This window comes from Neolamprologus multifasciatus, chromosome 15, assembly GCF_963576455.1.
Source record: "Neolamprologus multifasciatus chromosome 15, fNeoMul1.2, whole genome shotgun sequence".
Taxonomy (NCBI): domain Eukaryota; kingdom Metazoa; phylum Chordata; class Actinopteri; order Cichliformes; family Cichlidae; genus Neolamprologus; species Neolamprologus multifasciatus.
In genome coordinates, this window is record NC_140453.1 from 29,543,975 (window position 1) to 29,686,234 (window position 142,260).

The 142,260-nt window shown below is 41.1% G+C and overlaps 9 protein-coding genes across 14 annotated transcripts in view; 5 read left to right on the forward strand and 4 right to left on the reverse strand.

The window, feature by feature from the left end:
* Nucleotides 1–8,575, reverse strand: part of tomm70 (translocase of outer mitochondrial membrane 70) — a 10,244-nt gene extending 1,669 nt beyond the window's left edge. Inside the window, exons 1-11 of the mRNA XM_085132259.1 lie at nt 8,228–8,575; nt 6,577–6,750; nt 6,001–6,127; nt 5,796–5,905; nt 5,556–5,704; nt 5,050–5,257; nt 4,699–4,833; nt 4,502–4,609; nt 2,670–2,786; nt 2,216–2,313; nt 1,999–2,121 (exon numbers count right to left, since the gene is read on the reverse strand). Of these exons, the coding sequence (XP_084988385.1) occupies nt 1,999–2,121; nt 2,216–2,313; nt 2,670–2,786; nt 4,502–4,609; nt 4,699–4,833; nt 5,050–5,257; nt 5,556–5,704; nt 5,796–5,905; nt 6,001–6,127; nt 6,577–6,750; nt 8,228–8,461 (1,583 nt within the window). The 5' untranslated portion in view covers nt 8,462–8,575. The remainder of the gene's footprint in view (nt 1–1,998; nt 2,122–2,215; nt 2,314–2,669; nt 2,787–4,501; nt 4,610–4,698; nt 4,834–5,049; nt 5,258–5,555; nt 5,705–5,795; nt 5,906–6,000; nt 6,128–6,576; nt 6,751–8,227) is intronic.
* Nucleotides 8,576–14,773: 6,198 nt separating this feature from the next.
* LOC146502395 (uncharacterized) lies at nt 14,774–21,919 on the reverse strand. The gene is made up of 3 exons (XM_085132272.1): nt 21,393–21,919; nt 17,841–17,885; nt 14,774–17,748 (listed from the first exon to the last, which is right to left on the reverse strand). The coding sequence occupies exons 2-3, from the start codon at nt 17,878–17,880 to the stop codon at nt 16,844–16,846; spliced, it is 945 nt and encodes a 314-aa protein (XP_084988398.1). The 5' UTR covers nt 17,881–17,885; nt 21,393–21,919; the 3' UTR covers nt 14,774–16,843.
* A 7,315-nt stretch (nt 21,920–29,234) lies between these two features.
* On the forward strand, nt 29,235–46,158 carry LOC146502396 (chloride channel CLIC-like protein 1). 2 transcript variants are annotated; one of them, XM_085132265.1, is made up of 12 exons: nt 29,235–32,749; nt 32,907–33,067; nt 35,464–35,600; nt 35,686–35,793; nt 38,310–38,420; nt 38,567–38,788; nt 39,105–39,245; nt 39,350–39,449; nt 39,772–39,869; nt 41,914–42,060; nt 42,218–43,571; nt 44,950–46,158. In XM_085132265.1, the coding sequence occupies exons 2-11, from the start codon at nt 33,055–33,057 to the stop codon at nt 42,311–42,313; spliced, it is 1,173 nt and encodes a 390-aa protein (XP_084988391.1). In that variant the 5' UTR covers nt 29,235–32,749; nt 32,907–33,054; the 3' UTR covers nt 42,314–43,571; nt 44,950–46,158. The 2 variants fall into 2 exon arrangements, with proteins under 2 accessions (XP_084988391.1, XP_084988392.1); XM_085132266.1 differs by having other exon boundaries at nt 35,468–35,600.
* mcoln2 (mucolipin TRP cation channel 2) lies at nt 46,026–61,635 on the forward strand. Of its 2 annotated transcripts, XM_085132263.1 has the most exons (14): nt 46,026–46,153; nt 46,630–46,780; nt 47,262–47,435; nt 49,078–49,234; nt 49,589–49,667; nt 49,741–49,837; nt 49,932–50,031; nt 50,474–50,586; nt 50,713–50,862; nt 52,948–53,049; nt 53,358–53,480; nt 56,061–56,267; nt 57,423–57,556; nt 61,461–61,635. In XM_085132263.1, coding segments are annotated over exons 1-14 (1,632 nt in total). In that variant the 5' UTR covers nt 46,026–46,109; the 3' UTR covers nt 61,462–61,635. The 2 variants fall into 2 exon arrangements, with proteins under 2 accessions (XP_084988389.1, XP_084988390.1); XM_085132264.1 differs by lacking the exon at nt 56,061–56,267.
* A 2,129-nt stretch (nt 61,636–63,764) lies between these two features.
* Nucleotides 63,765–71,935, forward strand: lpar3 (lysophosphatidic acid receptor 3). Its single transcript, XM_085132267.1, has 3 exons — nt 63,765–64,051; nt 65,035–65,787; nt 71,326–71,935. Exons 2-3 carry the CDS (start codon nt 65,049–65,051, stop codon nt 71,649–71,651), a joined length of 1,065 nt encoding a protein of 354 aa, XP_084988393.1. The 5' UTR covers nt 63,765–64,051; nt 65,035–65,048; the 3' UTR covers nt 71,652–71,935.
* A 16,032-nt stretch (nt 71,936–87,967) lies between these two features.
* Nucleotides 87,968–95,929, forward strand: LOC146502399 (afadin- and alpha-actinin-binding protein-like). 4 transcript variants are annotated; one of them, XM_085132740.1, is made up of 14 exons: nt 87,968–88,099; nt 89,484–89,598; nt 89,818–89,969; nt 90,195–90,398; nt 90,586–90,696; nt 90,828–90,963; nt 91,089–91,164; nt 93,094–93,274; nt 93,462–93,618; nt 93,900–94,036; nt 94,275–94,448; nt 94,563–94,680; nt 94,876–95,026; nt 95,131–95,929. In XM_085132740.1, the coding sequence occupies exons 2-14, from the start codon at nt 89,580–89,582 to the stop codon at nt 95,252–95,254; spliced, it is 1,740 nt and encodes a 579-aa protein (XP_084988866.1). In that variant the 5' UTR covers nt 87,968–88,099; nt 89,484–89,579; the 3' UTR covers nt 95,255–95,929. The 4 variants fall into 4 exon arrangements, with proteins under 4 accessions (XP_084988866.1, XP_084988868.1, XP_084988869.1 ...); XM_085132742.1 differs by having other exon boundaries at nt 94,879–95,026; XM_085132743.1 differs by having other exon boundaries at nt 93,094–93,268.
* An 836-nt stretch (nt 95,930–96,765) lies between these two features.
* On the reverse strand, nt 96,766–112,223 carry LOC146502400 (vitellogenin-1-like). The gene is made up of 34 exons (XM_085132738.1): nt 112,145–112,223; nt 109,964–109,984; nt 109,697–109,848; nt 109,359–109,610; nt 109,120–109,281; nt 108,890–109,038; nt 108,654–108,816; nt 108,406–108,563; nt 107,233–107,398; nt 107,011–107,136; nt 106,698–106,916; nt 106,396–106,613; nt 106,212–106,309; nt 105,998–106,122; nt 105,825–105,926; nt 105,598–105,717; nt 105,316–105,505; nt 105,019–105,112; nt 103,592–103,777; nt 103,365–103,485; nt 103,084–103,288; nt 102,320–103,002; nt 100,087–100,215; nt 99,891–99,971; nt 99,617–99,817; nt 99,377–99,519; nt 99,162–99,297; nt 98,966–99,089; nt 98,690–98,870; nt 98,520–98,614; nt 98,330–98,424; nt 97,293–97,458; nt 97,055–97,216; nt 96,766–96,971 (listed from the first exon to the last, which is right to left on the reverse strand). The coding sequence occupies exons 1-34, from the start codon at nt 112,182–112,184 to the stop codon at nt 96,880–96,882; spliced, it is 5,355 nt and encodes a 1,784-aa protein (XP_084988864.1). The 5' UTR covers nt 112,185–112,223; the 3' UTR covers nt 96,766–96,879.
* A 16,197-nt stretch (nt 112,224–128,420) lies between these two features.
* On the reverse strand, nt 128,421–137,546 carry vtg2 (vitellogenin 2). Its single transcript, XM_085132737.1, has 34 exons — nt 137,436–137,546; nt 137,089–137,109; nt 136,830–136,981; nt 136,482–136,733; nt 136,220–136,381; nt 135,982–136,130; nt 135,744–135,894; nt 135,498–135,655; nt 135,254–135,419; nt 135,048–135,173; nt 134,744–134,962; nt 134,418–134,635; nt 134,226–134,323; nt 134,014–134,138; nt 133,798–133,902; nt 133,568–133,687; nt 133,297–133,480; nt 133,107–133,200; nt 132,828–133,013; nt 132,580–132,730; nt 132,282–132,498; nt 131,343–132,175; nt 131,214–131,258; nt 131,066–131,134; nt 130,768–130,974; nt 130,542–130,684; nt 130,216–130,354; nt 129,983–130,112; nt 129,697–129,880; nt 129,510–129,604; nt 129,330–129,424; nt 129,036–129,201; nt 128,734–128,895; nt 128,421–128,645 (listed from the first exon to the last, which is right to left on the reverse strand). The coding sequence occupies exons 1-34, from the start codon at nt 137,473–137,475 to the stop codon at nt 128,536–128,538; spliced, it is 5,472 nt and encodes a 1,823-aa protein (XP_084988863.1). The 5' UTR covers nt 137,476–137,546; the 3' UTR covers nt 128,421–128,535.
* Nucleotides 137,547–140,831: 3,285 nt separating this feature from the next.
* ctbs (chitobiase, di-N-acetyl-) overlaps nt 140,832–142,260 on the forward strand; it is a 6,535-nt gene continuing 5,106 nt past the window's right edge. Inside the window, exon 1 of the mRNA XM_085133185.1 lies at nt 140,832–141,019. Coding sequence (XP_084989311.1) covers nt 140,906–141,019 — 114 coding nt within the window. The 5' untranslated portion in view covers nt 140,832–140,905. The remainder of the gene's footprint in view (nt 141,020–142,260) is intronic.

Consider the following 142,260-nt stretch of genomic DNA (forward strand, 5'->3'; position numbering starts at 1 on the left):
TGAGATTCTGAGACCGCCCAATCAGAAGCCTTCCTTCACCTAGAAATTCTGTCCATAAGATCATGAACAGAATCAGTGACAAAGGGCAGTCGTGGTAGAGTAACACCCACCAAGAATGAGTTCGACTTATTGTCGGCTAAGCATACCAAGCTCTTGCAACGACTGAATAAAGATCGGATGGCTCCGAGCAACGGGCCAGAAAGCCCACAACAGGCGCCAAACACCTTGCGACCACAGCTCAGTACAGCAGCTTCAGCATTGGAGGCGCTCCCGATACGCTGAACTGTTGTTTAGGCGAGTGCAGATGACAGTCAGCACCCGTTCCCTGACCCAAAGGTGCAGGAAAAAACCTCTTGTCAATCGGGAAAAGCCCCAATTTACAGGCAGCAAGTTGAGGGAATACTAAGATGCCCACCCCAGCCCACAGCCCCTCACCACAGGCAAGTCTAGATTGAGACAGACTGGTTACAAGATTACAATGTTTCCTATTCCTCCTTTTCCTAACATTAACAAGGGCTCATCCAGACCCAGGAACCTGTCACACCTGAAGAATCAGATCCTTAACCCTACCATAAGACCTACCATAGAACCAAGTCCGCCAGAGCTTATATTATATTTTTACATGCTGTGGAGCCATTTTTGGGAGCATTTCAAGTTGCTATACATCAATACAACCATTATAGCCCAAATTTTAATAATATGTCTGCATTAAGTGCATAGTAATTACATAGATTGCAAAAAAGTGCAATAAACTACAAAAAAATTGAAAATCGTTTTTGTTTTTTAACATATATTTCTAGTTAGAGAAATTTAAGAGGCTTATCCCTCAAAACTGTAAATACAAAAAAGTTGCACAAAATAGTTTCCCACCACAGGAAATTTATTTTGAGTGTCTTCATAGTTTTATTTTTGAAATACACCAATTTTTATACACTGCAGGAAAAACGAAAATAAATATTATAATGCAAATTTGCAAAAAAGCAGCATATGCATCAAAATAAACTATTTCCAGCAGTGCAATATGAGTCCTAAGCATCCCAGAAACGACACAGAAAGTCATAAAGTCAAAGATAACTTTTAAAAACACCAGTATAGGCTCATGAGGCCTTGATGGTAAAAAAACAAAACAAAACTAAATTTCCGCAAAAATGACGTCACTTCCGGTTTCGGGCAGGTCATGGTGGACATGCGATAGTTCGCGCTGATGGATGTAGGAAGTGTTATGAACAGCTGATCGGATCGGCAAAGCGTGTTTCTGGAATATTATGTTTTTGTTGCTGCAAGTGCTTTTTATGCAGTTTTTGCAAAGCTATATGTGGAAGGAAACTGTGACCGAGGACAAGCTGATGGCATAAGATGTAAGTACAACTCCTCCGGTTTCATATGCAAAAAAATTATTGTGCTAGCTCACGTGGTTGCAGAGCTACCGGGATTTAAAAATAGATACGCAAAACGGAGCGTGCCGCTCTGACCGGTTTTAAAGGGTTAAACCGCAAACATGATGTTTGTAACACTTCAACCAGTCTGTTCAAAATGGTACAAATATATTCCTTTAGGGGCAACACAAAAGCATAAAGCGCAGCAGCTGACTGCTTTCTCTCATTTAGTGTTTTATAAAGAAGAAAAATGCTCACTATGGGACTCCTTAAAACAGGGGTGTCGAACTCCAGGCCTCGAGGGCCGGTGTCCTGCAGGTTTTAGATATCACCCTGGGTCAACACACCTGAATCAAGTGATCAGTTCATTAGCAGCCTCTGGAGAACTTCAAGACATGTTGAGGAGGTAATTTAGCCATTTAAACCAGCTGTGTTGGATCAAGGACACATCTAAAACCTGCAGGACACCGCCCTCGAGGCCTGGAGTTCAACACCTGTGCCTTAAAACATCCTGACAGAAATACCAGCATGCTACCATTTTTATCTTTGTACAAGTGAAAAGATTACAAAGCAGCAGAGAAATCATCCCTGGGAACAAACACTCAGATACTGTGTGACTCACCTTTGAACTTCAATGGTTCCCATGGTTTCATAGGCAAAATCACATTTGTTGTCGATCTCAATTGCCTTACTGATGAGGTCGAGACCCAAGTCGAGATCCTGTTTCCACTGAAGCTGCAACAAACTGCAGACAAACAAACAACATGTCACATTTACACAAACACATCAGAGATATTATGTGGATCAATGTAGCCACACAACAGGGAAGAAACCCTTACCCCTTGTGGACATATGTTGTAGCATTGTCTGGTTCCAGTTCAATACACTTGTCGTACATTTCATCGGCTTTTTCAAATTGCTGCTGATCAGTCAAAGCCTGAGAAGTACACAGGAGGACTGGTGAAAACGTGCCCGCCAGGCATGAAAGCGACACTTTCCCATCCTAACAGGATTATAATGCTTTCACAAAAATTACTAAAAATAAATCAGTGCACATATTAACAACATTTCCAAGCAAATCTGGGGAATGGTAAGGATTTATGGCTATTTTGAATACATATCCTGAGTTGGCCAAATCAAGATAAGCAGTTTTGTTACAATAAGGTATCACAGAAAAAGAACAGACTGCAAATAAGTATTAAAACAGAACAGAAACACACAGTTTCTATTTCATGTGTTAATGTAACACTACAGTCTGTCACATTGTTTACATCCATCTCCAGCCGAGCATACCTGAGCGTAGAGAGCGTAGCCCTCGGCACATTTTGGAAACCTCCGGATAACATCTTCAAAGCCATCCATGGCTGTCTGTATTTGTGAAATATTACTTCCAGTATATGCTTGTCTGTACTGAAGGACAGAAGAGTCAAATGAAAATGATAAATGACACAAACAAAAATCACCATATGATCATATAATGAATAGAAATAAACATTTAAGGCAAAATCAGGCAGTCACAGACAGCAGGAACTGGGACGCTCAGACCATTAAGAGGAAACTGAAAGTGATCAGTGAAAATTTGATATGCTTGAGGACCAGAGAGCAGGTTTTTCAGGCTCAAACATGACTTGTATCCAAACTTTCAAAGACTTCTGGCATATCTTCCAGGTCTCCTCATACCGTTAGCCATTCCTGCTATTTTGGAAAAGTTACCCTAAAATTCTCTCTTCTATTGTGACTTTATATCAGCGCTCCAACCTTTTGTGCCACGGACCGGTTTAATGCCAGACAATATTATCACGGACCGGCCTTTAAGCTGTCACGGATAAATACAACAAAATACGATGATACGATAACAATACTACAATAATAATAAACGTGACTTCACTGTGTAATTATGTAACTTTATTAGCAGCGTCCTCCTAAAACGCGCCAACAACACAGAGTAACATCCTCCTCTCTGCCCCTTAATGCTCTCTGGTCGCTATGGTAATATGTAAATATTTCTTTCAAAATAAGACGCACAACTACAACACGAGAAAAGACTCAGGGAAACCGGGTTAACGATAAAAGCCCTGAAAACCATAACTTTCACACCCGAGCCTCAACTGTCACGGTCCGGTACCAAACAACCAGGCCACGGACCGGTGGTTGGGGGGCCGCTGCTTTATAATATTATATACATACTACTGTTAAAGATAAAATACGTAGATTACTAGAGGTGGGAATCCCCATACATCCCACAATACGATATTATCACAATACTTAACGCACGATACGATATTATTGCAATTTTTAAAAATATTTTGCGATATTCAGATTCTGTACATAAAGGTAAACTTTATCAATATTCATTTTATCTAATATCAAAGTCTCACACTCAGTCTTTCTCTCATTTCAGTTTGATTGTTGACAAACTGAACGGTTTGTATTACAGTCTAGTCCAACTTAACTGAACAACCATCTGGTACAATTATAGCTATTCTGAACTATGCAGTTTATGAAAACTATGCAGCCCCTTCAGCAGCTGAAGAATTTGAAAGTAAATTAAAACAAAATATAATTTTACATTAAATAAAAAAGTTTTAAACTTAATTAAAATAAAACATGTCTTAAATTAAAATAAGTAAACTGTCATGTTTATTGCTGCCAAAAAACAAGTTCAACACATTTGGACAGTGAAGGAATGTCAGGATTCTTGCTCAGAAAAAGGATCAACATGCTCTGAAGTCAGAGCACAAAAACCTTTTTGTAACAAAATATCAATTTCTGCTGTCCCTGTATCCATACATTATTAGCAAACAAAATATCACCATACTACATAGTATCGATTTTTTCCCCACCCCTATAGATTACTCAGACACACCATCTAAAGGCTTAAGGAACCCTGCACTGTCTTGTTTTCACTTTTATTTTGTCACCATCACTTTGGGACTGCAGGGTGACCTGTGGAGTTCTGCCTACACCCTGCTGGTGTGTGCAGGTTCTGAATCAGAGCTGATCTTTCCAACAATCTCACCTTCTGTGATTTTTGAATATTTTCAGATAGTTTCAGATAGTGGTTGAACCTGTGCATTGTTACATATGAAGAGCCGCACTGCTTTTGCCTTTAGCTGGTTACTTACAAGGGCAAAGCACTTCTGTGCCTGCGCCAGAGCAGAGTCAGGCCTGAGCAGGATGCACTGATCAAAGTCTACCACTGCCTCATCCACCTGGTCCAGCAGGATCTTCAGCTGAGAGAGAATACATGCATAACTGGATGTTAGCAGTTGTTATCATACACCAAATCAAAAGCAGGTTACTAGTCTACCCTCACTCGTACCTGCCCCCTGTGATGATACACATCAGGGTTCCGCGTGTCGATCTCTGCGGCCATGTTGAAATCCTGTGTAGAGAGCATCGGCTGCTGCTGCTGCATGTACATGCTGCCACGCTTGATCAGCGCATTGGCCCTCAGCTGTAAAGTTCAGATAAGAGCACAGAATGCTCACAAATTATGTGATCCTAAAAAACAAGCATGCTCCCAAAGTCACAACTTGGTAAGCCCATTCATCTTCTGGCTAAAACCGAGCTTGTCAGGCAAAATTCTGCAAGACGTACAATAAAATGACCCGAGACCGTTATTTGACTTTGTCTATCCACATAAACAAACCAAATAATAAATCGTCTGTACCTTCACGTTGGCGTCCTGCATGTTGATGACCCGATCCAAGTCAGGCTGAGCAGCAGTAGAGTTTCCAATCAGAAGGTAGAAGGTGGCGCGCAGCAGCAGCGCCTCAGCGGTGTATCTTCCTCCTGACTCAATCTCCTTGGTGCATTCGCTGATGATTTTGTCATAATTTTCCTCCTCCATGTACTGTTTTGCCTTCAGGTACCCAGAGCTGAGCATATAGGGAAAACTATTACCTACAGAAATGTCTCCTAATGAGCACACGCCACCAGTTTTTAAATTAGCATACCATGACAACTTCAGTCTAATTAAGCCTGCCTGCTTTCGTTAGTCTAAAGACGTGCGACAACATGCAGGTTAGATTTGAATTATTCTGATAGAGATTTTAAATATTTTAATTATATTAACTGGTGCCATAAATAAACACAGGGCTACAGATTCTTTACATGTTCTGCAACAACAGAAACTGTAGGTTATGAAAAAGGTTTGGATTAAGAAGATGTGCCAACCTCTCTGACACCTCTGCTGCCTCGCCCTCCTTATCCTTGTCTTCGTCTTTCTTCTCCCCCTTCTGCAGGGGCTGGGAGATTATGTCATCGGTGAAGGAGCTAAAGTACGACTTGATGAACTGAGGCGAAGGCATCATTGGCTCACGGTTCTGCATTAAAATGTTTTTGGGAAAAAGAAAAAAAGTTAAATGTGAAGATAAAGGCAAAGAAAACTGAACGCGTCTGAAAGTGAACAAACACCTTGTACTTCTCTTTGGCCTTCTCTTTCCCGAGCTGCTTTAGCACCTTGTCTGCTAGCAGCATGCTCTGTTGGTTCTGGAAGGCCTCGAGAATACACACCGCTGTGACATCTGGAGATCGCAGGAGAAAAACGCAGCAGACTGTCAATGAGAGTCGCACCTCAAAAGTTAAACTTGGAACAAACATTTTTATAAAGACATCTCACCCTCTAGACACTCCTTCCTGTTTTCTAGTCTCTCCAGAGCTTTAGCCCTCCTGAACAGAGCCTTCACATAGCGTGGATTCAGCTCAACAGCCTTACTGCAGTCCTGTACCACCTCTGTCCACTTCATCTGAAATCAAAGGTTCAGTTTAGTTTTAATTTGAAACATCCCTGCTGTGTCTCAATGAGGTCAGTTTAACCTCTCACTGAGACAAAATGAGATACTTTGTGTGGTAAATCCTCAAACATAAAAGAGGAAAGATTCAAACACAATCTGGTCCAAAGAACACGAACCATTTGCTTCTGCAGGAGCCGACAGAAACCACAGTTTGTTTCATTTAGCATGCCATCAGGGTGTGAGAACAGCAGGACTTTGTAACATAAGTCCAAAAGAGTGCCTTACCCAACCAGCCTAACCTAGTGAACATCTCTGGGGACAATATCTAACTGAGAACAGTAATAACACTTAAACTGAGGTAGCTGGAGCTCAGTGTACACATTATGCTTCTGGAAATGTGCCTTTAATTATTTTTAAACTCTACAACAACTTCTGCATAGTTTACAAGATGTCGTGCCAACCTGCTGTTCGTAGGCTGCAGCTCTGTTCTGGTAAAACGTTGACAAATCCGACTTCTGCTCTGTGGGGCACAGAGCAATGGCCTCTGTGTAGCACTGTATGGCGTTTTCATACTTTCCAGCTTTGAAGTACTTGTTGCCTTTGTTCTTAGATGCTTGGGCCCGATCCAAAGGACTCTAAATGAAAAAACAAAGAGAGAGAAAGACAATAATTATTGATTTGTCCAATAAACTGGAAACGTGATCAAGGAAACAAAAAAATTTATGACAACTACGCAACAACTGACCGACGGTCTGAGGTTTGCCGAACAAACTGGTGAGCTGCTGCAGTAATTATTGACACCAAGGGCACACTGTGTTTTTTCCCCACTCTACATAACACCAACATACAACCAAAAACTTTAAGTACATGCAATTAATTTCACCCAAAACCTCAGTAGCATGCAGAGTCTTGGTAATTTTACTCTGGATGCTTCCTTTAGCTAGAATAAATACAGAACTCTTATCTACACTTTTACACTGTGTAGAGAGCGATTAGTGTGATCGTTTTAGAGGCCTTTGGAAAGGCACAGTAGGTCCTGTGCCATGTCTTGAGCCAAATATAAATATGTGGCAGCAAAGTATGTAAGGCAAAAACAGAGTTTGGAAAGTTTGTACGAAAGTTAATATTTAGCATGACCACAAAAAGGACATCAGGGTTAATTATACACATAACCAGGAATGGCTTACAGGCATACTTAACAGAAATATGTGCATTTTTTGGTTATTTACGTCTATTTCATAATGAAAAATGAATTTCTCGCTCAAGTAAATAAACCCTACTTTACAAAAAAAGAGTTTAACGTGTTTTATTAAGATCCCGGTGATTTTCCTGCACTAAGAACAGAAACTTCTGTATCTACCTAATAAAACGTTGGTCTTTCATCCATTTCAGTTAGAATTGTCCTACCCATGTGTGTCACACCGTTTTAAGATAATGTAAAAATTTAGTAAGATGTACATGTAACAGAAAGTAAACTGAAAATGTTTAACATATATTTAAAACGCACTGGCTTTACCTGTTTGCCTGCTGCATCACATTAAAGTTCATTACACTGTTTAGCAAATACAGCCCATCACTGAGGACATTATGCATGACAGTGGAGAGTAAATGAGGTGACAGTCACCTTTGGCTGCTACACTGTCTCTCCCTAAAACAGACTCGAACAATCCCCGCCCAACGTCACTTTCTGGGAAAGCAGCCTTAGCCAGCTAAACGTTACAGTTACAAAACTCAAACCTCATTTCGGGTAAATATTATTATCATGCGGTTGATGTTTATTTTACCGCTCAGCATCGGGAATTTTGGCGTCAGATATGGACGTTTTTTCAAGTCTTTTGACGCAAACATTTGCAGCCAGTTATGCTGACCTAGCTACTGTTAGCTTGAGTGCTAGCTCTCTAGCGATTAGCATAAGCTAATCTGGCTCCAGTGGACCGGCTGCTGCCGGCCTTGCACTGCGGAGGGAGAGCAGCTGCTTAGAGGCGGTAACGTCCGATGTCCTTGACTGTGTTTTTATGGCAATGACACGGTTAGTCAGAAGATTGTACCCACTGCACGGACACCCATCATGCTAATGTGGTAAGAGTGAAATGAGGGCGGCAGAAGCGTCACCATGTTCTCCTGCTCTCGGCCGGATCGAGATTCGCCTTCCTGGCCCTGCACGGGGCTGGCGCTCCCTTCAGGTGTTTTCCGCTCCCCGGTCCCCTTCTTTTCCTTCGTCCTGCTGCGGTTCCATAGGTAGACCGCCCCGACTCCGAGTACTATGGGAGCCCCCACTAACAGGGCCAGCTGCCACCGGGGTAGTCCAGTCCCAGACTGCGGCTCGACTGGCTTCGAAGCAGCCATGATGTACAAGTGAGCAATAGTTAACCAGCCAGCAGCACCACCTCCTGCATACAGCGTGACCGAGCTCGGCTTCTTCTTCCCGTGCTCCGCGAGGTCACAGACACCAAGGCATCATGGGATACTAAGAGAAGGGGAACCCACGGGGCTGAGTGTAGTTGCAGTCTTATAGTGACGATTTGTAGTCCAAACATCTCCAGACCACCAGCTACCGGCTTTCCAGTGCAGTTTGTAGGCGAGAACAGAGGTTTGTTATGAACCACTGACCACGTGGACCAAGCACTTTGTTGACTGATATTACAGCGACGCCTGCTATATTATTAAGACTTCATAAACAATCAACAGTGATGGCTACGCTTTAGCTATCAGTGAGGGAGCTAATGTAAACAGCAGCAGTGTTACTTGCCAGTGATTACAGTCTGGGAGCATTTTTTAAAAAAGTGTGTCACGTCTGGAAGAGAAAACACGCACGTCTCTCAGTTCCGGGGCCCGTCTGATACCCTGTCTGGGCCTTTTGGACCCCTCACTGATGAGGTATTTTTCCTCATTGAGAAGACATGTAGAGTTGTGGGCTGTGGATTAATGTGTTGTCCCGTTGTTATTATCTCATTGCTGAGATGTCCAGAAGCAGTCAGCTTGGGTGTTTTGTGAGAGGAAGCCAGTGTTAGAGGATGTATCACAGCAGGCAGCAGTACGCTGCTGACTGTTTTAAATGTTTTGAAATCTGATTGATATTTAATAAGGGTTTTGTGCCCTTCTGTTGTGTTCTGTGGTGAAGTGTGCACAGCAGATCAGCAGTTCAACAGCAGCAGTAGGAGCGACCCAGTTAACTCTATTGTTCTGTGTATGGACTATAAGTAACACACACACAAACACACACAGACAGTTTGACATGTGTGTCAGAGTACTGTGCTTCTCTGACGTTCCTTCAATCCCTTTAAATTTGTTCCCGGTATACAATTCCTGAAATCCAGACGGGTGTTTTTGGAACATGTTTCCCCTCCACCAGTCTAGTTTGATTTCTTTTTTAAATAAGCACATCAGTACACACATTTGTACTGATAGGGATTGTTATTACAGATTCAAAGCTTATTTAAGGAAGTCATTCTGTAACTGTTTAAATCTGAAAACTTGGGAATCTGAAACTTTTTTTTAAGATTTTAATTTTCTTGTACTTGCTGTTGAATATATGGAGGTGCATTATAATTATATATTATATATTATATAATTATAATGCACTGCCCACTGGGGCTTTCAATTGCCTTTGTAGCATGACTGATTTATACATCAGCACCACTGTAGTGGAGCAAAAAACTGCATTTATTACCTTTTAGCATCATCAAAGATTCATTTTGAGAGAAACTTTATTATTTAAAATTTGAATTAGCATTTGTTTCTGTGCATTTAGTTGTAAAGAACATTGACTATTCAAACAAAGACTTTGCTATCAGTCACTATCCATGTGAGAGTATCATTTAAAACTTTTTGGTCCTCTATTATCAAGAGTTTCTTGAGTTTTGTAGGGAAGCCTTCTTTAAGCCCTTTTATGATACTTTGTAAATGTTACATACCTATGTGGTATGTGACTTTTGTTGCCATGATGCCAGGTCTCTCTTGGAAATGAGATTTTTAATCTCAATGAGATTTTTTACCTGGATAAATAAAAGACTAATAATAAAAAATAAAATACTTGAGACTGTTTTTTGCCACGTCAGTGTAAATGGCTGAGCTCTTTTAAGCTTTACCGTGTATTTGTCGACAGTCTCTTTAATCCGGCTCAAGGTCACAGAGATCAGAATTAAGGAGCTCATGACGAGTGGATCAGACAACTTTTACCATGAATGGCAGAGACTAATCCGGTATAATATTGCTGTAAGTTTCCATTGAGCATGGCCATCCTTCCATTGTTTAAGTAAATCTGCCAGAAAGTAACTGCTCAGCCATCTGTGGTGTGAGTGTGTGTTTACATGTACACTTCAGTGTGATATAATGCCATGATGCATTTTTTGTAATCAGTGTTTTAATGTTTCATTTTGCTTTTAAAATCAAGCCTTCAGTTCTTGTTTTTTTCTTTTCTGAGCTGCAGGCAAAGCTAATTGTGTCTAAAACAATCTTGTTTACGTGCAAACTAACAAATCTGACAAATCAGAAAGAAACACTATTTGTACGCAGAGCGTTTGAGCTCTAGAGGGCACCACTGTAGAGCCGGTGTTTGGGCAGATGGAAGATAATCAGCTGTTAAACTACGACTGTGTTATATCTCTAAGTAGTCTTCAGGAACAGTTCTTGGGGCTTCTTGAAGGACATCCAAAGCTCTTCTTTGGATGTTGCTGCCTTTTATTCTGCTCTCTGCCAAGATCCCACACTGCTTCAGTAATGTTGAGGTCCAGACTGTAGAGATGAATGCATGACTGATAGAGTTGCTTTGTGTGTTTTTCTGCATTAGAAGTGTGTTTGAAATAATTGTCATGCTAAAAAAAGAAGACTCCACTACGTTTTACAGTTACTGTTGTACCGCTCTCCTGATCTCTTCCTTACATATTAACGATCATTCAAACCAAGTAGTTAACATCTTTTGTTGATTCTTAGTCAAGTTTATGTGCAGTTTGACCTTGTTGTGGCCTTTTCTCCGTTTCCCTTCCACTCAGATCATTTCTGATGAGACACAGCAAACAGTGGCTCAACTGCAAGATGCATCTCTCAGGTCCTGTCTGGATCTGGACCTCAGATCTGGCTTGTTTTCTATTGCTTAAAGACATGACTTTCAGATACTGTTCATCTGCTATAAATACATTTTTATATACTGCCACTTCTTTTTAAGATGATAGTTCCTTCACATCTTCCCTCATATCGGTAATTTTCATCGATTCAACTAAAGAAATGGGGTCAAATTATGTTTTATTTTATTTTTTTGTGACAGGCTGCTAAGAAGAAAAGTGCCTAAAGATACTATGTAAAGTTCTTTTTAGCAAGTTGTCTTATGTGTAGACATAACACCAGTTCATGCCTTGAGTTAGGTGCCTTATGTTTGAATGGTAGTTTTGTGTAAGTGGCTTAACAATTAAAAGACACTGAAAATGAGTTAAAAACGTATTTCCAAAGACCTGCAGAAAGCCTGAGGCAAAATATCACAATACGGAGGTGGGGGTCGTGGGGGTCGTGGGGGTGTGGCAGACAAAATATGGTCATTGCAGTGGTGCATTGGTACAACTTTTAAACCTGATCAATTTTAAACTCGTGACACATCTTTTCACTTATATAGGCTGTTTTAATCAATTTAATCACTTTGATGTTTTACTTTAAGTCAACAAAAATGAATTATTAGTCTGACAATCAAGCCTTTGATACTTCCCCAGCACTTACTAAAAATAATTACACGCATGTATGGAATGCAGTTCTTTTGCGCACAACCTTGTATTCAGTGTGCAGTGTGGTGTTCATACTTTTACATTACAAAACAAAAATCTAAGTAGTTTTGAAAGCATGTGGAAAATGCAGTTGCTAAAAGTGAACGTTTCATTTTCACTCTGAGAAGTCACTCTCAGTTTAAACCCTCCCCAAACATGCAGTAAATGTAAACACACATATCAGTTACTTTGCCTGTTTCTACCAGTTTTATGAAGGTATGCATGTATAAAGTATCAGCTTTGTTTTAGCAGACACCAACCAGCCAATTCTAACATTTAGTGACTTATTTTTAATTCAATGCTAATCCTTTTGTACTGTTCATAAGGTAAATTGGAATGTAGGATTCTCACATGTAACTTTTAGATAAAAGTCTCCTGTCACAGACGTCCCACATGGTGCAATTTGATCAGACAAGAAATACAAGGGGTTGCTTTGGGCTGCTGAGGTTAAAGTAAGAGGTACACAAAAAATAGGGTTTAAAATAACCATCATTCTCAGATTAATAATTAATTCTATGATAATAAAAGACCCCACAAAAAACAATTGATTGTGGCACAGTCTCCGACTCACACTATGTGGGAGGAAGTAGTTTCTACAATCCAGACTGAATGTTGAACGTGAGACTGGATGGCACCGCTTTGTCTTCTCAGCTCAACTTTCACGTCTGACTTGCAGTGACACATTTCTTTGTTGGCAGTGTTGTGATAACTAATGTTGAAAAGCTGTGCAGTCTACATAAAACTGGATAAAAACAGGGACGCTCAGGGGAGGAATCCCAGTTAAGGAATGGCAGTTAGGCTGCGTTCACACTGCAGGCAAAAGCGCATCAAATCCGACTTTTTTGACCCTATGCGACCCATATCCGATCATGGTGTGACAGTGTGAACGGCACAAATCCGATCTGGGTCACTTTCGTATGTGGTACTGAATCCGATACATATCTGATGTTTCAGAAAGCTGCTGTTTGATGGTCAAGTCGCATTAAATCCGTCTTTTACGTCACTGACTCAAGACAGACGCCAATTATCAGCGCCGGAGAAGACATCGTGAACGCTTCCTGGCCATCCCGTGTAGATGTCAGTGAAACTGTTGGGAAGACAACGTTGGAGAAACGTGAACATTTTATTTGTTCTGTATAATCTGCAGATTCTGACAGAAATCTGCAACTATCCTTTGAAGCTCCGCTCCTCTAAAACAGCAATAAGGATCATTATTAGGTTATTTACATTATTATGTCAATAACAAAATAACTTAAAGCAAAAATTGGGAAACGTAAAGTCTGAAGTCTTTATATTAAGACCATCAGTCAAACAATACTGTTGCTCTGGGTCTAAACAGAGCGCGTTGTGTGTGACGTCTTATTTTGCGCATGCGGCCGCTTTGAGCGTTCACACTAGAGCGCGTTTGCTGTCACATTTTATTTGTAGTGTGAACGAGCAGACAAAAAAATCGGATTTCATCAAAAAATCGGAATTGAACATTAAGACCTGCAGAGTGAACGTAGCCTTAGAGAGGAAAAAGAGAGGAAGAAAATGCAAAGGAGTGAAGGGGATAAAAGAACCGCCCAGATTTAACAAACCACCCAATCAAGCTGCGTCCTTGGAATTGGCTCCCACCCTTATTTTTCACCACCTGAGAGTGAAGAAACACAGCTGTGCTTCAGAGGGCTGAAATAGACAGAAACACTCGGAGAGCACGTGAGAGTTGAAGCGTGGCACGCAAAGAGAAGAAAGGTCTTACAGAAAACTGAAATCTGCTTTCAAATAAAATAAGACACTAAAAAAAAAAAACCTTATAGACCTGAACTCCCAGGAGATCAGTGTAACAACAAAGCGATGAGCTCAGTGTCTCGGGATGAACACAACATAAAGAATAAACCCTGAAAGGAAACTGGATACCAAGATGTGGGGAAAAGGTGATGAAGAAAATGAAAATGGCCTTTTTAAATATTTTTCCTTCCTCTTTTCAAGTTTTACCTGAACAAGGATTCTTTTCTTTTGAGGCTTCTGTGGAACAATGTAAGGTTGTCTTTCCTTCTCTGAGGAGTCGGTGAGCTCCTGTGGAGACTGGCTAATGAGCAAACAGTGAGACATGTCTCTAGAAGATGTCAAAAGCACCACCAGCCTTAGGGCTGAAAGCAGTGCTTCAGATCATTGCAGTGGCCACTGTCTGAACCAAAATCAGGACCAGGGGGTGAACCAGAGTGAAGTCCAGGATGGGATCGTTCTGGACCGTATTGGCTGTCTGTTAGTGGATAAGTTGGATCCCAGTGACTTCACTGGGAGGTTTTCAAACCAGTTGAGGTCCAAAAATATGAGAAGGATCATTAATAGAGGTATGTGGAGGCTGGTAGGGGTGGGGGAAAAATCGATACTGTGTAGTATTGTGATATTTTGTTTGCTAATAATGTATCGATACAGGGACAGCAGAAATCGATGTTTTGTTACAAAAAGGTTTTTGTGCTCTGACTTCAGAGCATGTTGATCCTTTTTTTGAGCAAGAATCCTGACATTCCTTCACTGTCCAAACATGACAGTTTACTTATTGTAATTTAAGACATGTTTTATTTTAATTAAGTTTAAAACTTTTTTATTTAATGTAAAATTATATTTTGTTTTAATTTACTTTCAAATTCTTCAGTTGCTGAAGGGGCTGCATAGTTTTCATAAACTGCATAGTTCAGAATAGCTATAACTGTACCAGATGGTTGATTCAGTTAAGTTGGACTAGACTGTAATACAAACCGTTCAGTTTGTCAACAATCAAACTGAAATGAGAGAAAGACTGAGTGTGAGACTTTGATATTAGAGAAAATGAATATTGATAAAGTTTACCCTTATGTACAGAATCTGAATATCGCAAAATATTTTTAAATATTCCCACCTCTAGAGGCTGGCTCTAAAAACTTTGTTTGTTTTGTTTTCTTTTTCTGAAGAGCACAAATGCGAATGTACACAAGTTGGGTCAACACAGAGAGGAGGCAACGAGATGCATGTTTTGTAATATTCCCAGGACATTTGAATGTGATTGCTTATTTGTCATAACCTGAGGAGTTACGTTTAAGGGTGGAAATGGCAGAAAGGCAGGTCGAACATCCAGCTGAAGAAAACGATCCTCCGCTTGTCAGGTGTGTTTGTTGTGGGTTTTGAAGACCCTGTGAAAACCGATACCCTCTGTGTCTTTAGAAAATACCACAAGGTTACTCCACTGAACAAGAATCCAAAAAAAAACATGTTTTTGCATTTCTGGCCTCAGTATTGTTGTTTTCCCCAAACCCCTTGTTCTCTCTCAGCTTACCTTAACCTCTGTGAATTTTATGTCTAAACACTTCCAACATTTTAGGGAATCTTTACAGGCGTACTTGGTATTAGAGTTGTTTAAATTTGTGGAATCAAGTAATACTGAATGGTATTTGAAGGAAGATTAAAGACGCTTTAGGATAAGAGAAGCAGAATGCTTATTTTGTGCCTCTGATTGAACTTGGAAAAAGATGGCAACATAGGTGCACGGTGAAGAGTGAAAAGGGGGGATTTTGGTGTGAGTTAGTGTCTGTGCAACAAAGCAGCACCTGCACAAACATGCCTTTATTGAGACTTCTCAATAAATAAGCTTGTAGAATGCAAATGCCATAAAATGTAAGATTATAGAAGCCTTTTCTGATGAGATAATGTACATGTGTTAGTCTTTGATGGTACACAAACGCGTTCTTACTAGAGTTATCTGACCCAGCTGTGTCAAGGACGCACTACTGTGTGAGCCCCGAGCCTCAGACATCCGCTCTGTGGTCGTTTGAAGCGATCTATTTATGCATGAGAGCGTGCTTATGTGCTGTGTTATGATGGTTCGGTTGGCATGACAAAAACACATCACATTAACAGATGTCTGACACATGTTGACTTGTTTACTATGGTTTTGGTGATTGAGTCAATTTGATTTATGGAGCTGAAATGATTAATACAATCATAGACGAGTAGACATTTATGCTACAAGTTCATTTCTTGATTGAAACGTAGCATTAAACGTGCACAGCTCCAACGTCTCCATCAGGTCTTGAATGATAAAAAGTCAAACAATGTCTGTAAAGTATGCATATTATACACAAAGACAGACTTAAATGAAGACATTGATCTGACACATGTAAAATGTAGCCAATTGTGTTTATTGTTATCATTTTATTATCATCTCTATCATCAGGAAAGAGACAGGGGAGAGAAAGCCCCAACAATCATATGACCCCCTATGAGCAGCACTTTGGCGACAGTGGGAAGGAAAAACTCCCTTTTAACAGGAAGAAACCTCCAGCAGAACCAGGCTCAGGGAGGGGCGGCCATCTGCTGCGACCGGTTGGGGAGGGGCAAGGAAAACAGGATAAAGACATGCTGTGGAAGAGAGACAGAGGTTAATAACAAGTACGATTCAGTGCAGAGAGGTCTGTTAACACATAGTGGGTGAAGAAGAAACACCCAGTGCATCATGGGAATCCCCCGGCAGCCTAATGCTGGGCATACACTGTGCGCTTTTTGGCCCATTTTGAGCGGATTTTTCAGTCGTGCGTCCCGAGTTTGGCCTTGATCGTGTGTCGTGCATCGTCTACATGGGGTAACGAGAAGCGATTAACGCCTCACGACCAGCTCCCGATCATCAATCGTTTGCTCGTAAGAAAATCAAACCTGTTTGAAATCCTGTCGGCCGTCCTGAGGGTGTCACCGCAGCGTCTCACACTGCCCACGCGCAAACGGAGAAACGAGAGTGAAAAGACGGAGTTGAACGGCGGTGCGGCGTGTGATCTGGACACAAGCGATGGAGGCACAAACTTCTCACCCCTGCGAGTCAATCAGTTTGAGCAGGAGCTGAATAACGCGACTGAAAGAAATCGCACAGTGTATGCCCAGCTTATTGCAGCATGGAAGATTCAGGGTCACCTGAGTAGGCCATCAGCCTACGAAAAGGATACTGAAGAAACCCGTCGAAATAGTGTTAGTCTTCATCACTGCTGCTGGTGGACTCATTTGAACATCTCCGAAATTTGCAAACAGGCAAGTATTCCTCTTCTTCCTCAAAGTCCTCTCGGGAACACTTCCTCGAGCCTCCAGCTTCATGGTTGTCAAGCTCTTCGTGTGCATCTTCAAAAAGTCCATCACTGCTGCTCTCAGAGTGATCGTACACAGCTGAGCTGGTCCCCGAATCAGAGTGTGCAAGCCTGGATTTTTTGCTATTACGCTCTTCTTCGTCTACATCTTCCTCTCTGGACCTTTTCGTGGATCCACCAGGCTGCGGTTCTTCTTCTGTTACCTGCTGATTGATGTCCTCATCGGCAATATTACCAACATGAGGACAGCCCTCGCTATCAGTGTCACAAGCAGAGAAGAAGTCAGAGTCGTCATCAGAAAACTCCTCGCTCCATCTGATTCTTTTGTTTGGTTCCACATCTTCTTCATCCATCTCTCTAGACCGCCTCCTGGAAACACCTGGCTGAGGGTCCTCTTCTGGGACATACTGGTGAACATCCACACAGTCTTCAAATGCCTCATCAGAATCCTCATTTTCAACGCCAACAACAACAACAGCATTATGATCCTCATGCTGTTCATTGTTGTCAGCATTGGCATTATTGTCCCTCACATTCATATTTTGAATGTTGACATTATTGTCATTGGCATTGTGAAGGTAATCATCATGTTGTTCCACTAATACATCTATTAGCTCATCCAGCCTCCAAAAAGTATCATTGAGAAGAAAATAAAGATCGAACAGGAAGCCCCTGAGTCCACCGATAGGTTCGAAAGCTGGTCCATTAGCTGGTCCATTAACTGGTCCATTAACTGGTTCATTAGCTGGTTCCTGATCTCCACTTGCAAACCTTTGTGGGTTAACCTGTCGGCCTGCAAGATCATTTAATCTTTTAATTAGCATTCATAACTATCTGCTGAAAATCTGTTTTTCATCAATTTCAAGACTGAGCACATGTGCTTACCGTTACGGTTATTTTGTGATCCATCTCCTCTTCCACTCATTTTGACTACAAGGAGCACAAAACAACAATGATCAGTAAACCTCAACTCAGAGTGTTCAGAGAATTTGCTTTTTTTGTGATGACTTTAAGCTGCGTCCGAACGTACACGGCTATGTTTGAAAACGCACGTTTTCCTTTTTCGTTTAAAAAAATCCAGTCCACATGTGCAGTTTTGAAAAAATATCTCCTTCCACATGTAAACGCTAAAAACAAAGTGAAACGCTGTCAAGAACACGCCAAATCTTAACCGTGTAGAAATGTTGGCCAATCAGAAGTCTAGAAGCCTGGGTGGGAAAACCTCACAAAACCTTACGTACTTCTGAAAAGTCTTTTTCTGGAAAAGCAGCTAATTTTGTGTTACTTTCACGTGCCTTCATCGTTTCAAATGTTAAAAACTAAAGACAGCATTTTGGCTGGAACAGACTCACAACTTTGGAATGGACAAAATGCATACAGCAAACATAAATGTCATTTTTTAAATTACATTTATTCCAAACCGACGCCAGGATTTGGGTTGTGAGAGCGTCTGTGTTGAATGTAGAAGCCACGTCTGATGCGCACTCTGATGCCTCTGTGTGGCACAGTAACTGTGTGTTTATGTCAGCGTGTAAAAACTGCAGATACTAAGATTAACAGACACAGTATGTTGTCTACATCCGCCATTGTAGAAACTGATCTCATGTAAACACTAACGTGGCCACAGCGTGACGTCAACAGCGGCGCACGCTTTTGACATTGCCTGAGTAAATGTCCGATTTCCTCGTCCACACCTAAACACAAAAACGTCGTTTTCAAAAATCTCCACCCTGGCAGGAGTTTTTAAAAATCTCACCTTTCAGTGACTCTGCTGTTTAGGTGTGGACGAAGCTGCGCTTTCAAAAACAGCCGTGTACATGATGCCAACAGGCTGAACAAACTGATTAGAAAGGCTGGTTCTGTCCTGGGTGTCAGACTTGAGAACCTGGAGGAGGTGTCTGAGAGGAGAATGCTAAAAAAGCTTGTTTCTATCATGGACAACCCCTCCCACACCATGCACGCCCCCATGATGGACCATCGGAGCAAACGCAGCAGAAGACTCATCGCCCTGAAATGCAGAACTGACCGCCACAGTAAATCCTTTGTGCCGGTGGCAATAAGACTGTATAACTCTTCCTCACTCTGTAGGTGATTTTCCTGAGACGATTCCCAATGTTATTCTGTTCCCTTCCAGACCGTGCAATATTACCCAACAGTACCTTATTGAATATTTGTTTCATCCCCCATCATACGCTGCTACTCCCTTTATTCTATTGCACAATACTATGTCACTTTCTAGAATCGCCTGCACTGATAGTTAAGTTATTTATTCACCAGGATATAGTTATATATATTACTTCGTTAGAGTTATCCAATACTATGTCCTCTTCTACTGTATATTACTGTACACTACTATTCTTATTGTATATATTGTATATCTTATATCTTATTCATCTGTTCCTCTGACTCTCCTGCTGCTTTGAGCATGACAAAAGAATTTCCCTCGGGATAAATAAAGTTATTCTTATTCTTACATGTGGACGCAGCCTCAGTTTCTTAGAAATTCGAATAGTTTGTTTGAGAACAAAACTTAAGTATTCTCTATTTTCCTAAATGAACAAAATAATCTCAGAAATAATCGTGTTAAAAAGAGCTTCTGTCACTCAGATATGATTAAGAACATTTTCTCATTTATGTGTAATTTGTCAAATATTACATCAGCTGACAAATAGTTAAGTCTTCATTTGTTTTCCTGAATAATAGATCCACATCATCCTCTCTATGATGGAAAATATAGTCTAGTCTTGCACAATGTAAAGTACATACAGTGGGGCAAAAAAGTATTTAGTCAGCCACCGATTGTGCAAGTTCCCCCACTTAAAATGATGACAGAGGTCAGTAATTCAACTGTGAAAGACAGAATGTGAAAAAAAAAATCCATGAATTCACATGGTAGGATTTGTAAAGAATTTATTCGTAAATCAGGGTGGAAAATAAGTATTTGGTCAATAACAAAAATACAACTCAATACTTTGTAACATAACCTTTGTTGGCAATAACAGAGGTCAAACGTTTACTATAGGTCTTTACCAGGTTTGCACACACAGTAGCTGGTATTTTGGCCCATTCCTCCATGCAGATCTTCTCAAGAGCAGTGATGTTTTGGGGCTGTCGCCGAGCAACACGGACTTTCAACTCCCGCCACAGATTTTCTATGGGGTTGAGGTCTGGAGACTGGCTAGGCCACTCCAGGACTTTCAAATGCTTCTTACGGAGCCACTCCTTTGTTGCCCGGGCGGTGTGTTTTGGATCATTGTCATGTTGGAAGACCCAGCCTCGTTTCATCTTCAAAGTTCTCACTGATGGAAGGAGGTTTTGGCTCAAAATCTCACGATACTTGGCCCCATTCATTCTGTCCTTAACACGGATCAGTCGTCCTGTCCCCTTGGCAGAAAAACAGCCCCATAGCATGATGTTTCCACCCCCATGCTTCACAGTAGGTATGGTGTTCTTGGGATGCAACTCAGTATTCTTCTTCCTCCAAACACGACGAGTTGAGTTTATACCAAAAAGTTCTACTTTGGTTTCATCTGACCACATGACATTCTCCCAATCCTCTGCTGTATCATCCATGTGCTCTCTGGCAAACTTCAGACGGGCCTGGACATGCACTTGGCTTCAGCAGCGGAACACGTCTGGCACTGCGGGATTTGATTCCCTGCCGTTGTAGTGTGTTACTGATGGTGACCTTTGTTACTTTGGTCCCAGCTCTCTGCAGGTCATTCACCAGGTCCCCCCGTGTGGTTCTGGGATCTTTGCTCACCGTTCTCATGATCATTTTGACCCCACGGGATGAGATCTTGCGTGGAGCCCCAGATCGAGGGAGATTATCAGTGGTCTTGTATGTCTTCCATTTTCTGATGATTGCTCCCACAGTTGATTTTTTCACACCAAGCTGCTTGCCTATTGTAGATTCACTCTTCCCAGTCTGGTGCAGGTCTACAATTCTTTTCCTGGTGTCCTTCGAAAGCTCTTTGGTCTTGGCCATGGCGGAGTTTGGAGTCTGACTGGTTGAGGCTGTGGACAGGTGTCTTTTATACAGATGATGAGGTCAAACAGGTGCCATTCATACAGGTAACGAGTGGGGGACAGAAAAGCTTCTTACAGAAGACGTTACAGGTCTGTGAGAGCCAGGGATTTTCCTTGTTTGAGGTGACCAAATACTTATTTTCCACCCTGATTTACGAATAAATTCTTTACAAATCCTACCATGTGAATTCATGGATTTTTTTTTCACATTCTGTCTCTCACAGTTGAAGTGTACCTCTGGTGCAAATTACTGACCTCTGTCATCATTTTAAGTGGGGGAACTTGCACAATCGGTGGCTGACTAAATACTTTTTTGCCCCACTGTAAATACTGTCCTGGCAGGCAGGAAAATCAGGCTTTATATTTAAGTAAATGATCTTGAGTTTATAAACTGAAATTTGAGCTTACTTTAGTTCTTGGTAAATTACAGAGCAGTTAATCCTCAGGGAAACGTCGAAATGTCACTAAATAGTGGTCTGCTTTCATACGGCTGCAGTGTCTCTTCAGTTTTGTGTTCATATGCTGATGTTTTCATTCAAAACATGCTTAAATGCTGTGATGTCACTTTAGCAGCAAAGACTGTGGAATATGCAGAGATTCTTTTTACATCAAGTTGTTTGCTCAGAGTTTGATATCTTTTAAATGGAGACAAAAAAAAAAACAGACAGAAGTGAATCTAAAAGACTAAAGCGGTCAATGTGTTATTATTTTTATTTATTCTAATAGTTCCTGTAAAGTTCTACTCTAAGAGATTCATCTTGGCCTTCATGCAGGATTAAAGCTCAATATAAAACATTTCTTTATGGTTGTTAGGCAAAGTTATCAGACATATATCCACTAATATGGTCTCATTCTTGCTCTGCTCCCTAATTTTTCCCTGGAGGCATCGCTATGGCAACAAAACAACATGTTCCAAACAACAACAACCGAGCTGTTTCCAGGGGTCTGTTTCAGAAAGCGGGTTTAGAAAACTCAGAGTTAAAAATGATACTCAGGGTTGAGTAACCCCGAACTGTCCATCTCGGAATATTCGGTTTCAGAAAGGCTGATAACAATTAGTTCAATCAACGCGGAGTTGCTTTAACCCCAAGTTAAGCACGCGCACGAGGATACATAAAGCCCTGATTAGTGGAGCACAGATTAAGCGAGTCACCATGGAGACGGAGGGAAAGAAGACACGGTCAATGTATTTTACAGCGCTTGAGGCCGAAATTCTGATGGCAGCATATGCCGATAACATGCAAATTTTGCGGAAAAAAAGTAACACAGCCTCAGCTGCAAAAGAAAGGGAGCATGCATGGCAAAACATAGCCGACAGAGTCAATGCATGAGTGTTAATTTAAACATTGATCTAGGGATTTCCACCCATTTAACACGTTATTTTATTATATTTTATTTTATTTTTTATTTTATACATTTCATTTTGTGATGTGATGTGAGCGCAGGTGCAACCCAACAGGCCCCAAACGTTCCTGGCAGCAAGTAAAAATGAAATATAAAAATATAGTCCAAACAGGTAAGGTGTAATTGTATTATGAGCCATAGTGCTTGGTCTGTTTGTCCTATGTAAATCAATTGCAGTTAGAGGCTACATTAATTTTCTTTCTGTAAGCACTTATTGAAATTATCTGAGCACATTACAAGTACATATTTGCTTACTCTGTATGCTCAAATGTGACCCGTTATAGCCAACAGAAAAAAAGCGGAGGCCCGAAAAACAGGTGGGGGTCCTCCACCACCACCACTCACAGAGGCTGAGCAGTTGGCCCTCAGCCAAAACAGTGGGCGCCCTGTGGCTGAAGGCATCTCTGCGGGGACATCCTCTGAGTCAATAACCCCGCAAGACACAAGTGCCTACATAAGAGGTAAATTCAAAATAATACATGATGTGCATACATCCTTTCTCACAGTCACCTTTGCAGTGCTACTCAATCATTTGATAAACTCTTTACCATAATGAATTATTTTGTAGTGAAGTTATTCTCCTACTGATTTTGCCTTTCCTCAGTCTTGGTTGTCTTTGAGAGCATAATGACAATGAAGTGTAAGGTGATTGGTATATGTTTGTTAATTGCCATTTGGTCCCTTGTAAGTTATAAGTGACCTGTATAAACCTCATATTCTATCAGTTGATGGTGATGGTGTACTGCATCTGGTGCAGCCTCCTGTTGAGCCAGACCAACATGCAGTTGTGAGTACTCTTAATACTCCACAGATTATATGAGTTTACAGTAGAACAGCAATGTTGTTAATTTCTTTACTACAGGAAAATAATGAAGAAACATTGACAGCTATTACAGAGGAGGAAGCAACAGAGACACTTCATGAGGTTTACATCTTCCATCCATCCATCCATCTTCATCCGCTTTATCCGGGGCCGGGTCGTGGGGGCAGCAGCCTAAGCAAAGAGGCCCAGACCTCCCTCTCCCCAGCCACCTCCTCCAGCTCGTCCGGGGGGACACCAAGGCGTTCCCAGGCCAGCTGAGAGATATAATCTCTCCAGCATGTCCTGGGTCTGCCCCGGGGCCTCCTCCCGGTGGGACATGCCTGGAACACCTACCCCAGGAGGCGCCCAGGGAGCATCCTTGTCAGATGCCCAAACCACCTCAACTGGCTCCTTTCGATGTGGAGCAGTAGCGGCTCTACTCTGAGCCCCTCCGGGATGGCCGAACTTCTCACCCTATCTCTAAGGGAGAGGCCAGCCACCCTTCGGAGGAAGCTCATTTCCGCCGCTTGTATCTGTGATCTCGTCCTTTCGGTCACTACCCACAGCTCGTGGCCATAGGTGAGGGTAGGGACGTAGATCTACCGGTAAATTGAGAGCTTCGCTTTTACACTCAGCTCCCTCTTCACCACGACGGACCGGTGCAGCGTCTGCATTACTGCAGCTGCAGCCCCAATCCGTCTGTCGATCTCCGGCTCCCTTCTCCCATCACTCGCGAACAAGACCCCGAGATACTTGAACTCCTCCACTTGGGGCAGGAACTCATCCCCGACCCGGAGTGGGCACTCCACCCTTTTCCGGCTGAGAACCATGGCCTCAGATTTGGAGGTGCTGATCCTCATTCCCGCTGCTTCACACTCGGCTGCGAACCGCTCCAGTGCGATCTGGAGGCCCTCACCCGATGAAGCCAACAGAACCACATCATCCGCAAAGATCAGAGATGAGATTCTGAGGCCACCAAAGCGAAATCCCTCCGCCACTTGGCTGCGCCTAGAAATCCTGTCCATAAAAATTATGAACAGAATCGGTGACAAAGGGCAGCCCTGGCAGAGCCCATCACCCACCGGGAACGAGTCCGACTTATTGCCGGCAATGCGAACCAAGCTCTTGCAACGGTTGTATAGGGATCGAATGGCCCGTAGCAATGGGCCAGACACCCCATACTCCCGCAACACCTCCCACAGGACACCCCAAGGGACACGGTAGAATGGCTTCTCCAAGTCCACAAAACACATGTAGACTGGTTGGGCAAACTCCCATGCACCCTCAAGTATCCTCGAGAGGATAAAGAGCTGGTCCAGTGTTCCGCGACCAGGACGAAAACCGCATTGTTCCTCCTGCATCCGAGGTTCGACTAGCGGACGAACTCTCCTTTCCAGCACCCTGGCATAGACTTTCCCGGGGAGGCTGAGGAGTGTGATCCCCCTGTAGTTGGAACACACCCTCCGGTCCCCCTTCTTAAAGATGGGGACCACCACCCCGGTCTGCCAATCCACGGGTACTACCCCTGATCTCCACGCAACATTGCAGAGGCGTGTCAACCAGGACAGCCCTACAACGTCCAGAGCCTTCAGGAACTCGGGGCGGACCTCATCAACACCAGGGGCTCTGCCACCAAGGAGTTGTTTAACTGCCTCAGTGACCTCGCCCCTGGAAATTGGCGGGTCATTCCCCTCATCCCCAGACTCTGCTTCCTCCTCGGAAGACGCGTCAGTGGGATTAAGGAGGTCCTTATGAAAAAAACACAGAGGGAACAGTTTACCCTGCCCGGGATAGGGTTACCGGGGCCCCGCCCTGGAGCCAGGCCCGGGGAGGGTGCCCGAGGGCGAGCGTCTGGTGGCCGGGCCTTAGTCCATGGGGCCCAGCCGGGCACAGCCCGAAGAGGAGACATGGGCCCATCCTCCCGCAGGCCCACCACCCGCAGGAGGCGCCATAGGGGTCGGGTGCATTGTGTGCCGGGTCGCGGCCAGGAGCGGAGGCCCTGGCGGACTGACCCCCGGCTGCCAAGACTGGCAATAGGGACATGGAATGTCACCTCTCTGGTGGGGAAGGAGCCTGAGTTAGTGCGTGAGGTTGAGAGGTACCGGCTAGATATAGTCGGGCTCACCTCTACGCATGGCTTGGGCTCTGGAACCAGTCTCCTGGAGAGGGGCTGGACTCTCTCAGTCTGGAGTTGCCCCTGGTGAGAGGCGGCGGGCTGGGGTGGGTATTCTAATATCCCCTCGGCTTGCTGCCAGTACGTTGGGGTTTTTCCCGGTGGACGAGAGGGTTTGTTCCCTGCGCCTTAGGGTCGGGGAACGGGTCCTGACTGTCATCTGCGCTTATGCGCCGAGTGGCAGTTCGGAGTACCCAGCTTTCTTAGAGTGTCTGGGGGGGGGGGGGGGGTGCTGGAAGGTGCCCCACCTGGAGACTCTGTTGTCCTGCTGGGAGACTTCAATGCTCACGTGGGTAACGACAGCGAGACCTGGAGGGGCGTGATTGGGAGGAACGGCCTCCCTGATCTGAACCCGAGCGGTGCTTTGTTATTGGACTTCTGTGCTAATCACAGTTTGGCCATAACGAACACCTTGTTCGAACATAAGAGTGTCCATAAGTGCACGTGGCACCAGGATGCTCTAGGCCGTAGGTCGATGATCGATTTTGTAATCGTATCACCAGACCTGTGACCATATGTTCTGGACACTCGGGTAAAGAGAGGGGCTGAGCTGTCAACTGATCACCACCTGGTGGTGAGTTGGATCAGGTGGCGGGGGAGGACGCTGGACAGACCTGGTGCACCTAAACGCGCAGTGAGGGTGTGCTGGGAACGACTAGCAGAGGCCCCAGTCCGCGAGATCTTCAACGCACACCTCCGGCAGAGCTTCAACAGCATTCCGAGGGAGGCGGGGGACATTGAGTCCGAATGGACCATGTTCAGCGCCTCCATTGCCGAAACTGCTGCATTGAGCTGCGGCCGCAAGGTGGTTGGTGCCTGCCGTGGTTGTAATCCCCGAACCAAATGGTGGACACCAGAGGTGAAGGGAGCCACCAGGCTGAAGAAGGAGTCCTATCGGGCTTTTTCTTTGCAAGCTCCTTTGACCCTATCGGGCTTGGTTAGCCCGTGGGACTCCGGAGGCAGCCGACAGGTATCGACAGGCCAAGCGGAATGCGGCTCGGGCAGTGGCTGAAGCAAAAACTCGGGTGTGGGAGGAGTTCGGAGAGGCCATGGAAAAAGACTTTCGGACTGCCTCGAAGAGGTTCTGGCAAACCGTCAGGCGTCTCAGGAGGGGAAAGCGGTGCTCTACCTGCACTGTGTATAGTGCTGGCGGAGCGCTGCTGACGTCGACTGAGAAAATTGTCAGGCGGTGGAAGGAATACTTTACATCTTACAATGGAAAATATAACAATTGAATAAAATGTGGTACTATAATAAAACCATGGACTTTCTATGTCTCTAACAGAGTGATGATGGAAATGAAGAGGAAGAGGGTCCAGCCACTTCTCCAACAAACCTTTCCTCAGTAAGATGTTCAGCACTGATTTACAACCAACCTAAGTAGGCATGTACTATGAATGTCAATGCTATTTTCTGTGTTTCAATAGCTCCCTGTAAAGCAGCTGTACAAGACCTATTTGATCAAGAAAATGAAAAAAGGCGACTTGGAAATGGAACACTTCAAGCAGCAGATCCAAAAGACCAAGACTGAGATTTTACTGCTGGAACATCAGTTAAGGGTGGGTGAAGTGGTCAGAGATGGACAAATTATTTCAGTGTTTGAACAACATAATAATATACTTATTAATACTTTGTGTACAGGAAATACAGGCGACCAATAAAGCCAGTTGAACAAAAAATCTGTTTATTCTTCTTTCAACATGTTGAGGTGATGGGTCAAAGGAAATGATTGTGACATATGGTGTCTCTGACTGCTCTTCCATCTTGTATGTCCGTGGGAGGGTCAGGATGTTCATGGTTTGGATCACTGCTGATGTTTGCTTCAGAAGGACAGTGTTCTCCTCTAATTGTGGCAATGTTGTGAAGAATCACACATGCCACAATAATGTCACATGCCCTTTCTGGGGTGACCCTGAGTCTTTGAAGGCACTGGAACCGGGCCTTAAGCATTCCGATAGTCATTTCAACTCTGGCTCTTGTCCTGCAATGAGCCAGATTATATCGCTGCTGTGGGCCTGGTTCAGGGTCAGGGTAAGGGGTAAGCAAATAGGGTAAACATGGATACCCCCTATCACCAAGCAAGTAGCCAGTGAACTCTCCTAAGACAGAAGGATACACTTCAGTTCAAATGTCCCTGTAGCAATTGGTCTTTATATATTTTAAAGTATTTTCAACTCACCATGTCCAAATTTTGTGCTCAGTGTACATTCACGAAAAATTTGTGAGTCATGAACAGAGCCTGGCCACTTGGCTTCCACATTTGTGATAATGTTGGCAGCATCACATATGATCTTCACAGTGCAGAGAACACAAATTAGCATCCATTACTATAATGAAATAATTTGTTAGTTTGAAATGCTACAGGGAACTATGTACCTGTACATTAATGCTGTGGAAAGACTTCCTGTTCACATAGTCTCCTTCATTTACTGAAGGAGCAATGATTGGAATGTGAGTGCCATCTATACAGCCAATCACGCCTGGGAACCCTGAAAATAAATGTAAAATTTAAGTAGTAGTTCAAGTATCACCATATCATGAATTAAGTTTTGTTCATCCTGATACCTGCAATTTTGTGGAATCCCTCTTTGATAAATCTTGTGGGTCTATGACCGGGGAACACCACAAACGAGTACAGGAGACGTTTCAGTGCAGCTGTAACATTCCTGACTGCCCGACAGACGGTAGCCTTGGAAACGTGCTCAGCGTCACCAATATTATACAGAAAGCTCCTGTTTGCAAAAAAACGAAGTGCAATACAAATAATATGTACAGAACTGAGAGAATGTCCGCGATGTGTCACATGAGCAATATTAGGCCTGAGGATGTTATTCAAATAAATTATAGATTGTGCTGAAAAACGGTAACGTTCACACAGAAAATCATCAGGAAATGATCAAATGTCCAAATGCGCTCTAATCACTCTCTCCCGGCGGAGAGCTCTGCGGAGAATTTGGGCTTCAACATCTACTGGCTCTACAAGGAAGGGGCACGCCATGTCTGACACTTCCTACAGTCAGGTTTCCGACAAAGAGGCGGAGGAAGTCAGGGTTAGTTGAAGTAAACCTGCTAGGGGGCAGGTTAGCTTCACGGAGTGTGTCGTCATAGTAACTCACTCAGAATTAATCTAAACTCGCTTTGTGAAACCGAAAACCCAGAGTTTTTGTTAACTCAGGGTATACTTACTCAGAGTTTGCACTAAACCGGCTTTCTGAAACAGGGCCCAGAGCTTAATATTTAACATGTCTTTGTTATAAACTTTATTTGTACAAATCTGTGATGTTGATGTGCACAACATGGGATTTAGACCTCGGAGGGTTAATCAACAAATCACAAAAAATTAGCTTTAAATTACTGTTCATGACGGTGCAGATTTCTGACATTTTGTGTACTTTAAGCATTTAACAATTTGATTGTTTTCTAATAAAAACTGTGTGAAACTGAAGTTAGACCTGTGTTTGTAAATGAACCGCCCCATGTTGTGTAGCTTTCTGGATTTTATACTTATTGGGTAGGGGTGTAAGGATACTCGTATAGATATTGAACTGTTTGATACAGTGCTTTCGGTTCGGTACACATATGTATCGAACAATATAAAATTTTTAATTTATTTTATCAACTTTTCTTCTGATGATGTTGTCTGTGTTGAAGGCTCAGTGGATCTGCGCTCGACTACTCCGCCTAGGCTGCACTGTCGAGTGCAGATCCACTGAGCACAGCGCAAGCTAGCAAGACAGAAGCTAAGCTCGTTGCAACATGGCAAATTGAACCTCCCCCACCCTCATTCAGATCTGGTCTTTGGAACTGCTTCAGTCTTCATGTGACGTATGACTCTGAAGGTAAGCGTGTCATGGACTAAAGTAAAACAGTTTGTCGGATGTGCCAGCAATGCTCAGTTACATTGGTGGGAACTACTGCGTTAGCGCAGTTAGCTTGTTAACGTGTTGACGCTGTCCAGCCCCACGCACGGGCGATCCGCGGTAGCTCGTTAACGGAGATTTGCTGTGTTGTGGCGTTAACGTCATTTCAGATTAACGCTGACAGCACTAGTGGGAACACAACGAATATGACTGCACATTTACTCCGACATCATCCTAGTGCAAAGACAAGTGGAAGCAGACAAAAACAACAAGCACACATGCTACAAACTTTACCCGAGTCATTTAGACAGCCGTTAGCACATGATTCTCCTTATGGGGACCTGATATGTTTAATATGCTGCTGAGAATATAGCCCAGAAGAAGCGTATAGTATAGCTTTTATTTTGGAAAGAGACATTTCTCTGTAATAAACTCTCTTTTCCAAAGATGAGTGATTTCTCCATCAGATAGATTTATTTTTTATTACTTTGTTGTTTCAGCAACATTAAATTTAAAAACTGTACGTTTGAGTTAAAATATATATTTATAATTTTAATAAATGACTAATTAAAAAAGCATGAACATTTTTTTTTGTATCGAAAAAATGTCAAACCGTGACACCAAAGTATCGAACCGAACCGTGAACTTTGTGTATCGTTGCACCCCTATTATTCCGCCTGGTCGCGGAACACTGGACCAGCTCTTTATCCTCTCGAGGATACTTGAGGGTGCATGGGAGTTTGCCCAACCAGTCTACATGTGTTTTGTGGACTTGGAGAAGGCATTCGACCGTGTCCCTCGGGGTGTCCTGTGGGAGGTGCTGTTGGAGTATGGGGTGTCTGGCCTATTGCTACGGGCCATTCGATCCCTATACAACCGTTGCAAGAGCTTGGTTCGCATTGCCGGCAATAAGTCGGACTTGTTCCCGATGCGTGATGGGCTCTGCCAGGGCTGCCCTTTGTCACCGATTCTGTTCATAATTTTTATTGACAGGATTTCTAGGTGCAGCCAAGTGGCAGAGGGCTTTCACTTCGGTGGCCTCAGAATCTCATCTCTGCTTTTCGCGGATGATGTGGTTCTGTTGGCTTCATTGGGTGATGGCCTCCAGCTCGCACTGGAACGGTTCGCAGCCGAGTGTGAAGCAGCGGGAATGAGGATCAGCACCTTCAAATCTGAGGCCATGGTTCTCAGCCGGAAAAGGGTGGAGTGCCCACTCCGGGTCGGGGATGAGTTCCTGCCCCAAGTGGAGGAGTTCAAGTATCTCGGGGTCTTGTTCGCGAGTGATGGGAGAAGGGAGCTGGAGATCGACAGACGGATTGGTGCTGCGGCTGCAGTGACGTGTACGCTGCACCGGTCCGTCAGGTGAAGAGGGAGCTGAGTGTAAAAGCGAAGCTCTCAATTTACCGGTCGATCTACGTCCCTACCCTCACCTATGGCCACGAGCTGTGGGTAGTGACCGAAAGAACGAGATCGCGGATACAAGCGGCGGAAATGAGCTTCCTCTGAAGGGTGGCTGGCCTCTCCCTTAGAGATAGGGTGAGAAGTTCAGCCATCCGGGAGGGGCTCAGAGTAGAGCCACTGCTGCTCCACATCGAAAGGAGCCAGCTGAGGTGGTTCGGGCATCTGACAAGGATGCTCCCTGGGCGCCTTGTTTTGCTCGTTTGCGGTTTATTTGACACCTCAAACATTTAGTAAATAATTAAGCAAATACAAGTAAACTGCAATAAATTACAGGTAGCAAGAAAATAAACTATTAACTCTTTTACGCTATGTCCCCTCCTACATGGGTATTTTTGAAAACGCAGCTGTTTCGTCCACACGTAAACGGCGTTTCGAATCACCGAAAACTGAGATTTTTAAAAACTAATTTTTTTGCGTTTACGTGTGGACGAGGAATACAGAGTTCATCACGCAACGTCAAAGGTATGTTCCTTTTTTCACATCACGCTGTGCGCCACGTTATTGTTTACATGATGAATTGCAGAATGGCAGATAAACAGTATTTTGTCTCTATCTTCAGGTTTTACGTGCTTACTTATACACACTCAGTTACTGTCCCTCTAGCGTTGTTTTTTTTTGTTTTTTTTCCCTATTCATACCGTGCCCCCCCTGCAATGGCTCTGCGCCCACCCTAGGGGGCGGGCCCCGCACTTTGGGAAGGTCTGGCTTAAGCAAACTAGTGGATTAACCATTATAGGAATATAAAAAAAGATTTGGGTAATTATCAGTACTGGGGAGCGCAAACCTTACACTTGGTGATAATCTAGTAAGTTTGTATTTCTCTGCGTTTATGCTTATTTGTTAAAAGGCTTTGAGGAAAATCCCTGTCATAGAGAGCTGCAGTCTGGCCTAATTTGTCGAACAATAGAGATTGCTTTCGTTCCAGTTAATAAGTTAGTTGTTTTTTTTGTATTTTTTAAAATCCCAATCAATGTGGATTAATGAGAAGAGTTTTTGTTTGTTTGTATCTTTGCCAGGTTCAATCTCCTCTCAGTCCTCTCACTTCATCGTGCGCTTCATTACTCTCCTGGCCTCAGGGGCGGTCTTAGCCTGTTTGGTGCCCAGGGCGAAGACTCGCTCTGGAGCCCCCCATCCCATCACACACACCCCACACACATAAAACATATAAGGTTTGTACATTAACATATTTTATTATAAAAACTGTTGTTGGAACCATCATCATCATCATCACCTTTTTTTTTATAAAGCACTTTAAAACAACCACAGCTGACATAGGAACTATATAATAAAATTACATAAGATATAAATAAAAGCCAAATAAAAGAAAAAGTAAAATAATTAAGGAAATAACTAATTTCATTACAAGAGAAAACTAAGCCTCGCTGACGTTAAAAGCCAAAGATTAAAAGTGGGTTTTAAAAGTGGAATGGACTGATTCTTATACAGTGCTTTTCGACTCTCACGGAGTACTCAAAGCACTCTATACAACATGCCTCATTCACCTTATCTACACTTAGTGCTTTCTAACAACATTCATACTCCGATGGATGCATCGGAGAGCAAGTTCGGGTTAGTATCTTGCCCAAGGATACTTGACATGCAGACTGGAGGAACCAGGGATCGAACCACCAACCTTGCGATCAGTAGGTGATCAGCGCTACCTCCTGAGCTACAGCCACCAGACAGTGAAGGGGCCTCTCTAACGTGCAAGGGCAAATTATTCCATTATTTAGGACCCAAGACAAAGAAAAGGCCCGCCCCCTCTGAGGTTCCTCCTGGATCTCTGTACTTTTCTACCTTTTTCTAACTGCTATATGTTTTTCCATGCAAAGTCTTCCTAAACTGTGTTCCTTTGTATGAGTTTGGACTTTCTATATGTATGTACAGTTTTATAATCTAGACATGCTTCTCTGTTTAGGCAATCTTATTTACCATCACAACCTTCATCACAGAGCCACTGAAGTACTTCGGTCAGGGATTCAGTGAATTTCTTCGAGTGCTCCTCAAAGATCTTCCGGTTACCCTGCAGATCCCAGTCCTGCTCACTACCATGCCTGCTACTGTGGTAAAAACTGTTACCTTATTCACATTATAGAGCTTTCTATAGATGGATAAGATTAATAGAACAGGTCTCTGTCCAGAAGAGCGCAGTCCTAGGAACAGAAAAGATGCTGCACAGCACCTTCAAGCTCTAAGGCCTTTTTTCTGTATATCTTCTTCAGGTGATTGTGTATGCAAGTGTGCAAGCAGCCTTCCAGAATGGCATCATGGCACTTTTACGCCGCCCACAAAGGGATCCACCAGAGATGCTGCACTACTCAGACCTGAGCTCCCGAAGAAGTCGATGATGATGACTTCTTGGTTGTTCCTATGGAAAGTACCAGTGAGTATGAAAATGAGATCGTCAAATGCATGAACAAAACATACACAAACCCCAGACACTTCTCATCATGATCTTAATGTTGTACATATATATATGTATATATTTCCTTATTTATGCACATTTTGCATCCAGGACAGCTGACAGAGCTCATCTTATGGCCTAAGTTTGGAGCCCTCCAAAGGAGCTATACATTTGCCAGTCTGTACATAATTATCCAATATAAATAGTTTGCCTGTCAGTTTTTAAGTGCTAAAACTCTTCTTAAATGCATCTTTGGGCTCAGGGTTGACCCTTTAGTCTGCCATCTTCAGAAAGAATTTCAGTCTGTGATGTTGCAAATTTGAGGCTGTTTTTGATGGATCTGTCAAGCACAAACCCCTCGCTGGAACAATCAGAGACAATTCTACTACAATGGCAAAAAGCATTGGACACAAGGCAGAGCTCTTTGTGTGATCTCGTGCGAGAACTGTGACGAGCGCTGCTCCTGACACTCGAACCCCAGTTACTCTCAGTTAGCTCACCCGTAGCACTGGTCTTTATTGTGGTTACATGAATACGCACAGTCTCATTAACATATGACGTCCTACACAGGCATACATGTGAACAAAGAGTACCGTCTGTGTGTATGTGTAGGGATGGGTATTGATAAGATTTTCACGATTCCGATTCCATTTTCGATTCTGTTTAATGATTCGATTCTTTATCGATTCTTTTTAAAAAGGAGAACACTAAGGTTGATTAGCTTAGAACTTTGTTTTATATCTTCTCTTTGAACAAGATAGAAATTTAGGAGTAACATGGCCTTACAAACCCAACAGTGTGATCTTAAGAGATCCAGTCTACGGCTCTTCAATGGGGTGTCACAGGGTCCCCAGGAAAAAAAATTGTGAATCTAAAATAATAAAATAAATATTCTTCTGTAGCAATAACACAAGAATATCCAGTAATGTCCCTGCCTACAATTAAACACATTCACTTACCAAAAATCATCTGCTGTGGCAAACGGCTGCAAGCCTTTGACCACAAACTGAGTCTCTGCTCGGTGACATTCGTCTATCCTGCCTGAAAGGAGACGCTACGGTAGACTGCAGCGAGAACTGCCAGCATCTGAGCCAGACTCTGTCTCATCATGGTCACCTAAATGCACAGTAATGGCAGGTTTGTAATAAGGCAGATCGCACTAACATAATCTGCACTGTTAATTGATTATTTACCTGCCGCATTAACGGGAGAGGACGTGCAAACGTTACCGCTGCTGCTGGGTTGAGATTCACGAGGAATTAAAAACACGACATTCATTTAAGGTCATCGTGTGTTTTGTGAGCAAATGCTTTTGCATATTCGTAGTGTTTCCTCCCTTAAATGAAATATCTACTTTGCAAGTATTGCAAGTTGTCCTGTTGTCATCCGTTCTCGTAAAGTAGAACCAAACTTTTGAGCGTTTGAGCCGCCATGTTTCCTGCCACGTAAATGACGCTCCGCAACGTGGTGACGTCATTCAGGGCGACTGGAATCGATAAGGGAATCGTTTGCAAAAATGGCAAACGATTCCAAGGAATTGAAACAGTGGGAACCGGTTCTCAACAAGAACCGTGTTTCAATACCCATCCCTATGTAGGTATGCATGTGTGTCAAGATGTGACCCTGTGAACGACTCCCCAAAGCTGGTGCCAGGAGTCCAGCGGTCCACCTAAACAAAGGGCTCTTATACTTGGTCCTTCACACAGCTGTTCCCAAACCACGATGTGATGTTCTGTGTGAGGATGCTCTCCACAGCGCCTGTATAGAAAATCCTGAGGATCTTTGGAGAGACCCTGAACTTCCTCAGATGTCGTAGGTGATACAGGCGCTGCCTAGGCTTTTTGGTCTGGACCTGAATGTGGGCAGACCATGTCAGGTCTGAGGAGATGTGGACACCAAGACACTTGAAGGACTGCACCCTCTCCACTGGAGCTCCATTGATGATAATCCCACCCCATTTAGAGCTTTCTTGGATTTCTTTGAATATTCCTTGAAGAAAAATAAAACAGCTCTTATAACCTTTTTGAGATGTCAGTCATCAAAACGAAATTAAGCACGAGCCTACAAACTTAAATTACACTCACTTGGTAAAAATGGTAAATGGCCTGTATTGTATAGCGCTTTACACATTCAGTCATCTACCCATTCACACACTGCATCACGTGGTTATTCAGTAAAGCGATTCCTTTTATGGTCACGTCTGTTCCCGCCTCACCCTGTTAAACTACCTTTAAGGCCATGTGTGAGTCAGTGAGGCCGAAGCTGCTTTGTAGCTGAGCCTTAAACTTAGCTACCATTGCTAGCTAGAGGTGTCCACCTATGCTTGTTTTCACTGTAAAGGAATTAACACTGGATAAGAGTCTGTCTTCTCCCAGCCAGGATGCTCCTCATTGCTTTGTTGTGCAACCTGTTGCTCACTGCCGTGGGCCATCAGGAGGAAAGCGAGTGGGTTGACCCTTACAACATGAAAATGTATGATGCTACGACCAAAAGGATGAGAAAGCCTACTGAGGTTGGGAGATTTTTACTCTGAGTATTGTGAAGATGTTGTGTTGTTCAGCTCAGACACTTAGTTTGTATGTGTGTTTGCAACGCAGCCAGCACGCTGTGACAATCAGGCCACTGAAAGACAAGATTACAATCAGGACTCCAGCAAGACGGAGCCAACGCCCTGCAACAAGCAAGTGGAGGACTTAGAGAGACAGGTTGGTGTTTAGAGGTTTTAAATAGGAAAAACTATTTCAGATTGTCTAATTATACGCCTCCAGGCTTATCGCTTTGTTCTAACTGGTACACAAAACATGAATGTCAACCCTGTCTAAAAAGGCCATTTAAGTAAGGTGAACTCAATGTCATGTACAAGAAACCGGTTTTGCATGTTTTGAGCTGTAGTCTGTTAGAACAGTGTTTCCCAACCCTTTAGTGCCACGTCACAGAGAAAAATCACAACACCAAGTAAAAATGTCACAAAAGTTTATTTCTTACAATATATATTTAAAATCTACTCTTAATTTACATAGTGTGAAACCTGTGCCTGTTTAGTTGAACACAAAGCTGATATTCATGCAGGAGTTGAAGGAAGACACACGAAGATCTTCCTCAACAGTCCTGAGTCTGTGTTTTGGTTTTTTCTTGTCTTGATAGCCATCATGTTTATAAAACCCATAGATGGGTTGTGGAGGAAGGAAGCAACTGAAATAACTTTGTTTGCCAGAAAGGGAAACTAGTGTGTGTTCTTGTTTTGAAGTCTTGGGTGTTTTGTCTAGAAATGGCATTTACGTTTACTTGGAACCAGTAGCGGTTTTAGATACGGGCGACACGGGCGGTTGCCCGGGGCGGCATCGTGGTGGGGGGCGGCATCATGGGCATCGGCAAAAAAACCAAAACAAACAAACAAAAAAAATTGCTCGTACTCATGCTGCCCCGACATCAGCCAGCCTATCGGCCGATCGGTGCCTATGACATTCCCGTATTGGGAATGTCATAGGCAGCGATCGGTTTTCTATCGCCCATTTGCTGGGAGTAAGGGCGCCCTTTGTTTGCAAGGTGCGCCTGCTGCTTGTGGCACAGGGAGAAAAGGGCGGGGCGGCAGGTGATTCTCTGTCTGGCTGGAGCAGCATCTAATAACCAACTCGCAAAATAACACAAAATAAAAACAAACCAACAAACACGAAAACACCAGACATTATAATACAGACTTATAATTTGCACCGATGTTTTTTCGACACGTGAAAAGTGAGCGTGAGTAACAATTTAAAACAATTTAAAATTTATATTTTACAGTTTGATGATTTAAAGTCTCACACAACCCGTCGAAAGGGGAGGGGGGCTGCTGCTTCCAAATAGAGCACATTTCATTCTTAATGATGTAAATTATGTATTCATGATCTGAATCCTGGGTTGTGTGAAATCTCAGAAATGAACCTTAGACAAAGTGAATCTGTGAACTAAGGTGTAGGTGTGTTAGATCATGTTGTGCTGATCCTCGAGTTGGGGGATTTGTGTTCATACTGGAGTGCAAAATGAAAACCAATTGAAGATGGACAAGAAAAGTTCAAAGCCATCAGGTGCTCAGTTTAGAAAAAAGAGAAAAGAAGAGGAGGAGAAACAAAAGATGCAGGTAAGCAGATGTATGATTGGATAATGGCAGGTCATCCTGAAACAATCAGAATACTTTATTAATCCCTAAGGAAACTTTGTCGGTTACAGCTGCTCCAAGAAGAAATGGTAAAAATAGCAACAGTAACAGACTAAACTCCAAACAATACATTATGTTACAGATTTTAATATTAATTAGTTGTTGTTAATTGTTGATTTGTCCTGTTCTCATTGTATGACGAATTATGATGGCTGTTTGGTAGCCGTTTGCATACAATGCATACTCTCTCTCTTCATATGTGTGTGTTTCTCTGGTGAAATTTAGTGTGGTTCCAACAGCAGTTTTATGTTCATGTACAATCCTTAATATGTTTTATGTGTGTGTGGGCGGGGGGGGCGCCAGAGGGAGTGCCAAACAGCCTAGGACCGCCACTGCTTGGAACCTTGGCACTGTTTGACAGTTTTTCAGCAGCAGGCATAGTGGACTTGGCTTGGTTGGTTCCCCGGTACTTGTGAATCCAACGGCAAGATGAGTTTCATTGTATTATCTTGAGCTCTCCTTTTGTTTTTTTCTGACCACTGCTCATGCCTTCAGGGCCTTCATCTGAGTCTTCTCCAGGACTCAGGTCACATTCACTACTTTTTTATTTTCAGATATTTATCCATCGCTATTACCTGCGGCCCTTCTTCTGTTTTACTGGCGGTTGGCAACCCTCTTAATTTGTGCAAGATGTTGCACTGCCCTCTAGTGGAAGAGAATGGAACTTTTCTGCCTATTACTACAGGCTGCTCCCTTAGAATACCCATCTGGTGAAATTGGATAATCTTCCATGGCACACCTGATGATTTCTCATGGCATACTTCTGTGAGGCTGCACAGTGGTTTGGAAATGCTGTGCTATAACATCATCTGTGGGCAGACAGTGGTTAGCAACATCTCAGGCTGAGACGTTTAAATGATGGTGAAGTGTTATTACCGGGCTCAAAGTGTATCGAGAAGATATCATTCAGATCCTTACACCACCAACCAGTCTTAGAAGAGAACCTGGGGTCTTTGCTTTGACTGGGAAATAGGAATTTATTGAGTACAGGCACTTCAGATATTCTGCCCTGCCTTCACTCAGATTGAAGATCATAAGAAGACGATCGAGCTCAACTCACAGCAGCCAACATGCAGCCCAGTGTTCAAGAGATTTCTTAGCAGACTGTTGAAGGCAATACAAAGAGCTGGTGTGGTAGGTGGTCATCTCATGTTTTATGTTGAATTATGAGATTTCAGTCGAACATGTTGTACTATCATATTTACTCTCTCGTTTAATAATTTTACAAGTGTGGTGGAAAAAAATGTGCAATTTAAGACACTTCTCCCATTTCTCTCCAGCCCAGTGACTCCACAGATGTCTTTTATGATGCCAAACTCAAAATGTCCAAACAAGCCATGGAGGAGATCCAGGCACATCTGGAGAGTGAAGACAGATGTAGACCAGGCGCCCTGGACAATGCCATCAGTCAGATACTTGTGGATGTTAAACCGCATGATTATAGGGCCTGGAAGTGGCCCTTTGAAGACACCTTTGGGGTGGAGCTGCATACATTATTGAAAGTAATCTCAGTCTTTATTACTGTGACTCCACTTTCTCTGGTTAGAGGCTAACGCCCCCCAAATCTCTTGTCTAGTATTGTCTCCATGAACAAGAAGGAGAAGTGTCTGTTGATTTCATGTACACTCAGTATGGTTACATGAGAAGTTGTCAGTGCAGATATAAAAACATGTCTGCTGTAGAACATTTTCTTTTTAAACCAAATGTAGCTTTTACCTTTGACCTCCTTCTGTTTTGACTTTTCTTAATGTGTCTGCTGTGTTTTAATGGTTTCTGTTTTCTGTAACCACTTAAACTGTTCTCTGCTCCGTTCTCCAGATCGTGTTCTTTATCCTGGTTATACTAGTCATTATCACGCTCCAACTGCGGACAAAGATCTCCTGGTTTGTGCTGTTCCAACAACTGTTTGCTGTCTGCTTATTCGTCAGTGTTATCTGGAACTGGTTTTACCTGTACAAGGTAAATAGGAGCCCCTGCAGTTTCCAGTGGTTTCAGTTCAACTGCAATTCAGTGTTTTGACTGTAAAATAAGATGTTTTTAATAAATATGTATATTTTGTTCAGATTGCCTTTGCTGAGCATCAAAGTAATATAGTGAAGATGGAGAGTTTCAATGCAAAATGCACTGGAGTGGAGAAAATGGATTGGATTGACAGTTTGAAAGGTATGCCACTGCCAGTGATGAACAGACATAGCATTGGTATTCTGTGAAAACCTCCTATATCTAAAATATTAACCGCCTGAGAAAAACCTTCTTTTTATTTTTATTTTTAGAGCGTATTAAATATCATTTTGAAATACATTTCACTGCACAGCCATGAGATGGAGAGGAATTTAACGACAAGTCCCTCTGCAGTCATTGTGCAAAATCTGAAGTCTCAGCTGTTTTAATAGTTTTAGACTCCAGCATTGCTGTTTTGGATATATTAATCATATTTAGCGCATAACGTCTGCCTAAGCTTAGGCCTGTATTTGATTTCCTGCAGAGTGGTTTAGAAGCACCTGGACTCTTCAAGATGACCCCTGTAAGAGATACTATGAAGTTCTTGTAATTGACCCTCTTTTGTTGGTATCACCAATCAAGGTAGGTCACTCTGTTCCAGTTATTGAGGTCTTGCAGACACATCACTACTAAACACATGATTTAAATTTGTCTACCATTTTGGACATGTGACAAACATGTTGATAGTGTAGGAGTTTGTGAGTCAGTTGCCAGACACACAGACCTGGAGACTTGTTCATGACCATGCAACAACCACTAGTTGTGAGCAATGTTCCCGCTAATGTTTCATGTGTCTGAGCGAACACACAAACTCCCTGAGCGTCCCTTGGACCACTCTGAGCAACAGCAGACGTGTGCACTGTGGTCACGTCAGCATCGAATCCATTCAAGTTACATGTTTATTAAAATAATCAAATTACAGCATTTATGTTAGACTACTTTTAATTAACTGCTTTAGCCCACTTACAATGAAAATTTTAAAACAATCTTGTTCATGACCTCTCCAACTCCAATTTTGAAAACAAAACTTTTTATTTATTTATTTATTATAAAGCTCTGACTTGTATTATGAGTCTGTGGTCTGGAAGAGAGTCCTGTAACTCTGTCTGCAAAATACAGTAAATAATGACCAATGTTGGGCAATTAATTATATAGTTACTTCTTAAAAAAAGTAACTGAGTTTTGCAAACAAAGTTTTTGCAGCTGTTTACCTAAAAACAACAACAAACAAACATTTCAAACTATTTCCAGAACAATCAGCTGTTCTGCATCAAATCTGATGCCACACAAATTATTTGTGTCACTCCAAAAAATAATTTGTGTCACTATGAGATGAAGGAGAACAACAACCTGATACCTGCAGGCCTGACAGCAGCAGATGTGTCACTGCTGTAACACCTGTAACACTCAGCAGTCGCCTCATTGTTCTGACACACAACAAAACTATTGACTACACTACACACTAACTACACACTAACTACACACTAACTACACAAGATTTGTGCTAAACGTTGCAAATCTCTCACATCTCAAAACACCGCGGTCACTCAACTCCCGTTTCTTAACAACTAAATACCATGTTGCCATATCATTTTTTGATTGGTCGATATGGTACATTTTTCCATATCGACCAATTTTTTCATATCTGAAAGGGTGGGGGTGTTTTGGTGTTGTTTTTGTTCACAGGCTTTCGAGCGTTTTCCTTATAAAACGCTGTTTTTACCGTTTCTTCCCGCAGTAAATATAAACAACGACAGTATTCAGGAAGAAAAACAAACATTGCAGATATTTTATCATAACTCTGGTTTTACGATCAACACAATTTAAAAACTGGTATAAAGTCCACATTTTTTCCATCAATTGTTCCGTCTGTCCTGCTCACATCTCCAACGGTTGTACACGTTGTCATTAACGTGGCTTCACTCCACATCAGCCGCTTTGCTAAAACACCGGTGTCGGCACATAAGGACACTGTCATAGCCTGTCAACGACGTTGATTAGCTGCGTATATACGAATGTGAATCGCATCATAGGCTGGACTTTGGGATAAGGTGGCATCGTTCTGATCCCATACAGGAGCAGCCAGTCACTGAGTCACACTGCACTGCGTTGTGCACACTTTTTGTGCACAACGCAGTGCGCAATTCTGCACGCGCGCAGCTTAGAGGGAACGTTGGTTGTGAGATAAAAAGTAAAAGTTGTGCCTTTTGAAACATCTTAACTGCAGCACTGAAGCACAACTTTTACTCTGAAGGCAAACCATCAGTTTTTCAAGTTGTGCAACTTCTCGGCTATTAGTTAGCAAGTATTTACAGACAGATGTGAAAACTTACAGTTGTCACAAGGAGGTCTGTGGTACAGCGCCTTCTTTGCACCGATTTCACCCAGCGACCAGTTGGTGAATACACATTCTTCCCTACAAACCAATGTTTAAATCTTTATATGGCTGAAACCTCATTGCTTTGCTTTCTATTAAGCTGACACATACTTTTGCCACTTTTCTACCTTTTTCTAACTGCTATATGTTTTTCCATGCAAAGTCTTCCTAAACTGTGTTCCTTTGTATGAGTGTTGACTTTCTGTATGTATGTACAGTTTTATAACCTAGTCATGCTTCTCTGTTTAGGCAATCTTATTTACCATCACAACCTTCATCACAGAGCCACTGAAGTACTTCGGTCAGGGATTCAGTGAATTTCTTCGAGTGCTCCTCAAAGATCTTCCGGTTACCCTGCAGATCCCAGTCCTGCTCACCACCATGCCTGCTACTGTGGTAAAAACTGTTACCTTATTCACATTATAGAGCTTTCTATAGATGGATAAGATTAATAGAACAGGTCTCTGTCCAGAAGAGCGCAGTCCTAGGAACAGAAAAGATGCTGCACAGCACCTTTAAGCTCTAAGGCCTTTTTTCTGTATATCTTCTTCAGGTGATTGTGTATGCAAGTGTGCAAGCAGCCTTCCAGAATGGCATCATGGCACTTTTACGCCGCCCACAAAGGGATCCACCAGAGATGCTGCACTAGTCGCCTCTGTCAGTGCACCCCAGGGCAGCTGTGGCTACAATGTAGCTGCCATTGCCAGTGTGTGAATGGGTGGATGACTGAATGTAGTGTAAAGCGCTTTGGGGTCCTTAGGGACTGAGTAAAGCGCTATACAAATGCAGGCCATTTACTCAGACCTGAGCTCCCAGAAGCGCAGAGTGTCGATGAGGTGACCCCCCCCCCCTTTTTTTAAAAATAGTTTTCGTTTAGATTCATCCAACCAACTTAAATATCAAATTAGACACACAATAATGGGTTTTGGTGGAGACGAATGTCCTTATTATTTAATGCCTTTGCTGAGATGAAGGTAAATATTCACGTGCAGCATAAATTGGTATCTTAATGTTTAATGAGTACTTTTTATTGATATTTTTGTCTTTTGGGTGTTTTTTTCTTTGTTTTTGTTTGTTTTGATACCTGCTGATCTCATCTTAGTTTTTCTAATGCATTATTGGCTCTATATTATCATTACTGTTTGTTTCTTAGCTTGCACCTACCCACTCGAACTTTGTGCTCCTCCAGTCAGATGCCTTTATTAGTTTCACGCTCCCAGTTCAAATCTAGAGGTGACAGGGCTTTTCCCATTGCCGCGCCGAGACTCTGGAACAATCTTCCCTCTTTTATAAAATCCTCTTCATCCTTGGAAGTCTTCAAATCGAATATGAAGACCTCCCTATTTTCCAAGGCTTTCAGATCTCTCTGACACCACCTTTATTCTGTTTCAGCTTCTCTGGTCTTTTATCTCGTTGGATGATGTTTGCATGTGTAGACACGTATACATGTATTTTATGTTCACATATGTGTTCTTGTGTGTGAATGTCTACATATTATTATTATTATTGTTGTTGTTGTTGTTGTTGTTGTTATTGTTATTATTATAATTATTATAATTATTATTATTGTTGTTATTATTATTATTTATTTATTTTCAAAAATGTATGGACGTCGCAGTGTTTCTGTTTTCATCTTATCTGTGTTAATTCTTTTTATCATATTCCTCTGTTCAGCACTTTGGCCGACACTTGATGTCTTTTAAATGTGCTATATGAATAAAGATGACTTGACTTTCTGCTTTATATATGCTGGATTTCTGTTGCTACCACAACATAGACATCTGTGCAAGAACAGTGGATTTTAGCCATAGTGAGCTCGATGGAGCTCGCTCAGTATAAAAAGCAATGAAGTGGCTGAAATCCAGTGCATGTCATCGACTGTATCTTCACGTCATTCTTTCATTTTTGTCATTTGAGGACGATGATCAGTGATACGGCCGACACGGGCGGTTGACTGGGGCGGCATCACGGGCGTCGGCAAAAAAAAAAAAAAAAAATTGCTCGTACTCGTGCTGCCCCGACGTCAGCCAGCGCATATTGGGAATGGTACAGGCACCGATCGGTTTTCTATCGCCCATTTGCTGGGAGTAAGGGCGCCCTCCGTTTGCGAGGTGCGCCTGCTGCTTGCTGCACAGGGAGGAGAGGGCGGGGCGGCGGGGGATTCTCTGGCTGGCTGGAGCAGCATCTAATAACCAAATCGCAAAATAACACAAAATAAAAACAAACCAACAAACACGAAAACACCAGACATCATGATACTGACTTTTCGAAATTCTGTACACGAAAAGTGAGCTCGAGAGCCCTCGGTGCGCCTGCTTGCTGCTGAAGTCAAAGTAAACTTTATTGTCATCTCCGCTACATACAGTCCAGTATATAGAGACGAGACGACGAGGCTCCAGTTACAGCAGTGCAAGTAAACAAACAATAAATATAATAAGAGTAAGAAAATAAATATACACTTTAGGACTCGGGGTAAAGGGATCAATAACAATTTAAAATTTATAATTTACAGTTTGATGATTTAAAGTCTCACACAACCTGTCGAAAGGGGAGGAGACCTGCTGCTTCCAAATAGAATACATTTCATTCATAATATTGTCAATCCAAGCCCATTATGTATTCATGATTTGAATCCTGGGTTGTGTGAAATCCTAGAAATACACCTTAGACAAAGCAAATCTGTGAACTAAGGTGTAGGTGTGTTATGTTGTGGTGACCCTCGGGTTGGGGGATTTGTGTTCATACTGGAGTGCAACATTAAAACCAATGGAAGATGGACAAGAAAAGTTCAAAGCCATCAGGTCCTCAGTTTAGAAAAAAGAGAAAAGAAGAGGAGAAACGAGCAAAAGATACAGGTAAGCAGGTGTGTGATTGGATCATGGCAGGTCATCCTGAAACTATCAGAGTCAGAATACTTTATTAATCTCTAAGGAAATTATGTGGATTACAGCTGCTCCAAGAAGAAATGGTAAAAATAGTAACAGTAACAGACTAAACTCCAAACAATCCATTATGTTACAGATTTTAATATTAATTAGTCATTGTCAATTGTTGATTTGTCCTGTTCTCATTGTATGACGAATTATGATGGCTGTTTGGTAGCTGTTTGCATACAATGCATACTCTCTCTCTCTCTCTTCATATGTGTGTGTTTCTCTGGTGAAATTCAGTGTGGTTCCGACAACAGTTTTATGTTAATGTACAATCCTTAATGTGTGTGTGTGTGGTCGTGGGGGAGGGGGGCGTGCCAGAGGGTGTGTTCGCCCTCGGCACCAAACAGGCTAGGACCGCCACTGACGATGATTTACAGTTTTCCCTGCTGTCTGCTGGATGCAAGCAGCTTCAGGAGCTCACAGGCGTTCCAGCTCTGATCTGTGGAAGTCATATTTGATATCAGGAAGTTGACTTTGTTGCTCTGTGTTCATCAGTGAACAAATAACGTTTTGTCACATCCGTCATGTTTCTTTGTCCAACGTGAGGTTTTGGAACAGAAATTAAACACGGTCCCTGCGTTTCACATTTAACACACTGTAGCTGTCATCTTAGGTGGACGCCAGGCAGCAGCAGATCGTATCAGGAATGTGCTGGTTTCTGTTTAACATAGGACCCGTCTTCCTCTGACCTCTTAGGATATGCTGCATGTATCTGTGAGACTTGGATGTCAAACACAAGGCCTGGCAAAGACACTGTTACGGCCACTATGGCTTTGGGAAAATGTGAAGGATGGCATAAATATTTGGAGTTTAAAATATTTTTTAATTTAGGTTTTATAGCTTCTCCTTCTGATAAAGACTTCCCCCATGGCTATTAATACTATATCAGTTAATTCAATTAAATTACAAAGCACCCTGTTTTTTCACTATTGATCATAGAAACAAAAAATGGCATCTTCTCTGAATTAACCCACTTTTTCATGTTTAATTACAGGAACATCTGGGCACTGAGCTATCAGGGTTTTTCAGTAATTTCACACATTTCTTCTATTTTGAGCCCAAAGAATCACGCTGAAATATTTATTCCATGTACTACAGCACCGTGACGTGACCTACAGACTCTTGCCTGTGAAATATAGAAGTACCTTCTGTGGAGTTTGTTCCTATATGAGTAACTGCTCCAGGTTTTAATCAGTCCAAAGGTTTTACACCGACGCATTGATTTTCACACACACAGGAACGTTTCATTATTATTTTATTTTTTCTATTTAAATCTAGTTTCTTAACCACATTATGTTTCGGGCCTTTCCGTGAGCACTCGTTCACTCGTCGATTGCGCACCTGTGCCGCCTCAAACCCATTTCCTGATTGGCTGACTGAAAGCGTCGTGGTCTCGCGGGGCACACGCGCAGCAGAGCAGAGTTGTCTCTGACTCTCTGCCGGAGCTGTCCGGCTTACGTTTAATAATCTCCCTTCAGTCATTTGGCTTTTTTCCCACCTTGCTTTGCGAAAATGGAATTATTTTCTCGCTATCTGGATAGAAGCAATTCAGTCAGGTAAGCTTTTTGTGCTTAATTAAGTTGCGTTCAAATAGTTTTGTTACCTCATAATTCTGAAATGTTAAAATGTAACAACGTTTGTCTCGCGTTAAAAACAACCGCGAAACTCATCAGGAAGTTTTATGACGTGATCGGGGTTGAATGTAACGTTGCACTTTGTAACTTGGAGACTTTTATTTGTGTTGTTTAGTTGACAAACAATTGGGGGAAATGGTGAAAGTACAATTACTGAGCTAACCTTGAACTTCGTACCCGGATCTCTGTGTGATTGATTAGCAGTCTGGTACACCGCAACAACACGAACTGATAAAATAACTGTCTTTCTCTTTAACTTTCACTTCTGCATTTTCAGCCTCATGGCTGCTGTAGAGAAACTGCTCTCACCATCTGTTCATTTCCACATGTTTTAACTGTGTAGCCACAGCACTGCGATCTGTTGCTGTCATCTGCATGATGGTTGTGTTGTCTTACAGCTCTGTCTGTCAGGACATTATAAAAGAGGACAACCTCAGAGATGACCTGAGGTATTATTTCATGAGCCCCTGTGAGAAGTACAGAGCCCGAAGACACATTCCCTGGAAAATGGGAGTCCAGATCCTGAAAATCATCATGGTCACCACACAAGTATGTGCACTGGGGTTTATTGTATGTTGGGAAAGACCAGGAAAGAGGCAGCACTCAGAGGGGCTTCCTGGAACTGCAATCTGTAATCGAAGGCATGCAGCCAAGAGCAGTGTGTATACACATGCTTACACTGAGGGTCCTGCTTAAAATGGGAGAATAAAGGAATATTTGTGTTTGTCTTTATTTTGCTGCTAAATGTGTGTTGTTTCAGAAGCACATGGCCCTAAAACAACAAACGTCTTTAAAGCACCTCATCAGTATTTCACGTAACAGTTTAAAGCTACTTGTAAATGTGTAGCTGTAGGAGATTGCACAATAATCCATGTCCATAACAGCTACAGTTTTGGATAATCTCCTCTTAAAAAGGCCCAACCGACTGAGTGGTATGTCAGAAATGTAAAGCTACTATAACGTGTGTTTTCCACCTCAAAAGGAATAAGACGCGTATATGTTCAACTCTCCTTTCTTGTTTTCCCCACAGCTCGTCCTGTTCGGCCTCAACAACCAGCTGGTGGTTTCCTATAAGGAAGAGAACACCATGGCGCTCAAACACCTTTTCTTAAAAGGCTACAGCGGGGTCGACGAGGACGACTACAGTGTTGCCGTCTACACAAAGCACGACGTCTATGAAAGTCTGTTTTATGTCATGGATCAGGCAAGTAACAGTGACTATTGTAGCATTATGAAGTGTTTGTAGTGTTGAGTTTTACTATAGAACATTCACATCAGGAAGTCCAATCTAATGCTCATATAAACTAGAGATGGACCGATCCGATATTACGTATCAGTATCGGTCCGATACTGACCTAAATTACTGGATCGGATATCGGAGAGAAATAAAAAATGTAATCCGATCCATTAAATATCAAAAAAGCACCTCACAAAACTTGGCGACATGGCGAGCTTGAGCAGTGTGGTCACGTGATAGAGCGGCTGTGTGTATTTGTAGCCTGCTAGCAAACATTTCATCTCCGAGGAAGTTATCTCAGAGAGAAGTAAAGCAAGTGTGTAAGTTCATCTCTGAATGTTTGTAAAGCATTCCCGCGTTAAGCTTAACAACCGATATATAGAGCAACTGCCTCTCTCTCTCTCTCTCCTGCTGCTACTTCAATCGTGAAACTGCTCAATGATCAGCTGATCGGCTTTTCTGTCGCGAGTCCGTCTCTCTTCTTTGTTTTTGGCCCACTTTGCACCAGAAAGAGGAAACCAGCGGCTGAACAACAGCAGCACTATTAAGCTTGATAAGCTGTTGTTAGAATTTATTTAATATTACTTTCTACACCAGGATCGTTTTCTACGCAGTTGACGGCTGGTAACTGTGCAGGGGCGGATCTAGCAAAGTTTAGCCAGAGGGGGCCGATAGGGCATGAACAGGCAAAAGGGGGCACAAAGACATACTTTTCTTTCTTATTCTCATTTAAAATATCTAGCTTTTAATTATTTAATAATTATCTGAATCTTACACCCAAAGTTTTAATCTGATGTAAAATGTATAGAAGTCCATTACTGTATATAGTAACTGTTAAGTCTAATATACCCTAGTACTTTTTAGTAGTAGTACTTTTTCCTTTGGGAAGGTACCATCTGTGCAGTCTGCAATTCTGTTGAAGAAAGATGTTGAATCTATTTAATTATTCTTGAAAAATAATTTATTTCTGTGAATTTTTTTCACCCTGCATCAAATTAAAGTTGATTACATTGATTAAGCATCATGAGGAAGAGGGTGGTTCCCTATTTTCTTTTGCTGGGAGTTTGCAACCCTATTAGTTAGGTTGCTTAATATTTCTGCTAAGTACTCTTTAAAATACCAGAATAGGGAGGATGGAGCAGGTTTAAGTTTATTAGATTGATCAGTTTTGCTGATCTATGAAATATTTTGGGTGCAGTGTGTTGTTTTTTTTTGTTTTTTTTTACATACAGGTATAACAGAATAGCTTTAGTGTTGTTGTTGTTTTTTAACTTGAGTATGAACTTATACAAAAAGCAGCACGATATTAAAAAAACAGTTTTATTGATTAAAAAACACTATCGGATTCATATCGGTATCGGCAGATATCCAAATTTATGATATCGGTATCGGACATAAAAAAGTGGTATCGTGCCATCTCTAATATAAACATATCTGGTGTAATTTAAGCATCGCCTGAGTTGGAACTGTTTTATGTTTTGAATTTCTTGTTTTATTGTGTTTCACTGCAATATTCCAGTTTTCAGCTTCTTTATTGTCTCGTCACCCTGGAGTGTTTTCTGTTTTTGTTTTGTTTTTTAATTTTCCTAAAATTCCCTGTTGTGTACAGCACAGTCAGCTGGACCAGCTCTCCGTGGGCCCGATCAGTTACACAGTGGATGAAAATGGCAAGTTGCTGCCCCTCACCATATGTAAAGAGTACTATAGGAGGGGCAGCGTGGAGCCTTCAGATGAGATCTATGACATTGATGCTCAGCTGGAGACGGGTGAGAGGGAAAATTTGCATGTCAGTTTGCTGTTATACGCGGCGAAGTTGGTGTCAGATTTGCCATTTAGATCATTAAGATCAGTGTTGTTAAAATGTCCCCTTTGGGCTCCTGTAGTTTTAATATTTAACGACAAACTTGAAGAGTTTTTATTAGAAACGGGACAAAAGATTCATGTTTAAAAATACAATTTCTTATATATTTCAGACATTTTAGAACCATTATGGGATTTACTGGTAATTTAAACAGGTCATGAAATTCCATATTGGAGTATAAGAACTAATTTTGAGAGGGAAACAAAAGCTGTGTCTGTGTTTTTTACACACCACATATATGTGATGATTTTCTTTTCAGTTTGTATGTCACACGATCCAAAGACTGCAAACCTGTGGAGAACAGAGAATTCCTCCTTTTTTAATCTGGATTTTTACAGGTATGTTGTTTAAAATATTTACATTACGTGCTGACATCCCCTTTTTAAATCAAACATTTCGCCACTTTTTCAGACTTGTCGACATCAAAATAACCTTCCAGTTGAAGGGAATCAACCTCCAGACGGTGCGTTCGCGAGAGTTACCCGACTGCTACTCCTTCTTTGTTACGGTATAAATCTCTTGGCTTTATTAACGCCATGTAAAGGCAGCAAACAGCTGGATTGAAGCACATATAAACACCTGGATCCCTTTTGATTTGATAGATAACGTTCGATAACCAGTGTCACAGTGGAAAGGTGAAACTATTCCTGGACATAGACGCTGAAAGCAGCGCGTGCCGAGACTGGAAGATATCGGGGACGGGTAAGGTGAACTTCTGCAACCAAAGCGAAGCAAAAATGAATAATTAATGGTAACAAACGAGGGAGGAATGAGGCAGGTTATGGCTTTGAAAACTGTTTTTCACATTTGAGTAAAACAACAGGTCAGCCTGCAAATGCATGTTTGGAATATTTGTTAAAAATATCAAAATGTTGTCAAGTTTTAAAGAATCAGACTAAATAAAAATAAACTCTTGTGGACCAATGTGTCTGTCCAGTTTATTTTGTATTGCAGCAGCTTGTTCACCACATTGTTAAAGTGTGTGGAAGGATTTGTCTCCAAACTTGTACCAGGACTGGGCAGTTTCCTGTAACTGAGGCGTTTGCTTTCAGACTTGTGTTATCAGTGTCAGAACTGTGAGTGTGAGGGAGTTGAGTGATAAAGCCTCTCACACCCACACTTGTGCTTTTTGTGTGTGTTTCAGCTCAGAAGAACACACACTATCTGCTGGTCTTTGATGCCTTCGTTATTCTGATGTGCCTCACATCAGCCGTGCTGTGCACTCGCTCAATCATACTGGCCGTCAGGTTACTGCAGGTCAGCAACACCATGCAAGCAGTTACCTTTTTTTCTTCTTCTTTACATTAACTTAAACATCGTGGATAAAGACACATTCTGTGTGTGTTTTTAAATTGACTGAATTTCCATTGTTTTCTTTTGAAGAGGTTCTCCAGATTCTTCCATGAAAACTTTAATCGGAAAGTGTGCGAGGACGACCAGAGGGAGTTTCTGAACGGCTGGTACTTGCTGGTCATCGTCAGCGACCTCTTGGCCATAATTGGATCGATTCTGAAGATGGAGATACAAGCAAAGGTAAAATGAATAATCCCTTTCTTTCTTGCAATGGTGTTTAACCATAACCCCCCCCATAATTCAGTTGTCATTTAAAAGGTGTCAAATAATTGCAGAAGATTTGAAAATATATATATCTTTATGTAGAAAAGGTTTTGTATAATTTGAAATCAAGCTTTGGTATTTATGTGTAGCCTCGTGTGTGTAGTAGAGATGAACCGACTGATATTACGTATCGGTATCGGTCCGATACTGACCTAAATTACTGGATCGGATATCGGAGAGAAATAAAAAATGTGATCCGATCCATTAAATATCAAAAAAGCACCTCACAAAACTTGCGACACAGCGTAACTCAGCTCATAACCGTAGCACGTCGGAGCAGTGTGGTCACGTGATAGAGCGGCTGTGTGTATTTGTAGCCTCAAACCAGCATTTCATCTCCGAGGAAGTTTTCCCAGAGAGAAGTAAAGCAAGTGTGTAAGTTCATCTCTGAATGTTTGTAAAGCATTCCCGCGTTAAACTTAACAACCGATATATGGAGCGACTGCCTCCCCCTCTCTCTCTCCTGCTGCTACTTCAATCATGAAACTGATCAATGATCAGCTGATCGTCTCTCTTGTTTGTTTTTGGCCCACTTCGCGCCAGAAAGAGGAAACCAGCGGCTGAACAACAGCAGCACGTTTAAGCTTGATAAGCTGTTGTAAGAATTTATTTAATATTACTTTCTACACCAGGATCTTTTTCTACGCAGCTGATGTAACTGTGCAGGGGCGGATCTAGCAAAGTTTTAATCTGATGTAAAATGTATAGAAGTCCATTACTATATATAGTAACTGTTAAGTCTAATATACCCTAGTAAGCTACAGTACTTTTTCCTTTGGGAAGATACCATCTGTGCAGTTCTGTTGAAGAAAGATGTTGAATCGATTTAATTATTGTAGAAAAATAATAGATTTCTGTGCATTTTATTTTACACATGCATTCGATTAAGGTTGATTACGTCGATTAAGCATCACGAGGTGGAAAGTGGTTCCTTTTTTATTTATTTATTTATTTATTTTTTGCTGGGAGTTTGCAACCCTATTAGTTAGGTTGTTTAATATTTCTACTAAGTACTCTTTAAAATAGCAGAATAGGGAGGCTAGAGGATTTAAGTTTATTGGATTGATCAGTTTTGCTGAACTATGAAATATTTTGGGTGCAGTGCAGGTATAACAGAATAGCTTTAGTGTTTGTTTTTGTTTTGTTGTTTTAAACTTGAGTATGAACTTATACAAAATGCAGCAAGATATCTAAAAAAAAAAACTGTTTTATTGATTTAAAAAACACTATCAGATTCATATCGGCAGATATCCAAATTTATGATATCAGTATCGGACATAGAAAAGTGTTATCGTGCCATCTCTGTGTATAGGCAAATTTTTATCGTATTTCATTATTTTAATTTTATTTTAACGTTTTATTTATATCCACTGATGTGTTTTAAGTTTTAAAGAGTCAGACTCATTTATGACCAACTTTACTTCTTTTGTATAATTTATCACTGTAGGTGAAGCTCGACTATTATTTGCTACAATAACTTTTCAGTGGAGGTTAAGTTGTCTGAGTGCAGCATTAATTCACCAGTTAGGTTTTAGTATCTTATAATTACATTGTTAGACTTATAAAGGACAGTTTGGACCTTTAATCAAACATGACATAAATTCCAAACCAAATTTCAACGTGACTGACGATACTTTGCATTGTGATTGTTGATCTTTGAGCAGTTGGACACAATCAGAAATTGCAAAATCAGTGAAGCTGTCCTTTAAGAAACCTGGAGTTTACGTTTATGTAGTTTTCTTCTCAGTGCACATGCATTAATGCATTAATGCATTAAAGCATAAAAGCACGTTAAGGTTTATCGTTCCTTGGCTTCACATTCACTTTGTACTTTGAACCCTAATAAAATAATCATCCAGACTTTGTCATTTACTGCAATCATGCAGCAAAACCAGCTTTACTGTAATATAACTTATGTATACTTTGTGTAATTATGTAACAGATTTTTCTAGAACTATCATTTCATCCCTAATCGTGGACTTTCTCTGCTCTCTTCTGTAGAACCTTACAAATTATGACGTGTGCAGTATCTTCCTGGGGACGTCCACATTACTGGTGTGGGTTGGCGTGATCAGGTACCTGGGATACTTCCAGAAATACAACGTGAGTCCATGCTCTGCACGACTGATGTGAGGCATTAATGTTCTACATTTATGATCTCAGAGTTTGAAGTTTCATGTGAGAACTTTCAATGAGCAAAATATTAAGCAGGAGCTCATCACATTAAGCTTAATGCAACAGTGATGGAGAAACTTGTGTTAATATGCAGTGAGAATGATATATTTATTTTAATTCTCATCATGCACACGTGTAGACCTGTATCAGTCCGCTCCACTCTCACATAAACCTTTATTTGTTGTCTCATCAGGTTTAATATTCACTTAAAAACAGTAGATTTCCTCCAAGTTCAGGTGCTGATCCTAACCATGAAGGCAGCCTTTCCGAAGGTCCTGCGTTTCTGCTGCTGTGCTGGCATGATCTACCTCGGCTATACCTTTTGTGGATGGATTGTACTGGGGCCGTACCACGAGAAGGTAACTTTCTAACTGGTTTTGAGGAAATCACTGTGATGGGTGTGACAGAGATGCAGGGGAACAGTCCAGGCTTTTTTTCTTTCTCACGAAATGTTGCTGACGCTGCAGATATTGAATTAAGGAACTCGCAAAAGTGCACATCTTTTAAAAAACTGACTTACGGTAGTGTTTTAGGTCAGCGGTCCCCAACCCCCGGGCCTCGGACCGGTACCGGTCCGTGAGTCGTTTGGTACCAGGCCGCGAGAGTTGAGGCTCAGGTATGAAATGTATAGTTTTCAGGGTTTTTATCGGTTTTCAGCGTTATTTTGTTATCGTTTACTCGGTTTTCCTGGGTCTTTTCACGTGTGTTATGAATAAATCTTCTTTTTTTCGGTACCGGTACTAGTTTTATTTTGTTGTATTTATCCACGACACCTTAAAGGCCGGTCCATGAAAATATTGTCGGGCATAAACCGGTCCGTGGCGCAAAAAAGGTTGGAGACCGCTGCTCTAGGTGATTGTTTTTGATCGTGTCCCAGATTCAGACTCTTGATAACCTGTAGATGAGATATTCAAAGTTTGATTTTGATGAGTTTTATGAGATTTGCAAATCAGTGATTTATTTATTTGACAGTTTATTTTTTATTTACTTTTTTGGAACTGTGGTTGTACGATGCTTTCATTTTTATGATGACTGTCAGATTGGACTTGGAGAAGTAAAATTTGAACTTCTCCATTGGTTTTTCCAAGCTGTTTCTTTCAAATTGCTATTTCAGCATGTTGCTCTTCAAACTGAACAAAGTGCACACATGGCCTTTGGCTTCCCTGTACAGGAGCAACTAGAGTTCAGTGCATTTATAAGACTCTAAATAAAACGGCCACTAGGTGTCAGTGCATGATAATGCTTGTTTTGCTTCACTGGCTGCTGTTCGCTGCTTCATTGGTGAGCAGGTTTTCAACATTGTACAGTGATTGCTGCCACATTCATAACACATTCATTTGTACACTGATGTATGTGCAGGTGAGAAGGAATGAATCACATGGTTGATGATTAGCAACAGAATTGTGCCACATTCAGTTTTGGGCCAACTGCCCCAAAACGGAGCAAATATCTCAAACTGAAAGAGGCTACAAGAAGCAGCTTCCTCCAAATGTATGCATACAAGTAAGAAACAAAGTTGAACGGCTCATGTTTTAAGAATTTGTGGAGATTACAGCTGGACTTGACCAACATTTGGAGCACTTCTTAAAATCCTGAAAAACTCCAACCTTAACTGGGAGCTCCCCAGACGGTGATCTGCATGTTTAGCTGTTCTGGCTTGTTAAGATAAATTATTTACGGAAGTCTGAGCAGAAGTAGGCGTCTAAACACGGCAGAGCTCCTAATCTGCAGAGGCAGATGTGGGAAAGCCTGAGAACAGCTGCCTCACAGCTGGCATCTCGCTGGCTAAATTGTTGATCATCTTGAGCTGAAGAGGAGTAACTGCTGTAAATATATTGTGAGCTGATTTCTGTGTTTGCCTTTATGTCACGTCACTAAATGTTTAGGAAGGCCTGTCTGTGGAACTAACAAAGCATCCATACGGTTGGTGCACTGAAGGCATTCAAGCAGGTCATTTTAGCTGTTAAGTACACTTTTCTCTTATCAGGCCCACATGAAAAGTAAACTGTTACCCGACTACCATTTGTGCAACCAGCTCTGCTATGCCAGCGTCTCACGTCAGCCGTGTCACAGTTCTTTACGTTTGCAGTCAACGGAGACTTTTATATTTATACTGCGGTGTTTCGGGGAGTCCCCGCGTAGTGACCTGTAAGCGTTTCCAGGATCCTCAGGTTAAAGAAGGAAATCAACAGGGGATGACCTGCGACTTGCCTTTCCTCACGTCTTCAGGTGCTGTCAGCTGGATCCATCGTGTCTGAGAGTGATGTTGTTATTAGATCTTATCTCGTTCTTGTGGAACATGACTTCTTTCTGTTTCGTGTCGGGCTTTCTGATTGGTTCAACCAACAGTCTCCCTTTTTTCCTTTATTGCATCGTTCATATCAGTCTTTCAGTCTAACTCGTTGTCTTATTATTAAGCCTGCGAGGTCGAGCGTTTCTTTTAATACAACCAAGTACTTTTGGAAACCCCAAGTTTTCTTTAATCTCTGATCCAAACAATCAAAACACAGTGAAGCTGATCTTTAACTGAGCTTTCAGGCTGTTTACTTAAACACTTCTGTTGCCTGTTTAATATGTTGATGGTAATAATCTGAAGTGATTTTCTGTGATAAACTGGGTTTCGACCTAAGACTTTGTCATTTGTTACATCAGCTACTTAAAAGATCAAAACAGTCTTTCAGTGTGAAGAATTTTTACTTGCAATTTATAAGAAAAATAATAAAATAATGTTACATCGTTCTTTTGAAGTTGGTGATTAACACTAAATTGTATTTTATCAGACTAAATGTATAACATTTTATTTTTTTTAAAAGGAAGAAAAGCTGCAGTAATGTAACAAATTTCTTTCCATCTTCTTTTGTTTTGTTTTCCAGGAAATCTCAGATTCATGTGGATTTGTTAACTGCTCTCTGCACTGTTATTTCCCTCTTTCTCTGTAGTTTGAGGGCCTGAGTCTCGTGGCAGAGTGCCTGTTCTCTCTGCTGAATGGAGACGACATGTTCACCACCTTCGCCCAGCTTAAGGACAAAAACACCTTGGTGTGGCTCTTCAGTCGGGCTTACCTGTACTCCTTCATCTCCCTGTTCATCTACATGGTGCTGTCGCTCTTTATCGCTCTTATAACCGACGCCTATGAGACCATCAAGGTACTTACATCACCGAGTGAGAGTCATTTGAAAACTGCGGCATTTTGTCAATTAAACTCTTGGATCTTGTTAGACGTGACAGGAGGGTGGAAAATGTGGACTAAACTGAATAACTTTGAGCTTTCTGCCAGCAAGACAGAAGGATGTTCACATCTCTTCTGACAGAACCACAAAAAAGGGACGTCCCTGTGTGGGATTGCCACATCAGTGTTGCAGGTTAAGTCTAGCTACGTGACAAAGAGAAAGGATGGTGCAAATCGAGTGCATTCATATGAGGAGTGAAGTAGTGCGTCTTCACTCTGGGTTGGGAAGCAGCTCCTTCAAGTTGAAGGAGTTAAAGTGTCTCTGGGGTCCTGTTCATGAGTCGGGGAATGAGCGGGAGATTGACAGATGGATTGGTGCAGCGTCTGCAGTAAAGAGGATGCTGTAGCTGTCTGCTATGGGAGGAGATGGCATCACTTTCTCTCTTAGCCATCAATTTACTGGGTGATTTATGCCTCCCACCCACGCATGGCCACAAGCTGTTGATAGCAGCCAGAAGGAGCTTCCTCAGTAGAGTGTCTGGGTTATTTCTTAAAGGGTGAAGACCTTAGTTCTTTAAAAGAGGCTCAGTAGAAACGGTACTTGGGCATTTGGGTGCCTCCTGCATGAATCCTAGGTTAGGTGTTTCTCGTGCATGCATCACAGATAGTTCAGGGCTGAAGAAACTGCAGAGGAGCTGGATGAGGTTGACAGATGATCTGGGCATCGGTGCTTACTATGAACCAAATAAGCATCAGGATGGACGGAGAGAAGTGTCGAGGACAAAAAGAGGGGGGGGTTAAGTGCATCTTGTGCTCTTCTTACATCTTACTTCCTGTCTTGCTTGTCCCTTAGGCAATAATGTAATTGCATCTTGCTGAGAGGAGACAACAACAGTGAACATCACATCTATAAAAAGCCTTTATTTCAAATGTTATATTTAAATTATGAAGAAAATGTGTAGAAACCAGTCACAATGTTTCTCAATCCATGTTTCAGTCACTGCGGTTCCTGTTTGTGGGCTTGAGTCTACAAGCGTTAACTTAGTGTGCATTTCTCAAATCTAGCATGGAAAAAGTTTTGTCTTCTGACTTTAAATGTGATGCATTTTGGACTTTTTCTTTTTGCTAACAGAGTTACCAGAAAAACGGGTTCCCGCAGACCGACCTGCAGAAGTTTCTCCACGAGCCGACAGAGCTGCCTAATATAGAGGAGAGCGATCAGACAGACGTCAGCGTCAGACACTCTGTACTCTGCTACTGCCAGTGGTATGACTGTTCACAGCAGTGCTGCTTGTTTAATATTTACTCTCTCTTAAACACTCAGCCACACCTGGAACCTGTTCTCTACAAACATCAATGTAACACAAGAGCGATTGTGTTTTAAATACCTGCTTAGAGTTGTTAGCCAGTGAGATTTAAGATTTTATTACAGTTTGACGGTTGCTTGTTGACTATTAGGGCTATTACTTGGCTTAGCTTGAGAAGAAGATGTAATCTTAAGCTCTTAAATCTTGGCCATCAATCAATATCTAAATCAACTGATGGTCAAAACAACTGTCACTTTTAGTTACTGTTAACATGAATGCTGACGGTCATGCTGGCAAGAGTGAAACATCTCTTGTTCTTGGGAAAGATTCATTGAGTCTTTGGAAAAGAGCTGGCACCAGCATCAAAAGTGAAGTTGATCAGAGAAGTGCCGAGGAAACGCCGTTACATTCTCACTCCCTTTCAGTCCGTGTACAAATAAACAGGATTCACGGTAACATCCAGAAATGTCGCCATGATATACGGACGCCGCACTCCTCTGTATGCCGGCATTTTCTTCTCATTCCATTTCCATGAGCCAATCTCCATCATCGGCAGGCAGCAGCGGAGTTTCCTCCACGCTGCGGTTTGGCTCCATCTTACGTGGTTTGAGAGCAATGAAATTAGTGGTGGCAGCTATGCTGACACACCCAGTGATGGGCTGATTACAGAGGAACTGAGGGCCTCCACGCTGAGGAACACCCCTGCCCCCACCGTCCCCTTAAACTCCCGGCCGTTCTTACCTCTTCACTGCGTTATGTCCCTGAATGCACAGGTCACAGTAAACATTGTGATTCAAAATGAGCTGAAAAGGTTCAGCGGTTAGTCGAAAGCAGTTTTGAATGCATTGGAGAGACTGGTTTAGCGGCTCTGTGCGTGGTTTTATTAGAGCGACCTCACACTGTTCTCTCTTTATCATTTACTTCACCTCTCTTTGGTTGTCTGATAACATGAAGTGTTTAACATGCCTGAGAAATGTTTCATTTATTTCCCGTTATCGTTTAAAACGGCAGCGCACTCCCCCGTTTGCTCCCAGCAGCACTTCCTCCATCACAGTCAGCACATTACTCAATGGTGAAGTTGATGTTTCTGTTCAGGAGAATGTTTGGCTGTAAACAGACACCAGGGTTGGTTTCTGTAGCCATCATCACAATCGTTCCACTTCAAAAGCACCAGACTGTTCTGTGACTGAGTGCATGAGATGTTGTTTACCCAGTAAAGCAACTACTGCAGTCATCTGTATAGAGCTGTGTTTCGCGTTTGCCACCAAACTGTTATTTTTTTCCTGCCAGAGCTTTGAATGTTTGTACACACTGTAAAAATGATCTGTAGTCGTGTACTCATTGGAAAAGTCCTGGCACGGGGAGAAGTTTCCTTTGCTGTATGTGTTATGATGACACATTGGAGCTTAGACAGTCTGTTTCCTCCCTCGGGGCTCTGCAGTCATTGTTTCAGCAGACGTTAACACGCCGACTTTGAGGGTTTGTTTTGGGCTTATTTTATTTTTATTTATTTTTATGGATGTTTGTCAGCCGTTTTCTATCCCCCAGCTTTCCTGGGATTCCAGCTCTGGTTGCCTTGAGTGTTTAAGGAAGTCTAGTTTCAGTTACAGTGCCATTATGTACTGATGTGTAATGTACATCCTCTGTTGAAATTGGTGACCATCTTTTAAAGTTGGTTCAATTTTCTTATTAGTACTCTTGTAGATTTGCACTGACTATATAATTGCATTCATTTGCAGCCTTTGACCTGCTAAATCTCATTTTTTACAAGCGTCCTTATCTTACTGTCCCAGCAAAAATTAGATCAGTGTTCTCAGTTTACGTTTTAATGTCTTACTGGGTGAAATTTCATCTGGATCTGTTAGCTTGTTTGGAAAGGAAGTTGGGAAGTGATCCTTGGGTTGGATTTAAAACTTGTTTACCGAAAGCGTGAAGTTTGTTAGCTCTTGTATATTATGACTCTTGTGGATTCAATTAAATGTAATAGAACGTATATGAGTTACAAAGGTTGTAAACTTAACAGTATTTGGACTTAAATGTATCAGCTGCAGTCTGTCAAAGATTATGGCCCCATTCCTGAAAATGTTGACTCCCATCAGCAACTCAGACTTTACAGTTTCAGGCTGATCAGACTTCACCTGGAGTTTCACGTGCATGAGTAGGAAAAAGTAAGCAGCAGTCAGCGGCGCTCCGATACGATGACTCACCGTAGCGTTTGGTAAATAAAGAGCAGAGCCTCCATTTTAATCCGCTGTACTGAGGAATATGAATGTGTCAGTGTGGATCATGTTTATCTTACAAACAGGACAGGTGAAAGGAGTGATTTTAATCAACCTGGGGCCCTCTGTCATCATCAGACAGAAAACATTCATGTCTTGTCTTTGGCTGCGTTTTGACAGTCACCACCATTGCTAAGCCTCATATCAAAGACATTACATTCATGCAAATTAATTGTATCCTGTGTGGTCAGCAGGAGGGATTTACACTCTTTGTTATGGTCAGTGTTGGGGTTAACAACACTGTCAGTGCGCCCCAGGGTGGCTGTGGCTACAATGTAGCTGCTGGTGATGGCAGCTACAATGTAGCCACAGCCACCCTGTGTGTGTGAATGGGTGGATGACAGGATGTGTAAAGCGCTTTGGGGTCCTTAGGGACTAGTAAAGCGCTATACAAATACAGGCCATTTAACACAGAACACTTTTAACAAAAGTAATGCATTACATTAGTGATTTACTCCCTGGAGAAAGTAATTTGTTGCACTGAAAAAGGTCCTGAAAGGCACATACCTCATGAAACGTCTCATAATTACCAGTTAAGAATGTAAAACCTGCACAAAGACAGAGTGACTGCGCATCAGTTTGTTGCCTGTTGAAGTTCAGGGTCTTTGTGCTGGTCTGGGGTCAGCATTCACTCAGCTTTTACTCTGGGTTCTTGGCTAGCTTAGCATTAGCGTGCTGGCTGTGCTTGCAAAGAGCTGAAATATGTCAGCAGCATAATGTCGTTGTTTCTGTCCTGTATGCAGTCTGCACTTCACCACTGTGCACTCGTCCTTTTGTACAATAAAAGTTTTTCTCCTTTGACAACAAAATGATTAGAAACAACTTCCTTGCTCACTTGGTCTCATCATCATCATCAATCACTCCAATCCTGGAAAATGTTCTGCTTATAGCAGATCATAAAAATGAAGGAAAATTATCTAAATGTTTAAAAACAAAGTGTTTGAACTTAAAGCTTTCTTTGGTGGGTTTACTTTGATACAGTGAAGTGTGCAAATCTTTGCTGTGTGTTGCTATCAAACCTGCGTGAAGGTGAAATTACAGATTGGAGAACGAGGCCTTAATGATGCGTGTGTGGGAATTATCCCAAGAACATTAGCATGATAGTGTTGCAAGATTATGCCCTAAAGTGAGAATTCCTGTCTGCTTGTGTAACAAGTTGGATGTATCATCCCAACATAATATTGATACACTTGGGAATAACATTGTTGCTACATTTAGAATGGCATGTACACTGCATTTGAACAACCTGTGTAGCTTTAATAAAGCTGGAGCACATGTGATTAAACCTGGGACATGCAAGGTCATTCGTATACAAGCATGTAGAAGTCCCATAAATAGGATACTGCAGTTATTTAAGATCGTACACTGCTTGCTTTGATTTTGAATACCAGCAGAAACCACCTGTTTTTCTTTCTTGAATTTGGTTCATATCATTTATGAGTAATGATACAAGTATTGGTGCTTTCTAAAGAGAAGCATTCGCTAACCACGTAATCGAACGTCTGAGTGAAAAGTAGCCTATGCTGTAGTTTGTCATCATGAAAGGTTGGTGGTTTTATGAGTTCATCCTCTCTCTCCTTACAGAGTTCCAGCAAATGATGATGTCATACTTATCAGCTGACGGCTGCCCCGCCTCTGGATGAGACAGTTTAGGGAGGAAAATGCTGGGAACAATACTTCACATGTCTGAGACAAACTTCTCAACACTGAAAAAATCCTGGAGAATGTAGATTTACACGTGTAACATCCCGTGAGGTGCGATAAGAAAGGCCAAATGAGTTTCCTCCACTGAACGGGAGTCAGGAGCTCCAGATGCGGAGCTGGAACTGGGACTAAGAAGAAGAGGTTACTTGGATTAATTGTATATGTTTAAAATACTGCTTCGATGTTTATTTGGCCAAAGAGTTTGGTCGAGTGCTGTTGGGGAATGTACAACATTAAAGTTAATTTATTAAGTGTTGAAGTAAAGGTTGCAGCAAGGCTAATCTTCCTATTTGTCCCTTTTTTTTTTTAAATTTAAATGTAATCATGTCACTGGTGGGAGTGGGAGGATGAGTTTTCTTTGAAGTGCACAAACATGTTTCCAGCTGAGTTGTGATTAAGACTAGTTTTGAAGGAACCACAACGATGAGTCAGCAGGAACCAGCAGGTTAAAGGTAAAGACAAGCTGGAGCATGACTTCTGTTGCAGAGCTGTGCTCCTAGTTTGATCAAAGCATCACATTTCTCTCATATTTTCTCAGCTGCGTTGGCCAATAGGTTGCCTTTTATTTATTTATTTTAAGTATTTTATCATTCAGCTGTTTAAAATCTTCAAAGCTAGTTTACAAATGAGGCAAAGACTGTTAAACGTGCCTCAATCATGAAGTTACAGATCCCTGGACAAAAATGTTTGATGAGCCCTCGCTCATTTTTGTGTTTTTTATTTCCTCCTCTTCCCCTTTCTTCAGTAATCGGATGCATCATACAGGAATGTGTGCATATATGTACACAGAACAGTTTTGAAATAGAGAGCACTGCACCTTTTAGTGAAGAAATATCAAAATACAAGTTTTGTAAAAGCTGTATCATCCTTACACTAAATGAAACAGCCAGAGATTGTTTGAAAAAATGATGCTATGTTTTCGTGCACAAGCAGCTGTTATCATCTTCGTCTTGCCCCCGACACACCACAACCCTCGAGATTCTTGCCAATCTCGGTCATGGATGACTGTTCATTGTTGTAAGGGAGAGATTTTCTTGGGAAAAGGCACGTTTGGCATGTGTCCACAGAAAAAGGACATTTTTTTTTCTTTGATGGGAAAATATCCTGCAGGTAAAACAAAACTATTCCCTGGATGCTAAAAGTTTTAGGTCATCAATCTATTGTGATTAGCTTGCATGTCATCTAACTGACATCTCAATAACTTCACTGCAAGGTTTTCATCCAGAATGATTTACAAAAATGAGTCAGGAACACATTTCCTCTATTGTGCCCATGGATTTGGGAGTACCCAGTCCACAAGATGTCTAACTTTGGGAGAGCCTACTAGCATCGGCATTGTAGGGGAGAAAAGGGGCAGGAAAAATACATACTACTATATTTTACCAATCATGCCATCCTGGTATGATATAAACAAGACAATATGGGTTTAAAATCTAACGTCTAAGTTGATACAGTTTGGCATTTCTTTTATACGCCTCTTGGTTGGGGCCCATCTCTACGAGAACCCCCCCTCCCCCGGCACAGGCCCTGAATGGCCATTGGATAACCTGAGCCTGCTGAAACCCCAAAGGAACAAATCCCTTCCAAGGATGATTTACCAGAAAATCAGGTAATGGTGCTAAGCTGCGGGTTAATTGGTTTCAACTTTCAGTGCAATCAGTTTTCTGACTCAGGTAAAGTTGCATTAAATCTAGTTTAAGATACTGTTGTGTCAAAAAGAAAAATGCCTTGACTGTAATTAATATTTATCAGACATATTTATTATTAATGCTAAGTGATTGTATTGTTCAAGGTGGAGCTGCTTCTAGCTACCGCACATAGTTTTCTGTAGCTCAGTCTAGGAGCTGGAGTCCTTCCAGCGCTACGGTTCCAGTGCATATGAGACTAGAGAGCAAGGGTTAAAAAAAAAACAGGTTAAACGTCACATATTACCCGTGTGATGCTTATAGGAATGAAACCAGATGAGTTTAAAGGAGATTTTTTTGTGTGAATGACCTGGTAAAAAAATCATGGACATGTTAAGTGACAGGGACTCCAAATGACTGATTTTAAAAGCCAAAAAGTTAGAATGTTTCATTATTCACACTGAAAACGCGAATAAGACGTCACAATGTTACGATGAAACTGTATCCGCAGCTGTCAGTAGTCTAGCTGATAAACTGCTGGTTCTTTCAGATCACTGACTTGTTATCGGTTTCGTTTGGTCATCGTGCGCTCGCGGGGTCTCGTGCAAAGAATACAGCAGTGAGCGTGGGTGGCTCCACGCTCACGCCCTCTGCGTCACGCTGCTGAGACCTGGGGAGGAAGACGCTCTGCTCTCACTCTGACCTGACAGCGGCGCAGTGAAGTCACCTCCCTCCGTCCTCAGCCGAGGACGCGCAGCGCTACAGGAGCAACATGTTCATTAAGTCCAACTGAGGATTTCGCAACTTTAAGTCTGCTGACGCACAAAGGACAAACATTTCCCACAGGTAAACTCACCTGGCTGTTTTTCTGCTCGGTCTCCTGTAATTGCCTTTTTTTTATTAACTTCTTATTCGTTTCGACTAGTTTTTCTGTGGTTTCTCCGAGTGCTTATCATTTGTCTGCCCCGCTGTTAGAATCTCCTCCCCTGGCTTTGCTGCCCACTGGTTTCCAAGTCGGACCGGTTGTAAAGTTTGAGTGAACAAAGGAGTCATGAAGAAAAGTGTACCTTGCACCTTGTTACAGTCAACTCTGGTTTATTACCATGTATGCAGTGTTTTCCCTAAGAAATGTTGGCATACATGGGGTCCATATGATTTTCACTCTGATTTTTTAATACATGGTCATGCCCTTCAGCTTTAGTAATGAGGGTTTACTGTGAGTTTAGTTTTGTACAATCAGAGCGGCTCCCGTAAACAGGCTGTGCTGTGTGCGTTTTGCTGTCAGATGAATGAATCTCTTCCTAGGCTTAGGGCAGGGGTGTCAAACTGAAATACACAGTGGGCCAAAATTCAAAACTGGAACAAAGTCGCGGGCTAACATTAATATTTATTGAAATATATTTATTCCTCCAGATTTAAGAATGAATCTTTTCTTATGGACTCAAACAAGTTTTGCTGAAAAAGTGAATATGGAACAAGCAAAGCTTAATACTAAACAATATATATATATTAGCTGTATAATACCAGTAGGCCAGCTCTGATAGTAATTTGGTGGCTTCACGGGCCAAATGTAATTAGGCTGTGGGCCAAATTTGGCCCGCGGGCAAGAGTTTGACACCTATGGCTTAGGGGGAGAGAAAAAGCTTAGTCAGTCTAGAGATTTCATCACAACAAATTTGTAGAAGATGATATTAATGAGTTGTGCTTTTTTATAGCTGGTAACTACGACTGCATAGATGCAACACGAGACAAAAGGTTTAAGAGTCCATCGTATCGACACGGATAATGAAAAGTTCTGCTTTTAACGTCTTGGTTTTCTCATTTCACAGACCCGCCTTTTAAAATGGCCGAGCAGAACACCTGTCATTACAACGAGACGATGAAGTTCTTTTACAACCAGAGCGGAGGTGATGATAAATGGGACACCACTCAGCTCATCCTGGTCCAGGTTGTGGGCTCCATCTTCTGCTGCTTCATCCTGGTCTCCAATGTCATGGTCATAGCTGCTGTCATTACCAATAAAAGGTTTCATTATCCTTTCTACTATCTCCTTTCCAACCTGGCTGCCTCGGACTTCCTCGCAGGGATAGCGTACGTGTACCTCATGTTCAACACGGGCGAGGTGTCACGGCAACTTACCGTCACTGGTTACTTCATCCGCCAAGGTCTTCTGGACATCAGTCTCTCAGCTTCACTGGCAAACCTGCTCGTCATAGCTCTGGAGCGCTACATATCTGTTATGAGCTGGAAAGTTCATAGCAACCTGACGAAGAGGAGGGTGACGCTGCTTATCGTGCTGGTGTGGGCCATTTCCATCTTCATGGGGGCTGTGCCCAGTCTGGGCTGGAACTGTATCTGCAACCTGAACACGTGCTCCAAGCTCGCTCCCATCTTCAGCAGGAGCTACTTGATCTTCTGGTCTGTCTCTAACCTGGTGGTGTTCCTCATCATGGTGTCCATCTACCTGAGAATCTACGCCTACGTTAAAAAGAAGACGGCGATGCTCATGCCACACACCTCCGGCTCCATCAACCGCAAGAGGACACCCATGAAGCTCATGAAGACGGTCTTGGTTGTGCTTGGTAGGTGCTGCTCATAAAGTAGTTCCCTGAGGAGTGTCGCTGATCAGCGGATCATAAAAACACTATTGTGCCTTTTAAAGTTGTCACAAACTTTAGAAACAATTTAGAGTCTCTGCTGAAGATACTTGATTATAATCTAGATGTTCCTGAATCTCTGAATGGCTGCATTCGCCCAAACAGCAGCCACTCAGTGCCCTCACATCCAAGAAGCTGGAGCCTCAGAGTGTTTAGAAATAATAAGAAATAACTCTTAACTTATTTTTTAGCCGCTGGCACATAAACTCATGATTTAGTGGTACAACGCTTGTCGTAATACCTTCTCCCCTTCTCAGTCGACTCCATCTCAGACGAGGGTCTCGGATATCATTACTTGGCTCCCTTTGTTGGCGTTTTGCAAGAGGATACCTTTCAATAGAGGCTCAGTAATAAAATCAGACCAGTGCTTTCTATTGTAAACGGTACAATAGGAGTGTACAAGGATATTCTACTGCAGTGCAACTACAGACCATTAGAAGGTACACTGTTTTAAGGCGGCAATTCATTGAAACGTGTGCAAACGTGCACAGAGATTTAGAATACGAGGCAAAAACAGAGTTTACAAACTTGTAAGTCAATTATTTGGTATGATCACCTTTATTCTTCAGCACAGCCTGAACTCTCTTAGACAAGCTTGCTTGTCATTCCTTTGAAGGGTCTTCAGGAATAGTTCACCAGACTTTGAAGGTCATTTGAAGCTATTCTTTGGAAGATGCCTTTTGTTTGAGGCTCTGGGGCGGCCACTGTGCTGTTCTATGCTTGTATGCTTTTACTGCATTGGCAGCATGTTTTAGATAACGAGTACGTCACTGCCAATCTGATATTTTCCAGATGGTTGATCAGAATCTGAAGGTGTTTTGACATTTTGACAAGATTCCCAACACCATTGACTGACATGCAGCTTTAAACCATGGCAGAGCCTCCACCGTGTTTTACAGATGGCTGTAGACACTCGCTGCTGCACCGCTCTCCCGACCTCCTCCTCCACACCGCATCCTTTCCCCCCAACAGCTCTTAGTAAATCACCTTTGTGGTCCAAACATACCATTTTATGTCCATCAAACTGTGTTATCGTTGTTATTTTACACAGATTCAGTTCAGGAATAAACTGTTTTTGTGACAGGCTGTTGGCAACAAAGTGCCTAAAGATACAATTTAAAATTTGAGTTAGCTGCCTCAGTGTTAGTTGGCTTAATAAGCAAAACATTCCTTTGGAAATGGTCAGGTATGAGGACTGGGATGAACTGATTGAAAAAGCAGCCGATGTCCAAAGACAAACTAAAAGAGAACTCAAAGCATTTGCACAGAACTGTATGACACAGTCTACGTATAGTAATTACCAAAGCTAGGAATGCAGGCCAGACTGATGCATGTCTGATAGCGCTGCAGGTCAGACGAGTTCCTCAGCGTTCAGTGTGATTGCTTTTTGTTTTGTGTGCTCTTCAGATAAAAGAGAAGGTTGTAGCGTCGCACCACAGAGAAATGGTCCGGCGTTGATCTTTCTCAGCTCACACGGGCAGATATCTCAGTGCTGAATGTTGTGTAGAAGATGTTTGTCTGTTTAGACACTTTATTGCAGACGGCTGTGTAATTATCTCTTCCTGCAAGGACACTGCTTCACAGCCTGTGTGGCGTACCGTCCACCACACCACACTGGTTTTCAGTGAGCTTCCCCTCCTCCCAAAAAAGGGAAAAAAGAAAAAGAACCTATACTCGGGGACTTCGGCGATTGCTTTCAGATGCACTTCTCCATAGCTTGAAGTGTAATCACACAAGTGTAGGTTCGTCCCTTCAGGATGTTAATTTATCTGTTATCTCAGCTTTCATAGGGCGAGACATGGTATAAATCTCCTGTCTATCACAGGGCTAAAGCCTCTGCTCACAATAGCAATAAGCTTCAACAGTTAACACAGAAACTTACTTAAAACTGTAGCTGGAGAGTATGTAACACAATTATTTTAATGATTATGCTTTATGGGAAAAAGTTAACGAAGCTCTTATGGAAGAAACAATTGGACTATCAAAACCTGTAGAGCATGGAGTCAGGTCCAAGGTAAAGGGAAAACTGCTTGTGCAGACAAAAAGGCAACAGGGCAAACCAGTTCAGAAATGCTTACGAAGCACACATGCTTTGTTAAAACCAGTAAAATAACTGATTGCAGAAAGACTGGAAATGCTATGGCCTTTGTCACAGCAAAGAATGAATATGCTAATGCATAAAACGTCCTTTAGAAGTGAAAGGAAACAACAGGTGTCCCTGTTTTCTCTCAGTGTTCGGCCTGTAACAGGTTCGAAGATTGTTTTTAGGGTGTTTTGGTTTGGTTTTTTTGGTCATAATCTTTCCGACTTCATATAATAAATTCACTCAAATTTAAAACAAGTAAGCGTCAGGAATCACTCTTCTTGTTTTTCATAATTCCCCTTCATGGCACTGGTTTGTCAGCATGCAGTTGTTGTAGTTTAAGCATCCATCTGTTTAAATGTAGCACGTCCCAGTGTGCTGCTTTTGAAGTGAAGCATCGTAATACTCCCGGCAGATTTGTTTTCATTCTTTAAGCGTAACCACAAATTGACAAATGAATAGCAAAAGGAGCAGATGTTCAAAACATGAGCTTCTAAAGCCTTTTTTTATTTGTAAGAGATTAAAGAGGAAAAAAGTTTGAGCTTGTAGAAGACATCAAAAACTGCACGATGATGGAATCTCAGCTACAGGTTGGTTCACGTTACTTTGGACATCAAAGATGATGAAAACATGCTGCATATAAATAACTCGTTTTTGAGTTTTAGAGTAAAAGCTGAGCTCAGCCCTTCTCCCACACACGTCTGTCTGACAAAAGAAATGATGAGCTGTAAAAAAACAAACAAAAAACATGTTTTTCTCCTGCTGTTGACATAAAGCTCAGAGATGCTGTAGTAAAGCAGACAGGTTGATGCTTGTTGGTTCGTTTTATTTCCAGAAAAGCTTTAGTTGCTTTGCTTTGTGCCCAAACATGTTTGAAGTAGACGGCTGCTTCAGTGCCTCCATGACCCACCTCATTATCTGCTACACAGTTAAGTACTGAGCACAATAATGGCATTGTGTTTCCAACCTGCGTCTACTTGTTTCTCCACTAGAATAGGTTGAATTTAAGCAACATGGTTCTTTTACATCCTGTGCTTTAACTTCAGGAGTGAAGTTTGTTAACACATAATTCCATTTGTGTAAAATATAACTCACAATTCCTGATCTCCACATGTGCACAGCAATCGGACATCGGGTGGAAGTTTGAATGTTTATACAGAGCATCCAAAAATCTACAGGCTGTGGTTACGTTTAACGTCTGCTGCAAACCTCTGGTTAATGTTGGTCCGATCGTGATGTAAAGTCAGGCAGAAGCAGATAAATAAATGAAATATGTACGAGTGGCCCCCTCAGCCCAGCAACATTTATTATGACAAGAAGATACTAATGGAAAAATGCAGACTGGCTTCATTTTGGAGTAATAAACCCTAACTATCACCTGACCCCTGCATCATTTCAGGCAGTTTGCTAAGTCTTTACATTGATTGTCACGAACTGGCCCAAGTGAAATGCAGCATCCTGCAAACAAACAAAAACATGAGAGGAATTAATAAGAGTGACCAAACTAAAAGTTTAATATAGTGTGAAAAGAAGATGGAGCACACCGGCAGTGTTGGGAAGGTTACTTTTAAAATGTATTCCATTACAGATTACAGATTACATGCCCCAAAATGTATTCTGTAACGTATTCCGTTACGTTACTCAATGAGAGTAACGTATTCTGAATACTTTAGATTACTTAATATATTATCATGCTGTTTACAACTACATGAATGTACTATTGCTGTGATTTATTACTGTTACTGAAGGTCCGCGGCTCCGAACCGTAGTAAAGGGACCTCTGGCTAATACGGTGGGTTCTGTGTCGGGCTCGTAGCTGAAAACTAGCTTTACTTTGTTGTCTGGGTCAACTTTGCTAGCAGAGACAGAGAGAGGCGTTGAAAGGCTGCTCCAACAGAACTTATTGTTTCAGAGGAAAACACGAACACGGTGTACAGTCGAGTCTTAATAGCTTACTTACAGCTGGGCTCGTCAGGCTCTCTTCTTGGCTGCAGTGGTTATTATTATATTTACATGCTTCCAGCTCCCGTTTCTGCTCGATGACAGCTCGTACTTTTCCTTTTTCTCCCTCCCTCGCTCACAGACACATAACGTGTATGGCAGTCCATTCTCCCTGCAGCACGGACTACACTGCCCATGATGCTACATTCTTTAGAGCTATACCTGTAGCGTTCTGCCTATTAGCTTAGCACAACAACAACAAAAAGGCCTCTCTCACCCAGGAAACACGCAGAGAGAGCGTCACCCTGTAACCATGGCAACTGTAACGCTGCCGCCTGGAACAACAGAACGTAGCTGTCAAACAAACCCAAACAGTCCTGACCCGCCACAATATGAAACAGGGAAGTACCGCCGTGTAATCCATTTATTTCAACAAAGTAACTGTATTCTAAATACCACCTTTTTAAACGGTAACTGTAACGGAATACAGTTACTCATACTTTGTATTTTAAATAGGTAACGGCGGTACATGTATTCCGTTACTCCCCAACACTGCACACCGGTGACCTCAGTAACATAAAAATGCCTGCAAGTCTGCAGAAGAGAGAAGTGAATGTTCGCAGCAAGTATTGTAAAGAAAAACCACCAAGGAAAGATTAGAGATGAGCAAAAACAAACACAGCTCTAAAGAGGCGAGTGGACAGATGAATCGGAGCTCGGCTGCACCAGTTGCTCTGACAGAAGTGAACTGTTGAGGTTTTGTTCTGAGTCGAAACATCGGAAAAGGTGTGTCAAACATGGCGGAGGCAGTGAGATGACGTAAGCATGCACACCCTCCAGAGGTGGAGTTCATTGATGCTGTGCCAGAAGACAGAAGCAGCCAGATAAACTCTGAAGTGTGCAAAGCTACACTTTCTGCTCTTTCAGCTGAATAAAAGCAGTGAAAATGACCCAAAACAAACTGCAAAATGACCCTTTTTTAAAAGATAAAGATAACGAAATGAAACGATCTGCAGTGGGAGAGTCAGTCACACCATGTTAACCTGATTTATCACTTGCTGATGATAAAGTAGTACGATAAGGCAAAACAAAGAAGACTGTTTGCTGTTTGTTTTTGCCTTTTCAAACTGTTCATGACGAAGTTTTTAAAATATGGAAACAAAAGGACTTAATTCTTCCATCTTTAATGCAGTTTTTTTGTTTGTTTGCTAGGATCAAAGCTGAAAGTCGCCTCTTTAGAACAATTTGCATCAATATTTGAGTTCATACAATAAATGTCCAAAATGTCTTGTCATAACTGTATAATAAGACATTTATTATTTAAGTTTCATCTGCAAAATGTTGAAGATGCGACTTTTCAGACTGCCTTTGTACAAAAATTATACACATTTTTGAAAACGTACTGAAGATAATGACGCAGTTTGCTTATCTCTCTTCAGGGGCCTTTGTGATCTGCTGGACTCCTGGCTTGGTGGTTCTGCTGATGGATGGCCTCAACTGTAAGAATTGTCACGTCATGAAGTTAAAGCGCTGGCTCCTGCTCCTGGCTGTACTCAACTCTGTCATGAATCCCTGCATCTACTCTTACAAGGATGAGGAAATGTGGGCAACTTTTAAGAACCTCATGCGCTGCATTGGCAACGGCACTCGTCGGCAGAGGTCAATAAATGCCAACTCCAAGCCACTGAGCTCTGGGCAAGACACGGGCAACAGCCAGCCTCCCTCAGAAGAGATGAAGAACGATGAGGGTATACTCAAGAACTGAAAACTTTTTCTTATTTTTTCTTTTTTTGAGAACATCTGTCCAGATCTGAATGATCTTTATGAAAACAGACTGGAGCTTGAAAGAGAAGCTGCATATGTCTCCAGTTGGTCTCAGTGGGTTGTGTTTGTCCTCAGATTAAAAGCAGTCTCCTGAAGAGACATTTCACGCCAACTAGAGTTGCTTCGATGGAGATAAGCGATCTGCTGTTTCCCCTGATGAATGCAAACGAGCTGTTCTGTCAGGGTTTGATCATGTTTGGACACATACCTCCCATTCTTCCATAATGGGAATCATCCTGTGTTTCTTTTATCATATCCTCTGGGTTGCGTAAGCACGGGTGCCGCTGCACTCGAATGGCTGATTAAAACAAGTCGGCGTGGCGTGCACGGCTGTTCATTTCCCCTTTGAGCCTGCGAGGGAGTAAACCATACGAAGTGTGACGTCAATATGATTTTCTGTATTCTGCTTGATTCTTCCATTAAGTTCACTTCCTGGTTAGCTTTTAAGGAATGCTGTAGTGGAAGAACTAGTCGAGAAGAGTGACGTTTCACAAGTCGGGCGCTGTAAAGCTGCGGCTTCGCTCGGGCAGGACGCAGTTTTATGTTTATTTCATGCTTTCAATAGATCCAGCAAAGCATTCTTGAAACTACGCTGTGTGAAAATATGAACTTGGTGTGAGAATTTCAGTCACTTCTTGTTGAGTAGTTTGGCCTCTGGTGGACAGTCTGTCTCCTTTTTTCAGTTCACCTGTGCAAAACTATGACCTGCAGCAAATCACGCAGACGGACTTGTTTGTAACTTTTCTTTATTCAAACATCCGCTTCAGCTTGCTGAGTGGCTGATGCTGCTCTGATGAACAGCTGGTCACCAGTAAGAGCTGTAAAAGGATGTTGCAACACACTGGATTCCAGCTGAAGGTTGGGCCCTCAGGACCTGAAGACGATACGACTGAATAGACTTTACCTTTGCGAACACGAGCGCCTGCAGGCTGATTAGGAAAACTTCCTGATCAAATCTAAACCACTGACTGGGCTCAATGACTTTTCTTTGGTTGTAAAGTATTTATGCCATGTATGTTGTAAAGGACGTCATTAAAATTGTAAATTGAGAGACAAGTTAGTGGAGCCGTTTACACCTTCTGTGGTTTGTTTGTTAGGCTGAGACGACCTGTGTTCCTGGGTAGTTTTGGACGTTTAAAGCCATAAAACTTTAATGTCTTTTTAAATATCCAAGGACATTCTTCTTTTTTTTAAATAAGCAAATATTTTATTTTATGACATGATATAGAAACCTTAAGTTAATTCCAGAAGAATATGTAAAATATATACATTTTTATATCTTTCAGTATGTCTTATATTTTCAGCCGTAACAGCAGGCTCATGGAAATATTAGTTGATTGGTCAGTTTTTTTTTGTTTTTGCTTTATCTTCATTTCCAGTGGACTAATGGTGGAAAATGCCCCCCCCCCTCCCACCGCGTTGTCATCATTACACTGACTTTGGTGGTTTTAAGTCTCCTAACAACCATCAGTTTGTCATAAAGTTTTGCTGCAGGCTTTTCAGCTTGACTCTAGACTGTAGTCTTGTTAAATGCTGCACGCACCACCCATTTGGCTCCCACACCAGTCAAAACAAGCCATGCAATGCCTGAAAATCCAGTTCGACTGAAGCAAAGTGTCTATAGATTTTAACTGATGATTAATGCTAAGTGATGACTGATTATAATACTATAAACCTTTGCAGAATTGATTGCACTAAGAAGAAACGCTGAACGTACTGCAGCTTGAGAGCACTTTGGGAAGATTTATTCTGTTTAGGCTATTTAATGGGCCTCAAGCACTAAACGCTTCCAGTCAATTTTATTATTGGGCAACAAGTCTGATAAAAATAAGTAAACCTGTGTGGATCGCTCTGTAAAAATTGGACAATATGAAGTAAGTATAGATTTAGGCAGTTAATAATCATTAAATGCAGGCGGATATAAGAGCGAACTATTCAAACCCACTCTCTAAATTTCCATATAGATGTAAATTCCTTTCTTTCCAAAGTAAACACTCAATACTGCGTATTATAGACGTAGTTCTTGTTCTCCCCAAAAGCCCTGTTTAAGTGTCAGGTCTCCCTCTAATTTACAACAATCAACATGCTTGAAACGAAGCCTATTGTTTTCTCTTAGCAACCACAGACCCACAGCCATTTTTATTTTTCCACAAGCTGGACGTACTGTTTTTACTGCATTAACATCCTTTCAAGCTTTAAAACCTCACACGGCGGTCTGAATGTATGAATGCAGAAGCAGAACAGGTACATGTACAGCCTGTCTCAGGTTGTAAACGACGTCCAGTTTGGTTTCAGTTGGTGAGATATGGGTTGGCTCGGGTCATGTGGTTTGCATGTACATGATGCTGCATGGCAGCGCACGTTGTCTGACCAAAGCAGAGGCCTCTGCAGATCTGTAATTCCTGCTGACTGGCACGCTGGTTCAACCTTCTGAAAAACATGAACTGTTAACTGTTGTGTGGCGGTCTTTTTCTACAGCTGTGCTGTAATTATGCCTTCTTGAAAAGCCAATTAAATTTCACATATGTTCAGAAATGCCGTCTTTTGGTTTATTCTAAATGTTAGGGCAAACAGATGTAGGCGCAGATGGGAAATGTTGCATAAATCATCCCTTTTGCTCTAAAAATAAGGACTCATATCGCATATGAAGGCCAGCTTCAACATTAAATCAGATTACAGACTGATTCAGCATAAATCAGCAAAAGATAAAAATAAAAGGTTTGTCATGTATTCACTTTATATGGTTCTCACATCCAGAGAGAACCTCAGGGTACTTTATTAAATACATCTGAGTGCAAGTAAGTGCAAATTACATCGTATGGCAGCAACTCAGTGCATCTACACTTGTAGGAAGAAAGGTGATTTAGGTGACTTTGGAGTGGCCGAGTTGTTGGTGCCAAACATCTGATATTTTAGAAACTGTTGACCTTCTGGGATTCTCCCGACCAAGGTTATTATCGTTAACGAAAACTAACAAAATAACGAAAACTAGAAGTGAAAAAACATTTTCGTTAACGGAAATAAAAATAAAAACAAAAACAAAAAAAAGGAAAACTAACTAAAACTGGAATGAGTGTTCACAAAACTAACTAAAATTAACTGAATTTATAGCAGAAATGTGTTTAGTTTTCATTGATGTGTGCGTGTCATACAAGAGTCAAGGGTGAAAAAGTTTAGTTTCCAGATTTTTTTCTTGCTGTGTCTCATTATGCCAGCAGGTGGCAGCACGTTAGTCGAGTCGTCTGTGTCGCTGCTCCGTCCACGCGCAGAATCATGTCAGGAAAAGTCGGGAGCCAGAGTCCAATTTGGGATTACTTTGAATATGACTGTGTTTTGGATAAAGCAAGTGTCTTGTAGTGGAAAGAGACAAATTATGAGGGACATTTCTAAAGGGAAAAAAATCCCACAAACCTTAAAGTGCACTTGAAAAGCTCACCCAAGAAGGCTAACCTAGCTTAGCTTGAGAAGGTAAGGGAGCACACTCAACCCTCATCCCCAGAAAACAGAAGCTAACCCCAGGCAAGGCAGCGTGATGCATCCCGAGACAACAGGACGGGGATATCTACACAACTGTGTGAGTCAATTACCTTCAAAAAGTTTATCAATTCACTTGAACCACAATTACAAACACCCGGTGCTGCGAGAGTTAATAGTCTCATTGGGGCCAAGATATACGTTTTATAGTTGCCTGGTATCAATGGTTGTTCATCTGCCTTTATTTATTTATTTAAAGAACCCATAGGTGGGAATGTGAGTTGTCTGTCTCTGCGTGTTAGCCCTGCGACAGACAGGCGACCTGTCCAGGGTGCAGTATGGTAGCTGGAATAGCAACATACCCAAGGATGAGCAGAATGACTGATATGATGAAACTGGGATTTTGTTACACTTAATTATTGCAAACACGACTAAAACTATAACTGAAACTAATCAAAACTAAACTGAAACTAAGGATTTTCAAAAAAATAAAAACTAAACTAAACTAGCAAACAATTGGTAAAAACTAATTAAAACTGATATAAAATTGAAAATCTGAAGTCGAAACTAAATAAAAATAAAAACTAATGAAAATTGCAAAACTATTAAAACCCTGCTCCCGACACAACCATCTTTGAAACTGGCCCGTTACCTGAGAGAAAATGCCTCGTTGATGCCAGCGGTCACAGGAGCATAGCCAGGCTGTGAAGTCTGAATGCACAGCATGTTGAACTTTGAAGCAGATGAGCTGCAGCAGCAAAAGACAATGCCAGTGTCACTTCTGTCATCTAGGAGCAGGAAACTGAGGCTATGGTTCAGAAAACTGGAAAAATGCTCCCACGAGGCTCAATTTCTGCTGCAACATTTGGATGATGAATGAAACAAAACAAAACATGAAAGCATGGATCCATCTTGCCTTGTATCAACAGTTCAGGCGACTGCTGGTGATGTAATGATTTTTTTTAGCACACTTGGTCCCTTTGGTACCAACTGAGCATCATTTAAAGGCCGCAGCCTGCCTGAGTTTATTTAAGACTCTATTTCAAACACAGAGGACAAACTAACCAAGTACGGCAACTTAGTTTGCAATGTTCAGGTTTTTGTGTAATGCTGAGGAACCCAATTATTTTTGCTGTCCTCTCAAAAGGTGTAGAGATTTTTATTATAATGTGTCAGCAGAGAGCTTTTGTTGATGCCCACTGCTGATCTTTTTCCTTTATTTTTGGCGCTCAGAACCAACAAAGGTTTGCAGAGTTAAAGATGTGTCTTAAATGAATGAACATTTCCACTTTACACACATGTGGCTGTCGTGTCTGCTGGACAACACAGTGCTCAACAAACCAAATGACCTATAAACGTTCGACCACCTCCAGCTCTCTATCCTGCACTCTGTCTCTTGCTGTTTTCCAAAGTTTATGACAGGTTTGTAAAGGAAGGAGGAAGTTCAGTGTCTTTAGGGAAACTAGAGCCTCTATAAATCATATCTGTTTGTGTCATGTGCAAATATTGGATATAGCATCCCTGCCTTCAAGCATATTTACACTGTTTGAATGCAAATGCTCGGAAGACAAACCCATGTGTTGTCACAAGTCAGGCCTCGGTTCATTACCCACGAGTAGCAGCAATTATTGGGGAGGAGTTCAGTGTCTATGCACACAGTTACAGCTTCAGACGAATACAAGGTCACAAACAGGATTTTCGAGCTCAGGTGAAGATCTGCCGTGCCCAAAACACACACATACGTATGCAAACACATGCTTGGCATTACACCGAATCAGTGATTGTTACTTTAAGAGCTGCTGCTGGGAAAGACAAAAATAAAAGCGCCTGTTAATTACACACTTGTGTAGCTCGACACAAATACTAGAAAAATCACACAGCGTCTATATAGAAGGTGACTATTCAGAGAAAGCTCTACAACATCACATGTGAGGAGTTTCAGCTCGGTTTTGTTTTGTGGAGCTTCTGCATTTGAGAAACCGACACAGACTGTCACGTTGACCGCGCGCTAACTTTCACTTCTAGTAATGCGTCCGAGCATCCGTCGTGAACATGAGCCTGTCACACAGGAGTAACGCTAATGACACAAACTGCTCGAGTATCAAATCAGGGGCCACAACTGACACAGCGATGTGTGACGCACATCATAATGACAACGCTGAGCTGTTTCATTATCTGTTTAATTAACTGCTAATGTATTTCATATATTTATATTACTGACAGGCACACACACACACACACACACACACACACACACACACACACATATTTGCATTGTTAACTTCCTTTATAACCAAGAGAAATGATACAGAAACATCATCTTCTTCACTCTGACTTCTCCAGGATTCATCTGAAAATATTTGGTACTTAAAGCTCGTGTGGTGCTTCTCTTTACTTTCTAATGACCGACTCGCTGCGAGTGTACGGCTGTGAGTGGCTTAAACTGCAAGATTGGAAGCATTGTAGTGATAAAGCACATAATTCTCTTTGACTCTCAGCTGGCACACCCAGAATACGCTTTGTGTAAAAACCTTTTAAATTCCTTTTCAAAGCATCATAACTTTATCGCAGCTCTGGTGGAAGATACTTATGAATGAATCCACATGTCTGCAGACTTGAACAACTAGTGTAGAGGAGTGAAAGCACATTTTGTTGGAGCACTTCTGCAAACTGTTGAAAACAAAAACCCCGAGGTGGTCTGTGTGACCGCTGAGTGTGTGACAGTGGTACAAATAGTGACTCACAGTGTAACCAAAGCAGGAAGGATGACTCAGAAATACTGGACTTCAAAGGTAAAGCAGCACAAACAAAAAGCGCTGCTTATGTTACGCCGGTGTTGTGGACCGGTGTAACGTTGTGTAACATGAATTTCAGAACTGACGACAGTTTACTTTTATTTCTACTGACAGTGCAGCTCTTAAAAACACACACGTGCTCACAGACATATGCAACAATGTGAGAACATGTTTTCATTTGCTCAGGCATGTCGCCTAACAGCCGACTCATTGCATATTTGTACCGAATTAGAAGCTGGTGTACTTTAGATTGTGTCCTAGTGTCTTTCTACCGTGCCACTATCGAGAGTGTGCTGGTGCACGCCATCCCTGTGCGGTACGCTGGTTGCACAACAGCTGACAAGAAGAGACTACAGAGGGTCATCAGAACTGCAGAGAAGGTGATCAGCTGTCCACTCCCCTCCCTGGACTTAATTGCCAGCTCAAGACGTCTCTCCAGAGCCAGGGCAATTATAAAGGACCACCTCCATCCTAACACCACCTCTTCAACATCCTGCCCTCTGGAAAAAGGCTCAGATCCATCAGGTGCAAAACCAACAGACTAAAGAACAGCTTCTTCCCGTGGCTGTCAGAACTCTTAATGCAAACTAAGAGTGTGTAAAGACTTCCCCAACACATCCACCCTGACACTGCTGTTGATCATCTATGTGCAATATCTCAGTCTATCCATGTTCTGTGCAATATTTTTGGCTCATGTGCAATTATTTGGTCCCAGTCTGTTTCAATGTTTCCTACACATACACCATGTATATAGTTCCACTCACATATGTATACATATACACTGTTTTTTATTTTATTCTATTTATTTAATTATTTATTTATTTTCCGCCTTTGTTGTATATTGGTTTCTCTTCTTCTTACTTTAGCACCTTTGTGGTTCAGCCACCCAATTTTGCTGTGCAAGAAACTGCACAATGACAATAAAAAGCTCTAAGTCTCTAAGTCATACCTACTGAGTCATGGGATTCATTTTTAATATTCTGGGAAAATATTTTTTAATATGATTAGAAAATAAACCTACACATCCACACCAGGTTTTGCAGCTCCGCATCCATGACGTGAATCTCCTGTTCCACCACATCGCGAAGGCGCTCTGCTGGATTGAGAACTGGTGGCTGTGGAGGCCGTTTAAGTGTCATGTTCAAGAAACCAGTCTGAGATTATCTCAGCTTTGTCACACGGCTTATTATCCTGAAGGAGGCAGCCATAAAAACATGTGCACACTGTGGTCGTACAGGGACAGACACGTCAGCAACTATTCCCAGGTGTGTTTAAATGAAGTTTGTCTGGTCCAAAGGGCTCTGAAGTGTGCTGAGAAGTATCCCCTACACCATTATACTGCCACCATCAGCCTGAACCATTGAAACAAAACTGAAAGATCAACGTTTTCATGTTGTCTATGCTCAGTTCTGACTTGACTATCTGAATGTTGCAGCTGAAATCAAGACTCATCAGACAAGACGGGATTTTTCCTTCTTTGGTGATCCTGTGTGGAGTCTAACATTCCTGTTCTTATCTGACAGGAGTGGCACCCAGTGTGATCTTTGCACATCTGCTTTATTTGCATTATTTGCATTGCTGCTGCCTTCCTATCATCTCATACCAATACAATATAATTTTATTTATATAGCACATTTAAAAACCACAGGTATGCCAAAGTGCTTCACAGAATGAGTTAAGAGCAATAATAAATACAAATATAAAGCACAAAATACAAATAAAATATACTAACAGGTGGGTGACATAACTAACCAATAATACACCAGGCATAGTAGGCACTAGTGAAGTGCACACACAATGCTGAAGGTTAAAACATTATAAACATTAACAAAGTGATAAAGATAAGTTCCAGTACACTAAAAATGTGGGCTCTAGGAGGCGGGGAAAGCAAGGCTAAACAAATACGTTTTTAATCGAGATTTAAAAGATTGAATTGAATCAGACGCCCGAATAGCTAGAGGGAGGTTATTCCAGAGGTGCGACAGTGACGAATGCGCGGTCATCAGTCTGGTTTCCTCCTCTGGCCTCTGGCAAGAAAGCGTTTTCACCCTCTCACTGGACATTTTATCAGTTTCGGGATAATCTCTGTATACCTTAGAGACTGTGTGGGAAAATCCCAACAACCACGCAGCATTCAGCGCCACTTAAATCACCTTTCTTCCTCATTCTGGTGGATTTCAGCAGAAACCTTTGACACTGATGGCATGCTTAAATGCCTCGATTTGCTATCGTGTTATTTGCTGATTAGATATTTGCATTTGTGAGCAGTTAAAGAGGAATACTTAACAAAGTGGGGAGTGAGTGTAAGTTTAATGTCTATCACAGTTTTATTAAATGTTTATTCAGCAGTTATTACAGCAAAAACACATTAAATGCAGATTTATTGATAGATTCTGTCTGTTGCATGAAAAAATGATTTTGTCTGAACATGGGGGTGTAGTCGACGTGCAGTGTGTTTCATTCACTGCTAGAAAACTCAGTCATTCACTCAATGACTGTATTTAAGCATTTGTGTTTACGCCACTTGTGTTTTTACTCTACTGCAATTAGTTGCTTGTTGTTTGGTAGCCTAGTAACACAAAATATGCTACAGAAATAAGTAATGATGCATTTATATACAGCAGGGCCATGTTAGATAAAGACCCCAGTGGAAAAACTATCTGGGTGCAAAGTAGTTATATGTAGTAATATGATCCACATCCATCATCCTTTTCTCTTTCTTCCCAATCTTCATCAGTGTCAAGGTGGGCCTTGGGCTTCCAGTCCCCCCATTCAGCAACGGCTTCATCCTAACCATGATGGTCAAGCTGTGCACTAGAATAGAATAGAATAGAATAGAATTCAACTTTATTGTCATTGCACATGCACAGGTACAGGGCAACGAAATGCAGTTTGCATCCATCCAGAAGTGCTTTAGTGATATAGATATATTACAATATATATTAGCAATAATATAGATATGTAAGTATGTTACAGAAATGGGTCTATTATGGTATGTTATAATGTACACGGTATGAAGTATGTTATGAATATGCTATAACTATAAGTATGTACAGGATATGTACAGGATATAAATATGAAAAACTATACAGAAATCTGAGATATACAGTTATACAGAAATGTGAACTATGCAGGTTATAAACAGTTGTAGGATTAAAAACTATCGTATGTACAGAATGATTATTTACACAGAGCTATACAGTAGTGCAGTTAAGATCAGTGAGATATGTGGATAATTTCTACAGAGGCTATAAAGTGCTGGTGGTTGTGAGTGGTGGTTCAGTCCATGTTATTATTGTGTGTTTGAGGGTATGGTTGTCCATTGTGTGTGTGTGTAGGTGGTTGTGGGTGTGTATGTTCAGTCCATGAGTTTAATGTGGGTCAGATGTCAGGAGTTCAGGAGTCTGACAGCTGTGGGGAAGAAGCTGTTCCGGTACCTGGTAGTCTTAGTCCAGAGGCTCCTGCAGCAATTCTGGATGAATAATCCGGTTAAAAGTACGCATGCAAACACACAGACACACAAATAAATGCATGTGACTCATGTGTTGATGTTTAACTTTTCTTCTCCTTCCTGCAGTGGCTGCAGTACCAGAAAAAGAAGATGTTTTGGGCTGAAAGCTGGATCATCAACTACAAGATCATAATATTTGGTAAAAATGTCTCAAAGAGGCAGTTTACACACACACATGTATTTCCACAGAAAACACAACTCACTGGAAACTCAACAGTTTAACTTTCTTTTGAGAAAAGAAAAGAACAAAGTGTGAAATAATAGACCTTGATTGATCTTTTGCATACTGAGATTTTAATCATATTGATGATGAGTGACTTTTGTCTTTTAATAAGAGCGTTTTTCATCCACACACTCGACTCCTCTCAGGATTCGGAGACCACGTCAATGTAAAAGCAGCAGGGGCCAACACTTCCTTCAAACAAGGCTTCATACAGCCTGATGTATAGTGAGATGTTTTCTTTGTCTTCTTCTTTAAATTTAGATAAAATCCAGTGAGTCAGGAACATTCACTAACATTAAAAGGACTGTAGCAGCAATCTTAAGTATAACCAGCAACACAGCTGCATTGTAGGGAATCCTGCCATTTACATTTATTTCTTTAAAGGTAATTAATTATTTCAATCTATTCCTGGCAAAAACCCACCTGATTGGTCCCTCGTCATTATACAAACATGCTGTACTGTGACAGCTATATTCACTATTTAAGTAAAAAACCTTCTTGTCTTGCAGAGACAGAAGAACAGCAGCTCTTAAACACGTCCACGATAAACATTTTATCCTGTCAAGCAGAAAAGAGTCAAAAGAAGTCATGTGACACACCAGTGCAAGATAAAAGAAGAAGAATCAAAAACTGCTGACATAACTGATGTCATTTTATTTTGGCCAAGTAACTGGACCAGTCCCAGTCCGTGCATGTTCATGGACTGTGTGCTAATCCACTGTCCCAGTGGAAGCCTGGCTTATGTCCTGCTGAAGGATGACGTCCTTATTAACTCCGGCTTTAAGTGGGAAAAACTCGCATTTACAATATTCTGATCATTTACTATTATTATGTTTTCAATCTACTTTTAACAATAATCATGTAGCTACAGATACAGACTATATAGTGGAAATGATCCGTGAACTGATCTTTGCTATAAGAAATATTAATCGCAGCAAAACTTTTCTGGCACAACTTCACCTGCTTCCAAGTGCATGGAGAGGATGAAAGAATTCACAAAGCAGGAACTCCAGCAACAGGGAAGATGAACAACTTTAATAATTGACCAACGCGTTTCGGCTTGTGGCCTTCATCAGGGTCATCACCCTTAAAGTCACCCAATTATTAAAGCTGTTCATCTTCCCTGAAGTGTTGCTGGAGTTCCTGCTCTATAAGAAATATTAGAAATTAATCTCAGTCATTAAAATCAGTAAATACTGCTAAATAAAACTAATAAATGTTTTGAATGACCGGAGAAAAATGTGAAAATCCTTTCAAAATGTCCTCATCTTACCATTATGAAATGCTAGCTGGAAGGCATTTTTGTGTTTGTTTGGTGTGTTGCTGACTTTGGTTGGAAGAAAATGTGCAAAAGTCAAAATCTCAGATCATCTCATACTGGTTTCTCAGTACTGGTATGTCTTTTCCCCTGCAGCCTTTTGTTTGTCACCGGTATCACCCGTAGGATGTCCAGCACAAAAAGTTTCATGAGACACTTGAAACTGTAACAATATGTCATCATAAATTACACAGTGAGTCGTGATTATACTTGCAAAGCACACAATTTGTGTTACAGTAGTCACACTTACTCACCTTAGCCCTCAGAGGAGTCATAGCACTACACACCCACACCCTACAACAGCAGCATCGTCCTACTTCACTGAACTCTTGTGCTTTTCTGTGTTCGGCCTCAGATTGTGGACTCTGTGCCTGCAGAAAGGAGAAATTTGGCAACTTTAATTTAGGGCATGTAAACCTCATATACAAAACTCTAGAGGTCCTGCTGGCAAGCAGCTCCACAACATCAGCAGCAGATGTTTATCGGTGTTTTAGAGAGACACACTGTAAGCAGTTAGTGGTAGTTAAAGCAGCTACATTGGATTATTGTAGTATTTGGATCACGCAGTTACTCAGTATAGTTAAGCTGAAGACTTAGTTACTGAATCTGTCTCTTTTTTTGTGCCTTTTCTGCAGCCATGACTGTAGTTGTGATTGCAGCTTGTTCTGACCTCATTTCAGCAAATATGACAGCCCTCTAGATTACAACCTTCAGCATCCTTTTGATCTTTGTTTTGTGACCAGCAGGAACAGGCTGAGGGACTGAGGATGTGGCGTCCCCCCATCCCGCCGCCTGAACTCAAAGCAGAAGACAGATAATAACTGTCGTAGTCCCCAAACACTATTTTGAGGTCTGTAACATGTGCAAATATAGCTGGGAATATAGGATTTTTGTACAAACAAAGCAGCTGGTAATTTTAAAGTCGTGTGAAAAGTTTTCACGGCGCTCTATGCTGTCCTGTGAAAAACTAACGCTACCCCGAGTGTTTGCACAGGAATTAAGAGGGTGGGTAGCAGCTTTCTGCTGATAATCAAATACACTCGACTAATTGGTTATCAGCAAGTATGAGCGCTTTTATGAAAGCAGAGAGTCTGACAGTTTTCTGGTGTCACAGTCTCCCCAGAAAATTCACCCCAAGGTCAGACCATGCAGTGCTCAACCCAAGAGCTACATCTGAGACTCTTCGGGCTCCGTTAACATGTTAAATGGAAAAGTTCATGACAGGACAGTCAGAAAAAGACTGCACGAGTATGACTTCTTGAAAGTGTTCACACGAGAAAGCCTCTTTTCTCTCAAAAGAACAGCAGCATGGTCTGTGTTTGCAGGTTTCATCCAAACAAACCACAATACTTCTGGAACAATGTCCTCTGGATGGACAAGACCAAAGGGAGATGTTTGGCCTTAATGCACAGCGCCACATTTGGCCTAAATATAACAAAGCACATCAGCAGAAACACTTCATTCCAACTGTTAAGCATGGTGGTGGAGTGGTGATGATTTAGGCTGATTTTGCAGCTGCTGGATGTGGACACCTTGTTGTCTTTGACCCTATCGTGAACTCCTCTGTATGCCAAAGTATTCTAGAGTCAAATATGAGGCTATCTGTCCAATAGCTAAAGGCTAAAAGTGGCTGAAAGTGGGTCATGCAGGAGAACAATACACAGCAGCAAATCTAAAACAGAATGACTGAAAACCAAACTGAAATGTTGTTGTTGAAAATTAAGAGAGCTCTGCATAAACAAATGCCCACAAAGCTGAAACTGAACTAAAGCAGCAGAAAAGTGGCCCAAAATTCCTCTGAAGTGATGTGAGAGACTCAACTGCTTCAAGTTATGGCTCCTAAAACTTCTTCTAAAAGTGATTTAACTGTGGAGTTTAGTTGTTCAGATGATTGCACAGTGTCCTATGAAAACGTTCTTTTTCACATGACTGTATGTTTTTGCAAATTATAACTTTTGATTTGTTATAAGTCACTCAGTGTTTTCTTCTCTGTAAAACTTTAGCAGCTCATTAAGGGGTGTTGGTCACAACGAAGCCCAGTACGCTACGAAGCATGTAAAGAAGATGCCTGAAAAGATGAACCCCCACACAGTGAGCCCTGTGAACACAATGATGAACCTGGTAAAAAGAAAGTTACATTAGAAATAATTACAGACTGTTATCTTTAAGAAATCAGATCACCACATCTGGTGTCCTTGGACGAAGTGCACTAGATCTTCTTCAAGAGAAAGTGAAGACTGATTGATATACTGTAAGAAAAACAATGAGGAGAGATGGAAAGGGTCCACACTGCTTTAATGAGGATTATGAGAAGAGAACACACTAATATATATCGGCCAGCAGAACTTATATTTATATAACAGGTGGTTAGAAACAGTAAAATATTGTATTTCTACTACTTTGTATTTCCGCTGTGCACATTTCACAGTGAAGCATATGAACAAAAAACAACACTTGAATTGAGATTTAAGGACGTAGTGAAACGTACTCACTGCCATCTGGTGGAACATTAGAGACAGTTATTGCTCCAAATACAGAGTGAAAGCACCGTCAGCTGTGAAATCTTTATGCAGGTATGCTACCAAAGCTAATGGCTGCACAACACTGGACACAATGCTGTTTACTTCAGCGTTGTGTCCACTGAGCTTGTTTCCTAGTGGATATTATTTCATTTGAAAATAATACGTCTGAAAGATTTATTATCTAAAGGGTAATTTATCAATTTGCTGTCAGAGATTGCCTAATTGTTAGTGGGGCTGTTCCTGTATTTCCTCCATGGCAGTCTCTGGGGTCCTTGAAGAAAGTGGCATCAATCATGCGGGAGAGGAGAGATTCCCAGTATGGCACTGGATCTTGAGCGCGTCTGGCCCACAGTTCAGATCAATCCTGACACACAGATGAAGATCCCCCAATCTGCTCCTGTGGTCCTCTTAAGCACGTCCATCATCCTTTTAACAGTTAGTCTCAGCACACAAACTACTGTGCACCATGTCATGAATCAGACTGCACATAAAAATAATCTGACATGCAGATAGAAAATAATATAAAGACTATAATTAAACCACGAGAACAAACGTCAGCTTTCTTTTTACCTAAACACAGTGTTTGCTTAGTTTATTGGGATCCAGTCACCCTGCACATACGTGAAGTCTGATCAGGACTCATACTTCTTTTTCACCTTTTACTTGCGTGTGCATTTCTGTGGGGAAATACATTTACAAACACTCCAGAAGGGGGCGATCTTCAGCACATTCCTGGCCACTGGCAGCGTCGTTGCTGCAGAGATTGGATCTTTTGTAGCATCACAATGAAGAGGATCCCTAAACCCACCCAAGTTAAACCTAATTATGGTGGTATTTCTTGCATACCATGACATTTGTTATTTTTTATGTATTTTGAAAGGAAATGGAGGCTATAAGAACAGATAAGCCTCTCTCATATTGGAAACTGACTAGAAAACACATTTATAAAGCCAGGGAAACTTCACTCCAAATATAAATGCGTGTAACAGATATTTGTACTTATTTCCCATTATCTTGTACATTTCTGGCTTCTTTTCACATGATAACCTAAAACCTCTTTTTATGTGGGTGGTGGCAGTATGATTACCAGGGAGTGGTTAACATCTCGGTCCCGGGGGACAGGGCTGAAGAGCTGACACTGATGTCTTACTCAGATGGAGCCTCAGCTGCTACTCTCTTCCATCCAATCCTAATGGCTTTATTTAAAATTCAAAGGGGAGACACTCTGCAATATGACTCTCTTCTCTCATTCAGCCACTCTCATTTTCTTTCACTCAATACAACAGGGAAAAGGTTGTGCATGAATCTTCTGTTTGAAAGTTAATGTGAATGTGATAGTTTTGTATTCTCCAATCATTTTTATTTATTATTATTTTTTGACTTTTTGACTTTTTTAAAAAATTAGTTTATGTGTTAAAAAAAATCTGATTATTATTTTTAAATGATTAGCTTTTATTTTTGTCTAGAGGCCTTATTTCAGATTTATGAAAATCAGTACAGGTGTTATAATAAAAACACAGAACTTTTTGAAAGCAGTTGACTCACAGACTTGCAGACATCCAAAGTCTCAATAAACATGTGCATCAATGCCTCATTGGGCATTATTAGTTGTAATAACACGGTTACCAAACCAACAAATACTAAAACTAATGATATTTTCTTTATATTTATATATTATTTTTAAAAGCCTTTTTTACGTTTTAGTTTAGTTAACAAAACTGCCTTTTTCACCAGGTTACTATAGTTAACTAAAAAGCATTTTAGTTAGGTCCCAACTTCAACGAGTGACTGATTGCTTCCTAAAACTACAGAAAACCAGTGTGTGAAAAGGCTGTGTCCTTGCAGGCTGTTTAGAGAACAAATATGCAGATAGGGCAATAGGATGAACAAATATATCAATATTTAGTTATTAATCAGGATTAACACTTAATCAGGATTGGGTATATCATATATTACAAAAATAGCGTCTGACCCAAACTTTGCTTTTGTAATATACGGATGTCTGTTTTTTCATTTTGATCATTGTAACTACAATTTGGAGTATTAATTCTACTTTTCCTATAGACATTAAAGTTAATGTGAAGTGATAATTTTGTACGATGGTGAATGCATCTGATTACAGAATAATCCCACCATTCACGAAAATGTGCTCCTTCTATATTTAAATCTCCCTCTTATTGCTGAACACTAAATTACTAAATAATAATAAAATAATGAAATAAATAATGAATATATATATATATATATATATATATATATATATATATATATATATATATATATATATATATATATATATATATATCACTAACACTGTGTATTATAATAAGTGTAAAAAATAAAATAAATACTTGCTGTTGAAGCAGATAAAACGCCAAGAGCCAATCACAATAAGCCATGTTTGGTTGCTAGACAACGAGTGGGCCAATTAGCGCTATGCTTGGAGTGCTTGCGGTGGCATACGCTGTCATTAGGAACGACGGGGCTTAAGGAGACGGTCCGGTGCGAGCTGCATTGGAGAGATACGTGTCAAATTGTATCGTAAGGCAAGTAAGTTTTGTTTCCTCGTGATGTAAACATTTAAAACACCAACTGTCGAGGCTACCTAACTTGTTCGTCCGGCTGTGGTAGCCCTCCGGCTTCTGTTTTCACTGTTCTGCGGTGGTAGCGCTCCGTGGACAACGTTAGTTTAGCGCTGACGGCTGGTGAGAAACCCGAATAACATTTGCTTTATTATGCTTTATTTATTTATTTAATTTCATCGGCAAACCTTAACGTTAGCTAAAATAATGCGTAACTGGACACTTTACTTACCTGGGATTTTTGAGTTTCCAATAATTAGGAACACCGACTGCGCAGTTATGGTGTAATAAATCCTTCATTCAAACGGCCAAAAATCTTCATTTCCAATTTAAATAATTTTAGAGATGTTTTTAATATAGCTGCCAATTTTGTAAAGGGATGTAGCTGAACTTTTAATTATATTATATCATATTATATTATATTATATTATATTATATTATATTATATTATTATATTAAGGAAAGATTTACTACAGAGAGCTTTAGCTTATGTAAACATAAACAGTGCGGATTAGTTTAGTTTCTGCTGCGATCCCATCAAGTTCTCCGGTCTAAAATTTCAGTGACTGTTTTATATTATTTCACCATTACACTGTAAACACATTCTGTCAGGACTCAATTTGTGAATGGTGACTTAATGAGCTAAAGGTTAGTACTTGTTGAGTCTATATAAGCCGGGCCCATGCTCCTCAGGCTTTGTGGCTGAAGGCTTGCCATCTGTTTCTGCAGACTGATTAAGTATCACTGAAACCAAAGGTAGGTCCCCGAAAAGTCACACTTCTCATAACAGATGGTGATAAGAGGGAAAAATGTCTGCGTAAGATAAATATTTTTAGGTCTCACTCTGGTACAGTAGCTGATGTCTTGTGAAGCGCTGTAAAAGGATGTTGTATGTTTGAAGTAGTGTCAGTGCACACTGTTTATTTTGTTCGAAGGAAATACTTTCCTCACATAATTTTTTTCATTCATGTTTTTGAACGTGAATGCCTGCAGACAAACAAGCATGTTGTCTGTCTGGGATTAGTCTAATCAGCTGATAAGCACATTGAGATGAGATGATCTCTTGTGTCCCAAACTGTAACCTGTTAGATACTCAGCCTGCACTGACAATGGTTTGATAACAAAAGCTACATCGTTAGATTTGAAGCTAAACGTTTTAAATAAACACACTGTGGGGTAACTGCGCTGGATGTTTTCTGTGTAGCTTGTTGCCACTGATTAGTGAATAAATCACTTATCCTCAGACTGTGCTCTCTAGCTTCATGCCTCCATCTCTCACCACTGCCTCCCAAATCCTTGTAATCCAGACGAGTTGAATCGCTGCTGTTAATCTGATCGTCTATTTCAGGAGCAGGCTGCGTAGGTGGATCCCGTGGCAAACGTTGCCTGTCCTGCAAATGCAGTAGATGATCCAGAGACAAAGCCTGAGGTCTGCACTGCAAACATGCCAGAGTCCTCCCTGGGTGAGTTTTGACGTCTTTAAAGGCCACTGAATATATATCAGTGCAGTGTTGTACCTTCAGTTCTGAATGTCGACCTCAGCTTTGCAGTAAAGAACACTTAATTGATAAATATGATTGATAAAAGCCATTTTTAGTGACACCTAATAAATGTATTGTTAGACACTGAATCAGCGCAGAGTAATGTCCAATACTTAACAGGCTTCTTTCTTTCTCCACAAGTCAAGGACGGTCGCAGCAGCTCTGTTGAATATGGAGCATCCCCCTTGAGACAGTTTAGCCAATCATCACTGCTGCTGCACAGAAACTCCTACATGCTCAGTACCTTCTGCACAGAGCACAATGTGCAACAATGTCTGTCACACATCAATCAGGTTGGTAGCCTTGCACATTACCACAGCTGTCACTGATGTTAGGTACTCTATTGAAACGCGTACATGACTGCAGTCTCCTGCGTTTGTCTTGTACTTTTTTTCTCTGCTAAAACAAATTAGCCTTTAAAGAAAATCTTTATTTGAATGGATGTTTTCAGGGACACAAGACTGAGAGAATTTGTGTCAGTCCTCCTTCACACTTTTCCCTTTGCTCTGCCTTTAAAGGAAATATCTTCTCTTGGCCTCCCACCAGTTTGGACAGAGTCGGGCGACAGCTCAGAGCTGAATATTGTGGCTGTGCTAAATTGCATGTATGACCTGATTCAGCTGCAGCGCCGGGGCCTCAGAACCCTTGAAAGCATGGAAGTGGAGCAGCTTAAATCTAGCAGCAGTATCGATCACCTGCAGCTCACCATCACTCGTCTGAAGGTACACTAACACAGGTAGCATTATCTGTAGTAAAGCAACATGCTGTTGGTGAATTGGCATTCGAGTTTTGTTTCTTCCTTTTATTTCTGAAAAAACAACGTTACATTGTGATGTGCATCCTTTTGTTAAGCTCTCCAAAACACTTCTGGTCTTTTACTGAGTCCCTGCCCATTGCATTATTTTTTAGGAGCAGCTCGAACTCTCTAAAAGAGAAAACACGGGACTTCTTGAGAGAGAACGGCAGCTGCAGCTGAAAACAAAAAGTTTGCAGAGCTGTCTGAAGAATGAAAAAGAAGAGGTATTTTTATTAAGCGCTGCCACAGACAGTGTGAGACCAATCTGTGGCTTTCATGGCTGGTATTTGGGTTTCAGGAGAAAGGGTGCCAATTTTATTAGAAGTCACCATTTCTTTTATTCACAATCCCCTAGGTTCAAAAGCTTCAGAACATTATTGCAAGCCGGGCCAGCCAGTACAATCACGAGATGAAAAGGAAGGAAAGAGAATTTAACAAACTGAAGGAACGACTAAATCAGCTGCTGGTTGACAAAAAGGAGAAGAAACAGGGTAAAATCCTCTTTATTCGTTGCATCAATAGTTAATTCAATGTCTTGTGTGTGAGAGGTGAAACTTCTTTCCTTTCGAGTCTCAGAATTTCTTCTTTTCCCACATTTGTTCTCCGGGCTCTTCAGCCATTGATGTATTAAACAACATCGGGAGAGCTGATGGGAAGAGAAGCCTTTGGAAAACTGAAAAGACAGAAGCAAAGTAAGTTCACTTCTTTTATATGTCATTTATATAACATTTAACTGTTAGTGTGAAGATGCTTTTATTTCTTGACAGTATTGATTGTATGTGCCAAAGTTATAGAGGTTCAGTCTGATACTGCCTTAGTCACATGATCCTAGAGACGGGGGAAAATGCATATTCTCCAACTAATTCTTGAATAGTTGCAATTTTCTTTTATTTACTGGTTGCAGTGTTGAGGCACAACCTTTACTCCGAATGCCAAAATTCTCAGTTTCCAGTTTGTGTTGCACCTTCCACAGTTTGACTAGCACTCGGTGAGTGTTTGCAGACAGCCTGACAGCTACAGTAACCGCGGCTATCTGCTAGTGACCAAATTGACCCTGTGCACGTGAAAATGCTAACTTCCTGGTTTGAGACCGGATGTGGGGTTGTACGTTTCCGGTAGCTTTACTTTGTGGTCAATCGCTACTGCGAAGATATTCTCCAAAATCATGTCCACAACTCGAAAACGGAAAGATGGCGTTAAGTCACAAAGAGCAGAAGGTGGGAACACTCACCACTGCTGTGTCATAAAAAATCTAATGATCAATTTTGACGTTTAAAGAGTTTAGATCGATCAGTTGTTTACATCACTCAACACAAGCAGAACTGCAGCAGAAGACACATCGTCCACATTCAGAAGCACATCTCTGTATAGTGACTGGTCTTATGATTTAAACAGGCAAATGTTCAGCATTCAAACTACAGGTGAACAATAGTCAAACCAGATGTTTCCCGTTATGTTGATATCAGCTCGTCAAGTACACACCTACACAGCATGTTAACAAACCGTGAAAAAAGCCACACAAAAAATGAACGATTGCTGGTAACAGTTTCTATACATTAGTATTTACGAAGGGTATGTTGTGACTTACCTTCAAAATTACAGCGGTCCCTCGCTATAACGCGGTTCACCTTTCACCTCGCTGTTTCGCCGATTTTTTAGTGCAAGTTTGCATGCTTATTTTTTTTTACATCACATTGTGTCCTGATCGCTGCAGACGATCTCCTCCGTGATGTCTCTCCTGTACAGAATCGCTGCATCGATGCTAGCAGTGTGACTCTGAAGTGCAGTGCTGTATGTCCACGATGTCCACGAAACGTTTTGCACCGTCAAAAAATAAAATTGGCTACTTGATTTCACCGATCGCTGGTTATTTTTAGAACATAACACCCGCGATAAACGAGGGACAGCTGAGAAATATAACATTTGAATCCTTTTCTCTTTTGCTCTGAGGCGGGGATAAATATCGACAAGTCGATGAACATCGTTTACAGATATATTGGGTAAATGCCCGAGACATCTATAGAAATGTAAATCGCCGCTTTATTTATTTATTTATTTGCTTAACTTGTTTTGGACCGTAAACAGGGCGCGAATAGGACACCGGAAACAAAGCTCCCCACAGGAGTTTCCACACCGGAAGTAGCATATGCTAACGTGCACATAGTCAATTAATCATAAGGTGGTCTTTGGTGCATCACTGCATACCTCTTTGTGATTATGTTTGCATATTCACCAGCAACCTCCAATAACCACTTGCCTAGAGACACCTGTGCGACTAAGATGACTGGAGAGTGGAAAGTTGGCATTAGAGAAATGACCCCTCTGCTCAATCTTCTTTGCTGCTTGCATAAAATGTTAGTAAGGGTGGCCAGTGGCACTCTGAGAACCCTCAATACATAGGTGAACCTTTTCTGGATCAGAGAAACTCCTCTATGTTAGTCTCTATACTTTGGAGCCTCAAACAAGAAGCAGATTAGTGCCTTTGTCAGTTTTCTAGGTCACTCTAATGAACATTTTTGGCAGCATGAACCTCAAACATGGCTGGCACTAATCTTGGATGTTTCCTCTTAAATTGAGCGCAACCGTCTAACTGATAAGAGACCTGTGTTTCTCTTCATAAGGCACGAAGGGGAAATGTATAAGACTCTGCTGAGCGACTATGACGCTCGCCAGAGAGAGCTCGTGCTGGAAAATGCAGAGCTGAGGAAAGTGTTGCAGCAGATAAAAAAAGACATGGTGTCCATTCTCAGTTCAAGAAAACCAGCTGTGAAAAGCGACAAACCTGAGCACAGTGGCGTACAGGTAGTGTTCGATCACCTTTTCTATACTTTGTATTTTTCTTTTCCGTCACATTTTAAAGCTGCCGATGACATTTCCTCGCAATTATAAACAATCAGCCTCCTTCTTTGTTTCACTTAGTCGTTCAAAAATGTTTGTTAGATGTGCTACCAGCAGACTGGAAAATGTTTGATTGATTTATTCACTCCAGGCCACATCGGGGGAGGAAGAGGAAGAGGAAGAGGTGTTCGATTCCAGTAAGGAAAGTGTAGAGCTTTATTGCTTTCATGCTCGGAAGAAACTGACCAACAGTATTCGTCTCCAGTGGAGAAGACTCAAGAGCCACGTGGAAAGACTGGACAGCCAAGGTAAAATACTGTGACATCAACGATTCCTCACTAATTCAAATAATTGTTTCAATTATTAACTGAAGGCTCTGCTGTGATTGCTCAAAGAATTAAAAGTCAGTATTCACACATGGACCTGTTATGTTATGAGCTGATTGGAAGCAAAAGATAATGAATGGTTTATTTTATATACAGCGGCTCTGTCACTTTGTGTTTGGTGTTTACTTATTGTTCCTTCTTGTTGAATTCAGTATTTATAAGACACGTTTAAATCTGATTAATTATTTGGGCTTTTTGCTTAGCATCCTTGGTTCAGATGGTGGAAAGCAAAAACACTGATGCTGTTCCACAAGAGACTCAGGAGGAAGAGATGGACAGACTGAAGCTGGAGATCCAGCAGTGCAAAGACTTTATTCAAACACAGCAGCAGCTCCTGCAGGTACGGGTGAATCAGCCCTGAGGTTGTGTGGATTTAAAAGCGGAGAGCGAAAGTGTCTTTAATATTTATCGGTGTTGAGTGAGAGGTAATATACATTTACCAAAAACAGGATCAGAGATGTCTGCTACTTCTCACGTTACTCTGGAATGAACAACTCACTTACTGTTGTTTGTGTTTTGTTTTATAAATAATCAATAAATTGTTGATTAATCCATCCACGTTCCTTTCTTTCCTATAGCATCAGGTAAGCTCTGCATGTGATGAGGAAACCGCATCCCTGCTAAGCAATTGCTACATGCTTCAAGAGAAGGAGCGCCTCGGGGAGGAGTGGAAGACTCTGGAGGAGCAGAGGAAGATCTTTGAGAGGGAGAGGAAGAACTTTACAGAGGCAGCCATCAGACTGAGCCACGAGGTGATTAAAAACAAATATTAGTTTACATCTTGTGCAAAGTTGTGTGCATATGACAGGTTACTGACTTCAGTGTTTGAACTGTTTTTAAAACCTTTTTCCTGGTTCATTTTGCAGAGGAAGGCCTTTGAGGAGGATCGAGCAACATGGCTCAAACACCAGTTTTTAAACTTGAGTCCATTTGCAGACTCAAAGAAAACCCCATTGTTAAAATCTAAAAGTGCCTTTTTGATATGTGAGTCTCTCAGTTTTCTATCAATTTCCCTAAAATGAAGAGCAGCAGTTGCTTTAGATGGTTTGAAAATGTTACATATTAACAGGAGCTGAAAAAAGGAAATTATATCCAAATAGACTTATGACTAAGTTTCTTTTTAAGTGATGAGTAATTTCCATCAATTCCAGCAGTCATTAAATCGGCCTTTTTTCCCAGCAGCTGAAACAGAGGCGGCTGCGACGGCGGCTCCAGAAAAGCTCATCAAATGTCATTCAGACACAGCCTCCCCCACACCCAGCTGTGTCCCGCTCGCGTCGGCTTCCACCACCGACCTGTATCGCACGCTTTGCTTTATCCCAGAAAACAGGTGCGGTTGCTTTATGTGTACCACAGTTTCTGAATTAGTAATAAGCATGGCGTAATGTACCTGCATGAACTTAATTTGAAGTTTTCCCCTCGATGTGATTACAGCTCAGTGCAACCAAAGACAAACGGGGAACATGTGGAGGAATCGGGCGTGTTTTGTGGAGATGTTTTCGTCCAGCAGTACAGCGAGGACCACACACTCTCACAGGAGAAGAACAGCTCCATCTGAAGCCAAAAACTCCCATCACTTGAATCAGACGTGTCATTAATGTCCAGTGTTTATGTCTCACAAATGCATCTGATTGGTGGATGCCAAAGGCCCACAGATGGACTGTAAACGATTAAACAGCTTAAGAAGGAAAGAGCGTTAAGAGTGACGTTCTGGTTTGCTGGATCTGTATTAATGTGCTGCATATAGTATGTAGTTAGTTTATTTATTTATACTACTGTAAATCATGAATTGGCCTATCTTACATTTAGATGCTGCTGATGCAATATGTGACAATATGTAACTGGGTAAATCAAATCAAGTATGGCGGCTCTCTGTTTACAACACTGAGAATGTGACGGAGTGACAGCCGCATTTTTCCAGTAAATGTTGCTGTTAGGTTTATAACAGGTAGTATATCTGCTGCTTTGAATAGGAAGAATGTAACATCTTGCACAATTTACATATTATGTAGAAGATAGTGACTTTAGACCACTGTGACGTTAATATGATTTGTCATGAACTTTTCTTCTAGGAGCTTTGTGTTGACAGGTGGCCGTTATTTACCTCTCAAATGTTAAATGATGTTCATGTTCACGCTCGTTATAGTTTTGACTTCTATCGGGGAAGTAATCACTGATTTTTTTTATCATCACTGCCTCTCCTGGTTCCCATTCCTCTGTGGTGGACTGAGACTGGAAAACAAAATGCACTATAAAAAGAATACCATGGCACCAATAATTATAGCGATTCAATGGGTGTGTTTATTAAGAGGTAAAATAAAATACTTTATCTATATGAATAGAATACACTTGGTTTTGTATACTAAACACGGCATCATTCATTAATGTGTGTTTCATTGTTCTTCCTTTGCACAAAATGAGTGCATACAAAACTTCTGTTGACTTTAGGACATCACTATGTGTGTGTTTCTGAATCACTAGTTCATTCGAAGTCAACAGTAGAGGTGGACGGATTGATCCAAATAGTTTTGATACCAATGCTGGTATTGGTATCAGATCAATACTTTGTTTCTATCCTCTTAAATGTAATTTCATTCATAGCCTAAAGCACATTTAAACAACAGAAGTTGACCCAAAGCTGTTTGGAAACCGGCATATTTACATTCCATGTCCAAAAAAATCTTTCAAATTACACAAAAAGCTGAAAGGTGTGTTTTAGTGGTTTAAGTAATTATTGTGCAAAGTAAAAATCACAGTATTAGTCTTTAAAAGGCGTTCAGAATTTGCAAAATGATTATGATGTATCTAATAAATGATAACGCACTGCTCTTCTCTACATAAGCTGCCTTTATACGTTAATAGTCCCACTATCAGTGTTTGGATCGATACCAAAATTTGGAGAATTACACAGCACTTGTCATCTGGCATGTGCGAATTAATTGCAGTCACCACTCTGTATAAGGGAAGCATTTATGTGGATGATATCACAGAAAGCAGGGAAGTGGATGGAGAATGTGGATCACTTATTTAAGCCAGAAGGAAAACTGGCAATTACTGAATTTATATGGGTGCGTTCAGCTTCACACTTTATTTCACAGATGATCTCATTTCTATTGTCTCTGTGTTACAATAAATGTAATAAACAGTCTTATTCGGTACAGATTGAGCCTGACAGTGCTGTTGTTAAGCACACTGAGCTGTGCAGGTGCAGGCGAGGTGACTCTCCGTAGTTTCCATCAGGTCCACGCTCTTATACATGCTGGAGGGGCTGGAACCTGCGGACGTGAAGGGAGCAAAAATAATGAGAAACTCTGTGTTTTTCTCTACGATGTTGCATCTTTAATCTTTGTAGACTCACCAGCTGGAAGGCAGTGGAAGCCAACAGTGACGTTGGTGGTGCGCACAGGGAAGCACCCAGGCATGCAGCGCAGTACAGGGTCGACAGAGTAGCACTCGGAGTTCTGAGCTTGCATGTTTCCCTGCTTCTCCAGCTGCACCGATTCATGCCTCATACGGCACTCTGTAACACAGCAGGGATTTTAGGGTTCCTGATAGATGAAGACTTGCCATGATTACATCAGATATCTTTGTCTTACCAGCGGCGTCTCTGCAGTTCTCAGCTGGCAGAATCCAAGAATGAGCAAAGCTCACTGCTGTCGTGGCTATCCATCCAGTGGGTGTGCGATACTCCTGCATGGTCTCCCCGTCAGCCTTTCCGCAGAGCCCACAAGTCTTCCCCTTCATCCAGTCCACAACTTTAATCTGCATCGTAGGATCACGTGATTAAAAACAATGCGCATTTTATATTTTTCATTGTTTTTCTCATATTTTAGTTACTGTATTGAAGTCTGGGGGAATACATATGAGAATACTATAAAACCTCTAAACTTATTACAAAAGAAAGTGATACGAATGATTCATAATGTTAAATATAGAGAACATACAAATAAATTATTTATAAAATCGAAATGACTAAAATTAGGAGATTTAGTGAAATTACGGACACTATTAATTATGTTTAAGGCTAAAAATAATATTTTGCCCTTTAAGTTACAAAGAGTATTTTTATTGTGTTCAGGGGGAGAAGACAGCAGAAGGAAATTTTAAGCATCAGTTAGCTAGGACTACACAAAGATTAATGAGTCCAACGGTTAGAGGTATACGACTGTGGAACTCACTTCATTATAATTTAAAGAATTGTATAAATTTACATTGTTTACATTGTTATATTTATTTTAATTTTAATTTTTCTCCTTGTTGCTATGTGGAGTGGTATATTCTGATTGTAAATTTGTTGTTTGGTTTGGGTTAGGACCGGAGATAAATGTTAATGTTAGTTTGTTCCCTGATTTTTGGTGCCCACTTGTAATATAAATTGGATTGTAGATAGGGGGCGGGGTTTAATAAGAATATTTTCTTCTTCCTGCTCCTTTTCACACATGGTTGTAGTGCGTTTTGATAGAAAGTGTGGTTGGTTTGTTTGATTTTTTGTACCAAGTGTGAAATAAATAAATAAATAAATGAAATGAAATGAAATTAATCAAACGTCAATTTTAACTGAATTTCCATCTCGTTTGGTCTTTTTCGTTTTTCCTTTTAAGCTCATAACCAAAGTTATCAGTTTTGCTTTTACCTTCCACGACTTCTTGTCAAAGTAGACTTCATGAAGACCATAGCTAGCTGCATACACAGAGATGCCTTCGCCACTTTGTTTGATCTGGATGTCAGCTGTAAGACAAACAGGTTCCATGATTACTCTCGTTTTTTCAACACAAAGATCTGTTTGCAAAATCCGATTCAAAGGTTTTAGACTGCATAGAAACCTCGGGGATAATGATACGGCAGGTGGCTCGTGGGTATTTCCAGCCCGTTCACATCCACAGTCACACTGGTTCTCCTCTGATAGAGGTCAATGTCTCTGCACGAGAAGAAATAAAAAGACTCAGTTTTGTCAAAAACCAGAGTTTCTTTCATGTTTTTAATGAAATCTTACACGTGAGCAATTTTCACACTGATCTGCTTCTGTCCAGTGCGATCCTTCCTCAGCAGAACGATGAATTTCAGCTCGTCTGTGCCATCCTGCGCCAGAACCTGATAGCAGTTTGAGGGCATCTCGTTCTTTAATTTCTTGTTGTTGAATGTGGTCAGTGTATTGCCGGTGAAGCTACATTCAGCTGAGGAGGGGAAAACACGTACATTTTTTAATTAAATGACGTGTCAGAAAAGGACACAGCCTGTCCACCTTTAAATGACAGGCACGAGCCATTACCTGCGCCAGCCGCAGCTAACAAGTGCTTGACCTTTCCAGAGACGTCACTGAAGGAAGTAAGATCTTTGATCTCGTTACTTGGCAGAGTGATGGGAAGATGCAAAGCCCGCTTATGAACAGTGCTCTGTAAACAGAATAATTATTGTGAGAAAAATCAAAACATGTGATTTTGAAACAACAACTTTGCTGTTCGTACTCTCGGTGTTTTCCAAATCAGGTCGATGATCGTGTCAGATACTACAGCCACAGTAAGCGAGAGCTGCTTGTCGCTGTTTTTGTCCTTTTCCTGAATCAAGCCGGCTGTCACGTGAGCACAAATGTACTTATACATCCTGCAAAGGAATTTACAAATATCAGATGGTTTCATATTGTCTGTATGACATGTGTGACAGTGTCTGTGAAGTTTCATACGTCTTTGCACGATGCTGGAGATCAGACGGTAACCGATTCCAGTCCACCTTCAACCGAGCTGCAGGGTTTCGACCGACAAGACCAGTTTCCGCTGTAATCGCGGTGTCATATTGGTTGCATTCTGCTCCCCAGTTCATTTTAGCCTAGAAAGAACAAATCGAAACGACAAATGGCAGAAAGGTTTAGGTGCGTTTTTTTCGTGCTATGCAACATCCAAAAATAAGCTAGACAGTGTCTCACTTTGACTTTGTGCATGCTCAACACGGCTCCATCAGCACAGAGCCTCCAGTTGTTATCAGGAACAATGTCATCTAGAATGATTTGAAGTCTGCTGGTGGTTTTGTCCATGTAAGCAATGAACTGGTATCCCTGCTTCTTGTCAGCTTTAACAGCACGGAAGATCACGCCAAACACGGCAGCTTGACTGTCAAGGAACCGCTTCTGTGGGGACAATTATTCATGTGAGTACATCCATGAAATCCCTCACTGGGAAGAAGATTTGACGGGATTTGACCTTATGTTGGATAGCGTCCAAGCTTGAGCCACTTCTTCTGCTTTTGAAAACCTCGGACGATGTGGCTTTAGAGGTGTGATGCTACAAGAATGCCATATAGTGCCATGCGAAAGACATGACACAAGTTACCACCTGTGCAAACTGTACAATGTGCAGTATTGTCATACTTTCAAACATGGTGTAAATGGGTTCTCACTGGGGTCTTGTGGTCCTTGTGGTTTTTCTTGTGTTTCTCTTTGTGTTTCTCTTTGTTTTTCTCTTTGTGCTTCTCTTTGTGTTTCTCTTTGTGATCCTCCTTCGATTTGTGGCGATGACTCGCAGGTTGCTATGAAGAAACATTTTGTCAGCAACCACAGTGGCCATATTTCCTTCTGCTGTCACATATACTCAGATAACTATGAGATTTCAAATCAATTAAAACTATAGATAGAAAACAGAATATTAACAAAATGCTGACTTATACAGTATAAATATTCAAACAGTAGTAGTGACAGCTCAAGCGGCTCTTTGTCTGAATATAATACACAGTGTTGGGGAGTAACGGAATACATGTACCGCCGTTACGTATTTAAAATACAAAATATGAGTAACTGTATTCCGTTACAGTTACCGTTTAAAAAGGTGGTATTTAGAATACAGTTACTTTGTTAAAATAAATGGATTACACGGCAGTACTTCCCTGTTTCATATTGTGGCGGGTCAGGACTGTTTGGGTTTTGTTTGACAGCTACGTTCTGTTGTTCCAGGCAGCGTTACGGTTGCCATGGTTACAGGCTGACGCTCTCTCTACGTGTTTCCTGGGTGAGAGAGCGCCTGTTGTTGTTGTTGTTGTTGTCACTACCCGATCCATACCGGAAACCCGATCGGTACCCCGCATGCGCAAATCTTACGTCACTTTCTCTCTTTGCCAACATTGCGACATTCAATATATTTGAATGATACGGTTAGCGCCCAGTTAGCTCCTAGCATTTCTCAACAGCTCTGCCTCCTTTTCGACTGCCCGGGACATTTAAACAATGGATAATCCGTATACAAACAAATTCTTGCTTTTCTCCTCAACAGAGAGCGTTCCCCGATTGAACAACAGCGCCGTAAAATAAGAAGAATGGGGCCTAATTACAGACTTAATAATATTGATTTAGCAATGTGTCAAGTGAAGATTCATCAGCCAGATTAAGTGTTTACTGACAATTGACAGTGATAGCGGACATCATCATCACTATTCCAGTCAATCCTCTCCTCACAGACAAGCATAAACACACTCGACTATCACTAAATCAAATTTAACACACGTTTGTAATGACGCCCATTCATTTTACAATAGGGTTCATTCGCTCGGTCAGCAGGTGGCAGTATCCTCGTACACTGGGGAGTACACTGCCATTAAACGAACAGAAGAAGAAGAAAACATCTGCACATGCGCGGTACGGATCGGGTAGACCCGATTTGTACGGTCCGACTTTGCACATGCGCAGTAAGGATCGGGGAGTCCCGATCCGTAACTATCTTTTTATTTTTCGTTTTTGTCTACATTGTACTGAAATGCTTCATTATTGCAAACATTTTAAGATATACTTATTATTCTTAACATCTTAACCGATACTCTGACCCATAACTATCGTAAAACGCTACGACCGGAAGTAGACACCTTTCGCGCATGCGGGGTACCGATCGGGTTTCCGGTACGGATCGGGTAGCGACAGTTGTGCTAAGCTAATAGGCAGAATGCTACAGGTATAGCTCTAAAGAATGTAGCATCATGTGCAGTGTAGTCCGTGCTGCAGGGAGAATGGACTGCCATACACGTTATGTGTCTGTGAGCGAGGGAGGGAGAAAAAGGAAAAGTACGAGCTGTCATCGAGCAAAAACGGGAGCTGGAAGCATGTAAATATAATAATAACCACTGCAGCCAAGAAGAGAGCCTGACGAGCCCAGCTGTAAGTAAGCTATTAAGACTCGACTGTACACCGTCGCTAGGGGGTCTGAAAACTCGCTAAATATAGCGACAAAGTCGCTAAGTTGGCAACACTGACTGTACACCGTGTTCGTGTTTTCCTCCGAAACAATAAGTTCCGTTGGAGCAGCCTTTCAACGCCTCCCTCTGTCTCTCGCTAGCAAACTTGACCCAGACAACAAAGTAAAGCTAGTTTTCAGCTACGAGCCGACACGAACCCACCGTATTAGCCAGAGGTCCCATTACTACGGTTCGGAGCCGCGGACCTTCAGTAACAGTAATAAATGACAGCAATAGTACATTCATGTAGTTGTAAACAGCATGATAATATATTACGTATTCAGAATACGTTACTCTCATTGAGTAATGTAACGGAATACGTTACAGAATACATTTTAGGGCATGTAATCTGTAATCTGTAATGGAATACATTTTAAAAGTAACCTTCCCAACACTGATAATACAACATGTTTACCTTTCCGTGGTGCACACTGTAGTGAGAAGAGCTTGAACTAAGACTGAAGAGCGACGCAAAGCTCGATGCAATGCTGGACTTGGAAGCACTGACAGAGGTGGAGAAGCTGAAGCTGCTTCTTTTGCTTGTGCTGCTGCTGCTTCTACTTATTCTGCTGCTGCTTCTTATGCTGCTGCTGCTTCTACTACTACTGATACTGCTGCTTCTACTACTACTACTACTACTACTGCTGCTGCTGCTACTGCTGCTGCTGCTGCTACTTGTGCTTCTGCTGCTTCTACTACTACTGCTACTGCTGCTGCTACTCCTGCTACTACTACTCCTGCTACTCCTGCTACTACTACTTCTACTACTACTACTACTGCTGCTGCTGCTGTAACGTCTTTTCAGCAACTGGACTTGTTGAGCAGTTGCATCAATGGTCTTCCTGCCAGAATAGGATAAAGTGGAGTTAGAGGAAGAGGATCTGACAGGAAGGCGAGAGCTGGAACTGGAGGACGAAGAGGAGGAGGACATGGTGCTATTCTTCTGGGTAGAGGCCAGGATTTTGTGGAGCTTCATTAAGACTGGTGTTTCCTCTGGGATTTCTTCTTCTCTAAGGGTGATGTGTTTGATGATCTTCTGTGCAGCCTTACTTCCAAGTTGAACCTCTAATTCCAGTCTCTCAGCAGCTTCACCTTCGACTGAAAGCATCATCAGTTAATGCGGTTAGCAGCTAATTTCTGCACTGTGTCACTAGAAAAAGCACTTTTCTAAGTTCTTACTTGGTATGACAGAAAAAACAGCAGAGTGCTTTCCAGCCAGTTTATACACTGCAGCATCCCCCGTGTGAGCAGTGGCAATCTTGAGACAGGCCTTGAGTCCAGCGTTAACAGTCTGAGCGCAGTACTTCTTCTTACTCTTCACCAATTTATATTTGATGTGCATGCCAGCTGTCTGACGTTGAGAAATGAACTCTGCGGATCTTGACTATGAGGAGAAAGTATGTAAATTACATAAAAAAGACACAATATTTTTTATATATCTAAAACGGTTTAAAATTCACCTCATCAGCAGCATCAGAAGAAGTGTTATTCGATATAAGAATCTGTCTTGGGTTGGCAGGGATCACAGGAGTGATACTTTCTCCCGAAACAGGATTTCTTACCACAGCAAAAGTCTCAACCCTGTTAAAGAGAAGCAAGGATGAACCGTAATCATCGGTGCAAAGGTAAAAGCATCTCAGAAGCGATGTTTAGGAATATGCAATAAATTAAAGATGTCATGGCTTACTCCACAGCTGTGATGTTTTCAGGCACTGAAACAGGAAGAGCTGTGAAGTTTAAGTAGCCCTCATGGATGTTAAATGTGACCTCAGTTTTGGCAGGAGCGATGGAGTAGAGTTTGGCTCTTGATACCATGACAGCCTGGAGTATGGCAGTGTTTACCCCGAACACAGCAAATGTGTTCACAGCCGCACTAGAAGAGGAGGACAGTTGAACATGATATTACATTTGTTGGTAACACGTTATAATACAGCCAGGACCCAAGACGGTAATTCCCCTAGAAATAAGTGGAATTTCCTTATATTATACCTGAAATTACAATATAATTATATTTACCAACAAATACCCAGAGGTAGACACAGTTGCATAAGGGTAATAATTTAAGTTTTTTACAAGAAAATAATAATTACACTGTTAGTAATTTTACATTATGCACACGTACCTTTAATCTGCATGTAACTTCAGGTATTTTAGAGGAATGGAGACATAAATTATGCAAATTATAATGTGAGTAATTTTAAATAGTACATAAATACCTGCATCACTCAGGTCGCTTACACACAGACTCTATTCAGACCTTTTCTTTGCACTACTTCCAACCTGTTTGCAACTATTTTGTTCTCTAACGTGCGCCTTTCCCTTATTTTTGTATATATCCCTCTTGATTGTAGATATTCCTGCTGTACACTATTTATATTTTATTTTGGCACAAATAGTGTGGAGCATCTGCAATTTTGTTGTACATGTACAATGACAATAAATGGCTCTTCTATTCTATTCTATTCTATTCTATTCTATTCTAATATCTTTAAATATTGCTTAAGAAAATTAAAGTAGTGCGTATCTTTGAGTATTTTACAGGAAAAGAGACACAAATTGTACCTTTTTTTTTATTTTTAGAAAACAAGGAAAAAATTCATGGATAAGTAACTTTAAGTAGTATGCAAGTAATTATAAGTATTGTGTTTCCAGGAAAAGACTAATTGTACTGTAAGCAATTTAAACAGTACAGAAGTAGCAATAATAGTGAGTAAGCAGTGTGTAACTTTGGTTATTTTGCAAGAAAAGAGACACAAATTACACTGTAAGTTGTTTTAAATAGTACATGAAGAGTTTTGAGTCATGCATAAGTAATTTTAAGTAGTGCGTAACTTCAGGTATTTTACAGGAACTGAGGCACAAACACAAAATGAAGCCATTTTCAGTGGGGACTTTCCCCATCTCACACTGCAGGTACCTGCTGTATTTTAGGTTCTCCAACCATCAAGTAGCTTAACTTTCATTCATTATGCTGGTGTGAACCATCCAGGTAAAATAATTTCAGGTAAAATTCTTGGAAATTCCCACTTGATTCCAGGGGAATTAAACCCTTACTAATGTGCTGTATTATAAAGTATTAGCCATTTACTATTGTAGCGACAGCTATTGCCCCACCTTGGCGTGACCTTGGTACTAATGTATACGTCTGCCTTGAGAAGGTGTCTGAGATAAAAGTCTTCTGGCAGAGCTGGAGTTGTCGTGACTTTCACTAAGAAAACAGAAAGTTACTTTCTGCACATTGTTATGATATTTCCATATTAATTTATTAAGAGAAAGTTTGCAACTTCTTCTGTCTTTGAAAAAAGTTTTTAAAAAAATGCTCAAAACTTTTAAAGAAGTTTTGGTGTTGATGGAAATATTAGGTCATTAAGTAATATTAGGTGTTTTAGTTGATTTTTAGCATTTACTCACTTTGACCACGAACAGCAGCCACAGCAGCAGTGTACAGACCGAGCTCCATGGGAAAACCAGCTATAGTAGGCATGATATGTCTCACCTCATTAGCCAGCAGAGGCTTAACAAAGCGCCAAGTAGGACCAGACTGCAGAGCCTTGAAAACATCTCTACCAAACGTGTTAGCATCGTTATTGCCAAAGATGAGCTGCAGGGGAAGAATATTTTATAAATATTGCTTCTTGCAAAATCGTGATTAAACTGATCTTTAGGTTGATGGGCTGTTTGTTTAAATCGTACATTAAAGGTGTTGTCAAACCAGTTTTTGTCAAAGTCAACAAAGGCAACTTCTTGTCCAAAAAACTTGACGTAGATGGAAGTCAGGGGTTTGCTGTTGGGTGCAGACTTCAAGTGAGAGAGCTGTAGAGAGAGAGATGCAGTCCAACTGATCACTAGTCTTCTGTTTCATTTTGCAGATAGCAGATAAGACGTCCCTGTCATTCTTGTAACTTTATGGTGTTGCTTACAGCCTTAATGACATGTTTCATCCTGGTGACCCTGTCAGCACTATCAAAAACTGCTGGGTTTTTCAGAAAAGCCTCCTGTAGTCCCCCAGTTCTTACTCCCACCTAGAAAAAAAAAAGACAAGCAACTTTCAGGTTAGTTATTAAATATCTGGACTGATTTCGGTTTGCTTTACCTCCAGAATGTCAGCAGCAGCTCCAGCAAAGAAAGCCTTGATCCTAGTCGTAATAGATTTGGGCATGATGGTGGCAGCATCATTGATGTAGTAAGCAGTCGCAGCAGCACCGAGCATAAAGGGACCTAACAAAGAGTTTAATGAGATGCAGTTAAACATTATTAAATCGAAAATAAAGATCCAGGTTACTTAAACCGGGCACGGCGATTCTCACTGTTATAGACGTCGACGTGGATGGCTTTGCTGAAACGTGAGCTCAGTTTGTCCAGGTTTGGGCCCAACATTCTCAGGGCAGCTTTGCATGCTGCAGCACTGCAGGGATAACATGAAAGAGCTCACTGCAGGATGGATCAAATCACAGAGATTTATTGTGACGAAGGATTAGAAAGCACTCTTACACTGAGGCATAAATAACGCTGGTGCTCCTAGTCAGGGACTTCATGTGGGAATAGGTGAAGCTTGCTACTTGCAAATTTGTATCTGTCTTCACAATATGAACAACAGCTGACACCAAACTCATTGAAGGTTTTGTCTCAAAGAGCACCATGCACGCAAGCATGCGGATCTCTGAATGAAGAGTCTTGTCCCCGTAGAGCTGAAAGGCTAAATACTGGACCTAATGTATAAGAGAGCGCAGACTCAGTGTGGAGCTTTGTGCAAAAACTAGAATGATCAGGACATCTCTGCGTTGATAATTCACCGTTTTAGGCTCCTTTTTGGCGATGTTCCTCAAGGCCATCATGGCATCAGCATGAACTCTCACTGGCAGTGATGAACCTAATTTACTATGTAGGGGCAGCATCTTTGTGATTGTCTTGAGGCTAGAAGGATGCGCAGCATTTCCCAAAGCCTTCACGAACAGGATGATGTCCTCTGTGTTTCCATCTTTCAGAGCCTGTGCAAGAAGGTCTTGAATGGGCTGCAAGAGCAAATAAGGAAGTAAATCACCCGTTCTCTCATTCTTAAATGTGTACGTGACTCTACAGCAGCATGTAAGGTCAATGTTATATTACCTGTATGAGCTCAGCAGAACAGGAAGTCCTCTCATAGCAGTGTTTGTAAATCATGGTACCGTAGCCAAGGAATACAATCTGGCGCAGAACTGGGTTTCTCGCAATGTTGCTTTCCTTTGTTAGGCTCTAAAACATTAAACATATCAGAGTTAATTCAAAAACTTCCCGTTTTACTCTGGACAAAGTAACTTGACTTCACTAGATATGTTGAGATTTACCGACCTCGATGACCTCAATGGCCTCGGTGGTTGCTGTCACCATGTGAAACGAATTAACCAAAGCCTGAACGGCTTCAAACACAGTTATGGTTTCTGCTAGGTATTTCTCTTTGATAAATCTCAGAGCATCAGCATTTCCCACTGCAGGAATGGCGTCCATGATCCATTTTCTGAAACAATAAAAAGGAAATTTGCCAAATTGTGCAAATATCTTTACATGATATTTTAACCCTTTAAGACCTACCATAGAACCAAGTCCACCAGAGCTTATATTATATTTTTACATGCTGTAGTGCCATTTTTGTGAGCATTTCAAGTTGCTATACATCAATACAACCATTATAGCCCAAATTCTAATAATATGTATACATTAAGTGCATAGAATTTACATAAATTGCAAAAAAGTGCAATAAACTACAAAAAAATTGAAAATTGTTTTTGCTTTTTTAACATATATTTCTAGTTAGAGAAATTTAAGAGGCTTATCCCTCAAAACTGTAAATACAAAAAAGTTGCACAAAATAGTTTCCCACCACAGGAAATTTATTTTGAGTGTCTTCATAGTTTTATTTTTGAAATACACCAATTTTTATATACTGCAGGAAAAACAAAAATAAATATTATAATGCAAATTTGCAAAGAAAACAGCATATGCATCAAAATAAACTATTTCCAGCAGTGCAATATGAGTCCTAAGCATCCCAGAAACCACACAGAAAGTCATAAAGTCAAAGATAACTTTTAAAAACACCAGTATAGGCTCATGAGGCCCTGATGGTAAAAAAAAAACTACATATCCGCGAAAATGACGTCACTTCCAGTTTCGGGCAAGTAATGGCGGACGTGCAAAAGTTCGCGAAATGACGTCTATTCCAACTAGAAAGTGTTACGAACAGCTGATCGGATCGGCAAAGCGTGTTTCTGGAATATTATGTTTTTGTTGCTGCAAGCGCTTTTTATGCAGTTTTTGCAAAGCTTTATGTGGAAGGAAACCGTGACTTAGGACAAGCTGATGGCATAAGATGTAAGTACAACTCCTCCGGTTTCATATGCAAAAAAAATTATTGCGCTAGCTTACGTGGTTGCAGAGCTACCGGGATTTAAAAATAGTTACGCAAAACGGAGCGTGCTGCTCTGACCGGCTTTAAAGGGTTAAACATTTAATCAGTGAAATCACCTGTGGGCAGAACTCCCTGAGTGTTTGCTCCAGAGGTTCTCCAGAGTTTCATTGGAGGCTGCACGGAGGAGTTGAACAAACTTCAAAAATTCCAGAGGTGCATCTTCATGAACTCTTCCTACAGCCTGTTTGACCAGGTGATTCAGAGTGTCCTCGAGCTAGTGACACAGGGGTAAACAGGATATCACCGAGCACAGCACAGACTTTTAATTCATGTCTTAGGAATAACCTCTTAATTATGACAATACCTGAGACTCCGTGTCGTTGATATTGAGGAGCAGAATGGGTAACTGAAGAAGCTCAGTGGAGAATTGATATGTGAGATTTCCACGGTGTGAATACTGAGCCAGGGGTGGTGGTGTAGTGGGTGCATAAGGGGGTGTTCCAACCTCAAGGAGCATCAAGGATTGCCTTGAATGTGGAAAGAAAAGTTCATTTATGTTCTTTGAATCAATTTTTATATTCACAGTTGTTATGGACATACTTGGTCTCCATATGGGCAGCTCCATGCTGCTCGCTGAAAGGTGAGAACTGGATCAGCTCATGGACCGATGCCTCCTTGATCTGGATGCCATTATCGAGTGGTTTCATGATGTAACTGTATGATGAAACTCCTTTCAGGTTTTTAGTGTCCTGTAAGAACAAAGCTGTTGCTTGTCATGCATCCCATCACTTTCACAGATGTTTCCCTGATATAAAATGTGTAAAACCTACCCCCTGGCACTTTCCACATTTCTCTGTGTATGCTAACCCCATGTCTTTAGTTATTCTTTCTTGGCAGTGGCTCATATCTCTGGTCTTTCTCAGATAGACACGTTCAGCCTCTGTGTCCTCAGTGATGGAGTAAAGTGTCTTGCACACACCCTGAGTTCCAGCCTATAGAGCAGCACACATATTCAGTAGGGAGATTCAACTTCTTGTCACACACAGATTTATGAAGATCTTTCACCAACCTCCTGCAACTCGTAGACATTTAGTGTCTTTTTGATGTTGAGCTGAAAGACATTCAGGATACCTCTGTAGATGTTAAGCACTGTTGTTGAGACGGTTTCAGGGGCGAAGACTTTTCCCACAGCACCGTTGACATACTCAAACTTAATGGGAGTCGTGAGCTCAGCTTGGAGGGCTGAAGTCAGCTCAGTTGCTGGGATAAAAGGATCCTCAGGCCAAATTCCACTATACTGCTGGAGCTCAGGTTCCTCAAGCTTTCATATAAGAGTAAGGTTTAATTCAATTAGTATACATGTAAAAGGTAAAATGACTGCAGTTTGTGCAGGATTTTGATCTTTACCTTAATGAAGTATGTGTTCTGGTCTATAGCATTGATGCTAACTTTGCTGCTGATATTTAGTCCAGCTCTCGCTGAACCTTTCTCTAACAGGCCCGCCAGGAGCAGCGCCTCATACTTGTACACGTAGGTTTTACCAGCTTCAAAAACAGGATCTGGAAGAAGTCAGTGAATGTAGTTTATATGACTCATTTGTGAAATTATATGAACCATAAACTCTAAACCAAGCCTACAGTTTATGTTTCACAGTGAAAACAGTATTGAACTTACCTTGATGTTGAAGATCACCAGCTGTAAGAAAATAAGAAAGAAATCAGTAATACAGCAAGTAAAATCTGAAACTATTACAACATTTGAAAACATAGTTTGCATTTTGTTTTACAAATTAAATCCAGAGGTAAAAGGAAAGCAGTGCACTGTAAATGTTAAAGGACAAACATTGTGATTATACAAACCACTAATTCAACCCCAAATCTCTTAAGCATGTTTCAAAACTGAGCCAGACAGAGACTCAAAGCACAAAGAGATTTAGAAAAATCTGTTGAAAAAAAGAAAACACACAAAAAAGAATCTGAATCCATAAACAATGCCAAAACATATGAATGGGCTTGAATATGCTTTTCAGCAGTGTTTATATATGTTATGATTTATATTTCTTGTGCAAATTACTGCATGTTCGCTCCAAAGACTCTGCTCTGGAATTTCATTATAATTGTGTACAATAAGACTTCTATTTTAATTCAGATAATGAAGTAGTAAAGATGAGCAACTAAACCAGTGGATATGCAAAGTTTTGCTGGAAATGGAAATTTGATTGTCTTTGAATGTTGTGGTGGAATTTTCTGTTAATAACGTCTGCAACAAGGTCAGCTGTGGTCAAGCCTCTTTATTTACTGCATGCAGGAGAGCAAACACACGTCAAACATCACAGTTCTACAGTCATGAAAGCTTTGTCCTTGAGACGTCACAGGTCTCTTTTATACCCTCACACACAACACCCTGCATCTTTTCAATTACAACTATTTTTCATCCCACCCGACTGTTGCTGGGCAGGAAAGGCTTCCCACTACCTATGCTCCAGGAAGCACCTGGACTGGTCTTCTTGGGAATTTTGTCCTTCTACACCTTAACAGTCAGTAGATACATAGTGAAACATGGTTAAGCATAGCTAAGCAGTTACACCTGGTCATATTGACACACACACCCTTCATCTAAGAAACAAAAGGTTATACAAACTCCTACAGTGACTAAACACCTGAATCAAAATGTGAGGATAAACTAGAATTTCCCCATTACAAAGTCACACTGTACAAAACTTAGTGGTTCTTTGTAAGTAGAGTAGCTGACAAAATGACCCATGTTAACCTGATCTTGATCATTTGAATTGATTTTAGTTATTAAAGTGAGCTAAAATATTTTTTCATTTCTAGTTCCAGGTTTTAGCTCCCTGCTTACAAGAAAAGTTGAACTGCTGGGTCTGTATTAGAGGTGGGAATCACCATACATCCCACGATACGATATTATTGCAATTTTTTAAAATATTTTGCAATATTCAGATTCTGTACATAAAGGTAAACTTTATCAATATTCATTTTCTCTAATATCAAAGTCTCACACTCAGTCTTTCTCTCATTTCAGTTTGATTGTTGACAAACTGAACGGTTTGTATTACAGTCTAGTCCAACTTAACTGAATCAACCATCTGGTACAATTATAGCTATTCTGAACTATGCCGTTTATGAAAACTATGCAGCCCCTTCAGCAACTGAAGAATTTGAAAGTAAATTAAAACAAAATATAATTTTACATTAAATAAAAAAGTTTTAAACTTAATTAAAATAAAACATGTCTTAAATTAAAATAAGTAAACTGTCATGTTTATTGCTGCCAAAAACAAGTTAAACACATTTGGACAGTGAAGGAATGTCAGGATTCTTGCTCAGAAAAAGGATCAACATGCTCTGAAGTCAGAGCACAAAAACCTTTTTTGTAACAAAATATCGATTTCTGCTGTCCCTGTATCCATACATTATTAGCAAACAAAATATCACCATACTACACAATATCAATTTTTTTCCCCACCCCTAGTCTGTATATATTAAAATTCACATAAAGTAACAAATATGTAACAAACACGCAGCATGTTTTCTGTTACATATGCCTAAAAATGAAAACTTTTTTTTAAAGAGGGATAAACCCACTACCAATTTATAACAAGTACATAACTATAATTTGTCTTTACCTACATTCAACTCAATTCAAAGGTTATTTACATATCACCAAATCACAACAACAGTTGCTTCAAGGTGCTTTTTATTGTTGGGTAAAGACCCTACATTACACTGACATTACCATTTAACGCATAATCAATAAAACTCCAAATATGAAATCAGCATTATTTTTGAACATATTTATAAAATAGCAAAGTTTTGCACAAACATCATCACTCACCCACAAAGGCCAGAATCAGGGCGAGCACGAGCGCTCTCATTGCTGACAGGGTGGTGCTGGTCTGCAGAGACAGGCAGCCTTTTAAAGGGAAATTTGTGCTGACAAATTGCAGGAAGGTATGATTCAAACCCCTGGACATTTGATCATTGCACTCATATATCAGTGGATGAAAAGTTAGGGTCACCTGCCCTTGTTCTCTTCAAATATGGCAGGCTAAGCCCTGACGTGATGTGTAGAAATTTTCATTGCGTTTCATTCGAAAGTAAAACTGAAAAATAGAATTTTTTCACAACAATCTTTTTTTGTTGCAGTGTATTTGCTGATGGGTTTATCTTTTCATTTTTTCCCTGACATATAACTACTCTCCCTTTATCCAAAAGACTCATATAAGAATAGCAAAAAGGTTCATTAAAAATAAGGTTTCACTGACATTTTCAGTTGTTTACATACATGTCAAGTGTTTGCTTAAATATTATTTGTCTCATCAAATCAAGCCAGTGCCACTGATTTATTTATTTTTTTAATGTTGTAACATTTGTGGCATCTCTCCATTAAATTATTCAAATGTGGTTTCAAATAAAGTGAGCAAACAGCAATAGTCACGCTGCCCCTTTATCTGAAGGGGGCAGCGTGACTATTGCTGTTTGCTCACTTTATTTGTTGTGGTCAGACTGTGAAGGCTGTGACATTTTAGCAGATCCGCCTGCTCTGCTTTTATCTGCTGTCAACATTTTTCTGCCAAATATTATGATTAATGTGACGGTTGCTTAAGTAAAATTTACTTTGTTTCCATGTTGTTTTATTTAGCTTTTTACTTATGCTTCTAAATGTTCCCTTTAAAAAATATGAAATGTTGTGAAATATTAGACAGGATCAAAGACTGTAAGATTCAATAAGATGACTATATCATACTTTTAATTGACTAAAACTGAGCAAATTCAGCTGATTATAAATGCAATGTATGGGGTCACCCCCTTTGCTCACCTTGCAGATCTCATCCCTTATTCCCAGTTTGAGTTTTTAATGGCTTGATCCAGTCCCAGGCCCCATGCTGGATGTCATTCCTTGCTCCCCACTCACCCACTCTGTAGTTGTCACTAGCAAATGAGACCAAAAAACAAAAAAACTAATCACATGACTTGTAAAACAGATTGATGATCAGAATGATTAACAGAGCTCAAGTTTCCCAACTGCAGTATCAATTAATTATATTCTAACTTCCTATAAAATTGACAGTGTAACATTACTGAATACTACATAATATTTTAACCATGGTAAGTACATGGCTGTGTCTCAGGCTTCTCATCAAGAGCCCACTTTCCAAATCCCATCTCATTTTATTAACAATGCCTTTTTTGCAATTGATGACAAAATAAATTTAATTCTTAAAGCTTCTCATCCCAATCCTGATATCCTAATATCATCCTATCAATGAAGTTAAGTATAATAATAACTACACTGTAAAATGTAATATTGTGTTTAATTAAAAATATTAAATAGGCTGAACTCAATTTGTTATTAGAACTCAATTTAAATAAGTTACAAGTACTTTTTATGCAAAAACGCTGATAAACTCAATTTATTTGAGTTGTCTTAACTTAGAAAAACTAAGTAAGATGGAAGTTTTGCTTCTCAGTGCGGAAGGATGAAAGATGTGTTTTGAAAATGCCCCATCACTACCTCCTCCCTCTCGGATCAGTCCGCATGTTCATGGTGCCAGCATTTGTTATGGAATATGTTGAGCAAACCTGGACAAGCTTCAGCTCAAGAGATTATTGTCATTGCTGTGGATCTTTACCTGATACACTGACTTGGTGAGTAAATGTTTACTCTTATTCAAACTGATTTTGTGGCTTCTTGTAGTTTAGCACCAGGTTTATAATCTTGCTAGCTAGTTAGTGTTAGCCTAGCGTTGCTGCTGCCGCTGGGCTCATGCTACTTAAAAATTAACACCGCAGCCTTAAAAACCTTACATAAAACTATATCTGTGAAATTTTCTGTTGATTGTTTGAAATAAAAATGTGAGATAAGAGCCCAGACAAAATTCTTCGGGAGGTGCAGCCGTTAGGGGAGGGGTGTGGCGGGTATTTTCAATCCATAGCCATAACTAACTAACTAACTAACTAATTATATATATATATATATCATGTTTAACCTGAGTAGCAAAAGACCGCAGGGGGTTGAAAACAATAAGCCAGGAGTTAGCTGTGCTCGCGGACTCTATCCAGCCTTGACCTCCCGGTCAGCTATCGCGCTGGTGGATAACAGAGCTCTCCGAAAACGTGGAAGCACTTTTGCAAATATGTGATATTTTGATAAATTAAGTAGATATTTGAGCATTACACAGCTACATTCTTGCCTGAAAATATCTTAAAAGGTTATTTTGTGACCCAGAAAGGGTAGTCTGGGGAAAAGGAGGATCGCATTTGTCGCCACGGTTGTCGGAGCCTGTGCGTACTTGTAAGCGCGGCAATGACGGTATTACTTTTTCTGGGTCACAAAATAAACGTTTAAGATATATTCAGGCAAGAATGTAGCTGTGTAAAGTTCAAATATCTGCTCGATTTATGAAGACATTACATATTTGCAAAAATGCTCTGACGTTTTCGGAGACGTCCTTTTTTTTTCATGCTTTGTGGCAGCTTTTGAACATCTGTGACATCTATTAATGTCAAATCTAGACTTTATTTAACAACATAAGCAAACTATGTTACAATGATTGCACAGCCATTAAGGATCAAATCAGTTTCTGAAAAATGTTCTGCTTTTTCTCCCTCTGCTTGCTTCTTACTATCTTTGAGGCTCAGGACCAACACTCCTGCTGTTGGACAGAAAGACATCAGTAAGTATTTTGCTTTTCCAATATATTAGCAACTGTCAGTGACATTTATATTAATCAGGCTGAACTTTAATCATACTTTAGATCAGCCTGTTTTACTTATTGTTTTATTTGTGCTTTGGTTTGGGGAAGTTGTTTCTTCTCTGATCTTTTCCTGTCTTCTGTTATTAGACTTAGTAAAGCGCTATACAAATACAGGCCATTTACCATTTTACACCAGCCCTCGAGGCCTGAAGTTCGAAACCCCTGTGCTAGAGGGTGTGGGGAACCACAGCCCCGTCCCACAGGGCATGAAGCAGGTATGGAGGAGATCCAGGCCCCAGACATCCAGAGGCCCGAGGGCCCCCCAGTCCCCAAACGGGGTCCGACTGAGCCACGGGCGCCAGGCCCCACCAAGCAGCCACCGGGAGTGAGCCGGTACATACCTGAGCGCCCAACCACGGACACCAAGAAACACCCAGGCCTGGGGGCATCAGCTACTGGCAAGGAGTGTGGTGAGGGGAGATAGGCCCCTATACCTGTGGCTTATAACACATCTCATAACACAAACATATAGGGCCTTGGGGGTGAGCACGCTATACAGCGTCCAGAGGACGGTCTGTGTATTCAACCTCACCTCTGACGCTGGTGCCCACCTCTCAATTTTAATTGCATGTTGAGGGTTCTCGGGAGGGGCCAAGCAGACACCGGCTGGTCTCTGGCAGGAAGCACCATGCCCTCCCATGTTTTAAATGCACTTTAGAACAGCATGCAGCATCACTACATATGAGCGGGCGGAGGGAGGTTTGGGGTCTTCACTCACTCCCGTTCTGTTAACCGTCGGATTGGGGTCTGGGATGCGGGGCCTCCCTGCTATTGCAGATAAGAAAGTGGCCTACTTTCCTCCATCCCAGAGAGAAGGGTTAGATCTGCTGGGTCTGGGTACGGTTTGCCCCTCTAGAGGCAGGGGTACCCGGACCTGGGATATAGAGTATTTTTGGGGAGTGTGAATGTGTGTACAGTGTCTATTTGTGTCTGTCTCCACGTCGGGTGAGTGCCGAGTATTCATTTGTGTATATGGGGGTGGGAATGCACGTTTGTGTTTGTGTGTGCCTGTTCGTCTGTGTCTATATGTCAGGTTGGGTCTTAGACTCCACCTCTCTGGGAACATTTCAGGCTCTCCGAGGTATGGCCTATCTCCCCTCACCACACTCCCTGCCGGTGGCTGATGCCCTCAGACGTTGGTGTGTTGGTGGTTCTTGGTGTCTGGGGCTGGGCGCTCATGTATGTACTGGCTCACTCCTGGTGGCCGATTGGCGGGGCCTGGCGCTTGTGCCTCTCTTCTCCCCCCTATTTTTCTCTCTCTCCCTCTATTTCTTTCATTCTTTCTCCCTGTCCTATCCCCCAGTCATGTCTGTCCCATCTGTAACAACCGAAAATAAAATAAAATTAATACATAATTATAATAAAGGTCAATCAAATGGACCAATCTGGCAAGGCCATGATGATCCAATTGGTAAAGTAAATCCGTTTGGCATCTCTTTGCCTTCAGACAACAATTCTGATGGCTAAAGATCCAAACGGGACAGGCAAAAAAAAAAAGGGAAGCATGGGTTCTTCACACCTCCGTTCTCTCTTTACCATTGGGGCTGGGAGAAAGAGTTGGCCATCTGATCGGGGTCTGGATGCGGGGCCTCCCTGCTGCTGCGGGACCGTGGGCGGTCTGCTTGTCTCCACCCCGGGGAAAAGGGTAACATCTCCTGGGTCTGGGTACCATCACCCCTCAGGGGGTAGTGGTGCCTGGGCCTGGGGTATAGAGTATGTTTGGGGAGTGTGATTGTGTGTACAGTGTCCATTTAGGTTTGTCTCCACGTTGGGCGAATGATGAGTATTTGTATATGTGTGCATGAGGATGGGGATGTACGCTTGTGTCTGTGTGTGCCTGTTCGTCTGTGTCTATATGTCAGGTCGAGTCTTAGACTCCACCTCTCTGGGAACAAATACTTTGTTTCAGCAGGTTATATTTTTCAGGTATACATTCAGGTGTATTTGTGCATTTATTTTTCAGAACACTTTTTACTTTTACTACCTACATGGTTACACGAGCATCTGTACTTTTCACTCTCTATATTTTCAAAACAGACATTAAGTTAGGTTTAAGTCTATCAAATATAGCTGGGTGTTTATACTGGGGGGCTTAAGTGGGCCAGAAAGAGTGCAAGTGTTGAGAGTTGTGGTTGCGGTTCTTGAGCATCTAGCTAGCCCTACAGAAGAGGAGTGAGGATAAAGGGAGTAACTTTTTTTTTTTTGTCAGATATTTAGAAATGTATCAATTTTATTAGCTCAACAAACACACAAACTGTGTGTCCAGCTTGTCACATATTTTGTTGCTAGGTAAAAAAAAACAATAACAGCTGCTGTATTTCCAGGTACAGAAAGAAGTTTCAAGATAAATTCAATAAGAGATGGAGAAAGACGTAAGAAAGGACAGACGTTATATTTAAAGGTAAGGACTGCTCAGCGGCAAGAAATCTACTGTGTTTTGGTAAATTATGTATTTTCATGATGTGAAACATCCTGCACAACAAACTACGGTATAATTATTTTGTGTTATTTAAATGTTGAATGAAAATACTCTGTAGTCTTGTGCAGAATAATCAGGTTAGCTGCAAGCTACTTTGGTGAATTCACAATAAAAGAGTATGTTGGACAATTACATTTAAATAATTTGCAAAAAAGCTGATGATGCTTAGATTAATTGTGCCAACTGTATATGGTCTAGTATGAAGACAATATGCAGTATACTGTCAGTGTAGGAAATGTAAATTAGCCAAGATATAGAGCTCTACTGAGCCACTACAACCAATTGTAGGGTTCCCCTACCTTCTGAATCCCACTTTAACCCTATGGTGTAGAGAAAAAACTTTAAACTTTCAAATTCTCCTTCACTGCTTGTGTCCTTCATAAAAGATTCAAGCTCAGTGTATTAGATAGATATATAATTTAGATGTGAATAAATTTTGTATTCTGAGTACCAATATTATTTTGTTATCATATTAATAGAGCACAAGGTTAAATTATGAAGGTTAAATTATTATTTGCATAAAAATAGATGTTAGAATCTACTAACATCTAGTGACATCTACTACTGCAGAAGAGTAGCTCTTTTTTACTTTGAGTAAAAAGGAGCTACTCTTTACTTTAAGTAAACAGACATTTTCAATTTTATTTGAGCAAAGAAGTTGATTCTGTACTTTAGCTTTTACTGGAGTATTTTTAACACAGGTGGCCTGTCTGTACTTCTACCTAAGTAAAGAATGTCTGTATTTTTGTCACCTCTACCGCACTGCACAAAAACAGTTTGGTTAATATGTGTATTGAGCTTTTTGAAATGTTGAATTTGAAATGACATGCAGCTTTAAGTAACTCTGTTTATCCTTGAAGTAATGCAAGCATAGCTTTACATCTGAACCGTCACAGGGATGAGAGGAGAAAAGGATGTGTGCAGGTGGTGTCATGTGGTTACTTACATAAAAGTCTTTAAAATGACCAGCTCATAAAAACCTGGCATCTCTTAACAATATTTTATAATAAAATGCCAATCGGATTTAATTATAATTCATTCATAATTCACAGCTTTGAACTTTTCTAGCGTCTAACTCAGTTGGATGTGTATTTAACCTGCTAGTACACTGGTAGGCCTACAAAGTCAAAGTTGCCCCAGATAATCTAAATAAAAGTGGTAAGTCATACTTGCAGGGGTGGATCTAGAAAGGTGGCATGTGCCACCCCAAAATGATCCCTTGCCAGCCCTAGTGCCACAAGATAACTTACCAACGTGTACATAATAAGCTAATACTCCTGTGTGCTATAGACTACAGTGTACGCTGTACACCAACTTACTGTTTTTTGTTTGTTTGTTTTTGTTCAGCCTGCATCTGTTAATTAATTTGTGTTGATTAATTACAGCTCAAATGGCAAAAAATGCGCATGCTCTTTGCCAGCCCGTTCCCAGCCTGTAACCAGCGCGCTATGCTGTTAAGGGCGATCATTGGTTAATGGTAGTCATATGACTGATGCAAGCCAGTCCTTTTATTGAGCAAAACTGTGATTAATAGTTAAATATTATTGTTGAGGGGCACAGACAGGACTCCACACACACACACACACACACACACACACATAGTGCCTTGTCTTAGAACCATTGGGGGGTTTTACGGTGGGAGGTGCTTGTGTTGTGTATTGTAACAGTTTGTCAATAAATAGCTGCGAGGAGAGCTGCTCTTTTGAAGGATTTGGGCTAGAGACAGGTGAGGAGCATTGCTCTGCTGCCTGGTTCTGACCAAAGCGCTCCCTCGCTAGCGAGTTAAAGACCGGTTGAAGATGTTCTGTTTTGTCTTGTGTTCTTCATGAGGAATAAGTCTCTAAACTAGCAGGGCCTGTGGAAACACAGACCCAACACTTTTATTACCAAATGGTAAATGACCTGTATGTTCTGGCTCCTTAAGAGTCACCACTCACGTTATGTAGTGTTATATACGTTCATACAATCTTTATTCGTTTCTGGCACACTGTTTATTTTATTTTGACATTCTACCGGAAGTGCTACTTCTCATTACTTCCTGTCTAACGGGAGAAGGACAGTTTGCTACTCCTGTGCCTGCCTATGCGGCCTCTTAAGCCAGCACAGTCTGTAAGTTGGCAGTAATGTTGTGTTTTACCAGTGAATGTTTAGCACCAACTGCCGTGTGTTGTTTGTGATATTTTGAGAAAGTAAATTCACTCAATGATGTGCTTTATTAGTCATTAGCCTAGACGCTAATTAGCGCTAGCAAAACCGCTAACGTTAGCTTGTTTCGTTCTGCTTTGCTTTGCATAGTAACAGGTCATAGCGTCTTCTAATTGTAAGAATGTTTGCTTATGTCAGTTCATACGGGATATTTTGTGTTTGTTTACAGTTTTACCATTCATCCATTGATGTATTTTCAACAAAGCCATGCTATGCGTCCAATCAAATAAATCCACCAGAAAGGAACAACGGTGTGGTTTTTCTACATGGGATGATGGTTGTCTGTCTGCCTAGTTAAGTGTGAGGGCAGAATACTGTATTTATATAGCGCTTTACTAGTCCCTAAGGACCCCAAAGCGCTTTACACATCCAGTCATCCACCCATTCACACACTGGCGATGGCAAGCTACGTTGTAACCACAGCCACCCTGGGGCGCACTGACAGAGGCGAGGCTGCCGGACACTGGCGCCACCGGGCCCTCTGACCACCACCAGTATCTTGCCCAAGGACACAATGACCGAGACTGTCCAAGCCGGGGCTCGAACCAGCAACCTTCCGTTTACAAGGCGAACTCCCAACTCTTGAGCCACGATCGCCCCATCGTACCAAGTTGAACCTGCCAATTAGTTTTGGTATGAATTACACTTCCAAGATGAAGAGCATGCTTAGATGTCCTAACTAGGCTTTCCTATTTTTTTTTACTTTCACAGTGCACTGAAAGTTTTGTTTGGTCATGCAGCATGCAGCACCTGTACATAAAAGGCCAAAGCCGACTGTACTTCCTCAGGAGGCTGAGGTCCTTCAACATCTGCAGGAAGGTCCTGAGGATGTTTTATCAGTCGGTGGTTGCAGGAGTACTGTTCTATGCTGTGGTGTGCTGGGGGAGCAGCACAGCAAAGAAGGACTCATCCAGGCTGGAAAAACGAATCAGGAAGGCTGGCTCTGTGGGGAAATCCTCTAGTTGAAAATCCTGTTTAAAAAAAGCACTTGGGACAATTGTGTTGGTGACAGCTTTTGTTATAATATCAATAATATTTATATGAATATGGGATACTGTTACATGTTTGCATAGACTTTTCTGGAATATGGAGACACTCCTGGCATTATATGAGCAAAGTGAGACTCATTTTTTAGGGTTCGTGGAGATGAGTGTGAAGATCCAAACAATCCCTGTCAGTGATGGAGAAGCTTTGATGAAAATATTTGGTAAAAAGTTCACCAGCATGAAGGAAATGAAGTTTCAAACTTTCCTTAGGAGGACCCCAGCACACCTGCTTAAAGAAAAGTAAGTGTGCCGATGTAGATGCTTGCAGCGACACATGAAACACATCAGAGTCATAATTGTTATTTTAGTCACGTGTTTGTTTATTATCCTTATTGTTTTATCTGGGACTGTTTGCAGACATCTCAGAGAGAGGAGACACCAGCATCTGAACAGAGACTCAAACCAGCAACCTGCAGCTCCCTGCTTGGCTGCTCCAGTTTTCTCCTCACTCATGTTGCCCACCAGTGATTTCTAGCTGCCCACCCACACAGCAGGCTAGAATATGCGCTGAGCCTCAGCACCCAATACTTGGACATGTTTTCTTTATTAAATAATGAACCAGACCCCAAAAAGTAAACAGCTGTTATTGCTAGGCAACGGGAGCAGCATTTGGTGATGCAGCACCTGACATTCCTGACCATGTGGGCGGAGCATGCATGAAATGGAATGTTTAGTAGAACTGTGCAACACAAGCACTTAGTTACAGCATTTTTCATTGTATCCAGACACAGCTAGAGACACATCTACAGCAGCATCTCTGTGCAGGACAAACGACAGTTGACGAAGAAAACATCAAAAACTTCACTTCACTCCTCTACAATACGTCGGTTCCTTTGTTTAAAAGGCCAAAATGAATCAAGGGAGAATGAGAAGAGGATCGGCGAGTGCTTCACCATACAATACAGTACAGCTGATTAACCTGCAAGAAGAATTTCAAATGATACAGGCTGAAAACGTCAAATTAAAAGAAGAGGCAGAAAAATCAAGAGGAGAAGCTAAAAATTCAAAGTTTGAAACTGAAGTAGTATTGCAGGAATTACTGCATGTGGGTCTCAAACTTAAAGGAGAGAAAATGGGAAAACAACAGGCAGAAAACGAGAATGAAAACATGAAGAAAGAACTGTTGGAAGCTCAAAAAGCATTGGAGGAAGAGAAAACCACAGCACAAGAAGCCAAAAATAAATATCAAACTGCAAAGAAGGAGGCAGGAAATGTGATACAGGAATTACAGGAGGTGCAGGAAGCTTTTGAAGAGGAAAAAAGGAAAATGCAGTTGGCAACACAAGAAGCTGCAAATGTAATGGCTGAAATACTAAGGAAGGAATTACTGCATGTAAAGCAACAACTTGAAGAGGAGAAAAAACGTAAACATGAGGCAGAAAATGAGATTGAAAATATGAAGAAAGAATTGTTGGAAGCTCAAAAAGTGTTGGAGGAAGAGAAAATTAAAATACAGGAAGCAAAGAAAGAAATAGAAGATACAAAGAGTTACACTCAAAACATGAAGAAGGAACTGATGAAAGTGCAAGAAGAACTTGCAGAAGAGAAAATTGAGGTGAAGGTATTCAAGAAAGAAATGACCGGCTCTGCAGTGACCAAGAAAGGCTGCAAAGACGCACTTAAAGAAATACGAAAGCACAAAAAGGAAGCTAAAGAGCTCCTCAAACACAAAGTGAAACTGGCCAAACAGCAGCTGAAAGAGAAATTTAAAGATGCCGAGGAGCAGCTCAACAAAACCTTAAACGAACTGAAGGCAAAAGAAAAAGAAAAGAAAGCCGAGGACAGGAGGGGATTCTGGAGCAGACTGCTGAGAAAGAACTGAGCCAGCAGCATCAAGTTTGAGGAGATCAATAGTTTCTTCCTCCTTCCCCCTCTCTCCACCTTTCTTTCACCCCATCCTTCTTCTTGGGATATTTGTTTGTTTTTTAAAAACTCTAATCTAAATACATGTACTGAAATACACAAATAAAATTGCCATAACTTGACCTCATGTTGCCTGCTTCTTTTCTTGTGTGTCTGTGGATGTAAAACAGTAACACACTTTCTGCTCTGTGTCTTTAATTGTAAATAAATACAATATGTTTTCATTTTAAAATGCAGTGCAAAAAACTTCTGCTCTAAATCTTTTTTTTTTCTTTTTTTTTCTTTTTTTTTAGCAAAAAGCTTTTTTTTTTTGCCTGTTGTGGAAGTTTTCCATTTACCCATCCCTCGTAGACACCCAGGTTAAGTTTATTCTCCACCTCTCCTATGACTCTCCCCCACCTGCAGAGTGGACTCCTGCTCCAGGATGGAACAAACTCCCTGTCAGTTGTCAGTCAACTTCACTTTATCAGACACGTTCTAGTTAAGTATTCTGGCTATATTCCAGCCTGGGTGTTGCTCATGAAATCATCCTTATTAAAAAAATGTGATTAATCACTTTTGATTGTTGATTTAACACATTGGTGTAATTACTTTTTACATAGAGAGAGAGGTATGGACAGCTCTTTCCCTTTATTTGTATTTGTATTTGTACCGGTTTATGCCCGACAATGTTTTCACGGACCGGCCTTTAAGGTGTCGCGGATAAATACAACAAAATAAAACTAGTACCGGTACCGAAAAAAAAAGATTTATTCATAACACACGTGAAAAAACCCAGGAAAACCGAGTTAACAATAAAAACGATAACAAAATAACGCTGAAAACCGATAAAAACCCTGAAAACCATACATTTCACACCTGAGCCTCAACTTTCGCGGCCCGGTACCAAACGACTCAGGGACCGGTCCGAGGCCCGGGGGTTGGGGACCGCTGTGCTAAACCATCTGCCTGCTGCAGTCCAAAAAGTTTTTATAGAAGTAGTAAGAAAGGAAACATTTAGCTAAAACTCAATTTAAGGGTCCACAGTGATGCAGTGGCTTGCAGATAATCTGAGGTCAAGCAGTAAAGCCTTTTGGATGGTTTTAAAAACAACTTCTGACCTTACCTTAATAATAAGAGACTCAGCTACATGTCACACTCTATGTTGAGCTAAACTATACCCTCTGTATGTTTGCCATACAGACACTAGAGGTAAACAGCATTAATAAGTAGGCATCAGTCCAATTGTTGCTGTGCTGTGGAGTCTCTGATGTTTCAGTCTGTTATATTTGTTGATTTAAAAGTAGGAAATTCAGTAGAATTGTGGTTCTCTTACCCAGAAGGTGATGATGTCCCATTCGTCGATTCAAACTTAAGTATGGAGGTCTCTCCCAGTATGTCCACCAGCTCCCACTCTCCACTTGCTTCCAGGTATCGTTTTGAGTTTAGCGACATCTCCTTGAAGGTCAGAGCTGGACTGACCCTCACATCCCATACTATCTAAGACAACAACACAAAACACAGTTAGGTATACATACAATAGTAATTTTGTAATTTGCACACAATGTATGATAGTGTGATTTAAATGAAGATATTTAGCTTTCATTTAAGCGGTTTAATAAAGGTATTTAATTAACCCTTTAGGAAATACAGCCATTTTCAAACATAGTCCTTCAAAAGTCATTGGAGTCAGTCTCACAGCAGTCACCTAATCTCAACCCAATGGAAGGCGCTTTTTATTTATTTATTACAACCCAAAAAGGCCCACAAACAAACAGCAACTGAAGGTACCTGCACTAAAAGCCTAGCAGAGCATCACAAAGGAGGAAACAGCATTTGCTAGATGGGTTCTGCACTTCAGGCAGTCATTGAGTGCAGAGAATTTGCACCCCAGTATTAAAAACAAATCTTATCTTTAAAATGATGTTAGTTTGTCCCATTACTTTTTAGCCATTGAAGATGTGAACTCTGTGTAAAGTTGACTGTAATTTTTGTTAAACCCTCTGAATTAAAGCTGAAAGCAGCCCATTCTTACTGGTGTGCATGTAAGAGCCAAATGTAAATGTGCAGTTCAAATCTGGTAGGGTTGGAGGTGGGGAAATTAGGAAATACAGGGTGGGCCATTTATATGGATACACCATAATAACATGGGAATGGTTGGTGATATTAAAGTCCTGTTTGTGGCACATTAGTATATGTGAGGGGGCAAACTCCTCAAGATGGGTGGTGACCATGGTGGCCATTTAGAAGTCGGCCATCTTGGATACAACTTTTTTTTTCAATAGGAAGAGGGCCATGTGACACATCAAACTTATTGGTAATGTCACAAGAAAAAACAATGGTGTGCTTGGTTTCAACACAACTTTATTCTTTCATGAGTTATTTACAAGTTTCTGACCACTTATAAAATGTTTTCAATGTGCTGCCCATTGTGTTGGATTGTCAATGCAACCCTCTTCTCCCACTCTTCACACACTGATAGCAACACCGCAGGAGAAATGCCAGCACAGGCATCCAGTATCCGTAGTTTCAGGTGCTGCACATCTCGTATATTCACACCATAGACAATTGCCTTCAGATGACCACAAAGATAAAAGTCTAAGGGGGTCAGATCGGGAGACCTTGGGGGCCATTCAACTGGCCCACGACGACCAATCCACTTTCCAGGAAACTGTTCATCTAGGAATGCTCGGACCTGGCACCCATAATGTGGTGGTGCACCATCTTGCTGGAAAAACTCAGGGAACATGCCAGCTTCAGTGCATAAAAAGGGAAACACATCATCATGTAGCAATTTCAAATATCCAGTGGCCTTGAGGTTTCCATTGATGAAGAATGGACCCACTATCGTTGTGCCCCATATACCACACCAAACCACCACTTTTGTTGTTCCAACAGTCTTGGAGGGATCCATCCAATGTGGGTTAGTGTCAGACCAATAGCGGTGGTTTTGTTTGTTAACTTCACCATTCACATAAAAGTTTGCCTCATCGCTGAACAAAATCTTCTGCGTGAACTGAGGGTCCTGTTCCAATTTTTGTTTTGCCCATTCTGCAAATTCTGTGGGCCGATCTGGGTCATCCTCGTTGAGATGCTGCAGTAGCTGGAGTTTGTAAGGGTGCCATTTGTGAGTAGCTAATATCCGTCGAAGGGATGTTCGACTAATGCCACTCTCCAGTGACATGCGGCGACTGCTACGCTGTGGGCTCTTGCTGAATGAAGCTAGGACAGCCACTGATGTTTCTTCATTAGTGACAGTTTTCTTGCGTCCACATTTTGGCAAATCCAACACTGAACCAGTTTCACCAAACTTAGCAAGCAGTTTGCTAACTGTAGCATGGAAGATGGGTGGTCTCGTAGGGTGTCTTGCATTGAAATCTGCTGCAATGACCCGGTTACTGCGTTCACAAGATATCAACACAATTTCGATCCGCTCCTCACGTGTTAACCTCTTTGACATGTCAATGGCTGTGAACAAAGAGAAACTTGTAAATAACTTGTAACTGCTCCTGAAGGTTTTCGTGTTCGAAGTAGAATAAAGGGCCATGCTCCAACTGATGTTTAGCCAGTATTTTAATCTTCTTTTCACCAGAAAACACAGTGAAAAACTATGTTGAAATGATCAATGAAAACCACAGATATTACGTCAGCAGAACAAAAAATTACAATTCAAATAAAACATACACACAAAGTAAGTGCACCAACATACCGTGTGTGCCTTTCTACTGAACATTCATGAGCAATTGTAGTCCATATCTTCCATATTTCCACCTTTTACACAAGCCAGCCTTCTCTTTCTGGCTCGAGCCTTCAGTCTCTGGTGCCATGTGCGCTTAACTGAGCATCACCCCAAAGCATGCGCACCACAAAGCGCCACACTCAGGTCCACCAGTAGGTGGCGACAACACAACATGAATCCAGATTAAACACCAAATTTTGAACATTGCAATCACATAATAATTACATTTCAATGCGACAGCTACATAACTCATGAAAGAATAAAGTTACGTTGAAACCAAGCACACCATTGTTTTTCTTGTGACATTACCAATAAGTTTGATGTGTCACATGGCCCTCTTCCTATTGAAAAAACAAAAGTTGTATCCAAGATGGCCGACTTCTAAAGGGTCACCATGGTCACCACCCATCTTGAGGAGTTTGTCCCCTCACATATACTAATGTGCCACAAACAGGACTTTAATATCACCAACCATTCCCATGTTATTATGGTGTATCCATATAAATGGCCCACCCTGTAGTATAATATTGAATAGAAACAATGACAGAAAAGAAAGATAGTATTTAGATTAGTTCTGCCAGGGGACCAGGTAGAGCATTAACAGGGAAAGGGCGGCACAACGAAATACTTTTCTTTGTTATTCTCATTTTAAATCTCTAGTTTTTAATAAATAATTATCTGAATCTTACAACCAAAGTTTTTATCTTATGTAAAATGTATAGAAATCTTATATAAATACCAATAAGACTGTACATCACTGTCACAACAGCGTTTGTTTTCATTCAAAGGCTTTAGGGCTTTTCCTATAATACCTGGTGGGCCGGTCTCTAGACAAAATACCCGGGCCGATTTTTTGTCCCAGTCCAGCCCTGAACGTAGTCAAAAATGGCCAATTATATTTTGGACCTCAGAGGGTTCACCCAACAAATCATAAAAAATTAGGTTTAAATTTTTAAAACTTGTGTAAACTTGTGTAACAATCAGATTTTTTCTAACAAAAAACAAGTTTGAGTTTGTAAACAAACCGCCCCATGTTGTGTTGCTTTCTGCAACTTAACATACTATACTTATTGGGCTACATATTTGTTTATTATACAGGCTATACAGTACATAAACTCATGTAACTGAATTTCTTACTATGTGGGCTACGGAAAATAATTAATAATTAAGTTAAAGACTATATTTATATGAAACATGTATACTTACTGCATTTGAATCTTTTGAATCATATGTAACACCTGCACATGTGTTGTTGTTTTTTAAAGGGGGTTTGATTTTGCCACCCTATTTGATTTCCATGCCACCCTAAAATATTTCTCTAGATCCGCCCCTGCATACTTGCTACGTAAAGCCGCTTATTTAAAGACCATTGGCCAAAATCTGGGAAAAAAACCAACAACAAAAAACAGGTCCCTGTTTACGTCTACATTATAAGGATGTGAATAAGCCAACCTTCTACAAATCAAGGAGTGCACTAAAAGGGTCTCTTGATAAATGAGGAACATGATAAATGTTCCTAAACTGCTTAGGTTGTATTACAAATGTAATTTTAATGTGAGCTCATGACTACTGTGCTTACAAAGATTTCATGTTACTGCAAAATGTGCAACAAGTACATACAAGAAGAGGATGAGCAGATTTCTTTTAGAGTTTCTTTAGTAATCCATTTTTATCTAGTTTAATCTTACTCTGTAAAATCACTTTGATGTATTTTATTTACATTTTTGTTGGGTTTTTTATATTTATTGCATTTCTTTAAGATTTTAATATTTTGAGCTCCTTACTGTATTATATCAAGCTTTTTACATAACATTTTATTGCATTTGATTTCGATTTATTTTACTTTTCTTTAATTTTTCTATTCAGTTTTGCTTCTTTTGAGTAGACTTGACCTCACTGACGTTTGTTTGTCATGTTGCATTTTTTTTTTTTCAAATTTTGGTTTCTGTAACTACTTTTTGGGACAACTTAAGTTGATCTTATTTATGTTTTATTATAATAAAGAATAAGGAAATAATAATAATAAAAGATGAGCACAACAGTTTCATGCTTCACATGCTTTTCAAATTTATTTAAGTTTACAAATTGAGCCAAAGCTAATTAACAACACCTGTCTAAAACAGAAAACAAAATGTCATGTGACCGAAGGCAATGAGATCAAGCACACTGAGGAGTGCAGCGACAGGCCAGGTGGGCTTCTGCAGTATCCCTCAGGTCGATGCTCTTCTCGAAGAAGCTGCTCATACCAGAACGGTTCACAGTTGTTTCTGCAACAGTGAAAAAGAGAAGTGATTGGAGACTGTACGTGATACCAAAACAGACAATGTTTTTCAAAGAAGCTTTCTTGCAACTCACCACTGGGCAGGCAGTGAAAGCCAACGTTGACGGTAGTGGTTCTCACTGGGATACAGCCGGGCAGGCACTGCAGCACAGGCTCAACAGAGTAGCATTTGGACTCCACACCTTCAAAGATCACCTGCTTCTCCAGCTTCACAGATTCCTGCTTGATGGAACACTCTGGAAGAGTGTAGAAGGTCAAGGTAAGTATTGTACGTGTGCATTGTTTGATGCCAAATATTCATTGTTTGTGTTGTGACAGTTTGCATTGCTGGTAATGTTCTCTTAGAGAAAGGCCAAGGAAATACTGCAAGGATTACCGGAGGGATCACGGCAGGTGTTTGAAGACAGAACCCAGGAGTGGGCGTAGCTGATGGCATCCTTGGTCACCTGTTCACTGGGTGTGCGGTACTCATCTCCGACATTTCCACTTGCCGTTCCACAGGCTCCACAAGTCTTTCCTTTCATCCAGTCTGCAATTTTAACCTGAAATAAAAAGGTTCAGATATTAGTACAATGTAGATTAAAGCAGGTATACAAATAGGAAATTTCCTCAGAAAATAATAAATATACATATTAGATATATGTATTATCAGCATTTTTTTTTGTATTACCCTCAGCTCGTTGAAGCCAAGGAAGACCTCCTGAAGACCATGGGTGGGTGCATAGAGAGCAATGCCTTCATTTGCCGGTCTGATCTGTATCTTACCTAAAGTAAGTGCAAATATATATAAGCATGGTTTCACAATCTGGCAGTTCAATATTTTTGTTAAATAAAAAACCAAAATAAAAACCTGATGGATGCAGGTATGGCAGGTTGGTTTTAGGGACTTCGACTCCGTTAACCATCACCACAATAGCGTTGTTCTTCCGGTACATGTCCACATCGCTGTTGAGAAGCAGTTCAAATGCATGTGATTATTTTTTTGGCTCACAAGCCGACCATTATTTCTTTTCCACATAAATCCTGGCTGCTCTTACATGTCTGAAATCTTAACATTGATCTGCTTCTGATCCTGTACTTGGTCTTTCTTCAGCAGAACCATGAATTTGAGTTCTGGTGTGCAATCCTGAGCCAAGACCTGGTAGCACGAGTGTGGCAGCTCATTTCTAGCTTTCCTGTCGTTGAATGTGGTCAGTGTGTTGTTGATGAGGGAGCATTCAACTGAAATGGAACGAAAAGGAAATCACAAGTCAGATCACAGAAATATGAAATCTGTTTTGGGTTTTTTTGTTGTTGTTTTTTGTTTCATTAAAATATTTTTACCTGCGTTAGCTTTGGTAACTAAGTAGGACATCTTGTCAGCCCAGTTGTCCCGGGATGCTTGCAGCTCGGCGGCAGTGTTTCCAATAGGTAAAGCAACAGGTAGACACATCCCACGCTTGTAAACGATCGCCTGGAATATTAAACAGTCAGAAAGTAGTTAGAAACACTCTGAGTGACAAAGTGCATTGCAAACATTTTCAGTGCATACAGAAGAAGGGGCAACAAAACTGTACCTTTGGTGTGTGCATCACGATATTCATTCTTGTCTCTGTAGCAACAGCTGCAGTCAGTTTGATCTGATTACGAGGATTCTTGGCCTTTGCGTAGTTTACTCCATATTCTTGACCAATAGGGACCATGGATTTAAACGTCCTAGACAAGCATAAAGGTTACTGAGTGTTTTATAAAGCTTTAATCAGTTTTCCGTACAAACGACAGGTTCGAGAGGATGTCAGAAGAAAGTAATTGCTATGCACTGCCATCTGCAAAATGTCTGCAAAAGCTTTTTGATAAAAGCACTGATTATATGCATGAATCGAAATAATGTCCACAAGTTTACCTCTTTGCGTAGCGCTTTATGCTTCTTGGCAGTTTGTCCCAGGTCAGCTTCATGCGGGCTGCGGGCTCATGGCCCAAAAGACCAGTTTCAACTACAATCATGATGGAGTATGGCTTGCAGTCAATACCCCAGGCAATCTTGGCCTAAAATAAATTTCAGTGAGTTACATCCTAAGCATCATGCCTGATTTTAGTTGGTTACTTCCTCATAAGTTCATGATGTTTACCATCAGCTTGTGCGCGCTCAGCTGCACAGCGTCGGCACAGATTCTCCAGTTGTCCTTCTCAGCGACTCTGGCATAAATCAGCTGCACTCTGCTGGTCTGTTTGTCCAGGTAAGCTGCTAGCTGGTATCCCTGGACCTTGTGGTCGACTCTCACGGCACGGATTGAAATGGACATGGCAGGAGTGAGTGTGTTAGCGAGGTACTTGGCCTAAAAGTGAAAACCAGAGGTTGATATTAATAATTATGTTCATTCGCAGTTTAATGCGTAACACCGTAAATATCTTCATTTGACTGATCACCTTATTGTAGATGGAATCGAAGCTGCGGGCACTGCTGTGACTGCTGCGGCGCTGTGTGGAGATGGCGTGCTGCAAACAAGGAAACCACACATTTAGCCTGCTTAAACAGAAGACATGACGGAGCTCTGATGTGATGCCTAATAATTACCCTGTGGACGTGGTTCTTTCTGAACTTCAAGGCCAGCAGTTGTTGCTGTAATAGGAAAAGTAAAATAAGTGCCCCACATTCTATAAAATTCCACACACTTCTGCATGCTGCAAAGAGAGGATGATTCACCTTGGACTCAGCACTGCGCTGAGAGGACCCAGGGCTTGATGACTTGCTCTTGCTGCCCTTGCTGCCCTTGCTGCCCTTGCTGCCCTTGCTGCCCTTGCTGCCTTTGCTGCTGCTGCTGCTGCTGCTGCTGCTGCTGCTACTGCTGCTGCTGCTGCTGCTGCTACTGCTGCTGCTGCTGCTGCTGCTGCTGCTGCTGCTGCTTCTTTTTTTAGATGGGCTGAGCAAGTATGAAGCACTGGCATTGTTCACTCTGGTGGACGTCGTGATAATAGGAGCAGCAATGTCAGCCATCTTAGGTCTGGAGCGAGAGGAGGACCTAGAAGAAGATCTGGAAGATGATCTGGAAGATGATCTGGAAGATGACCTAGAAGATGATCTAGAAGATGACCTGGAAGATGATCTAGAAGATGATCTGGAAGATGACTTGGAAGAAGATCTGGATGATGAAGAGGAGGAAGAGGAGGAAGAGCTTGAGGGAGAGCGGCTTGACTGAGAGCTGCTAGACTGGGACTTTCTGGAGCGAGACCTATGGGAACGAGAGCTGGATGACTTGGAGCTGCTGGAGCGGGAGCTGCTGGAGCGGGAACTGGATGAAGAAGACTTGCTGGAGCTAGAGCTGGATGAAGAGGAGCTGGAGGAGCTGGAGGAGCTGGAGGAAGATGATGTGGTGTTCTTGAGACCAGGTGCCAGTATCTTCTTGATTTTCAAGAGGACATTCTTATCCTCAAGAGCTTCCTCCTCTTCGCTCATGTCAATCGCTTTAATCATATTTTCTGCTGCTTTATCTCCGACCTGAATCTCAACTTCAATCTTCTCAATGACTGGTCCAGAAGCTGGAATATAAATTAAAGAATAATAATTAAAAGCAAAAACAGGACTTTTCCACAATGTTTTGCAAATTTGTTAGGTTAAAGCTTCAAGTTCACCACTTCCACTTGCCTGGAGCAATCCTAACAGAAGCAGCATGCTTTCCGATCATAGCGTAGAGAGGGCAGGCTTTGATGTAGGCAGCATTGTGAGATTCAATCTCAGCGTAGGCCTTGAATCCTAGCGTTCTGCTTGAAGCACGGAATTTCTTCCTGTAGGTTTTAGGGAATTTCATTTTCCTCCCAATCTTACGTGGCAGGTCAGCAGGAATGATTTCAGATGATGCAGACTGTAAAACCACAGCAGAGATCGCCACGTTTATTTCAAACAGTTAAATGTTGAAAATAGGAGGCAAGTGAACCAAACTTACCATTCCACCAGTCATAGATGATGCCATCCTGGAGATCTTTGAGTTGAGAGAGGCCTTTGAAAGTTGTGATGCAGCTTTAGGTGAGATCAGTGGTGTGCTTCTTGCGGCTGGGAGGTCTTCCACATTTCTTGCAATGGCAAAAGTCTCAGCGCTGTATGAGAGAAAAAACCCCACCCAATAAAACAGATGCCGAAAAGGACCAGAAATCTTTGAAATGCATGGAAATTAGTGACAAGGCATGTACGTACTGTGCAGATGCAATTGTGTTAATGCCCTGGAGAGACAGGAACTCAACCTTAAAGTTGCCCTTAACAATGTCAATCCTTGCTTTTATCTGTGCAGGAACAGCTGTGTAAACTTTGGCTTTTGTCATCACTGCAGCCTGGATTAAGGCGGTGTTCACACCCATGACTGCATAGGTCTGCATGGCAACACTGCATAAAGACAGAAAATATTTATTCATTAAGAGTTATCTCTGAATTCATTCATTAAACTGCGGAGAAGAAGCTTCTCAAGCTGTTGTGTACCTTGGAGCAACTGTAGCCCTCAGTTGGATATCGGACTCCAGAAGCTGGGAAACCCGGTAGTTGACAGGCAGAGGTGGTGACATGGTGGCTTGGACTAGCAAAAGAGCACAAGAGAACAATATATTTTTCATATCAATATCAATATATTTTTCCCTTTTGTAAACTTGTAAACTGTCCAAATGAAACTTACCTTGAATGGATGCAGCAGCCACAGCGGATGTAATGAGGCTGATCTCCATGGGCAACCCAACAGTGGTGGGAAGGATGCGACGGAGCTCACCGAGCAGCATTGGTTTAGCAAAATGTGTTGTGTAACCAGACAGCACAGAATTCACAGCATCTCTGAACATGTTTCTCAAAGGTCCACTTGCAAACTGTGAAGACAAAGTTGCTTGTTAGTTTCAACTTAACATAATGCATCATTACTAAGAAACCATATGAGGCTGTGGGAGAAACCGTACCTGGATAAGCTGGTCAACCTTGGATTTGTCAAAGTTGGCAAATGCAATTTCTTGTCCGAAGAGCTTCACATACATAGAGGCCAAAGGTTGGCTCGAAGGATTAGCCCTCCACTCAGAAAGCTATTATGGGAATAAATTAGGTTAAAAACAAGTAAAAGAAAAGTCAGCTCTCATGAAGAAAATGTGCCTCAGAATCCCATTTTCACTCTTGCCACAGTAGTTCAACTTACAGCTCTCATGGCTTGTTTAATCTTGGTGATCCTGTCTGCATTCTCAGAATTTTCATGTCGTCTTTTCAAAAGAGCCTCCTGGATTCCCTCAGTCCTCACTCCAACCTGAAAAGTACGTTATTGAATGCATTCGATGTATGGTTTACATATTGAAGCCATTGAATTGCATTGCTGAGTGTTTGTTTTAGTTACTTACTTAACATTTAAACGTCTTACCTCAAAAGCATCAACATAAGCTCCGGCCATGTAAGTACGGGCTTTGGCCATAACCATTCTTGGTAACACGGTTGCAGCGTCATTAATGAAGACGGCGCTGGCGGCAGCACCCATCATCCAGGCATCTGGCAGGCAAATGGATAAACATCATCACACCACATGCACAAATCTAAGGTGTGCAACAGCAGGTTATTTATCTGCTATCTTCTTACTGTTATAGGTATCCACATGGAAGGCTCGGCTGTAGCGGAAGCTCAGTCTGCCTACTTTGGGGTTGAGGAACCTCAAGGCAACAGTACATGCTGCAGCACTTAAAATGGAACAAGGGGATATTTGAGATTCTTTAGACTAGCATGCATAGATATAAAGCATCTTAGAAACATGAAAATCATTTAGGTTCTTACACAGAAGCGTGGTCAGGGCATGTGGTCCTGGTCATGGCCTTCATGTAAGAGTAGACAAAGCTAACGACCTGCAGGTTCTTTTCTTTGATCAAGGCTGTGGAAATGCTAGCTGCTAGACCCACGGGGAGCTTAGTCTCAAAGAGCACCATGGCAGCAACCATACGGAGTTCTGCGTGGAGATGCTTTTCCATGAGCAACTGAGCAGCTATTTCCTGGACCTAATGAGAAAGACCGATTACTATAGCCCCAACTGAACACTGCACACAAAATAGGTCTCAAGTATATTTATTGCTATTGATGGTAGGAATCAGAAAATGTAGTCTCACCATCTTGGGTTCCCTCTTTGCAATTCTCCTCATGGCCAGAACAGCGTCAACCTGAACTTTGAGTGGGACTCGGGCAGCAGCACTGCCAAAGCCAGGCAGGAACTTCATGATTGTCTTAAGGCTAGCAGGATGTCCAGCGTTATCCAGGCATTTGAGAGCGACAGTGAGCTGATCGATGTCACCTGTTTCAACAGCCTCCGCAACCTGTCTATGTACAGGCTGTGCAAGAATGTAAAAAAACATTAAAGTCACTGATGTCAAAATTGAACTTCAGCAGAATAAAACATGTTCAAATAATACATACCGTCACAAGATCCGATGAGCAAGATGGATGCGCTTTACAGAACCTGGAAATTACAGTGCCCCAGCCCAGCATCACAATCTCGTTGAGCACAGCGTTACGTTTCACTCTGTGGTTCTCAGCCAGGCTCTGAAAAGTGGTGAAGACACAATATAAAACTGATTTCATGTCACTGCAAATATATAGGAAAGCTTAAAAACAAGACTTACTCTGACAAGTTCGATGGTTTTCTGGTCAGCTGTCACAGACTGCAGACATTCCAAGAGAGCCATAGCAGCTTCAGTCTCACTTAACTCATTAGCAAGGAGCTTCTCAATGAGGAACTTAAGAGCAGCATGAGTGCGAAGGTGGGGGACAGCATTCAGTAGCCAGTACCTGGGAAAGAGGAGTACAATACCATTATCCGTGTCATGTTAGTTTCTTGGGCCTTTGCTGAATCAAAGCTGCTCTTACCTGTGATCAGGTCTAGATTTAAACTGAGCCCAGAGGGACTCAATAGTCTCGAATCTGGCCACACGCATCAACTGGATGAGCTCAACAAACTTCAGAGGGGCATCTTCATGGACCTTGGCCACGTTGGAGGCTACCAGGTGGTTCAGAGTGCTGACAATCTGTGAGGAAACAAACAATACAGATGAAAAGGTTTGTGGATACAGAGTGAATTCAGAAAAGGCTTTTTCCAAGTAAATGCTGCAGTACCTGAGCCTCGGCATGGGTGACCCTCAGAAGATGGATGGGTGTCTGGAGAATCTCGCTGCCAGGCTCGTACTGCAGGGATCCGCGGTGAACATAGGTGTATCTGGCATGATCCACGGGGGTGTTCTCGATATCCAGGAAGGTCAGAATTTGCCTGTGAGGGGAGATAATCGTTCAATCAATGTGGCACAATGCTTATAAATCTGTAATGAAGCATATTAGTTTAGTTTAAACCACATACTTAGACTCCATCTGAGCAGCGCCATTCAAAATGTTGAAAGGTGAGAACTCGATGACCTCTCTAGCAACAGCCTCCATAATCAGAGAACCACTGGGTGCTGGCTTCATGATGTAGTTATAGGAAGCAGTTCCCTTCAGGCTCTTTCCTCTCTGCAATTATAAAACCAATGCAATCTTCAAACTGCCAGCATGAAGACTTCTAGAAGAGAGATTATGAAACAACTAGAAAATGCCCTTACAGCTTGACAATCATGGCATTTCTCTACGTGTTCCAAGCCGATGTCCTTCATGATTTTCTCCTGGCAGTGGTTCAGGTCCTTGGTCTTGGTCAGATGAATGCGTTCGGCCCTCATGTCCTCCCTGATGACATAGTTGGTCTTGCACACACCGTGAGCTCCAGACTAGATCACAAAATACAAGCAAAATATAGATTGTTGTTATTTTCCGTCAATGTTCAAGCATTTTGTATGAAGGACCTGATGAAAGCGGGGGGTTTTGTACCTCTTGCATCTCGTAGACATTCTGTGTCTTCTTTACATTCAGCTGCAGGAGGTTGATGATTCCCCTGTAGATATTCAACACTGTTGTGGAGACACCAGCCGGTGCAGACACTCTCCCGACAACGCCATTTGTATACTCAAACTTGATCGGTGTCGAGAGCTGAGTAGCCAGGGCTGTGGTGAGCTTGGTGGCCGGACGGAAAGGATCTTTGGGCCAGATGCCACTGTACTCCAGCAACTGAGGGTCTACAAGCTGCAGAAAATAGAGGAGAAAGAGAGAGAAACAAGCTATGTTTCAAGTTGTCTGTTTCAATAATCGTTCATTTTAATTCTGCCTGGTGATCTGTACCTTCAGAATGTAGTCGTTGGCACTTGTTGCACTGATCAAAACTTTGCTCTGGATTTTAACCCCAGCTCGAGCCAGGCCCTCTTCCTGCAGGCCGGCCATAAGAACCGCTTCATATTTGTACATGTAGGTCTTAACAGAAGCGAATCCTGGGGCTGTAAATAAAGAAAAAAAAACAATGTGCATTTCTAAGATGAGGGAGAAGCTTTCTCTATTAACTGACAGTGCCTTTTGTGTTTAACGTAACAGGACAACAACATACCCAAGTTGGACTGGTCCCCCACTGTAACATGAGAAGAATAAATGTCAATTTGGTGTCACAAATGACAAGAAATAGGGAAGAGAATTTGTAAAGGGATATTGATACTAATTTATATAAAATTTATGCTATTTTGCCAGAATGTGCTTAACATTTGGCAATTAGCATTGTTATATTCTGGCAGCATTAAACTGCTAGCACTGGCAGCAACAATTCTTCTCAGCTGCAAGTCTATTGAAATTCTTATTCTTAGTTGTTATCAACTAACAGCCTTAAAACAGGCTGTTTTTTCAGAAGATGAATTTTTAGTTCAATTTAAGAACATTTAGTTGTAAATAATTCCTACTCACCTGTGAGAGCCACAGCAAGAGCTAGTAGAAGCACCCTCATGGCTGGTGGATGTGAGGATCTGCAGGCAGAGGCGTCCTTTTTAAGCAGATTTTTTGCTGACGTTGCCTTCAAATGTATCATTAACTAAATGCCGGCTGTCTTTGGTGTTGATGTGACCATGCCCTGATCATACAGATTAGACAAAGTAAATAAACTAATAGGAAACATCACAGATGTGACAAGTTGTATTGACCTGGCTCTCACCTTTCACAAATTTCCAGAGATTTCCCAATATCCCAATATGTTTTTCTTCTATAGCACTTCACGCATTTTAAACACAATCGGTTTTCTAATCTTAAGCATTTCGCTATTTTCATAGGTATTTTAATTTATGAATGAATAGAAATATTAACATACCAATATTTCAACATCCTGTCGAATTAGTTTTATGTGTCCACTGTTTTCAATAAGCGATTTAACTCAAACCATTGGTTATTTGGTGAGATGCTTTAAACAACAATTACTGGACAAAAGTTAAATAATTATCTCACGCAGATATGATTTGTTTCCACTTAGTAATTCAGTGAAATGTCAGTTAGCCCGGGCAGGCGACCTTTTTACAGTCATGTCATCTTGCTCCTGCGACTGGCCATGACCAAGAGCACCTTTCAAAAGTCAATAAGCCAACACATGTTGACTTAACAACCGCGGTCACAGGTTGTTTTTTTTAAGAAAGGAAAAGAAATTATCTAATTTAATAAAAATCAAATGAGTAATAAAAAAATTTATATTGAAATTGTGAGTTCTGTTTTGTCTTGGGGTGGATTTGGGATGCCAGGAACAGCTTATAAGGCATCAACAGATATAAAAGCTCATGCACACATTTTCAGAGGCTAATATAAGTATATATTAATATACTTAAAAAATAAGTGAGAGTCGAGTGACAAATTCAAATGCAGTGTAATTTTAAAAAAAAATCAATACATTAAGGCCATATGTTTTTTAAATGTGTTTGATAAATATTAGAACAAGAAACAAAAATCAATAAAACTCATTAAAAAACCCTAAATTTAAATCTACTGACAGAAAATTCAAAAAGGATTCAGACCACAGACTGGTCAGGACTTATTGAGGCGCTACGTATCCACATGTATTGATGGCATTTTGTAACTACTTATTAACTGATCTGTGTTTTCTCATTTAGATGTAAATTGTTTCAGTGAAACATGATTTCATGATTTCATGATTTTGTGAATTGCAAAATTATTTTGCAGATAACACAAAACAAAGAAGATTTCATTCAGATGGGGTTAGCACCATGATGTTTATTAACAGGAAAAGGTTCATGTCTACAAGCATCAGACACGACGTGTGACAATGAAATCACCACACCTATTCTTCTGCATCACACTTCTCAGTGTGAGTCCTGAGGCTGATACCAGCCGGTATAAACAAGTCCTGTCCTGTTTGTTGGTACCTCTTTCATTTGTCTCTACCAGTGAATGAGGACGAGGTCACGTTTCCCAGCCATTATGAGACACAGGCTAATTTCAGGTCTGCCCCCTCCCCTCCCCTTTTTGACTTGTACACACAATAAATTTATAGTATTTTAAATGAAGTTCTACAAGCAATTCACATGTTCTAATAATCTGGTATCCCTCACCCCAACACCTCTGATTGTTTTTAACTTGTGTGCAAAATTATTAATCCAAGTGTTACAGGGTTATTTATACTGTTGAGATACAATTATTATTCTATATACAATTATAAAGAATAAATGGATAAAAAATGATGCTCAGCAATGCTGGATAAAACTGTAAGTAGATCTGAATCTCTGCCAAAGAAAAATGAATTCCAAAATTATTTCACCAGCTCATTTTTATATTTTCAATAATTAAAATTGGGTAGAAAAAAACATCAATTCAGCTAAATGTATTTATTTATTTTTGCTTTTTAAAGATATTCAGTGTTTTGCTCATGACCAGCTGTTCTTGAAGCCAAACAAAAGCTGCAAATTTCACGTTTGAACAAACATCACAATTTGTAATGTTCACGTAATGCCACATTATTACACCCCGAGTATAAAACACATCATCGTTTCATCTGGTGCCCAACATCTTTAGCAGGTTAGCTTTTGCCAAAATGTCAGACAGTTGTTCATTCGGATGCACTAAAAACTGGACACAACATGCAGAGGGTGACACTGGGAGCAAACACCTCCTCCTCACCCTCACGTACACACAGAGGGTTTTCATTGGACTCCTGACATCTGCTGGCTCTCCTGTGACAGCCTGATTGGCAGATGATGTGCAGGTCATCGCATGCTGATATTGCTCCCCTAGCTGCTGGGTGTTTCTTTTCTCCTCTCTTTGTTACAGTAAAGGTCTTCTCCTCATTTCGACCAGTTAAATTACCTTCAAAATCCTTAAATTCTTCTTTTCTGTTGTTCATGAACAGATGATTTTAGTTCACATGTGCTGAGTTTTGTGAAAAGCGAGGGAGTGCTCTTGATGCAGTGCCCTGGATCAACTTTTTAATGGACTTTGACGGAAACACTGATGATAAAGAGTTACGATATTGCTATTATTTGACAATTCTGCACACATAAATGAAGACAGTCCTAGAAACTTGTTTTACATGCATCTTAGAGAATAAATGTCACTAAAAAATTACTTCAAAGATGTTTCACAATAGCACTGGAACACAGCTATATACCAATTACAACAAACCAATCAGACCTTTATGTCTTTAGGACATGTATACTTTTGTATATACTATATTTTATATATTATATTATTATTATATTACATATATATTATTATTATTATTATTATTATTATTATTATTATTATTATTATTATTATTATATATATATATGTTTATATATTATACTTTAAGACACGTGGTTGTTGTAATCTGGCTTCACAGATAACTATAACTGGATCCATCTCAATTGAAATACTGTATATAGTGTTTTTTGTTTTATTTTTTAAATAAAAGGCCAAAGGAAGCACGACACTCAAAATACCTGAATTAAGTTTCCTTAAAAGCCTGCAAATAAAAAGAGATGACTCACATTAAATATCAAAGCTTTCAAGAGTTTCTTTGTAAAGTACTTATGTGGTACTTTATGATGATCCGAACAGACAAAGCGACAAAGACACATTGTGTAACTGATCAAAGGAAGAGAGGGTGATAATGGGTCAGATTGACCCATATCATAATTGGGGAGGTTAGATCAGAGTTCATCATTTGGAGATGTCAATATCTGTCAATATTTGCCTGGTTTACTTTGACCTCTGTTGGCAGCCTGGCCCACTTTTTCTGTAATATAGAAATATATCTATTTGACATTTTTCTAGCGACTTGCATTACTTTGTTTTCTGAAGCTGTACGGATAAATGACAGTAGAAGTTTGTCCCATCTCGCACGCCGTAGGGCAGCTCACAGTCGCACGGGTTCACTCTGTGCTAAACTCTTTCTGCTAAAGATGTTGAGCTTTCTTGTGATTTTGTGCTCGCTGCTGACCGCCTGTAGGTCCAGCGTGTGTCCGTGTGAGAGACCGGAGCTCTGCCAGCAGATCCGCGAGGAGAAAGACTTCGAGGTAAACTTAGTTGACCAACGTGTTGCTGCTAAAACTTGGCCGAAAAAAACAAAAAACCTTTGAACCCTCCGCTCATCGCTCATGTGAGACACTTTAGAAACAGTGTGGTGGCGTAAATCACGTAAGTGTTGGTGCTGTTGATGTAAAAGCTCATCGGAAACAGGTGAAATCACGTTTACTCTGATTACAAATGGCAACAACTGCAATGAGCTAAGGCTGCTGCTTGGTGCTGCTCGCCTCTGTAATAATAAAAGCTGGTCTTGTGATGGAGGTGTGACTCAGTAGCTACTATTAACCCTGATTCTTTGATCCCCATGATAGAACAGAGAAAACCCGACTCATAGTGATTAAAAACATTTATAATTCCTTTTATTCAATCATCTTCCGGAACCGAGAGAGCCCTGCACAGCCCAAAGCTCTAACATTAGAATTTAAAAACACATATAGGTGTTATTTTGGTACTTTACACGTCACAAAGTTTCGATACAAACACTCCTTATATGGTACAAGTTCCTCTTTTCTGTCTGGCTTCCTGTATTTATTAATATACTTGTATATTTCTACACTAACTTCCTGTTTTTCACTTAGTTTATGAGTCAAAAGTGGCCTTGCTTTACAAACCTTCATTATTAAAGTACATAAAACAATATAATAAAGAAAATAAGCACTAAGGATATATTAATTACATCACACCAGTCCTCTTTAGTGTCGCTGACAGGTGTAAAACTATAAGGCTTGTGGCCCAGATTCGGTCTCTCTCTTAGAGACCATCCTCAGGTGACACTAACGGGGCTCCCAGTTAGGCGAGCTCCCAGCTCTGTGTGTGTGTCCAGGGACCAGCTCAATAGTCCGCACACACACTGAACCTTGTGTTGGTTTCCAGATAATCACAGTCCTGCCCCATATGATCACACCCTGTTCTCGTTACGTGCTCTCAGGAGAACACGGTGAACGTGTGGCCCTTTAAAGTTTGTGTTTGCTTCATTGTTTCTTTGTTGTAACAGTTCTTCTTGGCAATAAATCTAATATCAGTGAAAAGCACGATTGTTTCCTCGTAAATGGTGAAACATTTGTAAGGGATATTTGTGCATTTGTGGGTTGTGCCCATGAAAAACTTGTCAAATCTTCTCCACCAATACCAAACAGCTTATTCTGCTATCGCACAAACACAAATTTCCTTCCTGTTTGTGCTGAGTTTATATAAATCTGGGTAACATAGTCTGTTCATTTAATTTAATTTA

Excerpts from the sequence above, each read along its gene's own strand:
- vtg2 (XM_085132737.1), bottom strand. The coding sequence starts at position 137,475 with ATGAGGGTGCTTCTACTAGCTCTTGCTGTGGCTCTCACAG. Across the intron at positions 135,420-135,497 it reads AAATCTAGACCTGATCACAG|GTACTGGCTACTGAATGCTG; the intron begins GTAAGAGCAGCT and ends CCTCTTTCCCAG. Across the intron at positions 132,731-132,827 it reads AACACAATTGCATCTGCACA|CGCTGAGACTTTTGCCATTG; the intron begins GTACGTACATGC and ends TCTCTCATACAG.
- LOC146502395 (XM_085132272.1), bottom strand. The coding sequence starts at position 17,880 with ATGAGTGGAAGAGGAGATGGATCACAAAATAACCGTAACG. Across the intron at positions 17,749-17,840 it reads ATCACAAAATAACCGTAACG|GCCGACAGGTTAACCCACAA; the intron begins GTAAGCACATGT and ends ATGATCTTGCAG.
- mcoln2 (XM_085132263.1), top strand. The coding sequence starts at position 46,110 with ATGGAATTATTTTCTCGCTATCTGGATAGAAGCAATTCAGTCAG. Across the intron at positions 49,668-49,740 it reads TTTAATCTGGATTTTTACAG|ACTTGTCGACATCAAAATAA; the intron begins GTATGTTGTTTA and ends CCACTTTTTCAG. Across the intron at positions 50,032-50,473 it reads CTGGAAGATATCGGGGACGG|CTCAGAAGAACACACACTAT; the intron begins GTAAGGTGAACT and ends TGTGTGTTTCAG.
- lpar3 (XM_085132267.1), top strand. The coding sequence starts at position 65,049 with ATGGCCGAGCAGAACACCTGTCATTACAACGAGACGATGAAGTTCTTT. Across the intron at positions 65,788-71,325 it reads GACGGTCTTGGTTGTGCTTG|GGGCCTTTGTGATCTGCTGG; the intron begins GTAGGTGCTGCT and ends ATCTCTCTTCAG.
- LOC146502396 (XM_085132265.1), top strand. Across the intron at positions 38,421-38,566 it reads CAATACAAAGAGCTGGTGTG|CCCAGTGACTCCACAGATGT; the intron begins GTAGGTGGTCAT and ends ATTTCTCTCCAG. Across the intron at positions 42,061-42,217 it reads CCACCATGCCTGCTACTGTG|GTGATTGTGTATGCAAGTGT; the intron begins GTAAAAACTGTT and ends TATCTTCTTCAG.
- LOC146502399 (XM_085132740.1), top strand. Across the intron at positions 93,619-93,899 it reads GGAAAGACTGGACAGCCAAG|CATCCTTGGTTCAGATGGTG; the intron begins GTAAAATACTGT and ends CTTTTTGCTTAG. Across the intron at positions 94,037-94,274 it reads CACAGCAGCAGCTCCTGCAG|CATCAGGTAAGCTCTGCATG; the intron begins GTACGGGTGAAT and ends TCTTTCCTATAG.
- LOC146502400 (XM_085132738.1), bottom strand. The coding sequence starts at position 112,184 with ATGAGAGCGCTCGTGCTCGCCCTGATTCTGGCCTTTGTGG. Across the intron at positions 109,282-109,358 it reads ATGTCTACGAGTTGCAGGAG|GCTGGAACTCAGGGTGTGTG; the intron begins GTTGGTGAAAGA and ends GCTGCTCTATAG. Across the intron at positions 107,399-108,405 it reads TCAGGGAGTTCTGCCCACAG|AAAATGGATCATGGACGCCA; the intron begins GTGATTTCACTG and ends TTATTGTTTCAG.